Raw genomic sequence first — 144,179 nt, 5'->3', positions numbered from 1 at the left:
AGGAAAAGAAAGTAGTGAGGAGTAGGTGAGCGACAAACAAATTGGTGTTCAAGGGTTACAAAGTTCAGAGGTGAATTACTTAAAATACCAGCAGTCATCAGAAGCAAAACACAAGCCGTGCACAGATCTACATATTGCTCACATTATTTAAGGCAGTCTGGAGCTCAAATAATCAGCTAAATGCAGTCAAATGTTTCTCGGCTCTTCAGCCTTTCTTGTTTTTACTTCCAACACATGGAAAAGTTACTCAGCTTTTAAACTACGTGACTGACTCGATAATGTTGTTATGGCAAACGGCAAGACGTATTTTGGAAAAAAATATATTCAAATGTCTCCATAATAATTGCGAGTGATCATCGAGGTAAAAGGGAGACAAATGTGGGAGATGGAGGAAAGAAATCTGCATTCAAAATGGAAAGAAAAAAGCCAGAGGAGAGGAAAAAGAAATAACAACTCAGGGGGCAAAGAAAGCATAAACACAGGAAATTATTCATAGTCTGAAAGTTGTGTTATTCGCAGGCTTGGCAAAAACACTGAACGAACACGACTGAGCACACACACACACACACACACACACACAGTACGCACTTGCTGGCTTTGTGCGCCGTGTTTGGGAGACACATCTCTAGAGTGCGGTGCAGCCTTCCACTCTGCTCAATATTGCATGAGCCTCCACTAAAGTTGAACCCTGCCTTTTGTTTTAGTTAAGCAGCAGAATAAATAGAGCATAGCCGCAGCATCATAGGGACAATTAAATAAACAGCAGCACAGGGTTTTAGGAGACAGTGTCGTGCTAATCACTCGCTGCACTGAGAGCACTGCGCTGTGATACAATTAAATCACAGCCATTTATTACACTGTAAACTAAAGCCTGGGAAGAAAAAGAGATAGGGATTAGGGATATATTTTCCTTCTAAATGTGTAACATGGGCACCGAGATTGTGTAGGTGTGTATATGTGCAATGGGGTTGCTTCTCAAGCTCAAGACTTTAAAACAGCACAGGGGATATTTGAAATAATAACTGATGCAAAACAGCGGATTTGAAAAGAGATTTATTCGGTTCTGCATCACAACCGGTGAGTCAGCCTTTATTCCATAAACCAAAGCTTATCTGTCTCTTAGGATGGGTATGATAATATTGTACCAGACAATGGGATTGAAAAGAGGCTGAATTCAAGCGCAAACATTTATGTGGGCATGTCATGTTTGCGCGCTTCTCTGCAGCCATACCGCTGCATTGACAGTGGGAGCCTTTCACCGGCATTTGTGACTGAAAATAGAACAGATGTGAGCAAACTGTAAAATGGACTTAAGAGGTTGTGTGCCAATAAAAAAATATTAGAAAAAATCTTTACTTCCAAACACGAAAAATTACTGTTTTAAACTCACAAAATGAGAAAAAGCAGCAAAAACCGATCAGGCAAACTGAGAACATTCAGTCTGTAGCTGACATTTAGCAAACTTCATCAATGATTAACGTTACTTTCATTTGGATACCCTTTGTGTTCGGATTAATGACAGCATTTCTTTTAAAGCCTCATCTACATCAGACCTGGATGGCCGCTAACTTCCTGCTTCTTAATTCAGATAAAACTGAGGTTATTGTACTCGGCCCTGAAAAGCTTAGAAATATGGTATCTAACCAGATTCTTTCTCTGGATGGCATTACCTTGGCCTCCAGTAACGCTGTGAGGAACCTTGGAGTCATTTTTGACCAGGACATGTCCTTCAACGCACATATTAAACAAATATGTAAGACTGCATTCTTCCATTTGCGCAACATCTCTAAAATTAGAAATATCCTGTCTCAGAGTGACGCTGAAAAACTAGTTCATGCATTTATTACTTCCAGGCTGGACTACTGTAATTCATTATTATCAGGATGTCCAAAAAACTCGCTGAAAAGCCTTCAACTAATCCAAAATGCTGCAGCAAGAGTACTGACAGGGACTAGAAAGAGAGAGCAGATTTCTCCTCTTTTCGCTCCCCTTCATTGGCTTCCTGTTAAATCCAGAATTGAATTCAAAATCCTGCTCCTCACATACAAGGTCTTAAATAATCAGGCCCCATCTTATCTTAATGACCTTGTAGTACCATATCACCCTATTAGAGCACTTCGCTCTCGCTCTGCAGGCCTACTTGTTGTTCCTAGAGTATTTAAAAGTAGAATGGGAGGGAGAGCCTTCAGTTTTCAGGCCCCTCTTCTGTGGAACCAGCTTCCAGTTTGGATTCGGGAGACAGACACTATCTCTACTTTTAAGATTAGGCTTAAAACTTTCCTTTTTTCTAAAGCATATAGTTAGGGCTGGACCAGGTGACCCTGAATCCTCCCTTAGTTATGCTGCAATAGACGTAGGCTGCCGGGGGATTCCCATGATGCATTGAGTTTTTCCTTTCCAGTCACCTTTCTCACTCACTATGTGTTAATAGACCTCTCTGCATTGAATCATATCTGTTATTAACCTCTGTCTCTCTTCCACAGCATGTCTTTTATCCTGTCTTCCTTCTCTCACCCCAATCGGTCGCAGCAGATGGCCGTCCCTCCCTGAGCCTGGTTTTGCCGGAGGTTTCTTCCTATTAAAAGGGAGTTTTTCCTTCCCACTGTCGCCAAAGTGCTTGCTCATAGGGGGTCATATGATTGTTGGGTTTTTCTCTGTATCTATGAAGCGCCTTGAGGCGACTTTTGTTGTGATTTGGCGCCATATAAATAAAATTGAATTGAATTGAATCATTGTTGTACAGTTAGATAAAGTGTCAACAAACCAAACTAATCAAGATGAGCCAGGAAAGGAAATAAGCTGATGCTGGTCTATGGTAATGCTAAAGCTAATGCTATGTGAGCCGACTGAGCAGAGAGATTGTGTTCAGAAATGACAACATTAACTGGGTTTACTGAGTAGAGTTCATCACTGAATCACTGCAAAGCAGCTCAACATGGACAGTGAGCCTTTTACATTGACCTCGGCAGACTAGAGTAATCGCTCTCTGCTTTAGCAACAGCATTTATGTTCGCTACTGCGCACAACACTAAGACCAGCCATTCTCAAGAGCTGTGCGAGCTGCACGTCATATGTAAGGAAAAGCAAACAATGGATGGAAATTACCGATGCGGTTACATGATGGAAAAGCAGGACTTTCAGCAGCTAGCTAAACCTTGACCAGAGTCACAACATTCAAGGTAGAAAATATTTTTTTGCTATCATGTGATAATACTGTGCAGCTCCTGATGTGTTATTTATTAATAAAATGTTACAAAGATTTTCATTTTGTGAGAAATGTTATTGAAGTATTACCTTGGAATATTATGATATAATTTTGAGTTTATATCACCCACCCACCCTACTCCTGAAACCACGCTAAGTGTATGTAAAGAAGATGTCAGCTGTATCCTTAAAACACTAAGATGTGTTAAACGTTAGCTTAAAAGTGACACGTTAAAAGTGACAAGTGACGTTAGGTTAAAAGTAACAAAAAATAGAATAATTTCCCTTTTTTTGTTTATTTGATTCAAAGTAGATTAATGCTAATAAAAAGGTAATCTACTAAAAATAATTGAGTTCAATACATACTACAGAGGAGATAAAGAGGTTAATATTTAATTTGCAGGTAATAAGCATTTTTAAATATACCAAAACGTCATAATGGTGTAAATGACGATTGCACAATGTGCAATGTGCTTTGTGGCTACAGAACACTGGCACCATCTGTGGTTAGACTGGTTCACAATGCAGTTCAAAATGCTACTGGAAACAATATCTTCTGGGAAAGTTGAGACAATTACGCATGAAAAACTGGAAGGTGATATCACTTTTGTTTTTCCAGCTAATTGAAATGGCGAAAACTGACAAAAGAAAAGAGTCCCTTGTTTAAAGAGGAAACAAAGGCGAAGAGTAAACTTTGGATGGATAGTCACTTGGTGAAGACAGGTCTAGGAACCAGGAAGGTTTCAGTGCAAGGGTGGGAACATGCATGCGTACAGTGGAGGACTCCATGGGCAAACAGTTGTTCCTATTTCCTAGTTCAACTGGAGGATGCATGCACTGTTAGAGCACATTTTGTGCAACAAGTTGGAGCGAATGTGGACACTGGCACGTAGGCTGGCGTTAAACCGGTGCTGATAGCTTGCGTCATTTGCACCAAAGCAGAAAGTACAGTTTAATAGCTGCTTCGTACTTTGTGCAAAAAACAAGCTAATATTTTTGTCTGTGTCAGTGGTCACAGATCAGGCAATTATTGTCATAAAAGCTCGTCTATAAAAAATATTCCGCTCTAATCAAACTTGATTGCCATTTTTTATGACAAGCAAAGTCAGGCGTGAAGGAGGTGCTAGCAAGTGAAAACACTGCAAACACAAAATGTTAAGTGAAGTTCGCTGTCTGTTGTTACTCGATTTCAAAGTTAACAGCTCAGTCATAGAACAGCAACCTCCTCACAACTAGGAGAAAAATCAGCCGTTCCCCAGTCACTGCACTGAACTGTTTTTTTGCTGTCAAAGACTGACTGCAAGTCACGACAATTTGCAATTATTTCCAACTAGTCACCCAGAAGTCACTTTTCGATTCCAAGGTGACTACACGGGTCATCAGTTGGGAGGTAACCAGCTTTCAAACAATCATGTTGCAACTCACACTGACTGCAATCACTCTTTATCACAGCCTGGTTTATAAATGCAGACACTGCCAACAAACTGCAACCAATCTGAAACAGCAATAAGTGTAACTCATGCGTGATGCATCTTTGTACAATAGGAGACTCGATGCAACTAGTTGTGTCTGCAAGGTTGCAGAGCTGGTATGTCATTTGCAGTAAAATCGCCATCCTGCAGAAACCATGTCGCTATTTGTGGTGGAATTTCTTAAATTCTAAATTTCAAATCCATGATGTTCTCACTGAAGTAGTTAATCTGTATTTCTGTATACGCAAAAAAAAATTTGTATCCAGACAGCAACAGATTTGCAACAAACGACAAGAGATTTGTGATTTTTGCCAGATCTATAACGGTTAATTGCCACATTAGCTCAGACTGTGTGTCATTTCCAACTTTACTCCATTCACTTTATGTCAGGTTTCAGTTAACGGACTCAGGCGCAGACCGGGACTCCTTACAGGATTTACAGATTTTATTTACACAACGACACCAGGTGATGCTATTTACAAAGTGCTGGAGGGAGGGGAGGGGGGTCCAGGGTTCCGGGGTATGTGAGGGAAAAGACGGGAATCTGACGTCCTCCAAAGGCTCTCTCTCTTCACTCCCCACACTGGGGAAACACCATCCACTCACTCGTCCACAGGATGACAGGCAGGCAGGGAAAGGTCTGGGATAGATCTGTACACAGAGATTATAGTTAGAGGCGAACAGACGGAACGAACTCACAGATCCTTATTTACAATCTACTGAGCGACTGACGCTGATAACTCAACGATCCAGCGACGAGTGACACAGTGCTGCTGTCTTAAATCGGCCTTGTGATTATCCCGATCGGCAGCAGGTGCGTGGGCCAGGGGCGGGAGCCCATAATGAGCATCGCCCCGGCAGGAGAGAGAGAGAGAGAGAAAACATGTTTCCTAATACAGAATCAGCTGGTGAGGCACAGGGACCATGACAGTACCCCCCCCTCAACGGGAGCCCCCCAGCGACCCACCAGGCTTATCCGGATGCAGACGATGGAACGCCCGCAGCATGCGCCGGTCCAGGATGGCCGCCCGAGGGACCCAGGACCGCTCCTCCAAGCCATAGCCCTCCCAATCCACCAGGTACTGGAAGCCACGCCCCCGCCACCGAGAAACCATGATACGGGTGATCGAGTAAGCCGGCAGACCGTCCACGAGCCGGGGGGGAGGAGGGGGCCTGGAAGGCGGGCACAGAGGACTGGACCGGAGAGGTTTAACCTGAGACACATGGAAAACATCGTGTATCTTCATGTTGCGAGGCAGCTTGAGCTTAACAGACACAGGGTTAACCAAAGCCGAGATCTCGAACGGGCCGATATAGGCAAGAGAGAGCTTCCTGGATTCCGCCCGGATGGGAACGAAGCGTGTGGAAAGCCATACCTTCTGCCCAACAGTATAGGCGGGAGCGGAGGACCGGCGGCGGTCAGCGAAGCGTTTGTTGCGGTCCATGGTGCGTAACAACGCAGCCCGGGTGGCCTTCCACACCCGACGACACCTACGCAGATGCGCCCGGACGGATGGCACAGAGTGTTCGCCTTCGATGGAGGGAAAAAGAGGTGGCTGGAACCCCAGAGAAGCTTCGAAAGGGGACCGGCCCGTGGCGGAGGAGGTCATGCTGTTGTGGGCGTACTCGATCCAGGGCAGTTCCTCGCTCCAGACGGCCTGGTTGGAAGAGACGACGCAGCGCAGGGCCGCCTCCAACTCCTGGTTCGCCCGTTCGGACTGGCCATTGCTCTGCGGATGATAACCAGAGGAGAGACTGACCTTAGATCCCAATGAGGTGCAGAACTCCCTCCACACACAGGACGTGAATTGAGGACCCCGGTCAGACACGATGTCATCTGGAATGCCGTGCAGGCGAAAGACATGGGTGGTGAGCAGGCGAGCAGTCTCCAATGCTGTAGGCAGCTTGGGCAGAGCAACAAAGTGAGCCGCCTTAGAAAAGCGGTCAATGATCGTGAGTATGACCGTATTACCTGCAGATGGCGGGAGGCCGGTCACAAAATCCAGAGAAACATGGGACCATGGTCTGGTAGGCGTGGGTAAGGGATGAAGCGGACCCGAGGGTGGCTGGTTTGGGGTCTTGTTTCGAACGCAGGTTGTACACGCGGAGACGTATTCTTTGGCGTCCCGGCTCAGGGTGGGCCACCAAAAGTAGCGCTGCAGGAAAGTAATTGTGCGGTGTATTCCTGGGTGACAGGAGAAACGGGCTGTGTGTGCCCACTGTAATACCTGAGACCTGACAGGTTGGGGAACGAACAGGCGCCCCGCAGGGCCGCCTCCTGGATCCGGTTCGGCTCTCTGAGCCTCGCGAATGGCCGACTCGATTTCCCAGGAGACAGCCCCCACCACACAGGTGGCCGGGAGGATGGGAGCAGGGTCCGCCGGGTCTTCGGAGGTGGAGAACTGTCGAGACAGGGCGTCCGGCTTGACGTTGCGGGATCCTGGCCTGTAAGTGATTGAAAAGTGGAACCGCGTAAAAAACAGAGCCCACCTTGCTTGTCTGGCGTTAAGCCTCTTTGCGGTTTGCAGATATGCCAGATTCCTATGGTCTGTCCAAACGATGAACGGTTGGGCAGTGCCCTCCAGCCAGTGCCTCCACTCCTCCAAGGCGAGCTTGATGGCAAGAAGTTCCCGATCGCCAATGTCGTAGTTGCGTTCTGCGGGGGTGAGACGACGGGAGAAAAAGGCACACGGGTGGAGCTTACCATCCCTCTGTTGCGAGAGGACCGCTCCTACTCCCGTGTCGGATGCGTCCACCTCCACCACAAACTGCAGGGTTAGGTCGGGCTGGACCAGAATGGGTGCTGAGGCGAATCGCTCTTTCAGCTCCAGGAAGGCTGATTGGGCAGCATCGTTCCACTGAAAAGGAACCCTGGGAGAGGTCAATTGTGTTAAAGGCAGAGCTACCTTGCTATAGTCCCGGATGAACCTCCTATAGAAGTTAGAGAAGCCGAGGAACCGCTGCAGCTGCCGTCGGTTGGGGGGTTCAGGCCACTCCACCACGGCTTTCACCTTAGCTGGGTCAGGACGTAGGTCTCCCTGCTCGATGACGTAGCCTAAGAAGGCAACTGTGGACACGTGGAAGACACATTTCTCACCTTTTACGAACAACCGATTTTCCAGCAGGCGTTGCAGGACCTGTCTGACGTGGGTCTCATGCTCTGACAGTGATTTGGAGAAGATCAGGATGTCGTCGAGGTAGACGAAGACGAACCTGTTGATGAAATCCCTCAAAACATCATTAACGAGTGCTTGAAAAACTGCAGGAGCATTAGAGAGGCCGAACGGCATAACCAAGTATTCAAAGTGTCCAAGGTGAGTATTGAAGGCGGTCTTCCACTCGTCGCCCTCTCGGATCCGAACTAAGTGATATGCGCTCCTCAAGTCCAATTTGCTGAAAACTGTCGCCCCCTGGAGCAGCTCAAAAGCAGAGGTCAGAAGTGGGAGTGGATATTTGTTTTTGATGGTTATGTTATTTAATCCACGGTAGTCGATGCACGGGCGGAGAGACTTGTCTTTTTTCTCGACGAAGAAAAACCCTGCTGCTACGGGCGATGAGGATGCGCGGATCAAGCCGGCGGCGAGGGACTCTGAGATGTATGACTCCATAGCCTCTCGCTCCGGTAGAGAGATGCTGTAGAGACGGCTAGTAGGCAATGGCGCGCCAGGGAGTAAGTCGATAGCGCAATCGTACGGTCGGTGAGGAGGCAACGACTGGGCCCGGTCCTTGCGAAACACTTCGGCGAGATCATGATAAACAGGGGGCACTCCGGACAAATCGGAGGGCGCGGTCGACTTGGCGAGGGAGGCTGGTGTGTGAGGCGGTGAGGCGGATTTAAGGCAGGTCATATGGCATTCCTCTCCCCACCCCGTAATGCGTCCCGTAAGCCAATTAATGCACGGGTTGTGTTGACGAAGCCAGGGGTGCCCGAGAACGAGCGGCGTCCGAGTGGCCTTAAACACAAAAAAACATATTTCCTCAGTATGGTTGCCAGACAGAGTAAGAATAACGGGCTCAGTGACGTGAGTAATGTCAGGTAGGCGCTGGCCGGACAAAGCAGTGACATGCAAAGTGTGGGGAAGAGGTTCCTGCCCTAGCTGAAGGCGGTCTGCTAACTCAGAGTCAATAAAATTCTGTTCCGCCCCTGAATCTATCAAAACGGAGAGAACATGACCTTTGGTGTTGACCGTGAGCTGGGCAGACAGCATTAACCGTGGAGGAGATTTGTCTTGGCTGAGACCGCCCACCAGCACTCCTACCGTCACTGGTGGGCGCGACCTTTTGCTCGAGATGGGCAAGAGGCGACCACATGTCCCTTGTGGCCGCAATAGAGGCACTCACCGGCAGAGATACGGCGCTGGCGTTCCGCGGCAGAGAGATGCGAGCCTCCAATCTGCATGGGTTGCTCTCCTCCGTCTGCGCTCTCTGCCTGCCGGGAAGAGCTGGGCTCCGAGGTGGAGCCAGCCCTCCACTGCCCCGTGGCCTCCTGGGAATTGTAGTGCCGCGGCAGACGACGAGCTCGCAGCCGGTCATCCACCTTGATACATAAAGCCATTAACTCGGTAAGAGAGTCGGGGAGATCTCGCATAATGAGTTCATCTTTCACCTCTTCACGAACATTATTGAGCAGTGCACTCCGTAAGGCCTCCGGGCCCCAGCCTGTCTCTTCAGCCAAAATCCAAAAATCAATAGAATAGTCAGACATGCTCCGCTTCCCTTGTTTGTAGTTCAGCAGACGAAGCGCGGCGACTTCAGCGCCTGAGCCTTTATTGAACACAGTCTGGAATTTAGACAGGAAATCAGCATAGGCAATCCCGGGATCCGAGCTAAGCACGACCTGAGCCCACTTTAAAGCACGGTCCCGCAGCAACTGGACAAAAAAGGTTATTTTGGCACCGTCGTTGTTATGGAAGCACCGCTGCTCACGGAACACAAGAGTACATTGAGCCAGAAAACCAGCACACTTGTCCGACTCACCCGTAAAAGGTTCCGGCGTGGGCAGGGGTCCGTCCGAGGGTGGCAGAGGTGCCGGAGGTGTGCTCGCAGCGGCAGGCACAGGCTCCTGGGGGGCGGGAGCCGCCGGCCGGGGATCACTCTCCAGAGGTGTTAAGCGAGCGACCGCCTGCGTAAGCGCCGCCATTTCGTGGTGGAGCCGCTCGAGCATTTGCTCATGTCGAGCCAGAGCAGCTCCCTGAGCGATGAGTGCCTGAGCGACAGGGTCCTGAGCGGCTGGGTCCCGACCTGCTGAGTCCATGATGGCTGGATCGTTCTGTCAGGTTTCAGTTAACGGACTCAGGCGCAGACCGGGACTCCTTACAGGATTTACAGATTTTATTTACACAACGACACCAGGTGATGCTATTTACAAAGTGCTGGAGGGAGGGGAGGGGGGTCCAGGGTTCCGGGGTATGTGAGGGAAAAGACGGGAATCTGACGTCCTCCAAAGGCTCTCTCTCTTCACTCCCCACACTGGGGAAACACCATCCACTCACTCGTCCACGGGATGACAGGCAGGCAGGGAAAGGTCCGGGATAGATCTGTACACAGAGATTATAGTTAGAGGCGAACAGACGGAACGAACTCACAGATCCTTATTTACAATCTACTGAGCGACTGACGCTGATAACTCAACGATCCAGCGACGAGTGACACAGTGCTGCTGTCTTAAATCGGCCTTGTGATTATCCCGATCGGCAGCAGGTGCGTGGGCCAGGGGCGGGAGCCCATAATGAGCATCGCCCCGGCAGGAGAGAGAGAGAGAGAGAAAACATGTTGCCTAATACAGAATCAGCTGGTGAGGCACAGGGACCATGACACTTTAAAGATGGCAGCTGACTGTGAGTAGTTGCAGATCTGGTCTCAAAAGATCCATTTCAAAGGCAACAAGATCAGAAAGTCGTTTGGACACGGCTGGTTGTGCCACAGTCTCTGCCCGCTGTCTTCTTTCACATAATCTTAGAACGGAACACAGCTGAGCGACTTAACCAAACTCAGTGTCTGCTGGAGTGAGTGAATGCTCTGCGCTCTTATTGGTCAACCTCGCAGAGATGACAGAACCATCATGCTACATGTGAAAATTAAAACTGAACATGCTAGCCTCTCAGTTGGCATCTTAAAAAGCATCCCAGAAGGAGAATCATTTTTTTGTCCCTAATGGCACACACTACGTGACATAAAACAGTTGTCATGGAAATGCGCATGTTATTTCCTCCTAACCCACTTCCTGTACAGTCTTTTTTAGTTGTGTGATGAAATACCAGGTGTGTAATACTTATGATAAAGGTAAAAGTCAAGGGAAGACAAAGGTGTGCTGCTAGTGTGGCACAAAGCAATTGAATGACCCATTGATACACAAGCACTAATACAATTAGCGGTGACACCGGCCTATTAAGAAATTGTCGAGCTCTTGCCGCATCGTGTATAAAAACAATATTGCGTCAATCTGAGTTAATATCCCAGGTCTCCAGAAAGTGTCATCAATTAAAGCAATGTCAGGGAATGTAACTCTGGTTTACTGCTCTGCTAAATGACAGCTCTCCAGCACAATTAACCATCCATTCACTCAGATATATATCATTTTCATTATTTGATTGTATTTACTTCCACACAGATGCAACAAGTGCATAATTATGGCTGTAATTAAGCTGCAAAAAAAACCCCCAACAACACAAGCACTGCCACATGAGCACCTTTGAAACAATGAGTGCTCGATTCATTAGCATCTGCTGTAAGCTTATTAATCATCTAACAGGCAATTAGCAAGCTGTTACCATTGGCGGCTGGTATGTAAATATATTCCTGGGTTAATTTCTTCCTCAGATAATAAAGGAAACATTATGAAAATGAGCTCTGCCACTATGTAAATGATCTATGCTGTTAATTGCACTGCAGTGTTTCAACTTGGATCTGCAAATGGCAGCGTGATGGGCTGGCACGGAGGTTATATGCCAGGTTGCTGAGGGAATGAAAGTGGTAGGCATCACACTGCAGCCTGCATGACAATTTATGGGGTGTTCAAATGCCTTCCGCCAGCCCTTCTGTCAAATAGATAATAAACCTTGGCTAGCAGAGGTGGGCCCAGAGGGACTGGCCATGTGTGAAAGAGTGGGGGAGTAAAAGCAATATATGGTAAAAAAATAAATAAAAAAAATAGTGACTGTGTATGTGTGTCCAGTCCTCTCCACACTGAATAAGCCTACTGCTTAATACAACACCAGCATATATTATATCCAAAGTAGTTATTGGGGGGGAAAAAAGACAAAAACAGCAACAAAAAACCCCCAAAAACACACACACACACAAAAACACTAAACGGCTTCTCACACAAATACACTGCATTTTCCATTAGCTAATTAGTCTTCACTGCACATGTGCACGTGTCCCATGCCATGGCCACACTAACAGGATATCAAGCCATGCTGAGAGGATTTTCTGGCAATCTACTGCTGAATTCACAGCACAACAGCACTAATGACACTCGGGCCCGACATCCATCATGGCAATGTTCATAAAGCCTGTGCCAACATGTAGCTTCCCTTCGGCCCTTGGTGCTAATCTATGCAGTGCAGGCACAGAGAAGCCATTACAGCTCTGAATACATGATGAGGCTCACAACTAATACTTCTCTCCACACCAGGGGGAGGTTGGAGGACGAGAGGCAATATAATTGAGGCCAGGAGGCAGATTGTGATCTATTGACAGGGCTCTTAATCTGACAGTTGTCCCCTCAGAGATGTTGACAGACAGCTGGGTGGGCAACCATAGCCTTTTACGTGGATGCACGCCACATAGTCCTAACTGTTACATTCACACCACCCACCGCAAACCTGATGTCAGTTTTCTTTCTGTGCAACACAAAATCATCAGGAGACTGTTAACTCGGCACCTTAAAAACAAAAGGAACGTGGATGAATGCCACGCTGAAATCTGCAGTTAGTACTGTGTGAAGCCCAAAATATTCCCTGTATTGAAGTGCTACATATGCAATATAAGAAACCCGGCTGTTCACCACATATCTGTTTTTTGGCTCACTAACAATGCGAAATACATATACGTTGGTATTTTTTTATACAGCAACCTAAGGCCACATTTGAGACGACACAATCACTTCGACAAAAGCCGACTGTGATTTCAACAAAATGCACAGATTAGATCTCCTTCCATGTTTGGAAATGTGCCGCCTCCCTCCGTGCTGCAGAAGTGCTGCCAACTTTCAATGAAAAAAAAGCTTGAATGACACGATGCACTAATTAACATATCTATGACGTGGTTGCATCATATGTGCAGCCTGCCTAACGCCAGTAAGTGTCAACCATTTAGATCCACTAGCTTCGTTCCTTCCTAAGCCGATATTTTAACAAGGCAAAAATTCCAGTAAAGCTGTTCTCATTTACATATTTTTCCTCGTTCTTGTTGTCAGACAATGGGGCTAGTATGAAATACTGACTCTGCCAGAGCCCATTTAGACTATATTGTTCACCAGCAGTCACTTAGAAGCTATTTGCAAAGCTGCTGCTTTGCCCTGCTAAAATCCTTGTAACTCATGACAACGTCTGACAAAATCCTCACATAGTGATGCCAGTTGTGCTATATTTACGTGTAAAATGACCACTCGGAGAGAAAGGTGGTAAACACGAGCAGCTCATTCACATTTCCAACGCAGTCCTAAAAACTTTGCTGCTCCTGCTGGTTGAACAGGACAGATGCAAAGACAGATGTGCCTGCAGTCTAAAGGCATTTTTTGTGCGTATTTAAGTAATTTGACGAAAATAATAGTAGCAGTATTCTTTAAACATTCTCTTATATTGTGCAATAATGCTATCAGAGGTTGCTTAGGTCACTTCCAAGCATTACACAGCCTGAACTTTTCAACTTTTAATATTTATAGCTTTTGCTTGTCTTAAATATAATAGCGAGCAGAATGCGGCTTTTCAACACTTGGATGAGCAAACAAGGCATTTAAACATATCATCTGCAGCTTGCAATCAGTAAATTAAATCCATCAATAACTTTGATGGATGAAGTTATTTTTAGTTGTTATATGTGAATAAAATAGGCCACACTGGTGGTATTATATTCAAAATCGCTCCACAAAAATGCTGAAAACACACAGTGTGAAATTCTTTCATCCCTAAAATTTGACACACACTGCTCTGTGAAAGAAAAGGACGCAGAGGCACACACATACTATCACACAAACTGCTCTCCAAAGCCAATTAGATTACATCAGTGAGTCACATGCTAGATGGCTTCACCACTTAAGTGTTCCCAAACGACCATTTTTTCCACTGTCTCGGGTGCGTCAGGCTGTGATGTGTGGCCCAATCATCAGCAACACGGAGCCCTCGTATATTTAAATATGCGTGACTACAGGGCATGTTATTCTCCCCACATGTTCCCTGGTCTGCCTGTAGACTCGACTGATTTATTGACGCTCAGTGACATGGGGAGGAGATAGCAGATAGCGTAGCGGGACTCCAATGCACCACAACTGATGTGAAAAGCAGCCTAGCGTCTGAAATCATTTGCAGTTGCACTCCCAAGGCCCCAGTGATTTAAAGAGACATACTTCAGAGGGCTTCGGTGCCTGCCAGGGAAATGTAGTCACATCACATTAGACCCAAAGACATGCAAATAAATGCTGGGCCAGTGGAATCATCCCAGGCACATCACTGTTTCAAGGTTTCATTTTGAATCCAAGAGCCTTCATAGTAGCCTATTGAGTTTCATTTTGCACAGCTCTCAAACTTACATCACAGCATGTTTGAATATCATTTGATGGCACGAGTACCTTGAACTGTCAGGCTGAACCAGTCCACAGGAAAAAAAATCCCCAGAAATCTAAAAACAGGCTCATTTGCGAGAGCCACATTGACGAAAACTTCGACCACTCCTTTTAAAATCCTCTACCATGCAATCAATGCAGAGTTTGAGTAATGCTAGGCCCATTAGAGCTGACCAAATTGCTGCAGGAGGCAGAGAAAGAGTGTCATCTATTGTGGGAAACGATTGCTTAATATAGCAGCCGGGGCTTGAAGGAGTGCTTACCAGAGCACAATCCACTAAAATCAATAGCAACAGTCAGGCTATATTGTTTCAAATGAGGAAAAAGTGCAGCTACGATAAAAAGCACTCAATATTGGTGTCTGAGCTGGTGAGACGCTGAGTCAGGAGTCAGGAGTAAGTAATGCAGCGCTGTAGGCAGAGATGGAGGGAAGGAGGAGACAAGGGGTGAAGGTGTAAGCAAACAGTGTAAGCAAGCGCCATCCATCCTGAAGGTCAGGAAACTTTTCAGGTTACGGCACTCCAGATTTCAGTGCTTTTTAATTTACCCACACTCACATCAGTTTCCTGCATGGGAATGATGACTAATGTTTTCAGCTATTTTCTAGTTAGATATGTTCAGGCCAACTGGTGCTGCAGTAACATGGCAGCAGGAAGCTGTACAGGAAGACTCTCTCTCCGTGCTAAGTGCAGAGGATTACATGTATTTGTCATTAAATGAGGCACTTGCTCACTTATAGCAATGCAGTTGTTGTTGTTGTGTCAGCAACTATTCACCTGGGACTGCTTTGAATTAAAGTGTTTCAAAATAATTAAAATATTACAATATATTAAAGAGGTGTTCATCCCGTGCCAGTTAACCTCTAATCATCTCAACGTAGGGCTGTGCGATATGACAAAAATCTCATATCCCGATGTAAGACATTTATCGTCCTGACAACAATATAAATCACAAAAATGCAACATTTTCTGTAAATTCTGTGAATCTCGGGCAGCTCGACTTGCATGAAGTTTTTCCAGCTGGGCGTCCTGTACCTGGATTCGAGTGTATGAAATTATACATTTTTAGACATAAGTTGTAACGGCCGCCATTTTCTTTCACAGTTTGAGTCTAAGATTTATTTTTTTAGCACCTGGTGGCTCTTTTTTTAAACTCGCTGCATACTCTTTCACGTGATTCAGTTTATTTTGAAAAGTCTCAACAGGATCCTGAGCTTTATTGGAAAAGTTTTACGTGGAAAACAAACAAGCGGACAGTGGAGCCACGCGATGGTTTTACCGTCATTGTTGCTAACGACAACACATAAAAACAGGCGCTTGTCTGTCAGTAGTGTGGTTATATTAAATATAAGAGAAAGAGAGAACTTTAAGAAATTAATATAGCCACTACAGTGACCATCAAAACAATGAAAAAATATTGCTGTAAACAGTTTATTTTGCAACAGCACGAAACAAACGATAGCATAAAATGAAACGATAGATGTTTTTATATTGTCATCCGATATATATCGTTATATCGAACAGCCCTATCTTAACGGCAATCTCTTCTCTTCACAAAGACAAAAAAAACTTCTGAAATTCACCTAGAATTAATTCCACTCATCTCTAGCTAGGGTGTAATCCCCTAAAATGTCTAAGTTTAGTTTGGAAGTGAAAAAAGATCTGATTAGTTCTGATGTAGTCTGCATTCTTAAGTCTACATACATATATGTTTTAATTTTATATGAATATATATATTCTCAGCAACATCAGTGGAGTTTGAGCAAGTTTTAGATGTGTGTAGTATGTGCATGCCATCCTTAAAAGAGTGAATAAATATTGTAAGTAGGCCCATGTTGTGACAGACACAAAAAAGCAATAATGACTCTCCAGCGAGTCGACTCCTCTGACTTGGAAAGCAGTAAGTGATGGTAGTCCCTGTTCTGCTCTGCAGCCTCGGTGAGGTTGGCACATCTGCACAAGAACCAGCTCTCCACCTGCTGCAGGTTCTAGTTAGACAGGCCCTCCGGTCAACAGTGGCTCTCCAGAGCAGAACAGCAACTCCTGCAGTCCAAGGAGGCGGAGCTGGAGTTGGTCCAACCGCAGGAGAGTATCCACCCTGCAGAGATAAGACAGCCGCTGGCGAGCACGCTGTAGGGAAAGTGAGTTGCGTTAATGTACGTGGGCAGCCCACCCAAGAAAACACTGTACGCTAGTTCATTTTCTGTGAGCAGCAGCTTGGCGCTCCTTTGAGCCTAGCCCCAAGGAGTTACTCACACATTAAACCATTTTCCATCAGCTTCGAAGAAAGCATGTGTGACATTTATTTAAAGTTATAATAATGTAACTACAGCCACTGCTGTGGCTGCGACTGTTAAAAAGGCGACCACAGGAGCTCACAAGTTCATCAGAGCTCTCAGTGCAAATCAGTTTAGGTTACTGTGTTGAGTCACTCCTCTTTTATTACTGCATATAAACTTCTTCCTCATTTGCTACTGAGAAAAGACTTGTTAAAAAGTGATTGCTTGTCAGATTACACAAATATATGTTGTTTAAAACCTGTAAATGAATAACTAATGCTGTTTTTCTGGCTTCATCTAAATCCTAACCTGGACTTTCACTACAAGGTATTGAACTTATATCAGCATTCCTCAGGGCTGTTTATATCTTACTCTCTGACATATTTCTTTTAGATATGTAGACCTGCTGCTTAAGAAAACCTTCCCTTAAAAAAAACTAGCATTACACCCACAGACCTCAGTTTCACTGTGATCCACTCATCCTGGACTCGGTCGGCCCGAATGTCTCTTTGAGCTGCAGCCTGGAGTCCAGCTCACTCATCAGTATGTATGTGCCCTCTTCATCCCCAACAACAACAGAGGCAGGAGGATGAAAAAAACGAGCGGGATCCCTTAATAAAACAGGGCTGGATGGAGCCTTGTGAAGCCACATTCCCTTCATTCTGGGCCTGATATTTGTTGAGCACAGACAGCAGACTCTTCAAAGGCAGGGAACATTCCTGCAGGCCTCCTCAGATCTGAGACTCGGCTGCCCTCACTGCACCCCGCATACTCATTCATACACACACACACACACATAGAGCAGTGCAAACACACTTTTATCCTTTACTTCCACTGCTGACCTATCAGTGCAGATCAGAGGAGCGCTCATTAGTGTGCATCTTGTGTGTGTTGTTGTTTACCAATAACTTCATCTCTGGATGTTTCAGTATCAGCACATATTCTGTGGTTACCGACTCATTTGCTACCAGAGAGCAACAAACGTTAATATTTTATTGGCTGCAGTGGTGCACCTGCAGTTTTCTTTGAGTTTTTCTCAGTTTCAGTGTTACTTTTAGTTTTCTTAATGATCCTTATGCGCAGGGTGTTCGTAGGGGGCAAGATTTCAGCATCGGTACTGAAGGTGTCTGACTAATAATCATATCTAAACGAGCATTTGCACTTAACAGGCAGTTCGTTATCATGTTTTTATTTTTCATTTCAATCACGTAAAATGTAAATGCTATACCTAGTTCTGGTTTCTTTAAGTTTTGTTAATAAATAACATTAGATGCATTTTTTTTTGTTAAATATTTTATGTATGCATCGTAGCATGCAAAAGTCTTGCACCACCCCTCATTTCTTCATATTTCGCTTCACAGGAGACAAGCTTTCTTGTCATTTTTAAAGCAGTTTTGAGCAATAATTCTCCAATATTTCTGTGAATGTTGGTCATTTTTCTCACATTTTTGTTTGTTAGACCACTTAACGCCAACCCATGAAGGAGTCAAGGATACGGTTGTGTCTACACATAACAGAGATCTTGTCAAAATTAATGGAATTGAATTTACTTTTCCCAAAACACACACAGTGGAGCACTATCAGTCATGGATTGATCATTAGATTGTTAGAACAGTGTGTTTGCCTTATATACTGCATTCCATGTATTTCATATATTTCCATCTTTAGACATATTTCAATAAATCACTGCACCAATTTCTCATTTTCCTGGCAAAGTATAAATACGTGGGGGAGTCTCAGTCTTCACGGTGAAGACTTTTTGAAAACATAAACTATAACATAAGGTAAATTAAGTGCTGCTTTCTACTGAGTTTGAGCACTCATAGCACTTCCCAGTACAAGTCTAATTCTCCCAGTCACACACACTGGGGTAACTCAGGGCTCAGTATCTCGTCTTGGGACACTTTGACATTGTGGCGGGTGTGGCTTGGGCACGGCTTCATGGGAGGCTGAGACACACCGGAGTGGCTGTAGCTGGAAAGCTGCAGCCGAGGTTTGGAGGAAACATCAACCGGATTAAAAAGTGTAAAAGTGCGAACTACGTGGTTGGGTTCATTGTTCCTGTTACAGACACAAAGACAGAAGAATCAATGCTCCGACATTAAGACTTGTAGACAACCCACTCTGCCATGTAAGCCACCACCACCCACACTGAAAACTCTGGCAGATATAGGAGTGGTATGGGATAAAGCTATTGACTGAATATGTCCACTGATATGGCTCCTACCAGCACAACACTGCTGTACAAAGTTATATGAAAGACGATACGGTTTCCTTACAGCAGGTGACGACAGCCTTCCTCTACCAGAGGTGTTAAATGGTAACGGCTTCACAACGACTGAAGCCGACCCTGCTGAGCGAGATGACATTCTTGAACGTCATGTGAGTAATTTTCCAGTTGCCATCACTGGATCCACGTGAGAGATTAATCGCAAGGCGGTAATAAATATTAAACAAGCTACTGTAGCCGTACAGTAACGGTGACAGATGTACATTTATTTTGGGCACAGAAAAACCAGAGCATAGCTTGAAGCCGTGTCGCTCGGCGCTGCTCGGTATAAGCAGATAAGCAGCATTTCAGCCGGTGCAGAGACGGCACTAACAACATATTAGCCCTGTTGCTTTGTTTACCTCAGGGCTCAGCTTTCCTAGAGGCTATTATAAATTAGCATTAGTGGCAAAACGCAATTAAGCCCAGCCTGCTCCATGTCACAGGCAGATCAACACCATGGAAAGTCATGCTAATTGGCTTAGCACTAAGCCTGTTTGAAGTGTGCTAGGTAGTGGCACTGGCTTATGACTGATACACAAATCTGGCCTCATCAAAGGGATGCCCAGGCAGTCTTACCTTCGCTTTAGTCATACATCACTGATTGATTTATTCAGGAGCTTCACTCTACAGCTGATTACTGAGAGTTCCCGAATGAAGCTGCAAGGCAGTGGCAGGGGACAGAGTGAGAAACACCCATCCATCAGCGAGCTGCCAAAATGTTTTAAGCAAGGTAAAAATCCATCCACAGTGAGCTTGTCTCTAATTTTTTTTTTTATTTAACTGGCAAACATTCCAGGAAATACCAGCACATAATGCAGCATGAAAAAAACATGCAGCCCTATATCCAAGTTCATGCAGACTGATGGTTATGCCTCACTTTTTCTCCCCCTCATCCTGTTAAGATAGTGCAGGATGACTTTCCAGGACCCTCTTCAGATCTGCTTCTGTATTACTGCCTCTTTCCATACTCTTCACCTGCCAACATTTGGGTATTAAACCAAGCTTTTTTCCAGCATTGGCAATAAATTGGAATTTATTTGAAAGGGATGATGTGTACAGGTGTGAATATGGAGAGAAGAAAGTCTTGCTTGATCTTTTCTTGTCTGCCAACAGGCTGACAGCATCTCCCTTTCCAAGAACATATTAGCATTCCTGCAGCGCACTCCAATCTCAATGCTCCTTGTTGGGTCAGAGAAATCAAAGCGGTGCACATCTGAGAAATATCAGAGAGGGGGGACGCATAGATTAGCGCTCACGGGTTGTATCGCTAATTAAAGTATAAGAGGGGAAATGGTGCTGGGCTGCTCTCTGGGGACAGGCTGCTATCAAGTGATTGGCTTCAGGTAATCAATAGGCTCCCTGGGCTGTGGGAGTCACAAGGAGGGATTTTCACTTTTTGAATTTTGACTTAAAATAAATTTGGCTTGCAGAGGAGAGTGAAACATATATATATATTAGAGATGGCACGATACCACTTTTTTATGTCCGATACCGATACCGATATCATAAATTTGGATATCTGCCGATACCGATATGAATCCGATATAATGTTTTTTAATCAACAAAACTGTTTTTTTTAAATATCTTGCTGCATTTTGTACAAGTTCATACTCAAGTTTAAAACAACAACTACACTAAAGCTATTCTGTTATACCTATATGCAAAAAAAAAAAAATTCATAGTTCAGCAATACTGATCAATCTAATAAACTTAAACCTACACCATCCTCCCTATTCTGGTATTTTAAAGGGTACCTAGCGTAAATATTAAGCAACCTAACTAATAGGGTTCCAACTCCCAGCAACAACAAAAATAAATAAATAAAAAATAGGGAACCACCCCTCACGCTCCACCTCATGATGCTTAATCAACGTAATCAACCTTAATTTGATGCAGTGTGAAAAAAAAATGCACAGAAATCAATTATTTTTCAAGAAATATTAAATAGATTCAACATCTTTCTTCAACAAAATTGCAGACTGCACAGATGGTACCTTCCCAAAGGAAAAAGTACTATAGCTTACTAGGGTATATTAGACTTAATAGTCACTATATACAGTAATTGACTTCTATTCATTTTACATCAAATTAAAACTTTGGGTGTAAGATTCGGATAATTATTTATTAAAAGCTAGACATTTTAAATGAGAATAAGAAAGAAAAGTATGTCTTTGTGCCCCCTTTTCCCTGTTAATGCCCTATCGGCCCCCCTGGCTAAACTTTGCTAGATCCGCCCCTGCACAGTTACCAGCCGTCAGCTACGTAGAAAAAGATCCTCGAGTAGAAAGTAATAATAAATAAATTCTAACAACAGCTGATCAAGCTTGAACGTGCTGCTGTTGTTCAGCCGATGGTTTCCTCTTTCTGGTGCAAAGTGAGCCAAAAACAAACCAGAGAGACAGACTCGCGACAGAAAAGCCGATCAGCTGATCATTAAGCAGTTTCATGATTGAAGTAGCAGCCAGAAGAGGCAGTCGCTCCATATATCGTTTGGTAAGCTTAACGCAGGAATGCTTTACAAACATTCAGAGATGGACTTACACACTTGCTTTACTTCTCTCGGGGATAACTTTGTCGGAGATGAAATGCCAGGTTGCTAGCGAAGCTCCACATGCTATCCAGACCACCGACAGGTCCCGCATGCCACAGCCGCTCTATCACGTGATGCATACTGCTCCGACGTGCTAACGTTCTGAGGTGAGTTACAGCATGTTGCAAGTTTTGTGAGGTGCTTTCGTGATATTTAATGGATCGGATTACATTTTTATTTTTCTCCGATATCTCCGATATCCGATCCAGTAATTTAGGTCAGTATCGGACCGATACCGATACGTAATATCGGATCGGTCCATCTCTAATATATATATATATATATATACATATATATATATACATATATATACATATATATATATACATATATACATATATATGTATATACATATATATATATACATATATGTATATATATATATATACATATATATATGTATATATATATACATATATATATACATATATATATATATATATATATATATATATATATATATATATATATATATATATATATATATATATATATATATACATATATATGAATATAAAAAAAACACCCAGCACGCCCCTGCGGGCGGTTTATCCTTCAAGCTCGGGTCCTCTACCAGAGGCCTGGGAGCTTGAGGGTCCTGCGCAGTATCTTAGCTGTTCCCAGGACTGCGCTCTTCTGGACAGAGATCTCCGATGTTGTTCCCGGGATCTGCTGGAGCCACTCGCCTAGCTTGGGAGTCACCGCACCTAGTGCTCCGATTACCACGGGGACCACCGTTACCTTCACCCTCCACATCCTCTCGAGCTCTTCTCTGAGCCCTTGGTATTTCTCCAGCTTCTCGTGTTCCTTCTTCCTAATATTGCTGTCATTCGGAACCGCTACATCGATCACTACGGCCGTCTTCTTCTGTTTGTCTACCACCACTATGTCCGGTTGGTTAGCCACCACCATTTTGTCCGTCTGTATCTGGAAGTCCCACAGGATCTTAGCTCGGTCATTCTCCACCACCCTTGGGGGCATCTCCCATTTTGACCTCGGGACTTCCAGGTTATACTCGGCACAGATGTTCCTGTACACTATGCCGGCCACTTGGTTATGGCGTTCCATGTATGCCTTGCCTGCTAGCATCTTGCACCCTGCTGTTATGTGCTGGATTGTCTCTGGGGCATCTTTACACAGCCTGCACCTGGGGTCTTGCCTGGTGTGATAGACCCCAGCCTCTATGGATCTTGTGCTCAGAGCTTGTTCTTGTGCTGCCATGATTAGTGCCTCTGTGCTGTCTTTCAGTCCAGCTTTGTCCAGCCACTGGTAGGATTTCTGGATATCAGCCACCTCCCCTATCTGCCGGTGGTACATACCGTGCAGGGGCCTGTCCTTCCATGATGGTTCCTCGTCTCCCTCCTCTTTCTTGGGTTTCTGCTGCCTGAGGTATTCACTGAGCACTCGGTCAGTTGGGGCCATCTTCCCAATGTATTCTTGGATGTTCGTTGTCTCATCCTGGACTGTGGTGCTGACACTCACCAGTCCCCGGCCCCCTTCCTTCCGCTTAGCGTACAGCCTCAGGGTGCTGGATTTGGGGTGAAACCCTCCATGCATGGTAAGGAGCTTTCTTGTCTTTATGTCAGTGGCTTCTATCTCCTCCTTTGGCCAGCCTATTACCCCAGCAGGGTACCTGATCACGGGCAGGGCGTACGTGTTGATGGCCCGGATCTCACCGACTGAGATAAAGAGATGTTGAATATCTCAGTGAACACAGGAGCTAGCTGGTATGCGCAGTCTCTTAGGATACGACCTGGTCCTGCTGCTTTCCTGGTGTTCACTCTCTTGAAGGCTCTCCTTACTTCATGCTCGGAGATGACGAGCACGTTTCCGGTGCTGGCAGTATCTTCCTGTCTGCAGCCGTTAGCGCCGCTAACACTAGCATTGTTGGAGTCCTTAGCTGCAGCCTCGAAGCGAGCATAGAAAGTGTTCAGCTCGTCTGCCAGAGTCACGGCCGCGTTCGTCATACCGGTTGTTGGTGCTTTATAGTCCGTTATTGTCCTTAGTCCCCGCCACAGGCTCCTAGAGTCACTCTGTTGGAGTTGTGACTCTAGTTTCCTCCCGTAGCGCTGCTTCGCCTCTTTCACCGCCCTCCGCACGTTATATGACGCGGCTTTGTACGGGTCCATGTCCCCCGTCATGAGTCCCGTGTTGTAGGCAGCGGTGCGGGATCTCAGAGCGTCGCGGATGGTTTTATCCACCCACGGCTTCTGGTTGGGAAACGTTGTCTCCACGGTATCATCCGCTAGTTTCCCGATGAATCCCACAACCGCTTCCGTAAACACGTTGACGTCATCGTCGGAGCTGTTTCTGAACATGCCCCAGTCTGCGTCATCGAGTGCGTCCTGTAACGCGGCCACCGATTGATCCGTCCAGCGCGCGACCTTCCTCTGAACCGGACCTTCCTGTTTCAGCCTCTGTTTGTATTTTGGCATGAGGAAGATGGCGGCGTGATCAGATTTGCCAAACGGGGGGCGGGATTGTGCCTTGTAGCCGTCCTTGACCGTAGTGTAGCAGTGGTCCAGTGTCCTTTCACCCCTGGTGGGGCAGGTGATGTGTTGATAAAAGTTCGGCGCTGCGCGTTTGAGGTTGGCGCTATTAAAGTCCCCCGTCATTGTAATAAGTCACAATAAGCGCAGCGTCCCGGTGTTGTGTCTGGTGCTGTGTGAGTGCCTCATGCAGCTCGCATAAGGCGGTGACCGTGTCCGCTTGTGGTGGAATATAAACGGCACTTACAATGACCGATGTAAATTCCCGAGGTAGATAAAAAGGACGACACATGATGGACAGAAGTTCCAGATTTGGTGTGCAGGAGCGTGTGAGAGGAACAACGTTCGCACTGTTGCACCAGTTGTTGTTCACCATTAAACACACGCCGCCTCCCCTTGACTTCCCCGAGTCCCGTGTCCTGTCCATGCGGTGAACCGAGAAGAACTCGGCCGGCTGGATGGCGTGGTCCGGCACCGCTGGGTTCAGCCATGTCTCGGTGAAGCAGAGGAGATTGCAGTCCCGAATGTCTCTCTGGAACTTTATCCTGGCCCTGAGGTCGTCAAGCTTGTTCTCCAGTGACTGGACGTTGGCGAGCAGGATGCTAGGCAGAGGTGTGCGGTGTGCACGAGCTCTCAGCCTGTTCCTGACGCCGGCTCGCTTCCCTCTAGGCCGCCGCCGCTTCCCTTTGTTCTCCCTCGAGATCTCACTCGGCCAGCTCGGATCCGGAGTTAAAAACTTCGAATTGTGAGTACATTGTATACCAATAGAAACAAGAGTGTCACTGTCATACCTAATGTACCCAATGGTGATGATTTTGCCGATTTAGAAACGCTGAAAACTAACTTAAAAAACAAAGACAAAGAAAAAGTGGTCGGAGCAGTCGTGACGGCAGCCGACCTCACCGGCGCCATCTTATGTTTAGGTCTTGCCTGGGTCTTGCCTGGTGTGATAGACCCCAGCCTCTATGGATCTTGTGCTCAGAGCTTGTTCTTGTGCTGCCATGATTAGTGCCTCTGTGCTGTCTTTCAGTCCAGCTTTGTCCAGCCACTGGTAGGATTTCTGGATATCAGCCACCTCCTCTATCTGCCGGTGGTACATACCGTGCAGGGGCCTGTCCTTCCATGATGGTTCCTCGTCTCCCTCCTCTTTCTTGGGTTTCTGCTGCCTGAGGTATTCACTGAGCACTCGGTCAGTTAGGGCCATCTTCCCAATGTATTCTTGGATGTTCATTGTCTCATCCTGGACTGTGGTGCTGACACTCACCAGTCCCCGGCCCCCTTCCTTCCGCTTAGCGTACAGCCTCAGGGTGCTGGACTTGGGGTGAAACCCTCCATGCATGGTAAGGAGCTTTCTTGTCTTTATGTCAGTGGCTTCTATCTCCTCCTTTGGCCAGCCTATTACCCCAGCAGGGTACCTGATCACGGGCAGGGCGTACGTGTTGATGGCCCGGATCTTGTTCTTACCATTCAGCTGACTCCTCAGGACTTGCCTGACCCTCTGCAGGTACTTGGTGGTTGCAGCCTTTCTAGCGGCCTCCTCATGGTTCCCATTCGCCTGCGGGATCCCCAAGTACTTGTAACTGTCCTCTATGTCTGCAATGTTGCCTTCTGGTAGTTCAATCCCCTCAGTTCTGACTACCTTCCCTCTCTTTGTTACCATTCGACTACAGATATATGAAATCTAAAATGACCAGAGGGATGTTGCCATGTGTTGGTCAGCTCTTCTTTATAATAACTGCCATGTAAAATGCTCTTCCTGGGATATCTTGATTATAAATGAAGCTACAGCTAACCAACAACACAAAGATCACCAGAAAAACAAAGACACATTTCACTCTCAAGTCTTAATGGACAAATATACACTCTATACTCTATTTCTATTTTTTAGCAATTGGACAAGAATTCTGGAGATCAGGCACAATAGGTTCAAGTATTCACCAACCTCATGAGCAGTTCAGGTAATTGTCACATGGTTCCATGCACAGCTGAGCACGTTATCTGTTTTTGTCTTATCTGTTTTGTTATTCTTTGTCATATCTTCCTGAAGACACTTCCAGCTGTCTTTTTTAACTTAAGAGTTACATTTTAGTTTTACAATAATTACAAAGAAACATATCAGTTTGTTCTCACAGCAACTGTTTTTTTCAGCAGAACTCCTTCAGTATAGAAAACAGGCAAGCACGACCTTGCTTGCAATGGATGACATGATGGCTCATAAATAAAATTACCATCGTTTTAATGATATTTCAGTACAGGAGCTCGGTGATGCACAGATTATGCAGAGGGAGATGTTGCAAAAAATGAGACTTTGTGGATAAACCACAGATTTCTTTGCTTTCAGCCTTGACTTCATCTCCTCCTATGCCAGCATATTAATGCATATTCGTCTTAGTAACAATTTATAACATTAACTAACATTTGTCATGTAGGACATTTACTGTAACAAGATTAGAAGATTAAAATAAGCTAACTGCCTATCTTTGATACCAACAGCTGATATGTAAAAAAAAAAAAAAACTTAAAGCTTTGCTGATGGATCACATGGCTGAGTCTATTGTAGAAGTTGTAAGTCAAGGCAGCAAACCACCAGTTAACATTTACCCAATGGTTCTCTTTAGCTCAGTTTAGACAGTTTTGTTCTTTGTTTTGTTTGTTTCCCAGTCTGCAGCTGTTATCTGCGAGCTCACCCTGTTCTGATCAGCCACAGAGACAAATAAGTTCCTCAGATAAACTCTGTGAACATTACTTTTCCATCACAAGATGACAAAGTTAGTGAGTACTCTAATGAACACAGTGGAACATTTAGCAGCTTTGGAGCTGGTGGCGAACGAAAGCGAAGCTAAAAGATAACAAATGCTGCACTCATATACATTTAGTGTGAGTCATTCTTGTTTTTAAGAAATCTGTGTATAATACAAACAATGTAATTGTAGTGGTTACACTGAAAAAACCATCTTCAACCATCAAATCCAATATGGAGTCTAATAGCTGGAAGATGGAAGCAGACAGGTACTGGCAGCCAAATCTGTGGATGATAGCAGCGTTGTTTTGTTTACAGACCACCTACCGCAGCCTTCCCGTGTAAGAAATGTCTGAATCCTGTCTACAGGCATCACAAAGCCCTTCAGACACACAAGCCACTGAAGAGGTAATACAATGGGCGCGGAAAAAGGACTCCTCATAACCTCTCCCCTCTTCTATTTATCCCACAAACCCCTGCTTTGATCGGCGAACGTGTCCTCGGGGAGGCTGGCAACAACAACAGAGCAGGTAATTCTGCCTCACCCCCTCCTGAGTCTATCATGTCCAGTGCAAAACAAGCCAGTCTCCCAACAGAACTGGCCCCGATTTAAACCCAACACTTCAACCTTTTCTGTCTTCACAAGAAAGGAGCGGTGTATTACCTAACGTGCACCGATGGCTTTGCATGAAAAATGAAACGCTATGCAAGGCTAGACAGGAGACGAATGAAAAGGATTAGAGCGTGGGCAAGGATCGGATACAGCCTTATTTACAACTGACAATGTTTTGCTGTGGAGAAGCCACCCTTAATTTGCTGCTTAATAGCTGACTTCCACCACCATGTTCAAATCCCCCTGAGAGGCTTTTGTGGTTTGTTCGCAAGATGTCTCCACTGCATGCATTGCAAATGAGTCTTTCAGAAAAGCACCTCACCTTCCGGCCACAGCTTGCAACGCACAAGATTTTTTTTCCCCCTCTTTTATTTATTTATTTATTTTATTCTTACCTTGTTCTTTTCCACTTCTATCTCCCAGTAATAACCTTCAACTAACCTTCAAACCACTGTGAATAATTTAAATCCTATTTTCATATCAATGGAGGAGTCAAGCCAGGCAATTATCTTTTATCTGTGTACTTTGCTGTCAGAGCAAATCATAATAAAGTCTTCCCAGGAGAGAGTGAGAGAGCAGAGACGGAGAAAGAGACAAGGCATAGATAGTGCAGAGGAGCCATAGGCCACGAGGACATAGTGGTGGAAGAAGGGAAAAAAATTGGGGGCAAAAAAAACACCCCCAAAAAATTCAGCAAGACAACGGCACAAAGAATAGAAATACAAAGTCTGGACGCTTGTGATGCTATCTGTTAGACTCTAATGAAGAGAATGCATAATTCACTAATGAGCAGCAGATCTGTCATGGAAAGAAACACTGCTTACATCTGCGCCGGTTTCCAGGAAGGGGATGTGGCGGCTGCCGCATGTGCGGTTTGGTGTCTGGTGGAAGACAGCAAAGATAAACATGACAAATTGGCAGTTCAATTAGAACTTTTGGTTCGCTGTTTTCTCGGTGCGTAGCCGACAGCCTCACTCAGTGACACGCTCTTTCCAGGCCAACGTGAAGCCGTGTTAAAGCTCATTTGTGAGACAGTGATATAGAGCTGTGTTGTAGATGGGTGCATCCTAGGGAAAAAAAATGGAAAGGGAGAAAAGGGAAAAAAAATGTGAAGAAGAAATTCCCCCTGGTACTCATTAAAATTCAGCAGTACAGCAACACCTACCCCCACCACCACCCCCCTCACTTTGCTCCTCTTTCCCCTCCCTCTGTCTTTTTCTCTTTCCTCCGTCTGTTCAGACTGCCATCGTCTCGCCTTGTTGCCTCCCTGCATGCCTCCCTGGATTGTCCATGATCATTTTTGATGAATTCATAAAACTTGCTGCATTCTTGATTGAGATGGAGCGGTGGAGAAAACAAGAGTGATGGAGAAAAGAAAAGCAATATCCACAAGCGCAGAGGAGGGGATAGAGAAGGTGGGGGGGGTGAAGCAGTGAATGTGTTTTGGGGTGATGGGATGCACAGATAACAAGAGAAAGAGGGGAGAGGATGAAGGTAGCAGCTATAGGCTTTGCAATATTGATCTGTGGTGCACAGATGAAAAGAGCAGGTGAGCACTGCAAGTGAAGGCAGGATTTCCTTTGGTCGAGAGTGAATGCAGGGCACGTTATTGAAAGAGCTGCCATCTTTGAACCGAGACCAAACTTTCCCTGACTTGCATATGCCTGCTCCTGCAAATCCCCCATGCAGGCCGGCGGTACAGCACGTAACACCCAGGATCAGAACAAACAGGGGTCTTCAACTGCTCACCAAAGCCACAAAGAAAAACAAGAAGAGATGCAAACTAATCCCTAAATGTAATTTCCCAGACACTACTACATACCTGATGTCCCCAGCTACTTGACACTTCGAAAGCAACAGGTGACCAACAGTAGTGTGATTGGATCAGCCCGCAACTTGTCAGTGAGAGAGATCCCTAATCCAACTACAAAAATGTTCATTAGCCTTTCTCTCAGACTTGAAGTTTGATGAAACATTTTTATAATCCAGACTTTACAGTACATAGGCCAAGCACTTGTGCTAAACCATCCACAAATCTCTAAAAAGTAGGAAGTTTAACCAAACACCAGAGAGCTGAGTGCTTAAATGAATGCAGAGAATTCATTTAAAAAGAAGAAAGGTAATAAGTGAGAAAACGGGCAAACACCCGAGTAGCAAAAAGATTGCAGTTCAATCAATGGCCACTTGAGGCTGGCTGTTTGTGGGATGAATCTTTATTGAACTGGCCTGTTTGTATTAATGTTACCAGCAGTGCTGGTAAACAGTTGTATTTCTTTCCATATTTGGTGTTCATGTCAAATTTTAGGGACATACAATTTACCTGACACATGAAATAAACACAAATGTAGAATATCACATCGGATCTATTCGGTGATAATGAATACAAAATTAAAAAGAATTTGCACTTATAATAAATATTCTTGAAAAACATACAGATGTTGATAATCACTGTATGCATGACAAAGTTCATGCAAAGTTTCACCGAGATTGACTCACCCATTCAGGAGGAGGTAGGGTGTTGATATGTATATATGATGTGATCATTATAGTAAGATGTTCATGTTTTTGTGGTTCACTACAGACTGTCCAATGACAGTGAGTCATACAGCCACGTCACTGTGAACTGCTTCCTGTCTGGACACACATACACATTGATGAAGAAGAACCACATGGCTGTAAATTCATGTACACAGTGGTTAAATACACTATATTAAACAAATCCAACTTAAACAAAAGCACAAACAGTAATTTTAAAAAATGATTTTTTAATTTCATTCTGTTTAATTAATGTGTTTACTTCATGTTCATACATTTCATTATGTGGAAATCAGGTCTTTGTATTAGTTTTCTATGTTTAAAAGTCAATATAATAAGAATAAATACAAATACAAATTGGAAGACACTGATTATGTAGTTACATTGTGGATTCATGTATATTTGTTCTGTACAAACATGTTACTATATGACAGCCAGAGATTACCCATACTTGAAGAGGCCAGATATTTTACCTCGAGGGCCTAACACCTATTAAGTCCTAATCTTTTTTCTTCCTGCCCTTTATGACCAACGCTACCAGCCTCACTGAAACAAACACATACACGGAGCAGAAAACACATAATCTCCCAGCCTTTGAATTACACACACTGACTAATTGACCAACAGCCTGGTGCAGAATCTATCCCCAGAGAAACAGCAGCGTGGAGGAGAGAGGAGGCTGGTTAGGCACAATCACAATGGGAGCGGACTTAATGATGTGCTGAACATCAAAAAAAAAAAAAAAATCCTTAATAAGCTGGGAAATTCTCTCCCTATTTTCAGCTGCAAAGAGCTTGTCTTCTAAAACATACTGTATATGTTTCTTTAGAAAAGCACAATTAGACAATTACACTAAAATGTATAAATATCATTAAGACATATTCAGAGCTAATTAATTTAGAGGCTGCTGCATTCTCATGTGGGGAAGGAGATGGAAAATACAGAAATAACAGAGGCAGCAAATGTTGCTTTCAATTTTCTTTTTGTTAATTTGCAGGCTCCCCGCTGGGAGAGGTAAAATAACCCCCAGTCAGACTTTTTTCTTTTGCTGTTAATAATAATAGCGCTGCTTTTTCAAGCTAGGCAAATAGTGAGGCTCATTTGCATTGCTTAGGATATGCATCACTGCAGAAAAAGGTCCAAAATGTAAGTTTTTGTTTTAGTTTTGTCCCCCCTCTTTTTTTCTTTTTTCTTTTTTTACTTTAATGTGCTAATAAGTTGTCGGAGGCAGTTCTGGATTTTGGCACAAGCACATGCACACAATTTCTCATTATTCCTCTAGCCTAAACCCTCTCTCTCACAGTCTCATGTTGTCTCTCATCCACAGCCCCTCTTGTCTCCCTCCTCTGTCACCCAGGGGAAAAATGCCCAGGCTTTTCTCGTGACAGATCTGCTCCCTGCAGATTTGAACTGCACATCCTGCCTCTCTTCAAGGTGACAGATGGTATGCCGCGCTTTAACCCAATTCGCCCCTAAAGCGCGCCCCAGTGTCTTATTAACACTTTCCTCAGTACAAAGCACACGCAGATCAAACACCATCCTATCCCTATAAACTTTATCAAAGAATAGCTAGGAATGATTACAAGAGAAAGATCTGGATGACCTGCCAGAGGGGATTGTATAAATCGCTTGTAGATGCAAATGCAACTGTGTACTATTAGTGGATTTGCCAGAGAACACTTTTTTTTCTTAGGTGAATGTTTACTTGAGCTAAAACCTTTTGTTGGATTAACTAAATGTGCTGAGTTTATGCATATGTATGATATCGGCAGCATCCTAGATTGAAAATGATCACCACAGGCAAAGTACTGGGCTGAGCCTCAGTTATTTCAGTTCTATTATTTCTATTTTTTCATTAATATTGTTAGGATTTCTTGTACTTTAAAAACAAAGAATGCTGACAAGCATGAATGCATGTGAGGAAATGAACTCTTCATAAAGAGTTGCCACAATAAATATCGAAAATAACTCATCCAATGCTTGTTGAGACCTCTGGATCAAATTAATGAGGCGACCAACCCACCAAAAGAGTGAAGGGGACACCGCTATCACGCTTGCACAGAGCTTGCCATTTTCCATTCTGAAATGTAGTTGTTTTTTAAATATTCAATTCAGTTCCATTTTATTTTGTATAGCACCAAATCCCAACAAGGAGCTTTACACTAAAGACTAAAGACCCTTTAATGAATAACTCACAACTTATCTATAAGACATTTTTGCTGGTCAGGTGTCAATCCACAGTAGGTTTATAAAAAAATGACAATAAGATACTAATAAAGGCTAAAAATTACTATCAGATACTCATTCACAACAGTGGTGTTTTCGCCTCCTCCAGCTGGTACACAATTTCACACAGCCCCTCCCTTCACTAGCAGCTGAACACATGAACTGTATTCGTTGTTTGCAACACTCAACAACACTTTGTGAGGAATTTCAGAGGTCAGTAATTCCAGTTTCAGCAACAGTTACGTATTAAACAATTATAAGAAATGTTAGCATGGCTGGAGCAGATGTTACCATTAGCCGTTTAATTATTAGCAATTACCCAATAGTAGGGGTGCAACGATATTCGTATCGATATTGAACCGTTCGATACAGTGCTTTCGGTTCGGTACGCATATGTATCGAACAATACAACATTTGTAATTTATTTTATCAATTTTCCTTCTGACGATGCTGTCTGTGTGGAGCGCTCAGTGAATCTGCGTTCGACTACTCCGCCTAGGCTGCACTGTCGAGCGCAGATCCACTGAGCGCTCCACACAGACAGCATAGTCAGAAGGAAGAGCGCAGGGCAAGCTAGCGAGACAGAAGTTAAGCTCTCCTTTTAACATGGCAAATTGAACCTCCCCCACCCTCATTCAGATCTGGCGTTTGGAATTATTTTGGTTTTCATGTGACGTATGACCCTGAAGGTAAGCGCGTCATGGACTAAAGTAAAACAGTATGTTGGATGTGCCACGCAATGCTCAATTACATGGGTGGGAGCTAGTGTGTTAGCGCAGTTAGCTCGTTAACGTGTTGGCCGTCTAGCCCCATGCACGGGGCTATCAGGGGTAGCTCGTTAACGGAGATTTGCCGTGTTGTGGCGTTAAGGTCATTTTAACGAGGTTAACCTGAAAGCACTAGTGGGAACACAACGAATATGACTGCACATTTACGCCGACATCATCCTAGTGCAAAGACAAAAACAACAAGCATGCATGCTACAAACTTTACCCGAGTCATTTAGACAGCCGTTAGCACATGATTCTCCTTATGGGGACCTGATATGTTTAATATGCTGCTGAGAATATAGCCCAGAAGAAGCGGATAGTATAGCTTTTATTTTGGAAAGAGCCATTTCTCTGTAATAAATTCTCTTTTCCAAAGATGAGTGATTCCTCAATCAGATACAGGGCTCGCAAAATCGCTAGCCCGACGTCCTGGGGCTAGCGATTTTTCCAGTCGGGCTACCAAAATCTATCTCTGCCCTGCCCGTCGGGCTATTGTAGGAAGGAAAAATATATGTCAATGCTTTTGCATTCTTTCAGAAATGTAGCTGGGTAATTATGTCATTGGCATCGGTGAGCCACTGTCAATATGTGACATATTGAAGTCGCGTTTGAATTTGCGCTTGTTTTTTTGCTTTCACTTTGCAATCGCACGAACTGTGTATAGAGAGCGACAGCACTGATCTGTGAGTGATGATAATTTGTGCACCAATTCCTCTGACATCGTCTTATTAATCGTTAGCTTACTATGCAAACATGACAAGTGAAATCTCCCGCAGCAAGCTTAAACATGTGAGAGGTTGATCGCGCAGAGAATCGCTGAGCTTATGTGAGTGTGTGTGTAAAAGCAGCAGGATACATATTTTAGTTCTGCTGAGCCAAATAAGACAGGTCAGGGTGAAGAAGTGACAGCCAAAGAAAAGCTTACCGCAAAACGGAAAAGTTATGACAAATCAGACTATAAGGCAAAAAGAAAGTGCAGCTTTATGGTTTCATGGACAAAATAATTTCTGTGGCTGCAATATGATGAGCTAAATAACCAGGGCTGCACATAAGTGGTCCGCAGGTGCGCATTCGCTGTCAAAATAAAAAACACGCACAAGGGTTAGGGTTAAATTTAAAAACTGTACTTTTGAGTTAAAATATATATTTATAATTTTAATAAATGACAAATTCAAAAGGCATGAACATTTTTTTTGTATCGAAAAAATATCGAACCGTGACACCAAAGTATCGAACCGAACCGTGAATTTTGTGTATCGTTGCACCCCTACCCAATAGCCATACTAGCCATCTATTATCATTAAGGTAGCACTTTAGATTTTAGAGCATTTTAGAAAGTTCCCTGTGATGTTCCATTTGTGGTTGGTTTGTGAATCTCTCTCTGCTATATCGTGGAGTAAATTTAGAAAGTGACTTTTTCCAGAGTCAGCAGCAAACCATATGAACTATGGCAGGGTGGCATTCGGCTCAAGTCACTTTACTATTCCAAAAGAAAAAAAAAGCCTGCACTCACAGACGCTATGAATAATTACAACCATACATGCATAGTACACTCTCAGAGAAATGTAGTTACAGTTATAAAAGTGCAAAAATATCTGTGTTAGATTGCAGGAGACTAACAGGAGAGACCTTTTTCCAGGTAAAGAAGTGGATCAGTGAACTCACCACACACTGAGACATGAGGGGTACTTTCCAAAGTCTGACCTGCATAGACCCATCCTCTCAGTGCCCTCCTCATTCATGCTGCTTACCATGATTGCTGCAGAAGCACTAAACTACTCGTAACTGAATAATTAAACTGAGCTCACACTGCAATAACTTATCATGATATGGGCGTTTCAGGTTTTCATTATCGAATTGTATGATACACTGTAACTTATAGTCTTAGTGTATAAGTAGAACTGAGCTGAGGGACTGTTCTTTCATTTTTATATTAATACATTTCCAGGCAGCTAATGCTGGGTTTTTGATGGAGCCTAACTCTATATAAGAAAAAAAAAGAAAAAGGAAGTGCCAAAAAGAGGCAGGCACACTGGAAGCCTTATACCCATCATTTCCACTTTCACGCATGTACAAACACACACACACTTCCACGAACTATCAAAAGAGAAAAAGTCCAATTCAACTGCAAATCAGAAACATTTACGTGCTTTATGAGGCGAGGTGACAGCAGCACGTTCCTCAGGCAGCGCTGGCAGCCTTCAGGTTTCACAGTGTTTTAACAAGGCTCATGAAAGTATCCAAGATGTCCACTGTTCCTCTCATCCATCACATCCAATAAAGGTGAAGCAGCAAAAGCTAAGGATGAGACTCATGTTTTTTTTTTCCGCCTTTCTTCTCTCTTTTCACCTCAGGCTAGTCAGAGCGAGTTAGTGTCTCAGCCCAATGTGTTCATAATTCAAATGGCAACACTGTCTGTCGTGGTGATGTGCCATGCATTATTCAGCACAATCCTTTCTGCCTGCAAACAGACAAATGCGATGCTATTATGGCAGCACTAAGGCAAACAGCAAACAATCAAAATGGCAGACATTAATTGCTTAATTAGGTGACAAAACAAATGGGGAAGTTGACAACAAGATAGCTGCCACTACATTTTGGCTGGTTTATACATTTTAAAGAGGTCCGGCCATCACACAGGCACAACAGGTGCATTTGAAAATTCAGATTATAGCTTCACGGATCTTAATATATTTATCGAATTATATTCTGCTTTAAAACAGCAAAGAAGTGCACATTATCTATTGTAATAACCATGGATCATTATCAGTTTGTCTGATAAATGACTACTAAAACTAAGAAAATCCTTGTTTTCTTCTATGGAAAACACATCAAAAGGTGAAAATAAGTGAAATCACACATTTCTTTAACTCGAAGGTCCCAAAGGTTCAGATTATAAATAAGAATAAAAAAACAATTTTGCATTTGTTGACCACTGTGCCCAAATTAAAGGGAAAAAATCCAAAGCAGGGTGGCTTCTTTGGCTTAAAGTCAATTCATTGATTAAATCTGACTTCGTGCTTGGAAGTCTAGCTGAAATCAAATAATGTAATGGCCCAGGTGTACGCAGAGAACCTCTGTTTGATAATCTGAGTCAATACTGCTTATACAATCAGGGGCAGAGAGTTTGAGGTGAGCTAGCAGGACGTGGCCTCTGCTCCAAGTTGATTAAAGGTTGACTATAATCCCGGTCAGACTCAGAGTCTCCGCGGACAAACACAAGTGAATCATTACTATTTTTATCATGTGCCCACTCCACTCCACAGCCATCAGTAGACTCATGATCAAAGCCAGCGGTAGCAGATGCTATTCTGCCGAAAGTCCAGTGGGTTTTCTTTTGTGTTTTTTCTGCAGAAAAACAATTTCCATTATTGCTATGAAGCCATATAACCTTAAATCTCACACACCACAAAACAAAGCAGATGGTAGTGTTCCAGTTTATACCCAGCGGTGTGTGTGAAAGTCAGTCAAACAGAGTGGTGGAGGTGTGTTTCCGCACCTGACACAGCTTCTCCACCCACCTAACAAAGCGCTAATACAGGGAGCAGTTGTTCCTTTATCTCTCAGAGGAGCAGAGCCACCGGGCGGCTGCTGGACCTGCCCGCTGATGTCTCGTCACACAAAACGCAACACAGCGTGGACGCATTAGAGCATCTGCACGCACATACCCCAATGATGCTTTTGCCATAGCAGAAAAAGAACTAGTGCATATGCATGCACAGACAAAAACATACACATGTATTTTGTCACATGGAGAGACAAAAAAAAGAAAAAAGTAGGAGACACTTGTTCTAAAAAGACACTGATTTATATTCCAAAGTGCTCGTGTCAGATCCCGCCATGTAAAAAGGGTCCTATTACTAATAAATGAACACACAATAAAAAAGAAAAGAGTCCCTCCAAATCTGCCTGTGTTACGTGAATCTTTTATGCAAATGGAATTTCAAATGAGGTGGAGCTATCTTCAGAGACCTTGACTGTTTTTCCACAGCCCTCTATTAAAATTTATGCCACCGCAGATTTATAAATTTTATTAATAGCGTGCTGCTGAGGAAAGGGAAGCAAAAGTGATGAAACAGCTTCACTTCTGTCTTTCTTCTCTCTAGTCCCTCTCTCCCATCGCTGGTCCAGCGGGTCCCTCGTCACTCCTTTTCACTCTTTCATGCTCCCTCCCTCTGTTTCTCGCACATTCTCTCTTACTCCTCTGTGGTGTCTCATAGTGATTTTATAATTGGGCTCTTCTCATTGTTATTCAAAACCCTGTAGAACCAATTAGTGGCAGACCTCCCGACCTTCAGTTGCTATGTAATGGTGGTAACTAAAGACTCTAAGTGAGGCAGCTGAGAGCAAAGGTCTGAATTTTCTTTAGTTCCTGATTAATAATTCTGTCAACCCTATCACATGCAGACATTAAACAGAATTGCTAGTTTGAAGCGCCCTTCTTTCTCTTTTTTTTTTGGAGCTATACTCTGTCTTTTCACTGCCTTTTATTAATCTTTAAAGATGGCCTGGATCCTCCCTCCCCGGTCTCTTGTCAGATAAATGTTGAGATAAAAGGATAATGAGACTTCGCAGGGAACCTGGTGCGGTCGGGGAGGGGGTGAAAGTGACCTCTGCCTACAAGTGGATAGTCAGAAACGGAGCTGATGTGCAGCAAGAAAGCCAAAGAGATTTTCTTATTGCTGGTACTGTTAAAAGGTCCTCGCTTGTCTTTCATCACTGATGTAGGGCCTTTTTTGAAACCACGAACATCATACGGTGGATCTTTTATTTTTGCGTTACTGCCAGACAGCAGTGTTTCCGAGAGAGAACGACTAACGACTAAGTATAATAATGGACACCCAAGTATATTTTGCGATTTTATTTTATCACTGCTAAACAGCAAGCTTCCGGACTCCTGTTTCTCTACCAGCAGGTTGACCAAATCGCTGATGATGTGATCCACAGTGTCATCAGCTGCCTCTCAAGACAGTGTTTCATCTCACGGTCCGACAAACTCCCACTCCACCGGCCGGCTGCAGTCCTTCTGCTGTAGAGATCTGCTGCAAGCTGAGGGGACTCAAAATCTGCAGCAGGTGGAAAACTGCTCCACGCGCTGCCACACTGAGCTCACCGAGGCTGCCGAGCAGAACGAGGACCCCTGTCGCCACGCTGCGGTTTAAGAAACGCCAAACTCTTGACTATTTTGTTAACCTGACCTGTCACCAGAAAATGACATTTTAGAAACATTTCAGCTTGGAGTGAAACTGCTGATCGCACTGAAAAAGAGAAAACGAAACATACGTTAAAGCTTTTTGGTCTTTTTAGCGAGCTAATCAGATCAAGATGCAGGACAGACGTCTGCAAGTAATCTTATCTGGTAATGTGACTGAATGCTTCATGCTGCGTTCACACTGCTGCTGTGCTGAAACTGATGAATAATTGTTACTGGGTCAGATCTAGTTAAAGTCACCTGGGTGTCTGAAATGGGCTTAATTTGCTCAAGAGTCCTGTAAGTTTTATTGAATGAGTACTACTATCACTACTATGTGATACTAAGCTTAATCTCAGCTAAAGCATTTTAACATCGTTTCCACTTCCTCTCTGTTTTTTGCCATTTTACAGTTGAGCAAGTTGAGCTGCGGTACATCCGAGTCAAATTACAGGAACTGCAGAAGCTTAGGGTCCTCTGAGCGAAGTCTTAGTGTTCAGGTTTTGCTCCCTGATTGTCATCTAGAGAAGCGTCATTACGTCTCTAAGCTGTCATTAAATGTAACATAGAGTACAGAAGCAGTAAAAAGAAGCAGAAGAGGAGAAAATAAGACAAAGTGGGGCTACAAAACAGAATTGCACTTCACCTGAAGTTGCCCTTTGACATGCACAGGGAAATGTCTGTATCAGTCCAGCCTAAACAAAGACAACTTGTCACAGCCTATACATGTCTGTCTGGGCCCTGGTCATGCTCCCAACAAACAGAAGATGAACTTTCTGCAACCTTGTCAATCCTGAGTCACAGGCAGGAAGAGAAAAGAAGCCTTTGTTCACCTAGAAGAGTAAATACTGACAAATGTCATCAGACAGTGCACAGTCACAACAGATAACTCAGATATAACGTTCAGCTCAGCCAGATGCCACCCAGTAACACTTAGGCAGGGCCTGACAGCCCAGCACCAGAAAGAAGCGTCCAACATGCAGAAAGAAAGCCTCAGGAAATCCCTATAAATATATCAGCAGAGACCGACTAACACGGAGATGTAATGTTGACTTATTGATGGATGTGCAGACAGAGTCTGACAGACTGAGAGCTATTACACAGAAAGAAGGTATACACAGGCTGGTTCTTTTTCTCTATTTTCAAACTTGAAAGACTCTTCATGAGATCAACCTACAGTCTTAAATGTCAGTTTGGAGTTGAGCTTGTCAGGAGTAATAAAATTTAATGTAACACACTCACAATCAGAGGTTCAAGTGGCCACAAAACTACGCCGAGCAATGACTCATCCTATCGGCGCTGAAAAAAAAAAGGAAGATGTATAATTGAAAGTCTTTTTTTTTCTACGGTTTTTCCCCTGCACAACTGACCTACAAAACAAAAGTAAAAATAATGAATCCACACAAAATCAAAAAGAGATTCTTCACCCTCAAATAACATGAAGCAATAATTTAGAGTAATGAGACTGAAATATATAAAAATGACAGATTAAATTTTTCAGAAACTGTATTTATTCAAAGGAACATGTACTTAGTATAAACTGAGTGTATACCCATCAAATACATTAAAATGTCCTTTTACATTGTACTTATAAGAACAAATTATATGGACAATTTACATGTAAAACTTTCTAAATCTTTCAAATTTAATAGTAAGTGATGACTAGCTCCACAACGATCAGTTATCTTGTGAGATTTTACATTTATATAACAGCAGGAACTAACAAACCTCTCTCTTTTTAAAGCTTTGAGAACTTCTTCCTCTATGTTAGGACTACACAACCACAAATTATTGGACTGTGTCTGGACTGTGGGTCCCGCAGCCCCACCCAGCCAACACTGTTTGAACTCAGGGCCATCTTGCTGTGAGGTGGATTAACCACTTCACCTAAAAGTTCGGTTAACTGCTGATTCTAATTTGGCTGTAGGTGTGAGTGAGAATTGTCTGGCTCTCTTTGTGTTGGCCTTGTGATGGACTGGTGACCTGTTCTGGATAAACCCCTCTTTGTCAGCTCACAATAGGCTCAAGTGGTTAAGAAAACAGTTGGCTGGATAGAGGGTTTGTGTTACAGCCTGTCAGCCACATCTTCAGGCTAGCTGATCACCTGACATTCACATTTCAACATGCAAATAAACTTTAATAAATGCCCCCTTTTTTTGCTTTTAATCAAGTCCTCTAAATACTTTGGGGTCAGCGAAGTTTTCTTTTTGGTTTTGTTGTTTTTCCTGGCCAAACAAACAAATGTAAGCATGAATAAGTAGGGGTATCTCTGGAGAAATGCACAGGGTATCCAGAAAGTAGCGGCGTTGTCAGTCTGAGATATCCCGTCAAACTCCTGCAAGTCCTAATTGACATCTCATATTAAATCCTGACAGACAGTGCGACATGCTGTTGACCAGATTGCTCCAAGAACCTGAATTTTACCGCTGTGTGCGCAGTAAACTGCAGGAGTAATTGGACCTCGAGCCAGATGGAAAATAAATGCTTTTATCGCCGTCAGCATAATGTGCAGTGATTGACATCGAAAAGCAAGGACTGCCATTTCAATAATCTCACTTTAATAAGAATTCATGAGGGCGGTTTGCCTGATTTTCCCCTCTATGATCATGTATATGTGTGTGTGTGTCTTTCAGATAGGAGGCGTGTGTGGGTGCACATTTGTAGATGTGCGTGAATGAGATATGGCAGAGTGGGTGAAGGAAAGACAGACGCGCAGACGGCAAAACAACATTAAATATCTTATTTTCACTTGTGGGCTGCCAGACAAAAATAAATAATGAAAAGCTGAAAAGGCTTATTTTCAGTACTCCTGTGTAAGAGGAACTAATGACACACATGAGAAAGCAGCCCTCTAGTTAGTCCCATTAGCTTTATTAATAATAAACTCTGAGACCTTTCACACAGCAGCCTGAGATCCCTTTAGCTCAGGTTGCTAAGGGCCATTTTGCTGTGCATAAAGCTAACCCATTAAGGGGCTACTGCTGCCCTTAATCAGCAGTGCTTCGCTCTCTCGTGTAATAAACACTAGATTATTTAAGACCGATGCTCCCTCTTACCAAATTGGCAGTTAGCAAACCCATTTGACCACAAACTCAAGTGGATTACTCGATTCAACGCATGAACGCTCGCAAGCACGAGCACAAACACAAACAAACTGGCGCCCACACATGTGCACGCTTGCTTTGCACAAGCATCAAGACAAGAACTAATGAGCGCCAGATCAACGCTACACACACATTTCCTCTTAACATGGCAGCTCCAAGAAGAAAACACACGCTGATACCATGTGCATGTTTTTTGTGGGTTTTTTGGTCTAATAACAATTGAGGCATCATCTTGTTATATACCACAGCATCCACATTTAAATGCATAAGTTCACCTTTGCTTATATCAAACGAGCCCTTCACCTTTGGCCCTGCTTTTACTGGAACCCTATCAGTCACAGGAGTAGACTTCAACAATTCCCCTTTCATAAGTTGCCAAAATGCTGGTGTATTCCTCACATGACACCCTTGTTTACTCTCGTGTAACATCAGCCTTGTTCGGTGTCTTCTTTCATTTAGGTCTGAGTGTTTGTGAAGATATGGGAGGATGGATGAGGAATTTGTTGGCAGGATAGGAAATGAAACTTCCTGCTTTTTATTGGTGGGATCACATGACACTGCAGGGGATGTGTGGCTTGCAGAAGGGCAAAGCGAACCCTCACGATTTCATCAGCTGCCTCAGACATACCGAATGTGAACATGAGGGCCGCCTGTTTTTGAATAATGTTGGTCGGTAATGTTTTGTTTACCTAATGCGTAACACATTCGTATTACCTTTAAATGACACTACATCGCCTGTCAGAAAATACAAAATTAAATAGTTTTGATGTGAATTTCAAATCTGTAGATTTGCTTCTTTTTTCTCTTGTTTTGTAAACAGAGGATCTCTGTGATTTGCGATGACACGCTCTCAGCACCGTTCTGGAGGAACCTCTCGGTGCATGTTTATTGGTCTGAGGAATCCACTCTATGTTTAATGCCTGAAGCCTTGATTATATCTTGTGCGTCTGCTCGGGACTGAGTGATGTAAATTTCGTCATCAGACGGTGAAAGCGAGGGTCTGAGTGGATGTCAGCGTGCCTGCCAATTTTTGTGCCTGCATGAACTTGTCTGCTGAGAATTTACATTACAATGTACAACATACACATGCACCTCAGGCGGCGGACTTCAAAGAAGTATGACAGGAATAACTACTCATGTCTCCAGCTGTCCATATCCACAGCAGAGTATACTCAAAGCGTGATGTCTCTCTTTTTTCTCTATTTGCTTTGTGCTTGCCCCAACTGACCTGGTTCTGGGCCAATTGTTGAGTTATTTTTAGTTTATTATAAGGTTATTATTCAACTTATTTATACTAATGATCATGATTTTCATATGAGACAAATTATTAAACACTTATATATATTCTCCCCTGTTTTTATACTAGTGCCGCTAGCTTGGTAAACCACATATAAGTTGTGTGCCAACCAACATTAAGCAACAGACATAAGCAACAAAAATACGACTGAGTCAGCAGACTGATGATGTGTGTGGCACAATGCAATGCTTCTCCACAATAGGAGAAAGATTTAATGTCAAAGATGAAGGTTGTCAACAATGCTGGCAGCTAATGCTAGCTAATCACAGGTATATCACAACTATGACCAAGAAAACATCGGCTAAACTTAACACAAAAAGTAAGGCAACCCATCACTGCTGGTCAACAATATGCTCACCCCTATGTGTCCTGAGGTGACTCATAATATGATTTGAAGCTGCATAAACAAAATTCAGTTGATATATATGATGAAGCCATACAACAACTGAACAATAGCACACTCCCAAACGGTCACTATCACCTTAGACTGGTCTTTTCACTATCAGTGATAAGACCAGTCCACTCATTGTGACACTGATGCTGTGATTCTATCTTTGGTGCAGCACTGCCATGTAGTTACACTCCCTAGTGAGACAGGACCTGACAGCAAGAGCGCCGTGTCCACCTGACTATTTAGTAAAAAGAGAGCTACTTTGAAAACCCCCAACAAAGCAAAGTATTTTCCATAATACACAAGAAAAAAACTGTTTCCTGTGGAAACAAGAAACGTGTTTCACCACTTGAGGCTAAAAACTCACGCTGTTAAGGGCATGCAAGGAGGAGATACGAGCAGCTGGTGATGTGCGACCAAACGTAAACAAATGATTCCACTGAGTGCTGGTGCTCGCTAGTTGGACTCCATATGACAGGAAGAGCAAACGGTGGATGGAAATTACTGATGCGGTTACATGGTGGCAAAGCAGGGCTTTGAGCAGCTGGTTCAAAAGGTCAACGCAAGATGCAACGCACCAGGTAGAACATATTTGTCAGTTTTATTATTTAAAAATATTATGCAGCTTATTACAAGTCAGTCAGTTAAGGTACTTTAGTTCTTGTTAAGTTAAATCATTTAGTTAAGCTGGTCTTTGATACTTTTACCTTCATGGAAAACACCTTGTCTGTGTTTCCATTTGATTTTTGTCATATCACTGGATATGATGGTGCTCCTGCCCGCAACTCATTTCAATAGATTCATACTTTGAGCGGTGTAGTCTCTCACCAGTGTGAGTAGCTCATGGGAAAAGGATAGAAAATGCCTTTCTTTTTGTTTGTTTTGTTAATAAATGCCAGATTAAACCTTCTTCTGTGGGGTTTTTTTTTTTTTATATTTCAACAGAAATATAATTACATGTCTAATTTCCTTGGAATCTAATTTTGAGGTTGTATCGCGCACTCCTAGCATTGCTTCTCTGGGACCTTTACTTTGAAATTCTTCTTATCTTGGTGTTGTGCGGAGACACAGATGACTCACAGATTTTAAAGGGAAATGGTGTAACAATGCGGCCTAGAGACGCACTAACTGACAGGAGCGGGCTTGTGGGAATAAAGGAGGAGAAGAAAAAAAAGAGAAGCTGAGGCTGCGAAGAGACCTCTGAAAATAGCCGAAAGTTCGCCATGAAATTATGGAGTGAGAAAAGAGAGAGACAGTGGCTCATAGCTGGGCCGATGTGAGGAAAAAGTTGAAGGCGTCAAAAAGAGAAATGAAAAAGGGGAAGTAGGAAGATGAGAAAAAAATTAGGTGTGAAATGTAAGATGAAGTAGTCATTATGCTGGGTATTAATTGAAGCATCATGTGGTTGTGGTGAGCACACAAGGGCATGCATTCAGCCGAGTGGAAAGCAGGTTGTGAAACACAAATGTGCTGACCCGAAGCCACGATGTTCTGCAAAAGTCAAGAGCGGTTTCGTGTTCTTACAAGAAAAACATACAGAAGCAAGAGGCGAAAACTCAAGTTTGACTGATTCGTGCGTGTAATGTTCCTCTTTTTTTTGTTTTTTTTAATGTCACGAAAATGTGAACGTGCTGCCGCCGGTGCTTCTGTTTATTATCTCACATCTTTGGAGAGGCATATGCACTCCTGAAGCTAGCCGATATTAGCCCTTAAATCGTCCAAAGTGAGAACATGTCAAATTATGCCGCAAATGCATCAATAAAATGTTGTTTATGTTGTGGATACACGCGGCAACCCGTTGTCCTGGGGTTTTCCTCCAAACCCTTTAAAACGCTAAACAGATGGTGGATCCGCAGCACCGTTTTCCTCACAACAGGGAGAGGAATGCAGGACAGGGAAATCGGCCAACACGCTTGACAAGAATATTAAACCCTTCAAATGACACCGGGCTAAATCGCTTTCACACTCTCAAAGTTTGAATCTTCGCACTTATTTCCGTTTCTCAACCATAGCACCTGCCCTCCGAGGAGTCTGGCGTGCAAGTTTGTCTACAACAAGGTTCATACACCACTTCACGCAACCCCTCCCTGTACCATGACCACTTCTGCAGCCTGCCATAAATCCTTAACGACATACTCTACAAACTTCTCTGGGCTTGAATATTTATGGATGCCTGTGGTTCCCCAGAGTGCCGTTTCCTGTCTGGGGCTCAACACAAAACAGAAACTTCTCTGGAGCAGCTCTGGGCTATTACAACTCTCCTGGTGAAAGGAGCTTGCGAACACAGGCGCGGTGGTCTGCTCAGCTTGGCCCATAAACAAAATGGCCCCCTGCGGTAATAGCCGAGTAGCATATAAGAGTTTATACAAATCCAGAGCACAAACATGAAGCGCAGTCTCCAGATGCCTGCAGCTCAGACACCAACAGCTCAGCCGGCTCGGGTTTTTTCCCCGAGTTTAATCAAACTTCAGTCTTTTAATCAAACAAAGAGTTGACAGGTAGTAAAAATCACTTAAGGCTGTATTTTTTCATTATCAGATCGTACTCAGGAGGCCGACTTCCAGTATAGCTGAATGCCAAATCGGCCATTTGCACTGAATTTAAACAGCAGTTCAAACAGCACATTAACCAAAACACGCTCAAATCTTCTCTTTCTTGAGCCTCTCTGCACCTTTAACTTTAAAAGGTTTCCAGGTTTCCTCCTCCTCTACCTCTAACAGTTTAATGGTGAAATCACAGGTTGCACACACTAATACCCGTAGACTTTGTTGCTGTAACATCTGACCTGATGAAAGGTGATGCAATAATCACCCTGCTGCGATCTGTTTATTGGTTACAAACAGTAAAATGCAACAAGCCACAGTTAGATATTAATAAATATCATAAATAGATGGTGTAGAAGGTAAATGCAATGTTTATAATCCATGAAGGCAATATACACTCATATCCCCAAGAGACCAAAGTCTGCAATAAGCAAATTAGAAAATATCCAGATAGTATTTGAGCACTGTTCTAACCTCCACAATGTGTCAGTGGAATAAAACTTTAAAACGACCACATTACTTTCCCTTCGTCACTGAGGGTCTCATATTTTATCCAGTAGTTTTAGTTGTTTTCCAAAAAAGAAAGCTTTACTTAGCATGAAAATTCACAACAAATACAGACAGAGGGAGAGGCGTTCAATATTAAAGTGAATATGTGTCCAAAAAAAGCCACCTGGAGATGTTGTCTCACACATTGTTTTTTTAACTCATTTTTCCCTTTCTGCTAGAGTCCACACATGGGTGATGCTGTGTAACCACAGGAATGAAGACGTAAAGACAGTCAATCCAACTCGATACCGAGGCAGACTCAGTCAGCTCAGCGAGGACAAGAGGAGGCACCTTAGCATCCATCTTGGTCACACGGCTGCACTGCTACAAGATCTAGTGAAGACTTCAAGCTCTCTGCTTGAGAGCGACGTTTGACATGTATGACATGATGTAGTGATGTATGACATCCCACGTGGCAGCTGTAGGGAATGCTACACTGGTGAAACACAGAAAACCTTCTCACAGAGGAAGACACCAGCTTCCTCATCAGTACAGCAGCTGTTGTTCATTGAGGTTAGCCTTGACAGTCAGCCAGTGCTGCCCACAGACTGTATATAAAAGATGACCAGACTGCCATTAATGTGCATTCTTTCTAATGGGCAGGAAAACTTTGTATGAAGGACAATAGGAAACTGATTATTTGGCTGCCCTACTAGTCATCGTATACAGCAATGTTCATTTTGTAAATCCTCATCAGTGTCCACAGAGCATGCTGTATTGGTGGTGTGATTGAAAGGTCGCTACCATATAAATATTGAGCATGTCTTGGTCAAATCTACCCTCAATCACGATGTCTGATTTCAGGAATTCAATTCAATTTTATTTGTACAGAGACAATTTACAACAACAGTCGTCTCAAGGTGTTTTATATTGTAAAGACCCTACAACAAGAGAGAGAAACACAACAATGAAACGACCCACTACCAGCAAGCACTTGGTGACAGTGGGAAAGAAAAAACCCTTTTTAACCCTTTAAAACCGGTCGGAGCGGGCACGCTCCGTTTTGCATAACTATTTTTAAATCTCTGTAGAACTGGAACCACGTAAGGTAGCGCAATCACTTTTTTTGCATATGAAACCGGAGGAGTTGTACTTACATGTTATGCCATTAGCTTGTCCTAGGTTACGGTTTCCTTCCACATAAAGCTTTGCAAAAATTGCATAAAAAGTGCTTGCAACAACAAAAACATTATCCATCCATCCATTCGCTTCCGCTTATCCTTTTCAGGGTCGCGGGGGGCGCTGGAGCCTATCCCAGCTGTCATAGGGCGAGAGGCGGGGTACACCCTGGACAGGTCGCCAGTCTGTCGCAGGGCCAACACACAGGGACAGACAACCATTCACACTCACATTCACTCGCACATTCACACCTAGTGGCAGTTTGGATTATCCAATTAACCTATCCCCACGAGCTGCATGTCTTTGGACGGTGGGAGGAAGCCGGAGTACCCGGAGAGAACCCACACAAAACATTATATATTATATTATATTCCAGAAACACGCTTTGCCGATCCGATCAGCTGTTCACAACACTTCCTAGGTTGGAATAGATGTCAGCGCGAACTACCGTATGTCCGCCATTACCTGGCCAAAACCAGAAGTGACGTCATTTTCGCGGAAAATTTATAAATAGTTTTTTACCTTCAGGGCCTTATAAGCCTATACTGGTGTTTTTAAAAGTCATATTTGGCTTTATGTGTCATGATCCTGGGTCCTTTTGACCCAGCATTTTGTGTTTTCTCTTCGATTTTGGTTCTGTTCTTCCTTTGTTTAGTGTTTACTCTGTTCTGCCCGTGTGTTCCTGTTTTATTGTGAAGGTCTGCGTCTTATGTGAGTGTTTTCAGTTTGCCTCCCTAGTCTCGTTATGTTAATCACTCCCAGCTGTGTTTCCCACCTGTGTGTAATCTCCCTGTGTTCTCTGAGTGTATTTAAGTTGTATTTTCTGTCTTAGTAATTGCTGGTTCGTCTGTGTTGTTTCCCCTTGGTCTCCCTGCGTCTTCCCATATGTATTTCTCCGGACCTCCCTGCATCCTCGTTCTGGTTTGTCTTATTAGTTTACCCAGTTTAGGTTTCCAGTTTCATGTTTTGTCGCCACCGCTGTTTGTACTTACCCACCCCTGTTAATAAACACTCACCTGCACCAGAGCTGCTGCCTTTTGGGTCCTTCCTACATTCCACACGGCTTGCCCCGGCAATCCGTGACATTATGCTTTTCTGAATAGTTTCTGGGATACTTAGAACTTAAATTGCACTGCTGGAAATAGTTTATTTTGATGCACATGCTGGTTTTTTGGGTTTTTTTGCAAATGTGCATTATAATATTTATTTTCATTTTTCCTGCAGTATATAAAAATTGGTGTATGTCCAATAATAAAACTATGAAGAAACAACTTTTTTGTATTTACAGTTTTGAGCAATAAACCTCTTAAATTTCTCTAACTAGAAATATATGTAAAAAACAAAACAAAAGCGATTTTTCAAAAACGATTTTCAATTTTTTTTATAGTTTATTGCAATTTTTTTGTAGTTTATTGCACTTTTTTGTAGTTTATTCAGTTTCCATGGACTTAATGCATACATATTACAAAAATTTGGGCTATAACGGTTGTATTGATGTATAGCAACTTGAAATGTTCCCAAAAAATGGCACTACAGCATGTAAAAATATAAAGATAAGCTCTGGCGGACTTGGTTCTATGGTAGGTCTTAAAGGGTTAACAGGAAGAAACCTCTGGCAGAACCAGGCTTGGGGAGGGGCAGCCATCTGCCGTGACCAGTTGGGGGTGATGAGAATACAGTGAACACAGCCACAACACTAACATCATTTGAAATAAACTACAAAAATGGAGAGTTATTAATTTCTCCAGTTTTGTCTGCTGTAACAAAAACAAACCAAACTCCAAAACTTGGCATAGTTTAAATATGATTTTTGTATCCAAAGACACCCCAATTACAAATCAATGGCATTATCATAGATATAGGAAGATCTGACCAAAAATGTCACATCCAACTCACAGTCATCGCCTTCATAACTAAACCACCTTCATTTCAACTGTGCAAAGAAGCTTTAGAAAAAATATATTTGTGCCTCTTGTAATGAATTTTTTAGCAACTTAGCAATTCCATACATAAGTGAGATTTTTTTTTAATGTGGATTGTTTTATAGGTACTTGCTATGCTTTTACTATATATATATATACAGTGGGGCAAAAAAGTATTTAGTCAGCCACCGATTGTGCAAGTTCCTCCACTTAAAATGATGACAGAGGTCAGTAATTTGCACCAGAGGTACACTTCAACTGTGAGAGACAGAATGTGAAAAAAAAAATCCATGAATCCACATGGTAGGATTTGTAAAGAATTTATTCGTAAATCAGGGTGGAAAATAAGTATTTGGTCACCTCAAACAAGGAAAATCTCTGGCTCTCACAGACCTGTAACGTCTTCTGTAAGAAGCTTTTCTGTCCCCCACTCGTTACCTGTATGAATGGCACCTGTTTGAACTCATCATCTGTATAAAAGACACCTGTCCACAGCCTCAAACAGTCAGACTCCAAACTCCGCCATGGCCAAGACCAAAGAGCTTTCGAAGGACACCAGGAAAAGTATTGTAGACCTGCACCAGACTGGGAAGAGTGAATCTACAATAGGCAAGCAGCTTGGTGTGAAAAAATCAACTGTGGGAGCAATCATCAGAAAATGGAAGACATACAAGACCACTGATAATCTCCCTCGATCTGGGGCTCCACGCAAGATCTCATCCCGTGGGGTCAAAATGATCATGAGAACGGTGAGCAAAGATCCCAGAACCACACGGGGGGACCTGGTGAATGACCTGCAGAGAGCTGGGACCAAAGTAACAAAGGTCACCATCAGTAACACACTACAACGGCAGGGAATCAAATCCCGCAGTGCCAGACGTGTTCCGCTGCTGAAGCCAGTGCATGTCCAGGCCCGTCTGAAGTTTGCCAGAGAGCACATGGATGATACAGCAGAGGATTGGGAGAATGTCATGTGGTCAGATGAAACCAAAGTAGAACTTTTTGGTATAAACTCAACTCGTCGTGTTTGGAGGAAGAAGAATACTGAGTTGCATCCCAAGAACACCATACCTACTGTGAAGCATGGGGGTGGAAACATCATGCTATGGGGCTGTTTTTCTGCCAAGGGGACAGGACGACTGATCCGTGTTAAGGACAGAATGAATGGGGCCATGTATCGTGAGATTGTGAGCCAAAACCTCCTTCCATCAGTGAGAACTTTGAAGATGAAACGAGGCTGGGTCTTCCAACATGACAGTGATCCAAAACACACCGCCCGGGCAACAAAGGAGTGGCTCCGTAAGAAGCATTTGAAAGTCCTGGAGTGGCCTAGCCAGTCTCCAGACCTCAACCCCATAGAAAATCTGTGGCGGGAGTTGAAAGTCCGTGTTGCTCGGCGACAGCCCCAAAACATCACTGCTCTCGAGAAGATCTGCATGGAGGAATGGGCCAAAATACCAGCTACTGTGTGTGCAAACCTGGTAAAGACCTATAGTAAACGTTTGACCTCTGTTATTGCCAACAAAGGTTATGTTACAAAGTATTGAGTTGTATTTTTGTTATTGACCAAATACTTATTTTCCACCCTGATTTACGAATAAATTCTTTACAAATCCTACCATGTGGATTCATGGATTTTTTTTTTCACATTCTGTCTCTCACAGTTGAAGTGTACCTCTGGTGCAAATTACTGACCTCTGTCATCATTTTAGGTGGGGGAACTTGCACAATCGGTGGCTGACTAAATACTTTTTTGCCCCACTGTATATATATATATATACACACAGGATTACAATGGTGTATGCTCATTACAGTTCCACATAATGAGATCAGTGTATGTACCAGCAATCCCTGTGAGACAGACGCTCAGACTTTAGACTGTTCTAAACACTTGGTTTCTAACAGTGTTTTCTCCTCTTGGATCTGTGTAGCATCAGGTATAAGTACAGGTATCTCTAATATGGTCATCTCAGGCACACAGCTCTGGATGTGAGTGCAGCAGCTCCAACTACATGCTGGGCAAACCTGCTCGTTGAGAGGGGCAGACACTCATAAGAAAGTTGGCCTGCTTCAAAGGCAAGGTGAGCTCATGGGCTGCTCCAATGAGTGTAAGACAAGAAGGGACTTTCTTAAACTGTGAATCATCCAGCGCTATTCTAGAGTCCAAGAATAACAACATGAAGTGGGAAATGAGCACAGTAGGTTCCCTTTGATAACTTTTCCAGTATGGTCATAGTGTTCCATAGTGCACCGGGCACAAGTAGAAACATAAAAGTCCCTAACACTGTCCCACTGCTCACTAAAACTCAGTCATGCTCAGTGAAGGTAAATTTTGCCACGTTGGAAGTTTCATATTAATTACTGCAGAATGTTTTTTAAGTGGAAAAATCTGGAGAATGGTTTCAATCACATAAAGTCAGAAATGTTTTTTTAGCAGCACTAGTTTTATACTTTTCAAAAAAATGACTGCTTCTTTACAGCAGTGTGGTACTCAGTGTTTGCAGTAACGTTCTTGGCGGCCTCAGAGGCCCTTCAGTGCCTCTGAGGCCCTTCAGTGCCTCTGGATAGTTATTACACCAGGAAGCAGAACCCTGCCACACCTCATGAAACTCTGACACATGACAGACCCCACAATGAGGTTTTTTTCTTTACTGTGCTCTGTCATGTGTTTACAGAGGTGTTAACGCATAGTAGCCAAGTGGAGGTGGCAGAGCCTGTGCTACTGTCCGACTTCTGCTGTGAAAAACCTCTGAACATGGTGGGAAAAAAAAGCTGAATGGTTTTATAAGTCTCCTAGCACCCGTTCACAGCAGAAATGTTTCACTTTTACTCCTTCTGACAACTTTCGCTCTTTCTAATGACAGTAATTCCCCCTTTTTTAACACGCTGATCATAAGTAATGCACCTTTATGGGAAAAACACTGCTCGTGGAGGCCTGCCAATACCCGGCTGAAGAGAAAAAGCTTGCAAGTAATTTCCCCCTGGAGATGGTAGAAGTATTAAGCCAGTGTGACTGGGCTGAAAATGAGTGTTAGTGAGACTTTGAGGGGACGGTGGAGGATGCAGCTGGTGGGAGCACATGTGTAGAAGGGTAGAGGGGGTGTTAATGTGTTGACATGATTACAATAACAATTGACCAGATGCTGACAATACCCCCCCCCCCCCCCCCCCCCCCTCAATTCTGATACTGCTTTTTTTCCCCCCAATAGGTGATCGAAGGCTGAGCGACTGAGCTAAACACATAATACACTTTTTGTGGGTGTTGTTGTTTTATTTTTATTTTTTTTCACTGTTCCCATTAAAATTCTTGCAGAAAGCAGCAGAGTTCACCAACAGGCTGTGTGTCAGCAGGCAATTATGCAGACCTGCTTCACTAAGCATGTGGTTTCTACTGACGAATCCATTCGCAGCCTGCAGCGAATTGCTATTTTTGAATTCTGGCCCTCTGTGACATTAACCTTGTAACACTAACATCAAAGTTCACACAGCGTGAAAGGTTTGATTGTCCATTACAAGGTCCTGCGGCAGTATTCCCTGGGTTTTGAGTGACGGGGCTCACAGGAGGAGGGTGTGCCATGATGTTATCGCAAACTTAGAAAAACACTTCTGAAGTATGGAAATATGATTTTCAGCCAGTTCACGTGGAAAACATTACTCCGTAAATGCAGAATACGTCTAAGTTAAGCCCTATTTTGGCTAAGTTAAGCCCTATTTCATCTCGCCCTGAACCGGAGATTGCTATACATGCATTTATTTCCTCACGCTTGGACTATTGTAACTCGTTGTTTATGTGTCTAAGCAAAGGTTCTCTGGATCGTCTGCAGGTTGTGCAAAATGCTGCATCTAGGCTGTTGACAAAATCCTCCAAGTAATCACATGTGACACCATTGCTATTTCCACTACACCAGCTTCCTGTTGAATTTAGAGTACATTTTAAGATCCTGGTCTTGACATTCAGAGCCTTGCATGGACTGGCACCAGCCTATATCTCCAATCTGCTACAGTCCTATGTCCGTAGCAGGTCCCTGAGGTCATCTGATCAGGGCTTACTTGCTATAAAACAGACTAAGATGAGAACTAAGGGTGACAGAGCTTTTGCCACTGTGGCCCCGAGACTGTGGAACTCTCTCCCTCATAAATTAAGAACCGTGGACTCGGTAGTTGTTTTTAAAAAACAACTCAAAACTCACCTTTTTAAAACAGTTTTTGGTTCATTTTTGCCTGTTTTATATTGTCTATTTTACCTTTTTATTATTTGTCATCTTATGTGCAGCACTTTGTGACTCTGTCTAGAAAGGTGCTATATAAATAAAATTGTATTTATTTTTATTTATTATTTAGACTGACCACAAACTAACACAACCCTCAGCACAACAGCAACTGAGAAATGATCATTATAAATTCTGACAACATTACGTGCAAGAGAAGTGGGCGGATTGATTCCAGTATCGATAGCATCGATACCAGTGCTGATACTGATACTTGGTTTCTATTCTCTATTTACTGTGTTTAGAGCACTTAACTCTGTATTAACTTGGTATTGAACTGACACCAAAATTGCTGAGCACTAATGTGCAATTTACACTAAAAAACGTGACAAAAACTGTCTCCCTACGCATTCATTTTAATGGAAGCTGCCAATATGAAGCAGCAAGCAGACGCTTGGTGGCACGTGTCCACGGAGGCATGGGATCGCCTCACTTCCCACCACTGGAGGCTTGATGGGCGAGCCACTAGACAGTGACGACAACTGACTGACAGGTGCTCTCCCTGCCCTTTTTAGCTGTTTTTGTTTGTCTTCTTTTCAGAGCTTTGTTTTTTGGTTTTCTTTTGCTTTTATGTCCGTTTAATTGGTTATTTTATGTTGTTTTAAATAGGTCCTTTGTCTGTTACGACCTTCGTAACATTGTTTTCAATAGTGCTAAGTAAAAAAAGGAATGATCATTTTGTAAAAAGAAACAAAGCACTTGCAACAAACACACTGACAGTAATTGGGACCACTGCGTATTTTGGTAACGTTCAGGTGTTCTCCAAAGTGGTTGAAAACATCCCTAATATAATACAGTCATATGAAAAAGAAAGTTTAAAGGACTCTATGCAGTCCTTTAAAAAACGAAGTATACCTCGTGACCTCATACCACTAGTTTGTAGAGCCACCTTTAACAGCAATAACCTGAGCTCCTCTTCTGTTTCACTTTATCGGTCTCACATCATTTTTGGCCCATTCTTCTTTCCAAACTTGCTTCAGTTCATTAAGGCGTGTGGACATTTGTTAATTCAATTCTCTCTGCAGCATTTCAATTAGGTTGAGATCTGTTATTAGTTATTATGTTGTAGATTTGCTCACATGCTCTTCCATGACCCAGCTTTCACCTAACTTTTGATGCCAGACATTTACTGTAGAATACTGTGATATACTTTATACTTTTCCAATGTGCCCAGGTCCTGAGGCTCCAAAAAAAGCCCAAATCATCACTCCTCCACCACCGTGCTTGGCAGTTGGTATGAGATGTTTGTGCAGATATGATGTTGTTGTTGATTTCGGCTCTTCATTATGGTCAAACATCTTCACCCTAGGTCCTGTCTGTCTAAAAAATATTGTTCTTTATGTCTTGTGGTTTGTTCAGACATGTCTTTCTCCTCGCAACTCTTCCAAATAACCCATTCTGAGACTGAGATGTACCTCTTTGCACGGTCCGACCTTTAGGGGAATTTGCTGGGGTGTCCACTCCTGGGAAGATTGTGGTGTTGTGTTAACATACACCTGAATGCTCCAAAACACTGCCAAAACCTCTGCTTTTATGGATTTTATAGAGGTGCTCACACAGGACCTGGGTTTTTACCTGCCATGTTCCTATGAAAGCACTAACAGTGTGTAGTTTTTCTACAGGAGTGCACAGAGTCCTGTGAAAACATTTTTAATGACTGTATATAACAGCTCCATTTTATATTTATCATATGCAACAATGGTTCTAGCCTACTGAGTCGAAGCACAACCTACCAAATCATGCACATTCTTTAAGTATCCCTGCATGTATGATAACACTCGTCTCTTCACACCACTTTGTAAATCTAATGAACCTCCTCATTATACAGCGCAGCATCAAAGCAAGCAAGGATGAAAAACAGCAACAAGCAGTGATTAAAGAAAATCAATCACAGATCTCATACAGGCCCACACTGTGATGATACAGCTTACTCTTATGTCTAATTAAATACATTTAAAATGCCTCAGGACATGCACAGGTAAAAAAACAAAAAACAAAACAGAAGTGTAATAATGTCCTTGTAAACACTTACCTGAGTATCTGAGAAGAATCAGAGGGAAATGATGGAACACGAATCATAACATGCTTTAGATGCCGACTTGACAAGTTACTTGTTTCTTGGACTACCGTGTTGCAAACAACACTGCAGGTTTCACAGCAGCCGGTTAGCTAACATTCCTAGTTCCTTTCTGTCCAGCTAAGGTGCTGCACGGTAGCTAGACAATAAAAATAAATAAATAAATAAAAAAATTTTAAAAATGTATTGCTGGCAATATTTGACGTTTATGATAAATATAATACAAGTTTTTACATATAAAGACTACCCGAACTTTTACGGAACGTCTTCTACCTTTAGGGCCAGTGTGATAGCGCAGTACCGCTTTTCACCACACAGAATGAAATGGAGCGACATTACATTTAAAGGAGGCGCTGTTTCCCCTGTTCACAATAGAAATGCCAAAAACGTTGCTATGCGACAAATTAATTAAACAAATGTTATTACTTATCCTTGGACAGCTCGCCTGATGCACGACTAACTCAGTTTTTTAAAATATGTTTTGTTTTGTTTTTTTTTACAATTAGTTATTTAATTTAAGAATAGGAACGCCAAACCCCGGTGTACCTCAGTCCTATGCCAAGTGTAAAAACTGCAGTGAAGTAAATTACTCAAACATTTCAACAAAAAGCATTTTTTTTAATGCGTTTGTTATACTATTTCATGGAAGCTCGTTTCCGCTACTGATAAGATAACAGGACAGTTATTTATTTATTCAATATTTTATTATATTTCATTTATTCATGTGTTTTTGTTTTTTGTGGCAAAACAGGCTCATATTTCTTTATTAAATTTTTTATTATATTATTATTTTTATTCTGGCCCCTCTGCTTTTTGTAAGAGCTAATGCACATCAGAACTGCAATTTATGTAATACATAGACAAATGAATACAGCATTAACGAAATGTTTACACCACACATATATAACACAAGAAATTTTGTAAAATCCGTCCCCTCCTGAAAACCATGCAGAAATAAACCCATATACTGTACAGCCAATATGATGTGAGTCATAAAGTCCAATAAGGAGTTGTCAGGTTTTCAGCAGATAAACATGCTCCTCTCTCTGTTTTGCATTACATAATTAGGTAATAATCACTGGTTAGGTACCATTTTACAAAACCTAACAGCTACTCAGCATCAACAGATGCACGCACGTTGTCAAAGCTTTTTACCTTCTGTATAACATCACAAAGCTTTACTCAATCATTGCTGTTGCTATCAGAAGGTTTGATTGACTGTAAAAAAAACAAAGCAAACACACACCACTTGCCTGTTACATCAATAAACAGACAGCAAATGAAGGAGCTCATTTGAAATACAGCTCAGTCACAATCAACTATTTTCAGAACAAAGTACGGAGGAGATCAAACATCGCAGGAGTTTATTAGCATCCAGAATATCTCTGCTAACAACCAGCGGATAAATAATTTATAGCTTTTACCCAACTGCTGCCTGGTTATGAACAAGAATGGAAAACAACTCGGCTGGATTCTGCAGGGCTCGGGAGCAGAGAGCTGTTTACAAACTTTGGGAGAAGGAAAACAAATTTGTAAGAGCACAGAGACAATTTTAAGCATCTAATAATGTGCCATGGTGAGCGAAACACAGCGAATCATTACAGCAATTTCTCAAATCCTGTGCTAAAAAGTCTTCCTCGCGGCTATCTCCAAGGGCAGCATCGTGTCACAGTGTTTACTTCCATCTCGGCCGACATATGGATGCTCCAATCCCCGTGGTGCTGTGCTGAGTATTTTTCACAACCATTTGAGCAGATGTTGTGGGACAGGAAACTGAGGCATTGAGGGATGATTTCAAGAACAAGTCTCCCTCCTTTGGCCAAGACTGATGCGGTGCTGTGTTGATGAATCATCAGTCAGCTAACACCCAACGCAGTGATTAGTATGAGACGCTCGGCTCTGCAAATATTTCATATTTTCTTAAATTATAAACAACGATGAGGAGTTAGGGTCATAAGGGTAGCATGACATATGTTTACTCTGGTGACATAAATATTATGTAGGAGTAGGTAATGAATGGCAGGTGTTGAATTGTAAATAAATGGACGTGAATAACTTAAACGTATTATATAATATCATACTACACCATATTTCTAACTAACGAGGCAGCACATTCTCTTCCTCTTGACAATACTTTCTTTATCACATTTTGGAGTCACTTTGAAAGACAGGCATAAAATGTAAAAGTGAGGTCAGAGGTCAAATGTGGCATGATATTTGGATGCAAACTGATATTTAGAACCCCCGTAGACCATGATCATGTTAGAAATATTCCCAATACAAGCAAAGGCAGTAAAGTTTAAAGTTTTCTGAATAAAAGAGATTTTATTAAAGTTTTATTAAAGACTTCTACTTGAAGGTCAAATAACAGGTCCAAAGTAACGTGCAGTGTTGGGGAGTAACAGAATACAGAATACATATATGTGTTACGTATTTAAAATACAAAACCCCAAACCCAAACAAAACATGTAATAAGAGGCTCTAATGCGTCTTGTTATTGTTGGTGGCGTCAGTTACACAAGGCACCCTGAGCCAGCACAACAGAACCAGTAGTACTCAGGCAGGAATTCATTTCTTACTTGGAAATTCTGACACCACTTCACATTTAAAAAAGAAAGGGATATGCGAAATCTTACGGTGCAATGCAAACTCTGACTACGTCCACACCAGCCCGGATAGATTTGAAAACGGTGTTTTCGTCTGAAAACGCTCCGCGTCCACACTAGCGTTTTCAGTCGTTTTCACAGAGTTGTGAGTCCACATTGAAATGGCTGAAAACGCTTACGTTCCAGTACTGCGCATGCGTGAAGCGCAAGAAGATTCGGCCTGCCTCATTTCTGTCAGCCATTTATTTACTTTCCGGCTCTGTGAAACATCACAGCAAAATATCGAGGAAAAGCACCGAGTTTTTTTTAAATGGACTAACAATGAGGTGGAGTTGTTGCTACAAGTAACACAAAAGTACAAAGTTGCAAAAGCGAGTGAGAATTAAAGAATTTGAAGAAAAGCTATCTGGAGCATGTACAGACTGATATTAATCTTTTTTAGGGCTGTCAAAATTGAGAGCAATCAAAACAACTGCTGTATAACGCACTCAGCTATCTTTGTTTAATTGGTCACATGACTGCATCACATGACTAAAATGCCGTCATCGTTTTAGAAAGTCTGCGTTTTCGAGTGTCCACACTGTGATGGGACAGCTCCATTTTTCAAAACACTGCATTTTTCCATGAGGAAAACGCCGTCTCAGTGTGGACAGGAGGCCAAAACGAAGAGAAAACGATGCGTTTTCAAACAAAAACGCATTAGTGTGGGCGTAGCCTAAGTTATTTTTTTAAAAAACTAACATTATCCTTATTTTAGTTGTGGTAGCTACCTGGGCTATGTGCCACTTCAATATCTTCGACGTACTATTGCTGTGTGATTTATTACTATTACTGAAGGCTACTCGCCACCAAGCTAACATTGTTAGCTGGCATTAGCTGAGGGCACTGTCACTACCCGATCCGTACCGGAAACCCGATCAGTACCCCGCATGCGCAAATCTTACGTCACTTCCTCTCTTTGCGACATTCAATATATTTGAATGATGCGGTTAGCGCCCAGTTAGCTCCTAGCATTTCTCAACAGCTATTTTATACAAACATAAATCTGTGTTTTTAAGTAATTGGTTTGATAATGGGATTCATCGTGTTGCACAACTTATAAATCCTGTTGGAGGTTTACTCTCTTACTCAGACTTTTTGAATACATATGGTCTTCCTGTTCCACCAAAGGAATATGCCATAGTGTTTGATGCTATCCCTGCTGGGGTCTTAATGTTGTTTAGAAATCTTGTTGTTAGTGATTTGACCCCTTTACCACTGGATCCTGCTGTTACTTATGTCGGTCAGGTGTGTTTCCCTTCTGTAAGGAGGAAAAACAACCGTGAAATACGAACTCTGTTTCAAAAAGACAGAACTTGTGTCCCAACGGCTGTCGCCTACTGGAATAACTTATACCAGGACCTGGAATGGGAGAAGATTTGGACCTTACCGTCGAAATTTCTATTAAATAACAAAGTAAAGGAAATATCTTTTAAAGTTATTCATCGTTTTTACCCAACTAGGTCTTTTCTTGTACGTTATAAAAAGGACATTAATGTTAACTGTACATTTTGTAGTTGTGTGAAGGAAGATATTTCTCATTTATTTTGGTCATGCTTATACACGAATCTTTTCTGGCAAGAATTTTGTGTTTTTGTTGTTTCCTTTATCCTTTCTGAGTTCTCTCTTTGTTACGAGAAAATATTGTTTGGTTTCTTTAAGTACCCCATGCACAGGGCAAACGAATTTTATTTGATTAACTTATTGATATTATTGGCCAAATTTCATATACATACAGTGGGGCAAAAAAGTATTTAGTCAGCCACCGATTGTGCAAGTTCCCCCACTTAAAATGATGACAGAGGTCAGTAATTTGCACCAGAGGTACACTTCAACTGTGAGAGACAGAATGTGAAAAAAAAATCCATGAATCCACATGGTAGGATTTGTAAAGAATTTATTCGTAAATTAGGGTGGAAAATAAGTATTTGGTCACCTCAAACATGGAAAATCTCTGGCTCTCACAGACCTGTAACGTCTTCTGTAAGAAGCTTTTCTGTCCCCCACTCGTTACCTATATGAATGGCACCTGTTTGAACTCATCATCTGTATAAAAGACACCTGTCCACAGCCTCAAACAGTCAGACTCCAAACTCCGCCATGGCCAAGACCAAAGAGCTTTGGAAGGACACCAGGAAAAGTATTGTAGACCTGCACCAGACTGGGAAGAGTGAATCTACAATAGGCAAGCAGCTTGGTGTGAAAAAATCAACTGTGGGAGCAATCATCAGAAAATGGAAGACATACAAGACCACTGATAATCTCCCTCGATCTGGGGCTCCACGCAAGATCTCATCCCGTGGGGTCAAAATGATCATGAGAACGGTGAGCAAAGATCCCAGAACCACACGGGGGGACCTGGTGAATGACCTGCAGAGAGCTGGGACCAAAGTAACAAAGGTCACCATCAGTAACACACTACAACGGCAGGGAATCAAATCCCGCAGTGCCAGACGTGTTCCGCTGCTGAAGCCAGTGCATGTCCAGGCCCGTCTGAAGTTTGCCAGAGAGCACATGGATGATACAGCAGAGGATTGGGAGAATGTCATGTGGTCAGATGAAACCAAAGTAGAACTTTTTGGTATAAACTCAACTCGTCGTGTTTGGAGGAAGAAGAATACTGAGTTGCATCCCAAGAACACCATACCTACTGTGAAGCATGGGGGTGGAAACATCATGCTATGGGGCTGTTTTTCTGCCAAGGGGACAGGACGACTGATCCGTGTTAAGGACAGAATGAATGGGGCCATGTATCGTGAGATTTTGAGCCAAAACCTCCTTCCATCAGTGAGAACTTTGAAGATGAAACGAGGCTGGGTCTTCCAACATGACAATGATCCAAAACACACCGCCCGGGCAACAAAGGAGTGGCTCCGTAAGAAGCATTTGAAAGTCCTGGAGTGGCCTAGCCAGTCTCCAGACCTCAACCCCATAGAAAATCTGTGGCGGAGTTGAAAGTCCGTGTTGCTCGGCGACAGCCCCAAAACATCACTGCTCTCGAGAAGATCTGCATGGAGGAATGGGCCAAAATACCAGCTACTGTGTGTGCAAACCTAGTAAAGACCTATAGTAAACCTTTGACCTCTGTTATTGCCAACAAAGGTTATGTTACAAAGTATTGAGTTGTATTTTTGTTATTGACCAAATACTTATTTTCCACCCTAATTTACGAATAAATTCTTTACAAATCCTACCATGTGGATTCATGGATTTTTTTTTCTCATTCTGTCTCTCACAGTTGAAGTGTACCTCTGGTGCAAATTACTGACCTCTGTCATCATTTTAAGTGGGGGAACTTGCACAATCGGTGGCTGACTAAATACTTTTTTGCCCCACTGTAAGTCGAAATTTTCTAACGCAAAACCATCCTTTCGGTGCTTTTTAAATGAAACCAAACAATATGTTAAAACCATACAACATTCTCAAAATCAAAAAGCTGTCAAAACCATAAACCTATGTTCCCTGTTCAATATCATGTGATTCTATAATAGACTGTGTCTATTTTGCTTTTTTATACGAACCCCCTGACATTGTGTTTGCTATTTTGTATTTGTATATTTGTATTTTGTGCTTTGTCAATAAAAAAATAAAAAATAAAAAATAAAAAATTTCTCAATTGCTCTGCCTTCTTTTCGACTGCCCGGGACATTTAAACAATGGATAATCCGTATACAAAGAAATTCATGCTTTTCTCCTCAACAGAGAGCGTCCCCCGATTGAGCAACAGCGCCGTAAAATAAGAAGAATGGCGCCTAATTACAGAGTTAATAATGCAGACTTTGTAATATCTCACGTGTAGATTCATCAGCCAGATGAAGTGTTTACTGACAATTGACAGTGATAGCGCACATCATCATCACTATTCCAACAATCCTCTCCTCACAGACAAGCATAAACACACTTGACTATCGCTAAATCAAATTTAACACACGTTTGTAATGACGCTAATTCAGTTTATAATAGGGTTTATTCGCTCGGTCAGCAGGTGGCGGTATCCTCGTACACTGGGGAGTACACTGCCATTAAACGAACAGAAGAAGAAGAAAACGTCTGCACATGCGCAGTACGGATCGGGTCGACCCGATTTGTACGGTCAGACTTTACACATGCGCAGTAAGGATCGGGGAGTCCTGATCCGTAACTATCTTTTTATTTTTCATTTTTGTCTACATTGTACTGAAATGCTTCATTATTGCAAACATTTTAAGATATACTTGTTATTCTTAACATCTTAACAGATACTCTGGGCTGTAACTATCGTAAAACACTACGACCGGAAGTAGAAACCTTTCGCGCATGCGGGGTACCGATCGGGTTTCCAGTACGGATCGGGTAGTGACAGGCACCACTGCTTTCAGAACTGCACATGGTTATTTGCAGCTAGCAGGTTGTTAATGCTATCCATCAAGTCTAAAACTCTGCAGCAATAGTACATTCATGTAGTTATAAAGAGCATGACAATATATTAAGTAATCCAAAGTATTCAGAATACGTTACTCACATTAAGTAACTTAACGGAATACGTCACAAACTACATTTTGGGGCGTGTATTGTAGTGGAATACATTTTAAAAGTAACTTTCCAACACTGGTAACGTGATATTTAGAATCATCATATATGATTCGCCACATGCCCGTATAGTATTAATCCAAACAATGGTACTAAGAAACATAGTCGTAAATAGGCCTATATAGCATTGTTTTCGCTTTGACCTTCAGATCATTCTAATGACCTTGAAGGAGAGGTCAGAAATGCGACAGTACATTCTGTATGTTGACAGCACACACCACACTTGAAAGTTATACGATTTTTTGTCCATTTTCGACCAATAAATCATGCAGTTGATCTCAAAGACTTTGCTGTATTTACGACAAATTTTATTGAAAGTGACCCCACTTTACAACCCGACAAACTTTTTAAAGACATAATGACACTCACACTTGCAAACACTACCAAAAGCACAACCTCATTGGCAGAGGTAATTGCAGGTGGTTCCTTAATATTATCTTTTGTATCTCTGATCACAATGACACCCCCCTTCCCAACCCCAACCCCGCTAACAACCTTTGAACCCCTTCCCTGTCCTGTGACCTGTTTTCGACAGATATTTAACAGACCGTTGCCTTTAATGTTTATAGTCCAGTGCCTTTTCACAGGTGGTGAAGAAAAATCATCTTTGGCATGGGTTACTGTTTCAAGATCATTAACTTCTTGAAATACAGCTGACATCAATAAGTGGAGAGCAGCTTTATCCGGATTTGTATGCACTGTTTCATTTTCGCCACAACAGTGATCACACATGTAGACTGGCACATTGATCATGCTCTGCTTAATTTAATATTTCACCAGTGCAAGTGTCTCACTCGCAATATGTGAAATAGATTATGTAAATACCTTACGTTCAATCACATTCTCTTTGTTTTTTCAGTTAGGATCAGCGTAAACAAGCTCCACCACTTCCTCCTTCAGCTGCTACAGTTCCTGTCACAGCAGATAGAAATCTTATTATTTTTGATTCCCCCCATTTTTCTGGGCTTGGGATCGGCACTGATACTACACCTGTGGTCAGGTTAGTGTAAGGAACCCGCACACCCAACGCCAGTCACTCCTTTGAGGCTGATATGGTGAAGCTGTTTGCTTACAGTTTCCTGTTCTTGATGAGATGTGGAGGATCACTAGCAATCATTTAAGGTGGTTTGATTGAAGCCATCAATCACTCTATTTTAAACTCTTTTTTGGTCTCCTAAAAAGTTGATTCTGTTTATCTGGACGTAGTTTTTTCAGTTGGAGAAACGTTTCGTGCTTTGACTTTTACATGATGTTGCCATTGCACTGCTAAGCAGTGGACTCCATACTTTACACCACATGAACTTGTGGACTTGTGGGTGGACTGAAAACTGTGTAAAGCGAGCAATAACTCGAGGTTATTTCAGCAGGGCATGTTATGGATCATACCAACTTTGCACTCAGATGTAAAGACTGCATGAAGCAGTTAATGTTGGGCTTAAAAGTGTGAGTTTCCTTCTTGCAGTTTTTAAACAAACTGATCCTGAAAGCGTTGGAGCCAGGCAGCTAATCTATTCTTTTTAACTTTCAGACAGTTTCCCTAAAGCTCTGCAACAAGAGGTGAAGAGTGCACAGTTAGCACGACTGCGAGAGCCGCAACAGCCACATTAATGGGAACTACGCCAGGCTGAAATAAAAGGGAATTCTGATGTAGGTTCAGGCCCGCCTGCAGTGGTTTTATCGTAGAACACGTTTAGAGCAGTGAAACTAAACCTAAAAAGTGAAGTTGCAACTCGCAAAACCAAAAAGCTGTGAGGCGAGAGATGCTGAGATGCTTCGCAGCGTCGAGAGGAAGTTTGGTTGTAATTCATTGTGGGTTTGTAACTGCAAGTGACTGCAATGTGTAATTTGTCATTTAAAAAAAAGGAAGAAAAAGAAAGAAAGAAAAAGGTAAAACTGCGGAGGAAGCTTAAATGATGGAAGCGTATTTAAGCATAAATAAAACACACACACAGTCCATGTTTACATGCAATTAGCTGCTTTCCAGCTCCTCACAGATCAGCCAGTTAGAACTTCAACGGTTAGAATTAAAGCACAAATGAAGGATTAAAGAGGCTGAGAAACAATGGAGGTGAAAAAAGGAGCTAATCTAATTAAGATCTCAATCACTCAATTAGATCTGAGCAGGAGAAACAAATGGCAAGTAAATTCTTTCATCATAACAACCGGTTTAATTGCTCCAAGACAGAGCACTGACATCTGGCATGTCCCCTCAAGACTGTTGAGGTTGTGCATATGTGTGTGTGTGAATGAACACACATACAGAGGAAGAGGGATTAGAAGGGCGGGAGTTCAACGATGAGTGTGCTTTCACTGAGCCCTGACTGTGTTTATGAGCATGAAGCTGCCCGAGTGCAGTGGAGCAGCAGCCTGGTTTATGCATCCGCACTTCAGCCACATGGTCAGTGGAGAGTGGCCAGATTAATGGGACTGGGGGCCATTCTCCTCATGAGAGAGCGGTGCTGGGACACACAACGAGGTCACTTGCTCTTTGAGGAAGAGGAGATGCGATTTTTTTTAGGGACAGAAACTCACACACGAGGCCCGATCGTCGGTAAGCAGCCTGAGAGAGAGTCTGCGAGGCACAGCACCGCGGTTTTGGTGTGAGGTGCTGTGCCAAAAAAACAAAAGAAAAACTCAGCTGCACCACGTCTTGTTGTGAGCCTGCCTAACCACTTCCTCATGCTGCAAGCAGAGAGGTCAGGGTTCAGTCTGGTCCTCCAACAGCCAGGCTGCAATAACAAGAGTGCTGAAAACAAGAAGTCTCTTCTCATTTTCGGTGTTCAGCTGTTTTTTCTTGTTTTGTTTTTTTAACTTCTACCCACAACCCCTGCATTGCTCTTCCTCTATCCTCTATCCAGAAATGATTAATATGCATTTTGTTTCTAAGAAGGCCTCATTACTTATGGCTTCCACAGATGTATCATTACGTGCGCAGAACAACCGGTCTTAAATGGATGAGCTCAAAAACAGACAGGCATAAGAAAGAATGCTGAAATGACCCAATCAGTCCCATATTTTGAAAAAGAATTCATGCAAGAAGTAGGTTACGCTGCACAGAAATGATGACGGCGGTGAAAAAAAGGAAAGAGATTAATAACAGGCTTTTATATCAATGGGCAGTAGTTTCCACATACATGAAAACACAACCTTCTGGGAGGGGAGTGGCTCTGATTGCAAAGTGCATTTGTTTTTGTTGCTTTTACAAAGAGATCTCAACCACTGAGACCAGCACTAGAGAGATGGTAATTTGCTGCCCCCTGCTGGTCAGAACTGATGTTGCAGTTGTGATAAACTGAAAAAGTTTGCAACCTTACAAGCACACAAATACACCAAGAAGGATTAAGAACAAACAACTCTTTGACTGTAACATTCATATCTGATTAAACTCAACTGCTATCCATATGTGTGGACAAATTTCTCCTTGTAAGGACGACAGAGATTAGCTCGAACTTCAACTGTTGGGACTTTTCTTTAAATCTGGGTTTGAACAGTTAGTTTAAATTAATTTTCTGTTTCCCACTTTTTTAAACGAGTCATATGAACAAACTGACATATTAGAATGTAATTTTTTGCTGGACAAGGATTAAAATATTCTGTTTAGCACCTTACAAGCTAGTTTATGTGTGACAAAAATATGGATCTTTGAATGGATGGACATAAATAACACAGTTTGTTATACCTCATGTAGTCTATTGGTCCTTTTAGTTGACCTTGTGTTGGTTAGAAGGTCTTAATTGTGCTCTCTTTGATGAACTAAGTAGTAAATGCACAAGTGTAGGAGAAAGGACTTACCACTGTTTAAATATTGTTGCACTGAATGCTTAAAAGTACCAATAAACAAGTTTAGAGCATCACATCCACAAGAACGTGCCTTGTTCTTCCCTAAAATGCCCAGCAGCTGCGCATAAACAAGGCACTGGTCCTATAAAACTACCAGCATAATGACTGTATGATTGCCTTGGCTTAAGATGAATAGCAGCTTGAAAATGCAGCAAAGTGTGGTAATTAATGCTGGTTATATATGATCGAAAATATCAGGAATACAATAATCATTATGATGTTTAATACTTGCAAAACTGGACTGGACATAAAAATGTAGTATTATAATCCTTTTTGAAGAACATTGTATCATTATTTATGTTTTATTTGCATATTTTGTATGTGAAAATTTCATGAGACAAGAAAATAAATTTTGTATTTAACTCAGTCATACTTTCCAAAACACAAAGATCTCGTCTCTTTAGTTCACACTCCAAAAATGGCTTCGTGTATAACAGACAAAATCACTCAAACTGTATTATTAAATCTGTTTGTGTCTGTCTCCTCTTCTCTATCTAATGTATATCAGTTGCGATCATAAAACTCCACAACTCCACGCGTGAAAAAAGACAAAGAGCAAAGATTATATTTGATTCCACTTTGTGCTTCAGTCCCCTTCAAAGTGTTCTATTTGGGCAACGCTGCAGACCTTTGAGGTGCTCCTGCTCTCCCTGATTTGTGCATATGCAGTCTGTGTAGGATCATCTTTAGTGCAAACGACGACCTTTAAACTTCACTTGTATTTGGGGAAGAGGACAAAGTTACAGGGAGAAAAAACCCCTCTCATCACCTCAGAAATACTTCTCATAAGTTTCTGAGCTTCACAGTGAAACTGCAAGCACACAAGTGCAAGCGGTATTTTTTCAGCTGTCATAAGGCAGTGGTTTCTAAGGGGGATGTAAAGCACAGGCATGCTTAAATCCATTTAATAGAAAGCAGAACTTACATTAAGCTGAAAGTAAAATGGGTTTAACAGCAACGAGAGAAACAACGGCGAGCAGACGCAGCGTGGTGGAGAAAGGCTGCTGGATGCTGGAAGTCACAGAAGTACCAGATGTTTACATTTGATCTTGAAGGAAGTGGCAGTTCACAATCCCAGAGGGAGTGTGCTGGTATTAATAGGTCAGAATGGTGTGTGTGTGTGTGTGTGTGTGTGTGTGTGTGTGTGTGTGTGTGTGTGTGTGTGTTGTGTGTGTGTGTGTGTGTGTGTGTGTGTGTGTGTGTGTGTGTGTGTGTGTGTGTGTGAGATATACAAGTGGGTCATAGATGTGGTTCCAGAAACACTCCGGTGGGTCAGGAGGCCGACTTGGAGGTGTATTTGCGCATTTCTGGCGAGGGTGTCTGTTGAATGGCTTTGCCCTCGCAGGTTGGCTTCAATATTTGTTGTGCGGATGATTTATAAATATTTCCCTTTGGTCTCACCAAGGGCGAGGTATCTTGCCAAGGGAAAGCTCTCTCTGAAGTGAGGCCATGAAAGTCAGGGCTGCGAGCTGCCTGCATGCTTAAACAAACATGCGCGCGCGCACACACACACACACACACACACACACACACGTCTGCAGTGAAATGCTCTCTTCTCTGTCACACATACCTCTCTCTGTAGATCGTCAAAACTAAATAACCCTGATCAGGCGAATGAGAGCTCTTCCCACTAGACATCGGATGTAATGCAAACACGTCAATGACAGAACGCTCTTAATACACATTTCAAGACACTGAACTCGTCTATGAGAAAAAAGGGGAGAAACTGAATAAGAACACCTCACAGTAATTAAAAAAAAACACCAAAAACCAACCTTGAGCTCTGAATTGTGCGATCAAAGCGCATGTCGAATGGGAAGAACAACAAAAATCTTTCTGTTTCAAGCTGTGTATGACTGAGAGCTGGAATCAGCAAAGTGCATTTAAAATGTCACAATTAATATATTCAAGATAAAGAAAGGCCCTTTAAAAATAATGTGCATATACGTGATGTGCTATCTATTATTATATATTAATAAAGCCATTTGTTGCAGTGAGAAAGCGATTTGGAGCTACTATATATATAACTGTCAGCTTACTGTATGACAGTGCAGCATAGTTTATGAGATTGTTATATGGTTGGTGTGAGATCACAGGTCTCTGCGGTTGGTTATGCACTTTCCAGCGCTGCACATTTGCATATTTGTCACAACCCCAATCAACACTGCTAAAGTTTAAAAACCCAAACATTTGCTTTTCAGAATTTGCCCTGAATAGTTCTTTTTTTTGTTTTATTCTGAGCTGCGTAGACTAAAGACTACCAAATGTGGAGGAAAAGGAAAAAACGAATGCAGATGTCTCTGTTTTACAGCCTGTTTACATCTTGTGAACTCCTGCCCCAGGAAAAGGGTTTCCTTTTAAGTGTCTTATTAGATGGTGTGACAATATAGCCTTGTATAAGTTGTTCAGCTCTTGACCGCCAGCTCCATCCTATAAAGCTGATTTGAAACCCGACTCGGTTAATATCTACGATCCAGCATGACAATAACTCAGCAACTGAAACCGCTGCTCAAGCAGGAAAGAGGTTTTGAGTGCTTGACCTTTTGATCTCCTGGCTACTGAATCCAAGCTCTGTTGAGGAAATGAACCCTCTGAGCCACTATATCATCATCAAGAGCTGGATGCTCTAAATTAGTCTCATTGTGGTCTTTAAAATGAAAACAGAGGCTGCTGGTCGGTCACTTTGAGAACAGGGGGATTTTTATGTGCTGTATATTTGTTCTCCAAGGACAGTTAATCTTGAAGTAATGCCACCTATAAGCGTCATGAAACTTTTAGTCAGTTTTCATCAAAGAAGCTAAAACGTGTTGTATTAGTTAACAGGTTTGTTTTGGGGAGAGCTGAGCTAGCTGCTTCTAGCCTGTATGCTACGGCGGCCTGACATGCTGCTGCTGTCATAGCTTCATATTTATCCTACATAAGCAGATGTGACATGATTATGTATTTTATCTGTTGCCCAGAGTTTGATTTGATCAGAAAATAAATACACCTTCATTTCTCTGTGTTTAGTGTCTGTTAAAACAGATGAAAAAGGTGATTAGCTTAGCTTAGCGTATGTAGAAGCAGAAACTAGTGCCTAGAAAGGTCCCTAATTAATATGTAACTCCTCATTAGTTTAATTTAATAAACAGAAATATGGTTTCACAGCAAATGACGCTTATTTTCATTCAGTTTTGTTGCAAGTGGTTGGTCTTTCATGTTTGTGGATTCTCTCAAGTTGAACGCTAGCCATCCTTTTTTAAGAGGAACAGAAAACACAGACATCATATGCCAGATAGATCTAATACTGTATGCAAAGGATGGACATGGCTTTCAGGTCCGAAACACTGTGTGGAAGTATCATAAGTCTGCTCATCTATGACCTCGGCAAACATCTCCCTGATTCATTTAGGAGCTCAGTGCAGTTTTAAGTTTTGAGTCCCCTGATGTGATCTACCTTATGAGTCCCTTGGTTTCACAGTCTGATCCACCTGTAGTTCCTGTTATTTGGTAACTAAACAATGAAATGGTGACAACCATAATGCTCAGCTTAAGGCTTCACTGACCACTGGACATGTCAGTGGTGTCAAACTTACAATGATGCCAACACACAGCCTACTTTGGTCTTTAGTGGGTCGAACTTGCAAAACTCCCTTTTCTGCCAGACTAAAGCCCTTTAACTACACATTAAATCCCAGTTAATGTAAGAAAAAGAAGTGCAATTTCTCAGTTTTTCTACATTACAACAAAATTTTGCTGTAGTAAATGAAATAAATCTATCGGCACAAGCAAATAACTGTTTTTTGTTAATTCACAGAAAATGTCTTTTTTATTTTATACCCACTGAAAAAACAATTTCTATATTTGATAGTGGAAAAACAGGAACTATTCTGTCATTTAATTGCTATCAGCTTTGGTGTCGTATGAATGGCAATGGAGATTTCTTAATCAATCAGCAAAGCTGTTAAATGTATGAAAATTAAATTAAAAGTCCAAAATCTATGCCACATATTCCAAAGCAGTCTAGTTGGCCGGATTTGAGTCTTTGCTGGGACCATTCTGGCCCCCAGGCTTTATGTTCGACGCTTCTGGGTTATGCCATCTCTGCTTCTGTAGAGTCTATGGGTGGATGTTACAGTGAAAATGAGAACGCTGTTTGCTCATAAATTAGTGGTTTGCCAGTCAAAAGCATCCCCTGTCTTACTGTCTATTTTTGTCTAAACGGTGCCCTAATGAACATCATGTTGTATTAAGTGTGACTTGAAACTAGCAACTGGAAAATGTTTTTTGAGGTAATCAATCAAGTGAGAAGAAGGTTCATTATCTCGTAAAATTATATACAATAAGAGCTGTTTTGCTAAGATTGCAGGGTCATGGCATTTTCGTGGCTTTTCAGAGCTTAAACCTACATCCATCGTCCAAAAACAGGCTCCTCCTGGTGCCAAAAGGCTGTTGATCATCGTCCAAAGAAGTCAAAAGCCTAGACTCAGTTTTCTATCGCTAACTCTTATACCTGAGAAATATATATAATACTTATGACACACAGTAAGCCTTGGTGTCAGTGGTCTGTTTCGGCTGAACTAGCTATCCAACCAGCGTGCCATCCCAAGATACCGCAAGTGAAAAATGGAGCAGCTCCCAAATGCCAACATCAAATCAGTGCCAGTCTTCCAGGCTCGCAGCTTTTCATCCAGTCCTCATCATCGAGTCAAACACGGCCACTCCTAACCACACTAACAAGCTCGCGCTAACACCCTCAGGCTTATAAGCTAATGTTTCTAAGATGACTGAAGCAGCCAGGTGTGGCCTCAGCTGTATTTCCAAGCACCAAGCAACCCGCATGCGTTGTCTCATGCGTTGCACCGCGAGCAGACATGCAAAACTGGGGCGATTTTCCGTTTGAGAGGGAGAGATTATTGTAAAAGAAGTGGTGGGAAGGATGACAGTCAGAAGGGGAGAGTGTTGGGGAGGGGGTTGTGGCGATTTGGGCCCCATCTGTTTCTTGCTAACTCAATGAAGGGAGGAAGAAAAGCTGAGCAGATACACCAAGCATTAGTGGTTAACCAACTACTAATGAGGGAAAAAGAAAAACACTGAACTCAGATGAAACCGTTTAGCAGGCAGGGGTGTACAGTGTCCTTACTGGGTTTCAGGGAAAGATGGCCAACACTCACGTAAGCCCTGTGTGTAATAACCAAAGGGATAAATAGAAGAGGAGGCTGGGGCCTGTTTCTAATATATCTGTGCACGATGTTTTTTAACCCATTCACCGAGTGCAGGATTCTGTTTTATCACATGCATCCCACACCTTTGATACAGCAGAGGTCCACGGTGGTTGGCTCTGGCGTAGCCTTGGCATGTAAGACCCGATCCATCTGCCAGGGTTTGGGGTTTGTGGCTTTTCATTCCACTGATCGCCTCTCTTTCCTCATCTACCCTCACAAGCTTCTTCCTCAAAGCTCTGGAATAAATCCTGGGAAATGAGAGGGCCTCCTGCCCTCTCGCTGCTACTCATTCCCAGGTGTGCAAGTCCCAGGTCATTTTAGGATCAGACCGATGTGCTGCCAAAGTGTTATAAAGAAGAATAACAAATGACTGCCGATAAAGCGCATGGACGGATGTGAGGTGAGGAGCGAGAGTAAGGTGAGAGGCAGGGAAAAGAAACAAGACGAAATCAAAGAACGAGATGGAGAGCAGGCAGAGAGACGGGAGAGCTGGTTTGGGGAATGTGAGCCATGCTGAAACCATTCGGCTCAAATCAGCACCATGTGTCCTCCAGAGCCTTATTATCCCATAAATGAACTTTATTGAGGCAACAAAGTGCTTTGGAGCTCTGCAAAAACATTAAAGGGGCCTCGCCTGTCTCAGCCTGGAGCCAAGAGGAGTCCGGCTCCTCGAGGGACTAATGAAAAAAAAAAAAAGCGGGGCCCCTGGCCTCGTGTTCGCTGCCCTCGGTGTAGCCTCGCAAGCTGCCTGAGTAATGGCCTATTAGTGACAGAGAAATAGTTAGCAATTACACCAGGAAGACAAATACGGCACAGACCTCTTGACTGACCTGACCCGTGGAATTAACCAGAAAGGAAGGATGGGAGACAAAAGGTAAAACAGCAGGAAGGAAGGGGGGAGAGGGAGGAAAAATGAGGAGTAAATAGGAAAGGAGAGCTGGATGACTGGGAAAGGGAGCAACTGCCCCGGGGAAACACCAGGAGCCCAACATGTTTTAACATAATTTCATTAGTTGCAAAGCGTGTAGGATGTTTGCAGCCCTGATATCGCAGCAAAATCTAAATATTGAAACCCTGATGGCAGTGTCCATCTATATATCCATTTTCTTAACCACCAACTGTGGTGGGCCTGTAGCCTGTCCCAGTAGTCACAGGATGAGAGGTGAAATGCGCTCCTTAGACAAGACAGCAGACATTACAACATACTGTGGTTAGGACAGTGCTGGTGGCATGACGTGGACTTTCGTGGACGGTAAAGTGTTTGCACCACGAATGATGAGTAATGGCAGCCCCTGTGGGTCCTCTTGTGGTTTCCTTTTTTATGCTCTCACGGTGCATTTTCACATATAAAGCACCAAAAAAAAAGAAAAATTCAATGAGAAACATCGTGGCTGGTAGTTTTCCAGTGAGAGATTACAAGTTGCCTTTTTTTTCCTCGCAAACTTGAAAAAAACAGCCAATAAAGTGTGCCATCTGTATTGTACTTCAAGGGGAACTCCACTGATTTTACGCCTCAAAGTCTTGGAAAGCACCACTGTATATGAAACTTTTTGTGGCTCCAGAGAGAGCTAAAGAAAATCTAGTGAGCAGCCAACAAGTAATGAAAACTACAAGTAAGAAAATGTAAGAAAAAACAAAGCAGGGATCTTTAGTCTTTAAGAAGTGATGTTATCAGGGATCTGAGGCCCGTTACTTGTCTTTCCTTGAGGGTAAATAGCATGCATTTATAAACTTGAGTCCATCCATCTTCTTTTGCTTATCACAGGGCAAAGGAAGTTGGCCCATTGTGTCACAGGGTGAAAGACACACCCTGGTAGAGGTGTGCAGATTGATTGATCGTGATACTGGCCCTGTGTTTACTTTTTATCAGATAGATACTAAAACTTGCCTGGACAGACAATCATTTTCATCTATTTGTCAGTTTAGAAGCACTAGTAAACCTTGCACATTTGCTTTTGGACAGCGGGATGAAGCGCCCACAGAAGCACAGAGGGAGCATGTAGCTTCCCGTAGAGAGAACATGGACACTCCACGCAGGGAGCTTGCATGTTCTCCCTGTGTTCCAAGCCCCCACCCAGTGGTGTTGAACTCAGGACCTTCTTGTTGTGAGGCAACACAGCACCACCAAATTGCCCTTACAGACCAAGTAAATAATTTAATCTGTGTGTAAGACAAGAAGCAATAACCACACGATCAAAGTGAGTGCATTTAGTAGGCACAACAAAAGTTATCACAATTCCACCAAGACGGGGAGGAGAGGCCTCTGAGGTGCTGCGTGGCTGACAGAGCGCAGCGGCTTCTCTGGGGAACAAGTGTCGGGAGGAGAAAGGAGCATCCGCTGAGGTGAAAGACTACTGCGTGCGATAACAAACGTTCACCACAACCCAGGGAGACTACAGGCAAAGATGTGGGCGTGTATTTGATGTGTATAAAACCACCCGCCTGGCTCCTCGGTCGGATCAGCACTCATGAGGCATGCAGTGGACGGCCGGGGCTCAGTCCAACATAAATAATGCCTCTGATCCTCCTGGGGATGACGAATTTTATAAAGATGGGATCCTTTTGCGGTGAGGAAAAGGGGGTTACAATGGTTAACCGAACGCCACAAGTGTATGTATGGGACTGATTAGGACTCTGGAAATGAGATTAAAGAGAGCTCTACCAACAGATTGAACTGTATTTGCCATAATTGCTGAGAACAGCTTATTCAGTGCAGACCGCAAAAAAGAGAGCCATAAAACCGAGGAAGGAGCAGGAGGAGGAGGAGGAGGGAGACTGCCACTTGAAACCAGCAAGCTTTGCTCAAAGAAATCAAACCCAGGACAAGTCTTGTGTCAATTAGACGGTGTGTGCGTGTTTGTGTTAAAAAACGGGTGGGTGGGGGTAGGATAGCATATGGATTAGCCCTCAGTCGTAAACTCAGAGCTCTGCTTTAAGGTAGTATTTTTTTCATTATTAGTAATCTTGATTATTTTTAAAGGCAGGCTCCTCTATTCCACCACATTAAATCCCCCCTGCGCATGAATATATCTAAAACGAGATAACTGATACGGCCCTGACCCTCGGTTCCCAGCATCCCGCTGAAAAGAGCTCTAATGAAAAATAAATCTTGTGAAGAGAAAAAGAGCAACAGACAAATCAATAGAGGCACAGGCTGAAAGATAAAAGCGAGCGCTGTGCGCCAAAGAGCTGTACTCGCTCTCTCATTCCTGGGTTGATTGTGCTTAAAGTGAAACCACATGAAGTGGGCTGCTCCCACAGAGGAAGTAAGAGTGTGTGGAGCTAAAAGTACACAGACTTCAGCACCTAAAAAAAAAAAGAGGGGGAGGGGGGGACGTGGTCCTTCTCTGTTACATTAACTGTTTGTGGCTAAATGAGCGGCATTAAAGTTGAGCCACAAAATGCTTCATCAGATTGAGTGGGTGTGGTTTGATTGGGTTGGATTGACACGCGCACACAGCTGTGATCTTGGCTGGCGCATTGTGAACATTTTGAGTCCAGCATAATAAAATAAACAAAAGCACAAATCGGACATGTAAAATAATCACAGCTCTTCCGACCCGTGAGTTTATGAGGATCTCCATATTAAAAATCAGACTTTAACAGGTTTAATGCTGGAAACATGATAGTGCAGTCTGTGGCAGTGAAGCTCACACAGCAGAAATCTAAAATCAGAAGCTGAAATAAATGGACAGTTCATTGCTTCACTATTATGCAGCATATATTACTCTCGTAGGCCATTTTCCCCTCTTCCTCTCCGGCGTTCATTAGATGTGGGGGAATAAATCCAGATATCGATACCAGTGCTGGTATTGGTATCAGATCGGATTGATACTAGCGCCACAGGAGCGCTCAGTAATAATAATGTTTGCTTTATGTGGGGAAATTCTTCCCTGCACTTAACCCATTCTCTCAGTGCAGCAGTGGCTACCAATCCGGTGTCCGGGGAGCAGTGTGTAGGGACGTTACCTTGCTCAGGGGTACTTTAGGGCAGCCGGTCAGTGGATTCGAACCCCTGACCTTCTACTCATAGGGTCACTCTGAGCTATCCCTGGGATTCGACGGGATCTGAGCATGACTGCTGAGCATGTAACCCAGTGAACTGTTTTAAGACAGACACATTTACATTCCAAGTTTTAAAAAGATTAAAAAATAAAAATATCGGTATCAGTATCAGTGCTGGCAGTACTGCCCCGTATTTACTTGGTATTGGATCGATACCATAATTTGCAGTAAAGTAAAACACTTCCATTCATACCTCATCAGCTCAATTGTGCACCGTTTCTGAAATAGTCCACTTTTTCTGCTGATAAAGCTCTAGTGACTCTGAGTGGAAATTCTGCCCCATCTCACATCTCCTTCAGTGGCTTGGTATAGTTACTGCTCGCTTACTTATGTTGAAGGTTAGGAGTTCAGTCACAGCACTGGACACTTTTCGTGATTTCATTATACTGTGTATTAAACATCCACACACTTTTCAGATATCTGTGTACAAAATGAGAGACAGCTTTATTACACTAACGTAAATGTCCCCCAACACTCTGATTGCAGAAACTCTAAGCAATTCCATAAGGTACAGAGCAGCTGTTGTACCTTATGGAACACCTGCGGCCTGTTGCCCATCTTTAGTGTAACACCGAGGGCTGAGGGAGCACTGCAATTTCAAGTTCCCGTGTATGATCTGTATATATGGTTTTTGACAATAAAGCTGACTTTGAAGCAGCCTCTATAAAACCTATACAGTAGCAACAATCCCACTGCAATTTCTCCAGAAACTGCAGAGTCAAGTTACTCCATACTACCTGATTCGGTCTGAAAGGCCCTCTGTAAAGTTCAGAGAGTGGAGGGTGGTTCCCTCTCACATGGCCAGAATCATAGTATCGTCCTTTCCAACAGAATGTACAGAAAAGATGACCGTCGTAGCGCCACCTATTGATTAGTACAAAATTTTCATCTCTGGTATTTTCATGTGATGAGTGTGGGATGGATGTGACTGAGAAACTCTGAACATGGCAAAGGTTGTTTTTGCCAGACTATACAACTGGAAATCTTTTTGTAACCACAGACGTCGCCCCCTGCTGGCCTTTCAAAAGAAAAGCGTTTAAAGACCATTCCTTTCCATACTAGAAATATCACCAGATTTTTCAGCTATCATGTTAGTGGAGTGTTTAATTTGTTCACCATTTAGCACTTTGTCACGCTAACGTGTTAATTACTACAAAAACAAGCACAGTTAAATGGGAGAAAGAGTCTGGGGCTTCGATTGCAAAGGACGACTGGCAGAATAAGTGTCTGATGCAGCACATTCACCAGCTCAGGTGCCAGGAGAGAAATTCTGCTGGAAAAACCTATTAAGATATTTTAGAACCCCTAAATTAAAATATGTGCAGACGGGTGAAACGACGAGTGGTTTGTGTTGGCAGAAGTGCAGCGAACAGCTGGCCTCGCTACCCCATACTGTGTATGTATATATGTATTTTGGAGTCGATCATTTCATCTCACTGGGAGGTAACAAGGGCAACACAGACTTGGAAATGACTTTTCTTTATGCATGACTCGTATGTGTAACATCCTGAGCAGTTTACTTGTCAAAGATAAACACTTATTAATCATTTCTTAAATAAATAAGATAAAGAAGTCTTTACTTATTGTGCGTACATTCAAAAACAGGCTCAAGAACTTTTGACTCACACAGTCCAACAATTAACAGGTGTTTTTGTTTTGCTGCTTTCACTTCCTTAAGGCAACCTACACAGTTTTTGTCTTCCGTCTTCAGCACATTGAGTAATATAGTGCTTTCCCTGTTTTGGACATACACCGATCCTCTTAAGCACATGTATGACCAACTCTTTCTTTTTTTAAAGTTCGTTCCATGTGAGAAAAACCCAGCTTTTCTTTCCAAAGTACAGCTGTTCATAAACCATACACACACAGGTGATGAGATTAACACGTGGCATGAGTTCAAAATCTGACTTGCTGATGGTGCCAGACAAAGTCAGGAAATCATCAAAAAGATCCGGTGAAGAACACAAATGTCTTCACCACATCCTCATCCTGTAGCCACTGAGGCATTTCAGCTGTGCTACAGTACCAGCAGTGCTAATGTTGTGATGACAAAAGACACACACACAACACAATATAGTTTTCTATGTTAGGCACTTTTATTGATTTTGTATGACTGATTCACAAATACAACTATTCTTGCCAAGAGCCTCCGCCAAGTTAAACAGACTGGTTAAACAGTAACATTTAAAGATTCAAACGGATTCATACTTTAGCCTTTAAACGGTAGAGGGAAAAGAAAAAGAAACATCCAAAAAGTTTGTGTTAACCATTAAAAATAAAAAATCTGCAGAACAAAACAGAGAAAAGGTTTGATGGGTGTAAACAGCTTTTTGTGTGTGTGTGCTAAATATAAAAACAAAGCGTATTAGCTGGAAGGGTAAAGAGGAGTGTTTCAGATGAGTAATCGTTCAGGGGTTGTTCTTATCAAATTAGTATCCTACAGTAAAACCTCAACGTGTTTTGTGCCGTTCTACTTCCAGACCTGCTGAATAATGTCACACTGTAGTAAAGTAATTAAAGTACAAAGCTATGAAAAATATATCAGTGTAAAGGCACAAGAGACTCGCTCAACAATCACAACACCACCACACTACACCATCAGGAGCCACAAAGAGCCGGCTCAGGGGTACGCGTCTGCTGCTCTGGGATAGCTGCATGAATCAGCTGCTCTATAAAGTTGAGTTTTAGCGGTTTTTAAAGAGGTTTGGTTTAAAAAGCAGTAACACACAGCAGCAGATATTAGCAGATGAAGCTTTATCACTTTAGTTTCTTATGCACATTTTTAGCGTTTCTCAGATTTCTAATAAATGCCACTAGTGTTCAGTAAACGCATGCAGCTGTAACAGCTTCCAAAAGCAGCAACTGCCTACCCCTGGTCTGCAGTGATTATTACATTTTCTACCAACTTGGCCTGCCAAGTTTCACCACTAGAGGACACTCTGGTTTAAAGAAAAAGACGACGTGCCACTGCAAACTGTAGGACACAGCAAGAAATCGCCTCTTCACACCCCTGTGATTCGAATCCTGCGTGACCAGTGCACAGATTCGTGTAACCGGACTGTGAGATAACTGAGCACTCACCCAAATATACCTCATACAACTGTCTACAAGCGCGGCAAGAAGGCTTTAGATTTGGATCCACTTCAGGTCTTTGGCATCCGATTAGTTTGGACCTCCAGAAGAGAAGAGAAGAAGAAGAAAGGTGTGCCACAAAATGAGTTTGACTTAAAAGAAAGCGAGTGAAAGTTAAAGGACAGGTTCACGTAGTTTCATCTGATTTTCAGCCCGTCTGTACACTGACTGATTTACTGGGAGCTGTAATCATTTTTTGAGTCAAAAACAAATGGAAATATTAAGGCTTCATTCCCCACAGTTAAATTTACTGTGATTTCACCATGTCACCGTGCACTCCCAGCAGCTCTGCAAGGAAACAGGCAGGCAAAAGGAGCCTTTGCCCCAAAGTAAATACTAATCATTCAGCTGGATCTCATATTGCATTTGTTCAACTTAACACCAAGTACTAAAAGTATTATCACTTCTTAAACTAGTTAGATCTTAGCAAGAACAAGAAAAAAAAACTGATGGCTCATCTCAACATCTGCGTTGTCGCCTGCAAGCTGAAGAAAATCATAAAAGAGTTTTCAGACTCCCTCTATGTAAAACAAAAAGGTTTACCTACAGGAGCTAGCACACTACAAGAAATAGTCATTTAGCTTTAGGCTGATAATACACATGCACGATTTGCCACTCTGTACACTGGCCAGGTACAGATAGGCGACATGAAAGTACACCTAAAGTACCTTTCTGATATTGCTACTGTTGCTATTCTGTTTTTGCTTCATTTGAGTGTGTGTGTGTGTGTGTGTGTGTGTGTGTGCGCGTATGTCTGTGTGTGTGTGTGTGTGTGTGTGTGTGTGTGTGTGTGTGTGTGTGTGTGTGTGTGTGTGTATAAATCAGCAGCTGAAAATGTATCAAAGAAAACAATGATTACAGCAGCCAGTAACTCTGAGCTTCTGAGCTGGAAACTGTGAACCCCTCCCATTAAAACTCCAGCAAACGTCGGTGTTAAACATGGAAGCATTCTGCACGAGCGCTGACAGTCAGGCGGGAATGTGAAAAGTGGTCTGCTTGTCCAGTTTACAGTTAGCTGAGTGTTTCAGGAGTAATCCAAGAAAGGGATGCACATTTTCAAATAACCTTCACATCACTGAATATAATGTGTAAAAGTTGCATAAAATCCACAGATCTTCACCATCATTAGAAAAGATGTGAAAAATAATGTATGAAACAGTTTGTTGTTTTTACATACTGTGTACCAGCAACTGCAAAGTGTTTCTGCATACAGGTAGTTGATTACATTTGGCTTTAACTGCTGAGTTTATGTTGTCTGTGTATCTAAAAGAAAACGCTGCTGGTGTTCGTCTGCATCTACAGTTTGGAGACTTCTTAGACTTTAAATGCAGCAAAATGTGTTTTCTAACAGCCTGTCAGCAGACACACACTGGGCGCCCACAGGGGCCACAGCAGGAACACTTTACAGCAGGGGATATGAAAACAGTGAATCTGAGTCAGCAGGTAGCAGCAGGGTTTTGAAGCTTTAACACACAAACTCCTGTCTCATGCGGATGATCTGCAGCAAGGCGGCCTGGACGTCCTCGTCCATGTGGCCCTGTGGGAGAAACAGAAGAAGGGCTTCGGTACATATATAACATCAGATATTAACATTAGACTATCATCATCTGATATTCTGTAGTAACCCTGCTGCAAACTTTCTTTCGTAGACAAACCAGACAAATCTCACTGTGCAGTAATCTCCACAGATTAATGAGTAAGACTTACCTGGGCTGCGCTGAGCAGATGTGTTCGATAAATTGAAACCACCTCTCTGTGTTGCCTCTCAGCATCCTTGTGAAGCAGAAAGGAGGAAGACGTGAGTGACACTGTGCTTTGTTTCACGTCTTTAACAGCTAGACAGTGTAATTAATATTGACTGTATTCCAGCTTCCAGCTGCTGTATGTTATGATGTTAGAAGAGCAGCATCCAACTTGCTCTAAAGTTGTTCACGTCTTCTTGTTTTCAGCTTTTCATTACGTTATCAATTCAGTTATCCAAAATAAATATGTAATAATAATAATAACTAAATACAGTATATTGCCAAAAGTATTCACTCATCTGCCCTCAAACATGTATGAACTAGAGTGATGCCCCATTCTTAGTCCATAGGGTTTAATATGATGTTGGCCCGCCCTTTGCTGCTATTACAGCTTCAACTCCTCTGGGGAAGGTTCAGGAGTGTTTATGGAAGCACATTTGTGAGGTCAGACACGGCTCACAGTCTGCGCTCCATTTCACCCCAAAGGTGTTCTGTCGGGTTGAAGTCAGCCAGTCAAGTTCTTTCACACCAAACCTATCCATGTCTTTATGGATGCTGCTTTGTGCACTGGTGTGCAATCATGTTGGAACAGGAAGGGACCATCCCAAACTGTTCCCACAAAGTTGGGAGCATGAAATTGTGCAAGATAGTGGTACTATAACAAAGCATACAAAGCTAACAGTGACTGTGGAATATTTAGTAGCAAGGAAATTTCATGAGTGGACTTATTGCACGGTGGTATCCTATCACGGTACCATGCTGGAACTCACTGAGCTCCTGAGAGCGACCCATTCTTTCACAAAGGTGTGTAGAAGCAGTCTGCATGCACGGGTGCTTGATTTTATACACATGTGACTGTGGAAGTGATTGAAACACCTGAATTCAATTATTTGAATGGGTGAGCGAATACTTTTGGCGGTCTATATTTATATAGTTTGTCTAGAACACGTTTTAGCATGTGATGTGTGTCCACTTACAGCCAGCTGCTGCTGTAGGCTCTTGATCTGAGCTTGGAGTGTGTCGATGGGCTGCGTCTGCCTCTTGGGTGTGTTGCTTGTGTATGTCAGCTGGGACAGACTATTCAGCGCCTGCTTTAATCGCTCAACGTCTGTAAGCAACTCTGTGATCTGTCACACAGACAAAGAGCAGGACAAATATCGACGTTAAAGATCATTTAACGTCGATCAAGGATTTCCACAGTAGAAATGGAAAAATGTCAGAAAAATCTTTTTCCTCTATTCATCAAAATAAATGACAAACGCGTCTCAGTGGTCATTATCATGCTTTTCATTGTTACAGTGGCATTCAGAGTTTATGTGAAACACGCGTAAAATTGATCAAAATCTCTCAAATGAAACTGGGAACAATTAAGACTATACTGTGAATTGTTTTGTACCTTCTTGTCTTTGGCTTCGGTCTGCTCAGCTGATGTTTGAATCCTCTTCTGCAGGTCACAGATGGTGGTGAGGGACTCATCGTATCTCTCTTTCAGCTCTCTGATCTCCCTTTCGATGGCGCGCCCCTTCTCCTGGACTGCCTCCATCTCCGTCCTCGCCCTGCTCTCGCCCTCTCTTGCTTTTGTTGCCTCCTGATGGACCTTTTCACGCTCTTCTACCAAGCTCAGCAGCTTGTTATTCAGGCTGGCGGCCTCCTCCTCCAGCTGCTGTTTCTCCTTCTTCAGCTCGTTCATTTGGTCTTCCTTACAGCGGATCTCTTCGAGAGCCTGAGTAGCCTGAAGGAGCTCTGACTGCAGAGCAGATACATCTTCCGCCCTCTGGGCGTTGTTTTCCTCCTCTTCGCGGAGAGCCAGGTGTAGCTTAGCCACTTCAGCCTCCAGGGCTTCCTTGGCCTCGGCATGCTGCAGCAGAGACTCCTGCTCCCGGTGGAGTTCCTGCACTTCTTTCTGAAAGGCGCACACCTTCTGGGCCTCCGCCTGCTGCGCCTCTCTTGCTTTCTTGCAATCAGCCTGCGCTTGCTGTAAGGCATCATTGAGGGCTTTGAGCTCGGTATCGTATGTCGATATGCGTGTCAGCTCTGACTTCAGACGCTCCTGTAGGTTTTGAATTTGAGCATTGCACAGGGCATTTTGCTCTTGAAGTTCAGCTTTCTGAAGTGTTACCTCGTCGAGCTGCTGCTCTAAGTTGACCAACTTCTGGGTCAGTTCTTCACATTTAGCCTTGAACTCCTCCTCATTTTCTTTGTGCTTTTCACTGGAAACCAGAGCGACGTCTAGTCTCCTCTGAACAGATTCCACCTCAACTTTCAGTTTCTTTTCCTCCTGTCTGTTGCCCTCTCTGGCAGTCTTTTCTTTGTCATACTTCTCTTCCATTTCCAACAGTTTTGCTGTCAACTCTTTAACCTGGGTGCTGTAAGAGGTTTCCTTCTCCTCAGCTGTTGTCAGAGGCACAAACTTAGACTGAATAGCCTCTTGTATGGTATCAAGCTCTTTCTTCTGAGCCTCCAGTTCGTGAGTAAGCTTAACAGTTTCATCCTGAGCCAACGCATGCATTGCAGACGCCTCATTTGCTCTATTCTCTGCCTCGACCACGGCAGCATTCAGCTTGTCTGTGATAGCTCTGTGGTCTTTTACACCGATGTAGTCATTTTTCATCTCCAGCAGAACTTTTTCTAACTTTTCTTTTAACTTTTCATTTCCTTCTTTCACATTCTTCAACTCTTCCCCACTTTCTTTTTGACTTGTGTCCAACTTTAACATCTCAGCTTTAACGCTCTCTAAGGTGGAACTTAACTCCATTTTCACTTGCTCGTGCTGCTGTCTGGGAACATACTGTCCCTCCAAGCTCTCTTTGAGAGTCTGACTCTGTGTGGTCAGCTGCACACACTCTTTATCTCTGTCTTCACATCTCTTCTGCAAAAGCTCAACTTTCTTTATCAGGTCGGCATTCTGACACCTCATAGTGTCCATCTCACTTTGTTGTTTCTCACTCGTGCTGCTGAGGCTGCTGATATTCTTCTGCAACGCGCCCCTCTCGGTCTGAAGCTGTTGGACTTGTGCCTCTGCTCTTCCGCAACGTTCGCCGGCTTCCACCAGTTTGTCCTCGAGATCCTCCAGAGCCGTTACCATGTTCCTCCGAACTTCCTCGTGGTTCTGTATCGGTATAAAGTCCACCTCAATCCTGCTGTTAAGCTCATCCAGCTGCTCTTGTAGCATGTCTTTTTCATCCTCACTCTTCTCAACCTCATGAATCAGAGCCTGGCTTTTTGCAGTCACCTCCACCAATGTCTTTTTCAGGGTAGCGTTCTCATCTTCCAGTGCTGCCCAGACCTGCTGCTCCTCAGCAGACAACGGCCTCGGGCCTCCCTGTGAGGAGGGGCTGTCTAGCTTTCGATGGAGCTCCGCCACCTCCTCCAGCACCCGATCGTAGTCTTCCCTCAGCTCGGCGAGCTGCCGTTCCTTCTCGTCAACTGCATTGGTGAGCAGGTTTTTCATGTTGTCGAACTTCTCGGCCGGTACGGTGTTGCCATGTTTAGTCTGGGCCTCTTTCAGCTGGGTTTCCATTTCTAAAAGTGTTTCTCTCAGTACGTCTCGCTCTGCAGTCAGATTTTGGACATCATGGTTCAGCCTCTCCGTCTCAGCTGCTAGTTGGCTCTCACTGCTCTTGTACTCCTCCAAGGCCTTCTCACTCTGTTTGAGGCGGTTGCGAACGCGGCCCACTTCGGCCGAAGCACCTTCATACTTGGCCTTGACGTCCTGGAGCTGAGTGCGCAGTTCTTCTGCCGCTTGGCCTCCTAAATGTTCTTTGACAGCGACTACGTGGGCTTGCAGCTGTTTGACCTTGCACTCAGAGTCCAGCATCCGTTTCTGGACGTCTCCCAAGGCGTCCTCGAGCTCTTGAACCTGCTGGTCAGCCTGTTTCTGGATGGTGTCTCGGCTCTGAAGTAGCTCCTGGCACTCTCTGGTTTTACGGCTCAGTGCAGACTGAAGCCGTGTCGTCTCCTCCTCAGCTGCCTGCTGTCTTTTCTTGACTGCCTCAAGTTCATTTCGGAGCGCATCCAGCTCACCAGCAAGACCCTTCTCCAGCGGTCGGGATAATGAACGTGAGAGGGGAGGATTTCTGAGCATCTTTAGAGAGAGATAGGAAAAAGATGCTGAATTAGTATAGTATATGTTTATATTGCACAATAAAGTCATTCACAGCTTTGCCCCACCCACCACTGTACATTCAAACCTTTTAGATGTAAACTATGAAAGAAAGACGTGCATAGACACCAGACACATGCAGCACATATAAAACTGTTCACAGGGGGGGAAATACCTGATCAGAATCCAGGCTGTGACCTTTGACAAAAACATTTTCTTTACCTGCAACACAACAGCACACAAACGTAAAACTAAAGCAAACACAAACTCTGCTGCTAAAGTTTGAAATTACAGTCTTTTCTTTATGGCCCAAAATAAGCAGGAAGCTGACCTTTGATAACCGACTGACCAGAGTATTCCCCCTGTGAAAACACAGATGGACAAATCGATTACAAACTGACCGATTAGACAGAATACATAAAAATACAAATAAAATAACACTGCTGTAATCAGAAGGCTGCACATGCCTGTTAAACTTGAATCCGAAAACATTTTACTTTCATAAGGATTACCTCGAAGCAGAGACCACACACATGCATAAATTCACTAACCAAAGTACTCCGGAGCTGGACCTTGACAGTCTCCTGCCCTCGAGCGCCTTCATCTTTTTCTTTGGTGCTGAGTAACATCTTCAACTGTTCCTTCTAATAGAAGAAGAAGAAGAAGAATGTTAAAAGCAGTGAGGGTAAGAACTCACACTTCAACACTTTAAATGAAATGCTCAGAAAAGGCCAAACCAATCAAACAATTTACTCTGAAACAGTTCGTAACATGAAAAACACAGATATCAGATAATGTACCTACTAACCATATGTCTAAATGCATCTACTCCCTATGTGTGCTACAGTTTGTGTTATCACCACTGATGTTTCTAATTCAAAAAGTTTTAACAGCATCAGATATTAAAGGGGCTTAGCGAAGACGTTTGGATGTGCTGCAGGCAGAGTGAAAAACGAATGCTTCTACAGGCAGCAGAAGTCAAAGGGAGGGAGGTGAGGCCTGAAGTCCCGAAGAGAAGAAATCTGGTCTGCAGGTTGGCACATCTTTACGAGACAAAACTGCTCCTGCGCCCAAGATACTAAGCTGCAGGCAAACACTGATCCGCGCACGGTAAAATAAATCCACAAAACACCTCGACATCCATGGCTTTAAAGGGTGAGCAGCTTCACGCTTATTTATAGACTAGTTTAACAATTTCCTTTTACTTTGAAGTGACTGTTATTTATTCCTTATTTATTAAATGCTGATAACCTAAAAAAAGGGAAGAGCTCTTGGAAGAAAAGAGTTCACTGTGCACAGGACACAATTTCACAAAGAGCAAGCTACAATCATTAACCAGCACTGTCATACAAAGTGTTTCCTTGTTGTTCAAGTTACGTATGCATGCAGTTTATAATGAAGGATAAAAGCGAACATTGTGAATGAACCACAGGCAGGAGTAAGTGGTTATTTTTCTATCATACCTCTTTTTGAGAGTCTTCTGCGGCCATTTTTTCCTGCAGATGAAAAAGGATCACAAGTCAACTCACATGAGAGATTAATAAATGACAGCTGATTTCATTTAATTGAATTTCCTTGCCCTTCTGCGTATTGGAAATTGTTCTGGCAGCTAATAGCAGGCAGCTATCATGCTCACTTAAGAAAGTCTCCCTTTTTTTAATATAATTATAAGCCAGCTCTTCCTCCTCAACACCTAGGGTTAGAAAATTATCACACATTTCCTAAATTACACTCCTTATGTTAGAGGAAAAGGAGACATTATGCCAAAGCAGCGTGACTCAGCTTAGCTGTTGTTATTACATTTTACTTTAATTCATCATTTCAGTCCTAAGAAGGACGTGCAAAACCATCCGGCAGGTGCAGTGAACAAAGTGAGCCAGACGCCTGGAAGGCTTTACTGTACCGTTGTGCACAGGGGCTCTGTCACTGTGGGAATACATTAGCCTGGATTTACCTGGGTGAGCTGTTGCTGGAGCATGTTGACTTTATCTAAGAGCGCTTTCTGCTCCTGGTAGTACTTCCTGAGGCCTTCCTGCAGAGTCTCATTCTGCCTTTCCAGATCCTGAATAACAAACAGCAAAAAAAGACAAAACTTTAAACAAATAATTAAAATGATGAATCAAAAATAGAAAAGACTGTTTGTGTGTAATGAGTATGGTGACGTTACACAGCACTTACATGTATGATCTGGTCCTTTCTGTTAATCTCAGCTGCCTCTGTTCTCTCCACTGAATGCTGAGGATAAGACAGGATCTTAATTTAACATTACCACAGTCATGAAATCACAGAACAATTCTCACTTATAGGCACTAGATGGTAGCGTTGCACAACTGAGCAGATCTATGTAGCCTGAAATGTATAAACGGTGTGCTGAACAACACCAAAAAAGATGTTGAGAGATGTGGAGGGAGCAGCAGGAGAGGGCGAGGTTACAGTGCTGGAAATATAAGCAACTCTGACCACCGTTATCTTTAACAAATATAGAGCTTCAGCACCATTTCCATTAGGCTACATGTCACCATGACATACTCCACAATGAGTGAAATGTGGAGAATAACAAATGCTCTTTATTATTATATTAAAGAGACTTAAAGATGATGTGATTTTTGCATGTTTCAGCGTTACCTGTCGCTTCCACTGTTCTATCTTTGCGGCTTCTTTATCTGCAACACAACCAGAAAAGCGAAAGGTGACATTTCATTCCTCCGCTGTTTGTTATCAGGATAAGACAAAAACACGTTCAGAGAGAACACAACCAAGGAAGGCAAAAGGAAGCAGCTGTGAAAGTGTTGTAAGACATGTAGAACAAAAAAACAAAACACAGGATTTGAAATGTATAACTTTGTATACTTATGATTCGAAGCCAGCAGATACTTAAAGTTAAATAGCATCTTGTCATTATTGATAGCATATGTAATAATAGTACTGTCATGTAGCCTAAAGGCTACACTTTTGTTAGTCTTTACAAAAATCACCTTTCACTTTGTACGTAAATAATCTGGTGAGCCGTCACGCTGATGTGTTTTATGCCACTAAGTATCCAAGTAACAAAAGAAATAAATAAATAGTGTGACACTAAGGTTTAGACCTTTCCTTTATCTTTAGGTTAGTCTGGAAAGTTTTATTTATTTATTTTCTTCCAAAAGCAAATTTAGAAATAGCTGTTTCTTGTCCTGCTCTCTGACCTCTGTTGGCTTTGTCGATGTAACTTTTGACCATCGTGATGAGCTCCTGGTCCTTGTTGAAGCGAGCGTAGTGATGTGCATCGTGACCCAAGCCGTCCACAGTCTTCACATCGGCGCCGCTCTTCAGCAGCACCTCCACTGCATCCTTACAGCCGAACTCACAGCCGAGGATCAGCGCGGTCCTGAAGGCGTCAGAGACGGTTTATAATGAAGGCAAAGCTGAATCATCAGAGTGCTTCAAACTGATGGGGATGTACCAGTAACCTGACTGCAGCCAAGGTGTGCAGAAGAGCATTTCTGAACACACAACAGCTCAAACCCTGATGCAGATGGGCTACAGCAGCAGAAGACCACATTGTGTGCGACTCCTGTCAAATCAAATTATCTTAAATTCTGTAACATTCAGAGGGCAGGTTCAGAATTTGGTGTAAACAACATGAACGCATGGATCCATCCTGCCTCATAACAGGGGTTCAGGCTGGTGGTGCCTTCATGAGCTCTTACTACTGCTGTATTTTTCAGTGTTGGATTCTGTTTGCTTCCCTTTTAAAAACAAAACTTTTATTGCCTGTTCAATCTAAACTGGTTTCATGTTAATGTCACAAAAACGCCAGAAGAAATGAGACTTGTTTTAACTTTTCAAACTATATAATCTGTCCAAATCTTGCTTTCCACTTCAATTAAAACTGCTCTAACAGGCCCGCTCGGCAAATTGGAGTGTATCTTACTTGTTTTGTTTGTCCCGGACAGTAATGTCAGCTCCTCGCTCCAGCAACAGCTGACAAATACGGGGATGACACATCTGGGTTGCCAGAATCAGAGGTGTCCTCCCATCCTGAAGAAAGAAAATAAAAAAAACATTCACATTCCTCTACAGATGTGAGTACACTCCTTCATGATCTGATCCACAAAGAGCATTTATGTAAACTAGGTTAACATGACTTTAAATGTAGTTTAAGACCTCCACACAAGGCAAACTCAAGGACTAAACACAAGCACAAAATGGCTTGGGCTTTTTCAGAAAAATACTGCAAAACAAAGAGCAAAAGCAATTCTCACAAAATCGGTGGCATTCACAGCCGCCCCGCTGTCACAGAGAAGTTTGACGCTGGAGGCACAGCCCGCCATGACTGTGGAGAAAAAGAACAGAGCGCTGCAATCATTTCATCTCATTTACCACGGAAAAACAAGCACAGACACTGTTGATGTTGAAAATAGTACCATCAAAGCTATACGCAAACCGCCTTTAAACAAACTGCTGAATTTTATTTTCTATAATGTCTCAAACATCAACATCCATATGCACGCATGCGTAGGCTTTGATTATGGAAAACAGTCAAAGAGAGAAAAGAGTAGAGTTTACTCCAGTACACACATACAGAGTAGAGTGAGTACTTGAATAGAACTCAATTGGGTTGATGCTACAGCAGTTACTATTGTGCTACTGCACAGGGTACCAGCTCTATTTTACCGTAGTACACCTATAATTTAGTAGCAGCAGGATAGTTGTTTACTATAATCTTCTACTGCTGCTGTCAGTACTAGTAGATTATAATAGAATCAGGACTACAGTGGACTAGAATAGAGTTTTAAAATACACTGAGCACTTTATTGCAGTGGAATCAGAGCTGGAACAGAGTGATGTCACCTCAACATTAGATGAGAGAGAGCATACTACTTAAAGCTTTGAACTGAGTCTTTTTTTTCTTAGACCAAAATGCAAAATACACTATATGGACAAAAGTACTGGGCCACCAACACAGGACACCTACAGGAGCTGTTCAGGTATGGGAGCCAATGCCAGAAACTCAGCAGAATGTCAGTGTGCATCAGCACTCAGTGGTCGGACACAGACATGGCTGAGATGCTGTGTTTCCCAAACACTTGCACTTTGCAATAATGCTACTGATTTATGATAGTGGTATATCTAGGAGGGAAGACATTTCATGAGATACAATAGTGGCATCCTATTACAGCACCAGGCTCGAATTCAGTGAGCTCTTTAGAATTACTCATACTATCACTAATGTATGCAAAGGCCAAATTTTACCTGAATTCAAACATTGAAAGGTGTGGGCCAATACATCTGTCCATATAGTGTACAGTGCTTAACCGCCCATGGATGGTTTATACCACAGCTGCCATAAATTAACAGTACTTGTAAATGCCAAAATAACTTTTTTAATGTTCCTAGAAGTGTTAATACATCACTATGTGCAAATTCTTACAATATAATCATCGTTGTTATATAACTTAAAAATTTGTGGTTTTAGAAAAAATAAGAAAAAAATAGTAAAGTGCATTATTTTTTTTAAATTAAGCAATCATTCCTGAACAGAAAACTTGGTTTTAGTGGTTGCTGGCTCAAATTTGGATATAAAAATTCAGTTAACTGAATTCTTTAATTTTTAGAGATTTCTAAATTATTTGTGCTTCCTTCTTTTCATGACAGGCGGTCAGCACTGTATGTTGCTCTACAAGTCTGCAGGGATTGGACAGCGGGTGGTGTCCAGAGTTCAAACTCAAAATGCCAAACTGGCTTTTAATGTTTGTAGTACCCCATGCTGAAATCGACTCCCCTTGGATCTCAGATATATCGGCTGTAACCTCTTTCACGCCACTTTTTATTATTCTTTGTATTCTTCTTTTGGTTTTATGGTGCATTACTTTTCAGTCTGTTATTTTATCATTTTCTTGAAATTTACAATATTTGTAAAGTCCTTGGAACTACAAATGTTAATGAATTGCTGTGTGAAATAACTTTTCCCTGCCTTGCCGTAGAATAGTCTTACCAGCATCATGTAGAGCCGTTCTTCCTTGCAGGTCCACATTTCCAACTGGAGAGTTGTGCTGTTAAAAACAAAGATAAACTCAGATAAAGAAAATGTAGAAACTGTTACACAGCGTGTATCAAAACAAATAAAGAATATGACTTATTGTCAATATAAAAAGGTAAACTCACACTTTACATTACAGGTTCGTTAGCACAGACCTGTTTCAGTGTATTATAGTATAATGACACAGAGCCAGGCAGAAGCTGTAATCTGATTCAAATAACAAAGAAATGACCCCTTAACAATTCTGTTTGGTCATTACTAACATGCACTGTAACTATGTAGGGACACAAAGTGTTTTCAGTGGAGTACAGACACTCAGGTTCTCTTATGCCAGTCTACTTGTCCAGCAGTGGTTTAATTAGGTTTCCTTGTTGCAGGTGTGTAAAACAGGAGCACCCTAAATATCATGTATTTCCAGCAGCTGGCAGTGAAAACTAAAAGGCAGAAGAAGGAAGGTCATATTAGGATAAGTGGTGCTGTGCTCAAATGCTTGTGAAATCTACACACAGCCCACTCCACTGACTGGGCTCCAGTGATTGTAGTGCTGTGGTGATGAGGGCTGCAGGACTCTATGCTAACAGGAGCCTGATGTTGCTGGGTAAGCTTGACAGTACGATCTGTCCCCCACTATAAAAACTCCACTCTCTCTAGCAACAAGGGCCAAAAATTAGCAGCATGCTCAAATGACATAGTGAAGAGGGGGCGTAGAACAGCAATGGGAGCTGAAGGTAGCGCATTGGAGGTGGGATATCCTATACCGTGATGGTTTGGGCTGACGGAGGGAGACAGTAGCTGTGGTGGGCATCCAGCTGCTATGTCTGGTGTGATGACGGCACTAAGAATGGATGGCAGGTTTGCAGGAGGGTAGGCTTGTCAACAGCTCTGACAACCCCCTGCCAACAGCCACAACCTCCATTAGATCATTGCCATGCCAGATATGAGGGGGGCATGAGGGGGAAGGGACGCAAGACAATGAGAGCACAATGTTGCAGAGAGACAGCCGCCTTATTGTAAACACATAAATCCTCCAGAGGGCCACGGTGACTCAACAAGCACTACTGTTGACCGATATGGAGTGGCCTCAGCAGCCACAGCTGTTTGGCAAAAAGAATTTAATGGGGCTGAGAGGGAATCTCCTCTGACTGACCAGTGACTGTGAAACTGTACCAAATAAAAAGGTAGTATGTCATTTCATTTTGGCATACGTTTTCTAACAATGACAGCTGCGCTTTACCTGCAGGAGTTTCTGCACACACAGAGAGTGTCCATTTCTCGAAGCTAGATGGAGAGCACTTTTACCTGAAAGAGACAAAAGCAATTTCAAAACAACAACAAAAAAAAGTTAATTTACAACCCACGATTTGCATGTATGCATATTTAGAGAAACACGCCACAACATGCAATTACCCCATCTGATGCACATACTACAAGTGTTTACAGTACATGTGTCGTTTAATCTGTTTAGAGGACTTCAAATGATGTTAGATTAATTCATTATATTAAATAGAAATGCAATATTTCTGTAAATACAGCATACAGATTTGTTTCAGTCAAACTAGATTATGAAGTAATTTCATTGTTGCTATAATAGCAGTTGTAATTTTAGTATTAAAACCTTTGTTACGCCCTTTATAGGGATGGGATTGCCGTTTTCTTCAGTCTGTGGAAAGTAACAGCATGATGTCATTTGTTCTTCAAAGTATTTAGCATTACCACTCTTTTGAAGGTTGCATACTCTTTGCCTTAGTCGCTCGGCAGTGAGAACTGCTGTCACCAGTGGATAAAATTTATGACGGTCTGCTCAGGTCCAAGCAACATATACTCACAGCTGCAGAAATATATTGCACCTTTAAGGGTCTGTGAGTGTGCATGCTAAATGGTTCTGAGCTATGAAGGTGATCATGCTCTTTTTCCAGTTTCCATAGCGCTTTTTACATTTCATAGAGCGTTTGCAGACAAGTCAGTGTCTTCTATCCAAACTCTGAGTGACTGCTACGATCTGCTAGCAATCAAAGCAATCACGCACAAGGCTTTTGGTGCAACAAACTTACCAGCGGCGTCACTCGCAGTCACATCAACATTGTGTCCCAGGATGAGATTGAGGACTTCTAAGTGTCCTCGTGTTGCAGCCAAATGAAACCTGGAAAACAAGAGAGAGATGGAGATTAATTAAAAATTAATAAATAAGAAATAAAAAAGCCAGAAAAGACTGACAGGGCATGGGTGAGAGGTATGTAGCAGAGAGCAGAGAGCACAGAGTTGAGAAGGGCAAGTGAAAACGTGATAGGGTGTAAGGAGACAGGGGAGAGGGTAAAACTGAGAGACAAGAGAGGGGCTGCAAACTGATGCCTGGCTCCAAGCTATCAGCAGGATCAGCATTCTCAAAACATAACGAGAGCCCTCAGGGTTTGTGAGGTCTAAGTGACAACTAGGAGCGACACAAACTTGCTTATTTTGCAGAAAAAAAAACGTGTCTACCGACAAAAAATGTTGAATGCATGGTAATAGCTAATAGTTAATAGACATGAATAGTAAGCTTATTGATATCTACAGCATCAATCAAGTGTTGTGACTGGGATACCCAAGCCAAATTATCAAATCTATCGACCAATGAGAACCATGTGACTCGACTGAACATACTCAGTGCAAGTTGGAGCGAAAGTGTTTAATGCACGATTGCTACACAGTGCACATATTCCCTCGTTAATTGCCTACTTAGTTAAGCCGTTTCCCACTGCACGTGTTTGCCAACATGTATTTAATCATCACCTTCAACTGGAAACGTTCCAGCTGCGCTTGTCCAATGTAACCCACAGCAGCACTGCTGCTAGTCTCCATGCAAGACTGCGGAGCACTTGTGTGTAAGCTAATCTCTGTCTGACACCCACCCGGACACATGAGCCCGTTCATACACTAACCCCAAGTTATCTGCCAAGGAGACAGCTCGGCTGTCACCTCAACGCTGGCGTGTGTATTAAAAGCAGTGTTGATGACCAGGAGATGCTGATCTTCTGTGGAGCAGTGGCGTCTTGGGCTCTCCAGGCCAAACAGCAGACGGGAAGCAGAGTAAAGCTATCCAAGTGGGGTGATACCCCTCACTAAGTTCATAACCTACATCACTTTCCATAAGGGAACTCAAAGAATGCTTTGAAATAAAGTTAAAGGTACATAAGTGCAATTAATTGAGTGCATTTCCCCATGACTTTGAAGAATAGAGAGCGATGACTGTCTTGACAGCAAATATAACTCAAAGCCAAAATGGCCAAGCCTGAAAATCTGGCATTTCCTGTCTCTACAATAATAAAATAAAGGCAAAAATGCCAAAAATCCATCTTAAATAAAGTATGATATTCAACAAATGCAAAGGACTGATGCTATAAATACATGGAGACCTCAGTGAAATGGTTAGACAAGATTTTTTTTTGGAGACTAATGGCTCTGGCTTTAACAGAGCACATTACATTTTCACATCTGCTCCTTGGGGAGCTTTCAGGTTGTCAGTCTACTGGATATGGCTGCTATTTTTAAAAGAGTCCACTTGTTTCTGTTTTCTATCAAACCCTAGTATGACGCTAGCTGAACCATGTGTGACAAAGTGCGTCTCTGAGGATACAACAGTCCATGTTCATATCTTACATTTAGCTCCCTCTTATCTGAAAGTGAATATTGGTATGTGTGCACAAAAACATGCTGCTCTACTCGTTTCTGTAAAGCTCTGTCAATCACTGCTGCGCTTAGTTTTAAGAAAGTCCACTAATGCCAGTGGTAAGTCACAAAATCCATCGTATCAAAATGAGAAGGTCAACGTCGTTGCCTGGTAGCCAGACAAGGAGAACATTGCAATACATTTGATATATAACAAAGAGAATGGCAGCGACTGCTTAGTGTTACTTCCTGTAAATCTATCATCAAGTTGGCCTCAAGATCACACACACACGAAATTCAGATCTTACAATAGTTAGATTAAAAAAACAAAAAAAGCACCCCCCAAAAGCACTTGAGCACAAAATTAGCTATTCACTCAGTGCCAGGATTGTGCTGGAGGTTTAGCTGACTGACTGTCTTTAGTGGTATGCTCATGCTGTCATGAGAACTACTTTTGCTACTAGGCCCTTGTCTGCACAGAATGAGCGTTAGTGATGGGTGGGCTTACCACGCTGAGATCCAGCTAAAGCCACAGCAGAGATGCAAACTGTTTACTCAGCTGGAAGGTGCGATAGAAACACTTAGGGCTGAATTCATTAGCTCTACACAACGAGGCTAATCCAGGGCACACCAAATGATATATTGGGGGTAACAGCTTGTAATTAGTTTCCCCTCAGAGGTCCATGATTATAAGGAATCACCATTCAACATTCCTTTGTGGGCTTTTGCAAAGGCCAGAATACCATATGCACATGTGTGCGTGTCTGTGTGTGTGTGGCCCAGTGAACTATAAGTGGCCTGGCTGAGTTGCGGTTCACTTTTGTTTTGGTTAGACGTGGCAAAATCGTGACCTCTTCCGGCCCCCCCTCGAATATTCATTCATTTTACAGTTAACTGGTTCTGATCCACAGGGGAACAGCGAATGATAAGCATGACTGTGTTTGGAAACAACAACCTCTGCAGGCTGTGGTTCTGGATTTAGTTCTGACAAATTCTAGCACCTTATTATGAGACCAGGCATTTATCAGGATGTGTGTATAATTGTGTTTATTCGCATGCATGTGCACATCGGTCTATGCGGTGGTGCCACAAGAGAATTTCACACACTGCTGAAAATACTCTGCACCTTTGCAGTCTGGGATCTGGAGCTCCAGAGTTTTATGGTTTAAAAAAGGCTTTGTCAAAATAAACGCGCAGCACGGGCCAGAGACGAGTGACTCATTCATATATCTAGGATTAAACCGAGGGCGCCTGTCCGCCCGAAAAACTGGTGTCAGAATCTGTTTAAATTTAGGAAGAAAACAGAGCACCTCATTTAAAAAAAAACAAAAAAAAAAAACAAAACAGGTCAATGTATTGTTTTTCAAGGCTGAACCATTTTTAATAATAGCACTACATTAAAGGTCTGTCTGGGAGATGTGTTCATATCTGTGGTTTTGGATGGCTGAGATGCAACATCAGAGAATTCCTCATACACATTTCAGACTGACCTATTTTCCTTCTATTTCTTACTGCCCTGTTAACACTGCAGGGTGCATATCGAGTTAGTAGGGAAAAAAAACAACAACCTCTGAATATATCAGGTTCTCACTTAAAACATGCTCCTCCTCCAAGATGTCAAGAAATCGTGGTAATGGCCTGCAGCAGGGCCTAAATGTATTACTTGGTGTTGCAAGCATCACAGTGGATCTAATCTTAATTTGCAGGGAGTCATTTCCTGTAGGGACTACATAAACCACCTCCGGACAATGTGGTCAAGCCTCGTGTCCACGGACATTCTTTACACCAGCTCCCACACTGACCTCCGGTCAAAGGGAAACTAAAAGGGAAATTTCTGGATATAAAAAAATGGAGACAGAATCATGTACTGCACTCGTTTCATTTTGTTGTGTTTATATTTGTGGAGGTTCATGCAGGGGTAACGTGGTGCTTATTTAAGACGTTCTGGAGCGAGAGTGACCTAATTGTGAAGGAATCTTAGAGAAGCTTTATCTGGAAAAAAAGGTCAGGAATGTCACGCGGTGGGGAGGTCACCACAATGTTTGGAATTGCTGTTGCTGGTTTTAGATTTACAAATCTTTGCCAATCCATGCTGGACTCAAACAAACACAAACGTTTCAGTGATTTCTGATCTGTACACTGTCATCTCACTGTACTACACTTCGTGTGGTACGCGTGTGTGCTGCTGAAGCTCAAAGCTCTGACTATACATGTCAACATACTGCACATGGATGCATGTGTGTCTGCATGCGCCTGTGTTTACTTACGCAGAGCGTCCTTCCACGTCAAGCTTAGTGGGGATGATGCCCTTCTTGTTGAGAACAGCAGACACCTTGTCCACCTCGCCACGCTCCACTGCCTTCATCAGCCGATCATCATACTTGTTCCAGTCTGTGTTCTGTCAATGATGATAGCAAACTATCAGACATTTCTAACCAAACAGTTATGTATTTCACCAAGGCTGTACTTAGTTTAACAGCTGAGAGTAATAGCTATAATTTGGTCCCCAGGAGTTTTAGCTGACTACCAAACGCAAGCCGGGCACGAACACACATAAAACAAAGTCCATTTCTGAGTCATTTTTCCTTTTCTGCTATAATAACAGACAAGAATAGACCTTAATGTGCCAGGAATTTAAAACGCTTCATGAGTTGTTGCTACAAAGCAAGGAAACAGTACTCTTAAACCTCCTGATAAGAATGTGGCTCTTTACACTGAAAGTCAAAATAAAGACAAAGCAAAAACAAGCAAGTGCAAATTTTAATCATAACCAAGATTCAAAACAGGCGATGTGTACACAGAGAGCTGATCTAAGAGTTCTGCCACTGCACTGCTGCTTCTGTAAAGCACAGCTTTCGGCTACATTCACACTGTTCATGAAATCAGAGCTCCAATAACGGTGGTGACAAGGTAAAATTATTGGCAATGAATACCTACAAAGTGCACGGAGGTGCATTTCAGCCAGCGGCTCATCTTGGGTGAGTGGAGCTGGTCCTTGCACCGTGCTACTGAAAAAGTTGCCACTTTTCTGGTTTACAAAAGCAAAACTAGAGAAAAACAGTACAAAAATCCCCCCAGTCTCTCAGTGCACTCAACCAGTGAGTGCAACAACAAAAAAGAAAGGATGAGAAGACAGAAGGGTGAGAGTCTGTAATGCAGAGGAGGTCCTCTTATGGGAGGTTTAACCTCAGGAATCTTTCTCACTTGCGGCAAAAAAGTTCATTTCGCAAGATTTTTCTAAGCATTCCTCTGTTGCTCATGAGCGCTTCCGGCAAGTTCATCACTGCACAGCAGTTTAGTTGATCGTTAAAGGGAGGAGAAGGAGGAGTGATTGAGGAGAAAAGAACAGAGGTGGAGAAGCAGTAGGGCCAGCCCTGCCAGCCCTGGGACCTGCCCTGGCCGGCAACTGCAACTCCTCCTCTGGTGGGGGAAGTCAGCTCAGCCTGGCTACCGTTCACCTCCCTCAAGTGCCGTCGCCTCCTTTCCTCAACTCAGTCTCCCTTTCTTCTGGTACTCTTCCTGCTGTTTTCTGTCTGAAAAAACAAACTCAACGCTCTTTCTTGTCGAGTAGTAATGAAGGGTTTCTCTCGCTGCCTCTTCTCTTCTCTATCAGTGGTCTCCAGCTTCTTCACCCCACCAAATGGCAAGGTCAGTCAGGCTCAGTGGGGTAAATATGTGAACTCTCACAGGTTTAAAATATCACCCCCTCCCTGGTAAACAGCAGCGGTGCAGACAGCCCTGCAGACTGGTTACCTCTTTATTTTTTGACCCTCCAACCTTTCTGTAGTGACTGATAGGAAGACAGTGGCTAAGAATACATTCTGGACATGCCTCCAGCATGAGTAATGGCTTTAATGTCCATCAGCACTGCCAGCATGCGACAAGGCCAGCCAAAAAGACCGTGCTTACATCGACACCCCCCCCACACACACACACACCATGCTCTCTGCTTGCCTCCCATCTGAAAATATTAATGTCAGAGGGGGATTATGGTTTGCACATTTTGAAGTGGTCTTGGCACGGACCCTCAAAGGATACTACGGGGTAAAAGCTGCTGTTAACCCATCCATCTAAACGGGGTGGTGTGGCTCCAAAGCCCCGTGATCCTTGCAGTGCGGCAGCAGGGTTAGACGACAGCCTTTTTACAACCGTCTGTGACTGCAACCCCTCCAAAACCTGCATCTATATTGCCTCCTCGCTTTCACTGATACACTTTAAAAGCACAACTTTAACTTACTGAGTAAAACATCACAGAAAAAAAGAAGTTTTTTTTAAAAAAAAGGGGGACACACAGACATCAATCTATGGTGAGGAAGACAGGATACAAGGAGACCCGTTTAATTTACACACTACATCAGCTCCTCATGTTACTGCCCGCTGCCAGACTGGCGTTAACAGAGCAACACTGATATCCACAAACATGCAGAAAGACCTCCTCCGCATGACATGTCGTATCATAAGGAGTAGGTGTCAACTTACGAAAGCTGCTCGCCCTCGCATGGAGACAAAGCCGCCAAAATGGCACCTAGCCATCACATACGTCGGTCACGTAAATATCTCACACTGCTTTGCTGCTGTGTGTATTTGTTTGGGAATCTGTTTATGTACTAGTTAATATTAGGGCTGTTAGCAAGCAAGAGGTGCCACCGCAGTAGTCCCTGTCTTTCAAGGGGAGCTGATCGACATATAATAACTTGATGTTGTGAGGAGAAATAGATCATCTGTGCTTGTTGTTGTAACGTATGTGACTTAAACTATCTGCAAACTGAACAGAACAGCAAACGGGAAACTAAGAAAAGTTTTCCAGATATGATTCCCACTTTCTTGAGCAGTCAAAGGTTTTAAACGTGAATGAGTTTCCTTTACGAGCTAAAGGATGATGATTGCAACAGATGACAATATCTAGTTACATTTAATGACGCCAACATGATATCAATGTATCTTCCTGTTTTACTTTCATATCTCAAATTGTACATTGCTGACACATATTTACCAGGATCAGGGGAAATACTCCCTATACTTTAACAGAACAAAAAAAGTAATGTTTTGGCTAATTTAGAGATATCGCACTTTTGTTTATAGCAGTCTGAGCACTGTTTGAAGTAAATGCAGCAGAGTCATCCAACTAAATTACCGATAGTCAGAAAATCACCAGTTATTTTCTTGAGGATAAAAGCTTCACGTGGGAGTTTCCCTCCAGGACTAATCCATTGCTTTTGCCAGTGAGATAAAACAATCTACCCACAAAGAACTGCGTGTTCTGGAAACACCTCTGCTTTTCCATGACACTGGACCTGCCCTGAATGCTAGGTCATCTTTGAAATGACCTGGCATTTACTTGACATTTATTGAAATTAACGGGTTGCAAACAAGCTGTTTGGATGACCGCATGACTAATCTGACATCCGAGGAGCAGCTTGAATGGCATCTGTGATTCATTTTAAATTGCTTAATCGCAGTTGTGTGGAAAAGAGTTAGGACCTTTTTCTTCAGTACTAAATAATAAACAGTTGTATCCTTTAAATACTCTCCTCCCTAAAGTTTGACGTTTTGAAGGGGAAACTCCTACAAATAAATATGCAGTAAGACCAGCTGCAGAAATAACTGAGTCCATGGCTTTACATCAGCGGTCCCCAACCTTTTTTGCGCCACGGACCGATTTATGTCCAACAATATTTAAGGTGTCGCGGATAAATACAACAAAATAAAACCAGTACCGATACCAAAAAAAAGAAGATTTATTAATAACACACTGGAAAAGACCCAGGGAAACAGAGTTAACGATAAAAAAAAAAAATAACATAAACCCTGAAAACCATAAATTTCACAGCCTCAACTCTCGCAGCCCAGGGGTATGGGACCGCTGCTTTACATGATTACATTTTCCCCGCACCTCTTTTGTAAATCCTGACAGTAGTGGTTCTTTGAATCTACTACATAAAGCAGCAGATTGAGGTTTATCTATAGATTCTTTGAGCTTGAGATCCCATCCCAGGGGCCTTAACACAGGGTGAGACCTTGTCTTATTGTTTCACCTGAAACCTCTGATAATGACCCACAACCTTTTTCACACCTTGGCTCATGCGAGGGGGGTACACGTTTGCAAACTACTGCTGTCGAATTTATACATGCAGACATGCCAACACATTGCCATCAGTCTATGTCAGTGAGCACAACTCGAAGAGACTCAACTGGCTGCCAGCTGGTTCTGTTAAATGTGAATTTCTGTGCAGACAGCAGCAGATATGCTCATTTATCACTCCTGTATTATAGGAAACAGACTGGATGCAACTGCCATAGGCTGACTGTAAAAAAAAAAAAAGTCCAGCTTTGGATCATTTTGGATCGGACCAACATCCCAACATCCCATTTATCCAAATATTGAATAAATGTATTCCTAATTGGTACCCAAAGCCATGTCATTTAGTAAAAAAAAGTGGTCATGTTTATCTGCTGGGCTGAATATCTACACCATTAAAAAGCCCATCCACACACATGACTTGAACACTTGTGATACTGTAATCTCCACAAAGGCAGGGCTCATTAGCATTGCTGTAACTGGAGCCACAGTGAGACTTCAAGAGATGTACACAGAAGTTAAAAAAATTATCTCTGTAATTTTTTAAATTAGTCCTGAACAGAAAACCTTAATAGGCATGGAGCAGCCAGCTTTACAGTGTCTGTATTAAACCTGCATACAAGACGTTACTGACTCAATATTCTGCTAAAGCTTCTATTTTAACACAGTGACCTCGAGGACAAGACGTCACCTGACATTGGATCAGACAGGTTAGACCGTTCTACCTGTCTGCACAAATTATTCTGGCTGCCTGGTAATATGCCACTTAGAGACTCTCGCCATCTTCAGCTCAGATGTTCAGTCACTTCTCCAACACCTCGGTTTCCTGCCTCTCTCAGCTGCTGGCGAGACTAATAGGTCTCCAATATCCTCACAGATGAAATCACCAGCAAGAAATATCTAAGCGGTCATCTGATAAGAGACTGAAGTCAGGATCACAACATAAAGCTTTACACCAATATGGTAAGTGATAGTTGTGTCCAACGTCAAACTGCAGTTACAGATCTAGTTTTATGATATCCACTACGGGGATCCTCTTGATTATAAAAGTCATCTGCGAAGACACAGACATTAAGCCATGAAATATAACCCTTTGACAATTTATAGGAAATGTGTCTCTGTAAATACAGGCAGAATCTTTTTCCCATTTAGAGCTTTATCTCAAGCTTCAGATTTTCAGAAGTCTTCAGAAGTCAGACGTGTAATGCAGCACATGGGTGAACTCAATGGATGCATTGATCTTCCTCACAGGGGTTCATGTGAGCTCAAATGGAGAAATGTTCCAAAATTCATCTGAAGCTAAACTGAGGCTTCAGAATAAGATATAATAATGCAGTCGAAATGTAGCTTAAAGAGGACATGAGTAAGAGTTTAGAGACATATACACTCACTGGCTGCTTTGTTACATAAACCTGTTCAACTCTGCATTAATGCAAATATCTAAATCAGCCAATCAAACTCGGTGCATTTAGGCATACAGAGATGGTCAAGATGACTAACTTAAGGTCATAAAGAGCATCAGAATAGAGCAGATGTTTGAAGTGACTCTGAAAATGGCATGGTTGTTTTTGCCAGAGGATTTTTCAGAAATTGCTGATCTACTGGGATTTTCCCACACAGCCATCTCTAGGGTTTACAGAGAATGGTCTGAAGAAGAGAAAATATTCAGCGAACCACAGTTTTCTGCAGGAAAATGCCTTGCTGATGCCAGAGGTCAGAGGAGAAAGGCCAGACTCCTTCAAGTTAATAGAAAGGCAACAGTAACTCAAATAACCACGGAGGCATGCAGAAGAGACTGTGCTGTATCATACCCTCTGTGACAATACTGTATGCATTTTTATGTGATATAAAAATGTCAAGTTGTGATATCATTCATTTACGTTCCCTGCTGTGTGTAACAGTGAGACTAGCCCAGGCATGTCAGAGCATAAGAGCTGCGTGTCAACCTCCAATGATGATCTAGTACCTATATATGAAGTTTCTTATAAAACCTCCAACAAAGTGCAACTTTTGCAAAATATACAAGAAAACAGCTCCAGCTGTTTGCTTGTATATTTTGTGGAAAAGACACACCGCTGAGTGCAAACAGTCTGTGAATTAAGAGGTGCTAGCAGCCGTAGATGTGCAGCCCAAATGACTCCACTGAGGAAGATACAACATCCCAGGTAGTTTTTTAGCTTTACTATATGACATTCTTGAGCATATCCTGATGAGGTACAAGGTTGTGATACTTTAGGTCTTGTTAAAGTGAAGTATTGGGAATTATTTTCACATACAATTTCCAAGGAAAACACTACATAGGCTACTTTTGTGCTTATATTTGACTTAATCTTGCTCTGCTGCTGTACTGCTGGAACCTTGTTTCAATAGAGTCACATTTCAATCTAGGAAGTATATCATCAGTGACAGTAGCTCAGTTGAAAAATCCTGTTCATTAACGTACACTTCCGAATGCTGCTGCCTGCAAACATCAACAAAATGTTCTGGGGGGGTTTTCCCTTTATCATCAGAAATATTGTGTTCACAAATATTCTTGATATATTGTGATATAATTATAAGATTATACTGCTCACCCCTAACACACACCAAACATTGAAGCAGGGAGTCTACAGCAGCAGAAGACCACACTGGGTTACTTGTCAGCTAAGAACAAGAACTGAGGCTACAATTTGCACAAACTCACTAATAATTGGGCAAAAGCAGACTGGAAAACTGTTGCATGGTCTGATGAGCCTCGAGGTCTGCCACAGCATTTGGATGGTACAGTCAGAATTTGGAGTAAACGACACAAAAGCACAAATCCATCCAGCTTTGTATAAACAGTTGGTGATGGTGGAGTGGGGAATATTTTCTTGACACACTTTAAGTTTTTAACCAGCCACCATCAGTTCAACAACATCCACCGGCAACTGGCAGCATATTTGCAGCTCTGTGTGTGAGCTGTGCATTTTTGTTTGAAACCTTAAGAGGACCTTACAAGCCCCTGCAACCTCATAGAGAATAAACAAGTAAGAATAACATAGGCTAAATGGTGCGTACTGGTCCAATCAATCGGACAACAACCACTAGAGCATGCTTTGAATTTTGCTTTACATAGCAAAACTGAGAAAATGATGCACTGCTGCATTTCTTTGATAATTAAGATAAACACACGTTACAGTAACTAAATGACATGTGTTCAAACAAAGTAGAGCTTCCTGAAGATGATGACCAATATATTGCATGACTAACATAAAATCTGTACTTTTGGTTTAGCAACATGTCCAAACAGGACACCAATCTTCTGCTACTATTTTTATCATTTATCCCTAGAGATACCTGTTTGTGGCATTAAAATAGCTGCATGCTTTGTGAATATCTCAATGACAATTTGATTTATTGGTGCGATATGCTGTGGCAGTTAAAAAGCCAAAACTCTAGCTGGGTCAGTGTAAACGAGACCCTCAAGAGCTTAAATATCAGAAACTGTGCCACAGAAATCTCTCGAAGTGGCACGTAAACAAACAATGCAGGAACACGGAGCAGTTTTCATGAACAGTCAGGTGAACATGAAGGAAAGATGGGAAATCCTGTTAGTAACTCAGTGGGACACTTTATAATAATCTTCTCTGTTACTGATGAATAGATGCAGCTCTCCGGCATACCTTTTCAGGCATTGCAGTTTGAGGCGGGAGTGTTTTTACACCAGCGCCCATACCATCGCACACATCCCTTTAATCTGTGACCACAGACCTGTGCGTAACGCGGTGAGCTGTGCAACTGTCTGAGCATGTAGGGTGTAACTGAAACCCCTGAGGGCCAGAAACAGAAAGGGTGCAGGAGAGAAAGATTGGGAGTGTGTGAGCCAAACACACAAGGACAGGAGAGGGGTGGAGGTGTGAAAGTGACAAGATGCAGCATGCTTGCAGTCAATCTGTCATTTTGGAACAGGTAAGCTGATGCTTCACAGTAAAAGCCCCTCGCGCATTTGGGCCGACACTGATGGTTCAAGCCAGGTGTCTGGAGAAAACGAGGCACTGGTTGTCGGAATGTATATGAAGCATGTCTGGATAGCTGCTAAGCACAGAGTCATTCGTCCAGGTCTGGATGCATAAGAACAGGCAGAAACGCCCTCTGGTGGTCAGCAGAAAAATAACAAGTCAATGTATATCTGCATGCTCTGACCAAGAGGATAGGTGATAAGCATCAAAAGCATTAATAACACAATGGTAACCTAAAGAGAATCCAAAGCAATTGTATCTTACAAGTAATTCTCCAAATAACAGAAAATGTATTACAGATACAAGTATGTATGAGAAAATTCTAGCAATCATTAGTACAAACTACCATTACGCAGCCAGTGCCAGGTGCTTATATAAGATCACTGTCATGGGTTATTGTTCTCAGCAGCTGTGAATCTATTGAGCATTCAGTGCTCAAGAAACAACAGAAAGTAAAAGGAAATACTGACTTAGATTAAGCACAAATTTACCAACTGCATGAGAATGCAGCCTTTGCACTATGACACACACAAAATGAAACATGATGCCAACTCTGCAGTGACTGTTGAAACAGATCAGGATACAAAAATGTGTGAAGCTCTGAATATCTGTTAGCGTGCAGTAAAGTGAGCTGTTAATCTGCATAAAGTGTGAAGGTTTAAGACACTTACGTAAAGTTAACCATGTGGGAACTAAAATAAAGCCCATACGGTAAAGTGGCTTTCTGGGAGTTTCCTGGTGATCCTCCAAAGATATTCTTACTTGTGCTGCCCAAAATGGAGACTAGTCAACCCAATTATTAGGTCAAACCATTTTAGATGACACTTGACCCAGAGGACAAAACGTTTCCCAGCTATTTTCCCTCAACTTCCGTGACCTGCTGCCAGGCCCGGGATCACCTTCCTCATTCCCTAAACCCAGTGGCCCTTGCCCCTGCCAACTCACCTGGAAAGGCAGTCTAATGACAAACCAGTAAGCCACGTTCTATAAGAAAGTCACTGCCACTTGCCACTGACAATATCCCACCACAACTCTGCAGCTCCAGCTCCATGCAAGAAAAAGAAAGGGTGCAGCCCACCTCACTGCAGTACCAGTGAGGTGGGCTGCTAGTGAGGGAATACTTGGGTCACTAATGCAGAAACACTACAGCAAATTAAAAAAAGTATTGACTTCCTTAAAGAGGTAGTATATTTTAAAAATGTTCCTAAAATTTACATTTTCAGCCCCTGAAGGAAAAACACACAGGAGGATCTGTGGGACAGCAGCAGGTTAGTGTTATTTTGCTGAAGGAAGCATTATGAACAAGCAGCACCCGAAGAGCACAAACCTCCACGAGGAAGCTCATTCTCTGGGTAGTATTTAATTTTAAGAGATTTTGTACATACTCATTTTTTTTTGTTATTTGGTATTTTTAAACGTACTTTAAAACATTTGCAGTTCAGTAAAAACAAGTACAAAGAGCAGGCTTTTGTTATTTGCCTTGTATAAACCCATTCTGATATACTTGAAATGATTTAAGTACAATTATTTTTTTATTCTTTTATATTTATATGACTTTAGTACATGGGTCAATAAAAGTGTTATGATATTCAAATTTTTATGTATTTAAATTGTAATAATTTGGTACTCTAATGTACATAACAAAGTCATAATAAAATAATATCTCAAATATCTGATATTTAAAATCCCCGTATACAATTCCCTGAATGGCAAAAGCGCAACAATGGCAGTAAGAAACATTGCTTTAAATCGCTCTATACATCATTATTAACACGTTATTATCACCTTCAGATCAATCAAATGACCTGAGAGGTCAGAGGTCAAATGTGTCATATTTGAAATCTTTACACTGTACTACCTTTATGCTAATAATATAAATCCCACTTAAACTCATTAAGTTGACTTTGGTGGATTTAATCCAAAATTTTAATGGACTGTTAACGCGATCCCACGCCACTCCATCCTTTGTGTAACTGTATGTGTAGAATAGCATAGTAAAAACCACAGGATTCTTTGGTCTCTAATGGCGGTATGTGGTTAAGCAAGAAACGCTTTGGGCATGCTGGTACTTGGGCAGAAATACTATGTTGACACTTGTTTGGTCGGTTCTCTCTCTCTGTCTCTCTCTCACTCCCTCAGTCACTCACTCTCACATGAACACACACACACAAACTTTGGTGTAAAACTTGAAATACTACAACTGAAATGCACTTACATGTGGTATATTTACTGTAAATACGAGCTCACTAATTTTCCATATATATTATCCGGTTGTTCAGTCTGACGTCACTAGCCGTGTCTGGGTCTAAACTCCGCTGCAGGTCCATATATCAAACGATCACTGTGGCATTACTGAGAGTTGAAAAACTGTCTAAAGTCTTTCATCTTTAATAAAATGATCTGTGTTCTGCTCTACCAGGTGTAACAATTGAGTTTAACATCCAGGCATCCATAAAAACGGAATTTATGACATTTAACGGAGTTAGAAGTTAGCAGGAAGTTAGCTCGCTAGCTTCTATCTAAATACAATATAGCATGTCCTGACTGCGGGGTTTTGGAAACAAATTAAAACGTACAGTTCATTTATGCTGGAAGTGATAACAGAAGACAGAAAACTAAACAGCAGTGACGTTTGTAGGGTTACTGAAGTTGGGCTAGCTGGTATATAATGATGTGCTACGTGACCGCCAGCGACACAGCTATGTTAGCATAATATAAACAAGCTAACTTTTTTCCCCACTCGATAAAAGTTAACGTGAGTGTTCACGGTGGTCAGGAACAAATGTAATCGCATGGCAGGATGCTGTAAAAGGACCAAACTTCAGCCAGGAGAACAACTGAGATAATCCATCCACAATACGAGGTTAGTCATTCATATACTGCTGCATGGGCTGGGCTGTAGTTACATCCTAAGGTTTTAAAAACTGATCTTAAATAAATGATTAGCGGTAATAAAAGCCGAGGGAGGTCAACAGGGATCACTGACTGTTTTAGGAGCTTTTTGAGATTAAATAGAAGAAAATACATAACATTAAACATGTTAACAACACAAAAGCCATATTAAACGCAGACTACTTTAGGCCCGGAAGTCGGATTCGTCATGTCATCACTTAACAATCGGATTATCATGCAACACACCAAAACATCAGTAAACATACTTCATAAAATCTCCCTAGTCTTGCACCTAAAGACCTCTGACAAACAAAAACAGTAACATAAATGTATGTAACAAAATAATATCCAATAAACAATAATTTAACAATTACTACAATGACTAAAACTATCAGAAAAAATTTAATTCTGGAGAACACCTGACTCATGCCTGTTACAAAGCAGGCACTGGCTTGCCCCTCTGACATTGTCCAATGCACACATATTCTTTCCTATGATCACCTTCTTCCAAAAAAAGTCTATTTCCACATCTCAAAACACAGCAGATGCACATTCACGCCACAAATAGAGCATCAGTTAACTCTGCTGCACCAGGTTTCCATCAACACGCACAAAAACACGCCACCATAAAGAGATATACAGCAAAAGACAGCATGCTCTGTGTGGCAGGTATTAGGACTGGGCGATATGACCCAAAATTCATATCTCGATATTTTTTAGCTGGATGGCGATATACGATATATATCTCGATATTTACCATAAGGTAAGAACAAAAAGAGAGTTCTTAGTCAAAGCTGTGTCCCAGATGTCACACAGGCACTTTTATTAACATACAGCGTAGATGTACATGAAGAAATTACTCAAAAATAAATTGAGTAAGCCCACCCAAAGTCACCCCCTGTGGGCTGCATGTCGTTAGCGCGGTTAGCTCGTTAACACGTTGACGCCGTCCAGCCCCACGCACGGGGCGATCCGCAGTAACTCGTTAGAGGAGATTTGCCGTGTCCATCTTGTCGTTGCCTGCAGGTGAAACTATGGGGGAGGGGGAATTGTGTTCAGTGAAGGAGAGGCGAGGCCCAGTAACGCTGCATAGAGACAAAAGTGGACAAACGAGAGGCAAACTTACAGCTCCACAAGTATAATTATAACGTAACATATACTATATCGATATAAACGATATTGTCACATCTTATATCTCGTATAAAAATATATTGATATTATTAAAAAACTCGATATATCGTCCAGTCCTAGCAGGTATTCCATCTAGTCTATAACCTTTTAGTGGCTGTTGCACAAATAATACATACTGCTTGGTGAATGAACTTCACACATCTTAACAAGGCATTTGTATAATTTTAAAAATAATAAAATGACTGTATAATGTCATAAAAAGCAGACTTGTCTAGATCTCCAGTGACCACCTGTAGCTGAACACAGCAGTGGTGTTGAAGCGAAAGGCACTAATTGGCTGCACCGCTTCGTTTCTCTCACTATCTTGTTTGTTCGTGACGACAAAGGGAACAGTGATTTTTTGAAAAAGTAACAAAACCGTCCAACTATGTTAGTGACTCCACATTTTTCATACGGCAGAGGCACGTATCTAATCTGCAGACAGACAGAAACATACAAACAGAGAGAGCACAGCTTGATAGGGCTTAGTCCGTGCTGCTGAACAGCAGTTTGTCCTTCATCAGCAGAATCTTTGTCCCTCTGTTGCTCAGCATGACTGATTGACTGACTGTGTGTGTGTGTGTGTGTGTGTGTGTGTGTGTGTGTGTGTGTGTGTGTGTGTGTGTACATTCTGACGTCAGCTGAAGCCCACCCAAAGTCAGTCAATAAACTAAGCCCCTTCTCACATGCCAACCTCCCCATCGCTGCCCTGACACACACTCACAGTTCATGTTACACATAAACAAACCGACTGAATGCAAAGCTCACACATGACAAACATTGTACAACAACAACAACAATAAAAAGACACATGCACTTAACCACCAGAAACAAATTTATGTTCCCTGGTTGATGCTATACAGGATGAGCTCTCTGCTCCATGTAAGCAGTGGGAGGGAGCACAGCATGGGAACGCCGATGGGTAACACTGCTGGGATGACCTCACAGCCGCTCTTATGGAGCCAGACGTTAATCCTGAAACAACAGATCACTGTGTTGCCACTGACTATACAGCCGATACAACATCCAGCCTAAAGCAAACATGCGATGAGTCTGTTTCACAGTTTGTCTCCTTTGGTCAACGCAGTCAATTACTATTACTGTTAATGGGGGAATAAGACGGGGCTTTGATGTCTTGTGCACTGGTACATAAATATTCCTCATAAAATAATACTAAGAGGCAGCAAGTCTGAATAAATTACCCAGCACAGCACTATTCCAACCGCGCACAGCTATAGCAAAATGGAAAATTAAAAACAACAAAACACTAGGTCCTGATTACTGGTATGAGAGCTTCATAATGAAGCAAAGCCTGCTATCTAACAGGCAAGCATACACAGCATTTAGTCAGACAGGCACTCCTCATGAGATTTAAACAGCCTTACAGTCTGACCAAGGATTAGCTCAAATGAAACACTCAGTCCATCCAAACTGAACCCCAAAAAGTAAACACCACACACACTGTGAAAATTAAGCAGGGTGGATAAGAGGATTTTAATCAAATCTCGCCCCCTCCAGCAGAGGTTAAGAACGCCTGCTGGGTGTCTCCAAGTTGCAGCCTAAACTTGATAAAGGAGCTTCATAAGTAGGTAGTTTAAGAACGCTCAGTGGGTAGAAAGAAATTCCTGGGGGGTTTAGGAGGCTGTAAAACATACAAGCTCCCCACAAAGGCAACAGTTTATCAGTACAAATAAACAGACATCTCATCTTCCTCTAACACAGCCGTTTAGAAAAGCAGGGTTCTGTTTCAGCAAGCATTTTGTCTCTACGTGAACAAAGTCTAATATGTACTAAAAAGCTGGACCTGGCTTAGTGACAGGCATGTTATAAATTCTCTGTTTATTTGTCCTGCCTTGCAGACCGAGGCACAGCCAGACAAAACACGCACTTGCAGACAGAATATACTTCACTTCCCTCAATGCCCCGCAATGCACTCTGCAGAGGGTAAAAACACAGCAGCAGATCTTTACAGAGATCGCCAAGGAGTGACAGTAACCGCAGGCTTGACAAACCTCAGCATGTGACACCAGGCAGGTGGGAAAAAAGAGCAAATTTGGTTTCACACAGGCTCAATTCTAATGAGTAATTAGCCAGTACCATTTCTGAAAAGGTCAGTACCAAGATACTAAGATAAGTGCCTAGACTTAAAAGCAGCTGCGGGTAACAAATAATCCTTCCACAGCATCTTTGAAACCACGAGGGTTTTATTAAGACAGCTCTTTGATAGATCATGTTGACTCAAGGCTTTCCTTTAGTCACCCTGGCTTGAGCTACACGAAAAGTGCGTGGCTGTTTAAAAAAAAAAAAAAAAAAGCATACTCTCAATTTATTTTAATGTTATTTTTATTTTTGTTAGCCAAATTTGTAGTTTTCTTAATGTATTTGAGGCCTTTGTCACTCAGTGAGATAGACAGTGTTGCAGTCCAGCAAAGCAAGCACGTAACACTGATTTCTTTAACTACACAATAAAATATACAAAACCTTTGTTATCACCTAACTGACCTTCCAAAAAAAGAAAAAGAAAAAAAGAAAGAAATTTCAAACAAAGCCTCGAAACAAAGAAGCAGGAAAGTCAAATCTGCACCGAGCTCATTGTGAGACTTTATCACAATCACCATTTTTATCCCTGAGCAGAGAAACATCTAAAGAAGCTGATAGCGATCACTGCCTAAAGGTTTGGAACCATCACGTTCCCTTCTCCCATCCACACCCTCCTTTTGTTAAAAACAACTTTGAAACCAGAGTCGTTTCAACTTCCCAACAAAACATTCCTGCTGCATGTGCCTCCACTGTCCCACAGTACTTTTGCCATCAACAACACCTCCCAATCCCGCTCTCTATTTTGTAAAATAACACTACTTAAAGGGTAAGGGAGGATCCTACATTTCACCATTATTGAACATGCAAGCCCTGGGAAGAGAGAAAAAAAAATCTGCGTGTGATCAGGACGCCAGGAAATATGGAGTACTATGTTACTACTAATTTCTCTTAACAATTAAATTCATTCCCAAGCTCAAAAACCTGAACTCTGAGAATATAAAAGTTGATAGGTTTTTTTTTTAAGGAGGGATTTATGAATATAACAATAAAAAGTTGGGACACAAATTCATATCATTGTGAATGAAAAAAAAACCTTTAAACATCAAGATTAATGTTAAAGTCAGATACAGATTTAATAAATAAGCTTTACGCGTTCAGTCACACTTGCTGCTGAAATCCTTAACATAATCAAAGCCCAAGAACAACGCTGGTTATACTAGAAAAGCAGCAAATACCCTTTCATTACAATGTGCTGCTACAAATTTGCCTAAAGGAAGCTTCGCATTAGTGTTCAACCTGTCAGGAGGCTAATGGGGTCTTCATGATCAGTCATTAAACTGACAGGTCTGAGCTTCCCTCTTCATGTTTTAAATATGGCTCGTACACAATGCAAAAACCATCCAAAAACAAAACTGCCAGAAAAAAATAGAAAAGAAAAAAAACTACAGTGACCATGAACACTGACCTACAGCGAGCTGCAGAGTGACTGCCATTCACCACCATAAAATTTATTGGTGATAAAAATACCTTTAGTGCTAACTAACCAGAGGCATTTTTACAGTTGCAGTCATGTCATAAGAATTCAACGCGAGTCCTGTAACTCACAAAACATACAGCCTCCAGCTACGTGCCGAAAACCACAAGTGAAGCAATGAGACAATAATCTAAACACATACTTATCGGGCCATCACCAGGTCATAAACTGGATCTATGTTTTTCATAGGGCTGGGCGATATGGCCTAAAATCCATATGGAGGTATAACTTGAAGCATGTGCGGTAACGATATATATCGCGATATATTCTATTCTTCTGTATAACATATTTTCCACACTACAAGGCGCAAAATCCTTTAATTTTCTCAAAAATCGACAGTGTGCCTTATGTATGAATTCTGGTTGTGTTTACTGACCTCGAACCGATTTTATGTGGTACATGGCGTGCAGAAATCTGTCAAAAATGTTTTAGTACAACTTTGGTAAGCTACAAAGCCGCACGGCTTGATGGATTGTTGGAGCATTACGGCTACCGTAGTCAGGAGCCTTGTGAAGTGATCTGGGTCCAAAACCCAAGTAATCACCCAGACCTATAGGTGATATTATAATGATGAAAAACAAGTGCAAAAGCAAAAACATAACCATATAATGTATTATATGCTAGAACTTAAAGTCTGCCTAGCTGAACTTTGTAACTTTTAGACAATAACTTGAGTTTTACTGTTCCTCTGATTTCACCGACAAATAAGTCACAATTCAAGCGAACGTCATGTAGAAAATACTAATCAGTCATAGAAGACAGATGGACGATAGAGCAGAACAAAACACAGATATAAAATTTCATGTGTTGAAAAATTGTACTGTCAGGGAACAGACTGAATTTGAACAACATACAGATACAGACATCCGAAACTTGTCTAAGTTTTCTTAACATCAAGCAAAATACTTTGCTTCCTACGAGTGAAATGAAAGCTAGAGAAAAAGACGCAGTCCTTCACCTGGACGTCAGCCCACTCACACTTCTTATAATCTATTACAACGTCTACATGTTGTGTTACTATGTTACATGTAGACCTTGGACTATTTCATTTCCTGACCTTTCCTTCTCCTATCCTTACACTAAACGTTACGATGGGCTCAGCAGACTTTTAATGATATTGGATCATGGACACATGATGTAGGTGCAGGTGTATAATGACGGCTTAGGACAACGTAGATGAGCATCTTTAAGCACTGATGTCATCGCTCAGTGGTAGCATAACCGACAATCATCCAACAGTAGCAGACATGTTTTATTTGATTTGATTTGTTTGACATTGCAAAACATTGCCATACCTACCCAATACAGTAGGGCAGCCACATTTCACCACATATCACAAGGAAAACTAAGTGAAGCTGCATTTTTTATTATTACACACTGCATTTTCTCCCGGAAACTCTATTTTGCAGTGATTTTTAGCCACTCATATACCACAGCCTTGTATCCTGTATATCTGCTGTTTACAGGTAGGTGCCCCAACATGCCACCATCCACAGGAGATCTGACAGAGGTACAGATCTGGCTTTAGGCCTCAGTAAAGCAGGAAGTGTGTAAGAGATTAACAATAACTAATGATTACATGCAGAGTAATGTATAAACAGAGAGAGTGGAAAAAGGTGAGTGAGGAATACTCAGTGTATCATTGCAGCGTAACTATGGGAGGATTCAGGGTCACCTGATCCAGCTGTAAATTTATGCTTTAAGAAAGAAAAGTTTTAAGCCTGATCTGAAAAGTAGAGGGGGTGTCTGTCTCCTTAATCCAAGCTGGGAGCTGGTTCCACAGAAGAGGGGCCTGAAAGCTGAAGGCTCTGCCTTCAATCCTACCTTTAAATACCCTAGGAGCTTCAAGTAAGCCTGCACTCTGAGAGCGACGTGCTCTATTCGGGTGATATGGTACTACGAAATCTTTTAGATAAGATGGGGCCTAATTATTCAAAACCTTGTGAGGAGAAGGTCCCTAAATTTGATTGTGGATTTAACAGAGGCCAATGAAAAGAAGCCTTTCTCAAGAACTGACCAGGAGGGGTGTCTGCCACAACAATACAATGAATTATAGGGCTGCACGATTAATCGTTAGAAAATCGCAATCTCAATTCATACTTATGTGCGATCTAATTTCCAAATGACAATGATTTAAAAAAAAAAGAAAAAAAAAGAAAAAAAGACGACGACGATTGTACCGCATTTTGATCCGGGACGTAATCTGCATGAAAACAAGCGCTCACTCTTCCTGCTCAACAAATAACAAGGGCGGAGCCTTATACCACGTGATACAGAAGCTGGCTGCTAAAAAAAACAACGGAGAGCACGTCAGGGATGACGAGAAAGTGACAGGAGAAAATCCGTCCCGGTCAACCACCCAAACATCAATAACGGGAACCTTATACAGCGCTTCCCTATACCCGTCGAACTCCCGCAGGCACAAAGAAATTACGGAGGCTATTACTTATCACCTGACCAAAGATATGGCTCCCATCAACACTGTGCAAAACGAGGGATTTAGGAAAATGATCAACACCCTAGACAAACGCTACACAGTGCCGTCCCGCAACTATTTTTCTATTGTTGCACTACCTGCTCTATACACGCAGCGTCGAGCAACGGTGGAGACGGAATTTCAAGCAGTACAACATTTTGCGGCAATGACCAAATGTGAGACATTTGTTATTTTTATGTTTATTTATTGTTTTTATGTTCAGTCTCAACTGTTACGAAGTTGATGTGCAGTTAATAAGTGCAATAAATATTTATACTGGAAAAGAAAATCGTGAGAGAATCGTGATCTCAATTCTAAGCAAAAAAATCGTGATTCTCATTTTATGCAAAATCGTGCAGCCCTAATGAATTAAACAACTATAGGCAAGTAACACAGAACATTTTAGCTGGTTCTAACAGCCATATCTCGAGAAAAAAAAACCCAAACCTCAGTTTTGCTTTGCTCATCCTGGTCTTACAAGGCTCTCATGGATGAATCTGCATTAGAAAGACTTTCTATCATCAAGGCACTCAAACTGATGTCTGACAGGTTTAGTGTCTCCTTCTCTGATAACCAAATCATTTGTGCATCTCAGTGATTTCAGTTTCACGGGCTGTACTGAACGCACAAAATCCAGCTGACACGATGGATGTTTACTGGGGCGACCGTGGCTCAGGGGGTTGGGAATCGCATCTGTAACCGGAAGGTCGCTGGTTCGATCCCTGGGCTCTCTGTCCTGGTCATTGTGTCCTTGGGCAAGACACTTTACCCTACTTGCCTACTGGTGTTGGCCAGAGGGGCCGATGGCGCGATATGGCAGCCTCGCTTCTGTCAGTCTGCCCCAGGGCAGCTGTGGCTACAACTGTAGCTGCCTCCACCAGTGTATGAATGTGAGAGTGAATGAATAGTGGTATTGTAAAGCGCTTTGGGTGCCTTGAAAAGCGCTATATAAATCCAATCCATTATTATTATTATTACTGTGACAACAAGCAGATACTGCGACAGTGCAGCCAAATCTCAAATCTAACCAGGAAATCATTTTTCTCTGGTTACCCTGCTGGAGTTATAACTTTCTGCTCGTACCTCTGTAGCCTCGGCTCTGAAAGCACACCGATATCTCCTGAAACAAACAGATATCACTTTTTTTTTTTTTGCAATCCGAGTATGTGGTTATCTAAAATGTTTGAGGAATGCTGATCGGAATCTTGCTGAGGACATTCCTAGGCACATTTTCTTTTTGCTTTATATTTATTTTTATTTTGATAGGGATCTGCTTTTCATAACCCAATATTATTTTCCACAAAGGAATGTCTTTTAGGAACAGACAATGATTACATGTGAACTTCAACATTCAGAAAATATCAGCAGCTAAACTGAGTGGAACAGGTACAGCCCCATACTGTCAGACAGAAAAAACAATCTTGTGTCGCTTCTTTCCATCACATGATCATGGCATTTAAACATGACAATGCTTGTCGTACGAAGCCTTGTAGTTAATCACGCTTCTCCACAGAAGAATAGGCCTCTACACAAAAGAATAACTGAAACTGGAGGCTTGCCTTTTGCAACCGTGAGCCAAACCAACAGACTTCATCCTGTCTTTAATCTACAGCTGGTATTAAGGGAATGCCATGGCATTTTGAAACCTGGATACTAAGTTTTCAGCTTTGTTTGGTAACATAGTCAGCATTCCTCAGCTGAAATAAGTTCTTGGTAATGCGTGACAGGAAAACCTGATTAGCCAATAAGCAGGCAACTGTGGAAGACAACGGTAATGACACTAAATATGATGCTTATGGCTTCTTTGTTAAAAAACAAAACCTTTTTTCTCTGAATTTCAACAACAGGGAGCACAACTGATACAGTTACAAAAGGAGTGGGGAAAGATGGAGTTTCCTCCATGGATTTGTTTTCTTTGGCCAGGATTGAGTTACAGTTTCAATACCCCCCACCCCCATGATTGCCTCTCCTACTTGAAAAATGTGCATGTATTTCTTAATGATTAGTCACGCTACCCAGAAAGAGCAAGCAAGTTCACCTCATTGTGAGCCAGTGAGCGAGGCACACATCTAAAACGTTTAGCACTTAATGCCGTTCACCTTAATGCCTCAGTGAGTGATTGACTGGTTGATTTGCGTTTCACAAATTTCAAAGTGCAACAGGTGGTGATGACATACTTCTTCTATGTGTTTGTTTACCAGTGCAAGCACAAAGATCTTACCTGAAGCAGAACAGGTTTGTTAAACATTTTAAATTATTACCCATGTTTTGTTTTGTTGAGTTTTTTTTAAACACACCTTTTATCTGTAGGTGTGCTAATATTTCCTCTTCTGCCTTCATAGAGGAATGCAACGGGAATTTTAGCCCAGTGTAAATGTCACATCTGTTTCCTCAACACAGCCCACATCGAGCTTTTCCTCAGGGTGCTTTGAAACAAGTGGAACATAAAGTCTGCAAGCTTTTTTGGTTTTCATGGTTCTTTTTTTCTTTTTCTTTTTTTTTTTAAAGGGTGTCTCTACTTCTGTCAGAGGGGGTGAGACAGCCGTCAATACACATACAATACCATTTCAATCTCGAAAGGCTTCTCTTCTCTTCGCTCCCTCTCTCCTTTTATTTCAATGGGGGCCGGATAGTTTACCACACACAGCTCCTCTGGCTTTGTGCCTTTCTCATGGTAATTGCTGGGAGCCGAAAACAGAGTGCAGTGCCAGACACCCACTGCATGCTGAACTGTGCAGAATTGTGATGGCTGTCTATTCAGCAAAGTTCATACGTCATCGCTGGATTGTGAAGAATCAATTCCACCCAATCAATTCCAACTTTGTCATGTATGTCATGCCGTACTTCACGGTAAACAACTCAGGCCCACCTGTCCTCAAGTTTGAAGGTCTGCTGCTCTGTAATAATTAATCGTGTATTAATAAAAATAATAATGCGCTGCTTTTGTTAAACAAAATAAACATAAAACAGGCACCATTGTTTTTCCTGCTTTTACATTATGTAAGCATTGAATGGGGAACACCAAGCTCCAGTCTCCAAATATGTCTACCATTCATGTTGATCCAAATACGATGGACAAAATATTAGAAACACAAGCAGTTCACCACCACACTAAATCCTTGTTCAAGCGGGATCCTGAAGACGATTACAGACTTTTTCTTAAACAGATCTACAGAAAAGTTTCACGGACATGGTTTCAGTAGCTGTAGGCTGGTAAAGAGAACACACTGGTGCATTTAAACAACCAAAAAACAAACATAATTTAAAAGCTCTCAGTGTGTTCACAAGACAGAAATGAAAGGTGGGTCAAAGTGCACGACAGCGGGGTTTTTTTTGTTTGTTTTTTTAATGACCACAAATGTCCCCTGTGATAAAACAAAAAAAACAGCAGAACAGGCACTTTGTGGTATTGAATTGTGGTGCTTTCTTCCAGAGCGCGCTTTGTCATCAACAACAACAACAACAACAACAGCACAGCTCCAGCAGATTTAGGCCAGGTTATAACAATCTGAACCTGGCCTAAATCTGCAGTATAATAATCTGTGTCGAGCAGGCCACGACCTCCGCTTGCGCGCGCGCGTGTGTGTGTGCAGGTGCTTGAACGTGCTGGCGGGGTGTCTATTTTCCAGGGGAGCGCGCGGGCAGCCACCGTGGGAACATGACCGCGGTTAGCGTGGTCGCTAAGACAGAGAGGCGAGGGTTACAGACAGCAACCCGCGGAGGTACAACACAGCGTCGGGTCCCAGCGCCGTCCATGAACTCACAGCTGACCGCTCCAGTGGTGGGAAACGGGGAAAATGAGCAAAACCGAGAAAACAAACGATCAACTTACTGTTATGGTAACTTCGTGCTTTTTCAATCGATACTTGAGGCTCTTCATCTTTTAAAGTTGTTGGTCTCCGGTGTTAAACTTTTCCCGCACTGGACAAGTTCATTAAAAAGTGCAAAAGCAATGCTGAAGGTAGTCGCAAAGTACGTTTAATCTGCGCCGTTTTCCTCACAGAGCAGGTTTCACCTGACGCCTAACCTCAAACTCCCGAAACTCCCGTCGCACTGCGACTGACAACCTGTGAGCCAATCAAACCAAACCAACCGCGTTCTGTTCACCTTTAATCCAATGGGCAGTTGCGGAGGGCGGGACTTCCTTGGAGAGTGGCCGCTGGGAATAGTTGGAGTCGTCCTGGGACAGAACCCGGCGTGACGTCAGGATTACCTGAAGAATGAAACACCTACAAACAGTTACCTGTAAACATCGATGTAAACTGAATTTAAAAAACAAAAACAACTATCTGCTGTTTAAACATCACAATATCCTCTAATCCCCCCTCCTCCCCAGAGTGCCCCGAAACATATTTTAATAATAACTGTGCGTTTACCTGTCATTGCCCTCATGTCAAAGTCCAACGTATTGTATCGAAATGTGCACTTAAACACCTCACAGATCTCACCAGTTTACCCGCGTATGAGCCTATTTGAAGGGTTGGTAACTTTATACCTTGCAAAGAAAAAAGGAAAACAGCAACAACAAAAGCATAAAGCATTTGTAAGAGTTTTGGTTTTTTTTGTTTGTTTTTTTTGCAAGTGCAACACCAGTGATGAAATCGATTTTCCTCTACAAGCTGTTATTTTGCCATTATTTGGAATAGGAATGTTTGGAATTGGAATGCTCTGAAGAGTCTTTAAACGACTCTTTTATGTTAAAGGTTTTTTTAGATACACGACTGAGTTAATATAATATCAAATGTGTGTCACAAGAAAATTACTTTCTTAGGCCAAAGTTTACAGTGGTTGACTGATTAAATATTAAATTATTAAACAGTGAGGGTATGTATCCAAATATAGTCAGTATAAGGTGTTCAATTAGCAGACTGCTCCCTGCTGTCTTCAGTTTACAGTCTGTTTTATGCTTCTTTTCTCTCTCCCTTTATTTCGCCTCATAAAAATATATCAAGTGCATTCAACTGTAAAATCTACAAAGAGGGAAAAACAATAGCAAATTGGGGGAAGGGAAAAGGCTGCCCTCTTGTGGTCACCCAGAGCAGGGTGATTAAGTGAATCAGCCAGTAAATAAACAGGCAAACTAACATAACAGCTGGTATATAGGCTTACTGTTACAATGCTACTCAATAACAGTTAACATCTATTAACAGGTCTCATGAATTATTCCCAAGAGGAGGATTTCCTGGTGTTCCTCTCATATTGTATTTTTCACTGTCCTTAAAGCTACCAAGACTTTATAAGACCGAGACTTTGATGCTGCGTGTCTCTTCCTTTGTCTACGTCCCCATGGCAACACCCTTACCACAGCCACGTTTCCTTGGAGAGCATTTCTCATCCACACATTTGGGTGTGTGCGCACCCGCGTGCAGTGACCTGGCATTAAACGTTTGACTGCAAATCACAGACTGAGGCAGGTGTCATTGTGTCAGCATTTGCTCGCTGTCAGGAATTTTTTACCTGCCACACCCACAGTGTGCCCGCATTCACAGCTCATGCGCAGATAAAAAATGGTAGTGTTTAATCCATATTTATATGCAGTATTTGTCATCAGTATCATAGGTGGATTAACCTGCAAGAGTCCTTGGAATGGAAGCAGTGTGTCCCTAACACGCTGCTCCTGTGGTTCCATCCTGACTCCAGATGTGCTGTGTACAACTATAATTAAACACAAAAATTTATACACATGCAACTTTTAAATGTAGTACAGACAAAAACGGTGCTTCAGGACCGAAGTGTACAATTCTGAGGATTTCTTACCCACTTTGACATACCTCAGCCTTTTCTCCCCGTTTCCCTTACTTAAGAATAACTTATTGACAGCCACCCTTCCACTGAGACCAGCAAATATTTTAAAGACACACTGCACAGCATGCACAGACTGCCAAGTGTTGGGCTGATAGCTCTTTGGGAATCACCTTGTTGGTGCAAAAATCCAATTTTGTGTCTGTCAAACTGTGAATTTTTTGGACTATTTCATAAAATCAACAAAATAAATGGGACAAAATGATGTGTTTTTAGGACAGACTGCTAGTAAATGTGGGACTCATTGAATGTTGGGACACAGAAGAATGTATTTTCATAGATACTGGGCATCATTTTATTTTATTGGGTTACTTATTGTTAACGTTTATTTACATCTTCATTATTCTGGACATATGTTTGAGTAGGTGAAGTATGATTCCCATGAGTGAAGCTCGCACAGGGAAGGGTTGGGGCAGCTTGGGCGTCCTTAGAGTTGGTCATAGAGGCCCTGATTCGTTTAGTGCACTGACAGCCTGCAGAGCGCAGCTCCGCTGACCTGAAGTGCCTGTGTTTCTGTGCAGACAAGTAAAAGCAACTTACAGACTCATATCTTGAAGTTTTTTTTGTCCACCCAAGTGTGCATCATAAAGTATCCAACAATACTTTAAAATAGGTTCTTTGTCTGTAGACAGCACTGGTTCACCCCTGACACTGAGTGACTCTATGCTTAAAGAAACAAACCTATCTCTTAGAATGGCCAGGTACAAGGACTGAACTGAAAATGAGTAAAAAAAAAGCAGCCACTGCATAAAAAAAGACCTCCAAGAACCCTGAAGAACTATTGTTCAAAGGCACTCCAAAAAATGTAAAAAAGCAAAATATAAAGAAATGAGGGGTGGCTCAAGACATCTGCACAGCACTGTTTATGATATGTATATTTCTCTAACTCTCATACAACATTTTTCAGGGCACATTTTTTAGTCCACAGAACTCCATTTACTGACCAGTAAAAGTCATTTCAAATTACAAACACACACCAACATATATAGGAATCAGACTCCATGACTGGATCATGTTTAATAATTCCTTGGTAATTTTCCCATGCTGATGTGGGGATATGTATGTTGTAGTCTGTCATGTGGTGTCAAAATCTGGTTGTAGGCATTTTGGATGTTTTACATTTGCAGGATTAACACTGAAAACTGATTTGCACTTTAACAGTCAACACATGTAATTGAAAGATACTTTGACCCTGTGTCTCGTCAGGTGAATACTAAACCAAAACTTAGCAGGAGGATGGCTCTCTGTTTTCAATTTTATTTCCTGCTGCTGCTTTTAATTATAAGCGACATTTACAGCAAGATATGTCTTGAAAGGAGAGAGATAAAACCAAATAATTTACTTGATGTGAAAAAGAACGCACAGTAAACGAGCTGGATACTGTGTATAAACATATATTTTTTTTTTCTTTTTACAAACTGATACAAATACACAAGATACAGATACAAAAACATTAACTGCTGAACACTGACTGAGGACCAGCATTAAACTGCACCTCATTTGGCCGAAGAAACACCAATAAATACCCACATGCAACAAATATCTATCAGCTGGAATGCAAAAACACAGAAGAGCTGCTCTGTGGTAACGGACGATGAAGAACTACACTTTTATATGAAAAAAAAAAAAAAGGTACATGAAAAGGAAAAGGGGAAAAAAGAAAAGTGACTCAGTTAAAAAGGTTTCACAAATTTTTTTTCTTCTTAACCGTGACGAGCTCCTGAGACCCTGGCGGGGGAAGCAAATCAGTTCAAGTGAAAAATATCGCCAAAGACTGCGATCCAAAGGGTAGTCACGGATATTTCAGTTGTGGTCTGGGAGAGTGGGATGAGGTGTCTCAATAGGAAAGAGGTTTGCTGAGAGCTCTCACACAGCTTTGCGGTGGTACTCTGGGGGTGCGACCTCATAGTCGCTGGCACTGAAAAGGGTCGATGAATTCTTTACCAGGTACCTGAAGGAAACAAACAACTGACTGTCAGTGAGGAGGGAAGCAGGAACGCCTGGTGCAGAGTGTGTTGTTCAGCAGTCGTCAGGCTCATGCATTTACAAAATGACTGTTACAGTAAGATTAGATTGTGGCAGATGCTTTGCTGCCAAATTACAACTCTGAATAAAAGTCGAGTTTAGTTTGATTCTATATGTATGTAAACAAACTGGCAGAAAAAAAAACTTTATGGGAAAGTCATATTGAGAACTCAATGAGAATGTTTATGTTTTCTTATTCTTATAAAGAAAAAAAAACCTTTCCAAGCATCAAGGAAATGACTACGCTTTGGATCGGTGATGAAGGCTCAAAGCTAAATCACCAGTGTTTTACTTCAATAAGTCTACAAGTTATATAGGAAATGACAGCAGTGTCTGCATTTTTGTCTACCCTTCGTCTTCTCTATGCAAAACAGTCAGGATAAGAAACTGCAGTAAGATGGTGCATTTAAGAAATTAAAACCTCCATATGTACTTGTGTAGGGGGGAGATTTGTGGCTCAGCAGCAGGGGAGGGGTGGAGCAGTGTGTGGTGTCAGGGTGGGGTTTCGGCTGGTTCACCACTGCTCCCACTGCCCCCTGTGGTTCCCTCCATTGCACTGGGCAAGGGAAATGACCCCTCAGTCACTTTAATTTTAAAACTGTGTAATTTTAAAATATACAGTATATTCTGTGTATTTACTATCTCACTCTTATTGCCTGTTTATGCCCTGTCCTTATCTTCAACGTCATGCTGCTCTGTTGTATCTTAATTGCTCCTTGGGGATAAATAAAGTCTTTCTGATTCTGATTAATGGAGATCTTTCAGGCCAAAACAAAGGCATTTCGCTGGCCCGAGGAAGAGTGGGCACTTGTAATAACCTGTTGAGGTAGTGTGTGGGGATGCATTCACGACCTGTAGGAGCATGTAGTATCTGTGGGTTGTCCGATGCTGCCGTCTGGCAGGGCCCTCACAAGAAGGCCTTGTAATTCACTCTATGAGAGATTTCCCATCAGAGCAGTGTATTGATGACACCCTAAGCTATCCATTGACCAAGTGATAAGAACTGATGGTCACATGGTGCGCCCTGACACAGTGCTGACCTACACACACTTTGTATTGACTAAGTATAAGCATTATCGAGTGAGTCGCACAGAGGAGGAACACAACCAGGTGCTGGTGCCAAAAAGCTGCCGAGAAACGATTTTCCAAGCGCCTCATTATAACCCCATGGCAGGGCATTTGGGATATGACAAAACTCTGGAGCGAATAATGGCCAGATTTTATTGGCTGGGTGGATTTGCACCCAATTTTCAGATAAGCTTTGGCTGGAGTTGCCAAATTTCATCATTCTTGCTTCCCTCCATTGTGATAACCATGACACACAGGCCCAGAGAGTGAATGTTGCTGCACTACAACAGCGGTTTGCAAATGTGTTCTTCCCCTGCCTGGCTGTACTTCACTCATAGAGCACCATTCTGAAACACGCCTTGGTATGAAGTCATGGCCCTACAGGTTAGGTGTGCATGGGTGCTTTATCCTGTCACACTCCTGTCCTTCAGCTGAAAAGACTTCTATATATAAAAAAGGAGTGTCTCCGCCCTGCAGGTCTTTTTTTGTTCAAGAGGGGAGAGGTCAGAATTACTTTCTCTCTCAATCATGTCTCTCACACAGCCCGAGGCCAACCATATAGACCGTACCATATCTGCAAGTCATGTTATGTCACCACTGTATCAGTTAGTGTAGATGTATCCGCAGTGCTGTTCACACATCAAAACAACTAAACATCACGCACAAGTGATCTAAGAGACCAATTTCAATTTGGATTCAGTCCCAAAGAACGGCACGGTACCTCAGTCTGTCATAACGCGCTGCAACGTGTACGGTTAGTCTCAAGAAAAATACTTTCCAGAGCAGAAAATCGATTTCATGGCTTATGTTTTGAGGAACTGCAACAAGCCTGGCTGCACTAATGTGAATGTGAATACAACATGACATTTGAGAATCGGCCAAACATGACATGGAGTGACTGGTGTTGTGCTGGGAGTTAAAAGCTTACTTGAGGAAATCTTGGAGGTAACTGAGCAACAGAGCCAGACTCTTCTCATCCAGGGGAGTGTAGGCCAGCATGGCTCCAATACGAACTGTTGGTGGAGGACAACATACAGCGTATGAGCAGCATTGCATACGGTAAATTTGGAGATTGAGGTAAGATTTCTATAACATCACCACAATCGAAAAATGTGACATAAAGAGGGGAGAAGCCTACTTTTCAAATAAACTGACTGGTGCTACAAACATCTAAATAAATAATACTTTAAATAAACTGCTTAAAAGAAAATCAGGGAATAAGGACCAAGTTGTAATGAGAGTATAGCATAAAGTCAGTTAAATGTGGGATTTTAATCTGGTTAGTTCAGTAGCAGAGGGGGTTGTCTGGTGCTTTGGTGTGAATGAAATTATCAACATGTGAGCTAGAGGGGCAACAATGAGACACCCCCCAAAACAGGAATGGTTTTACAGGTGGAGGCCTCTGACATTTTTCCAGACTGTTAGGAAAAAATAATAATAAAATGAAATTTCAGCTAATTTCAGTCACGTCTAACAATCCAGATGAGTCATCATAGTTGAAGTAGCCATAAAGCTATTTTGTGTACAATAACTAATACTTCAATCCTTTTACATTGGGACTTCTCTTCGAGCCTATTTAGCACTTTCATCCACGAATTTACAAAACTGCTTAAAAGGTGAACCAGAAATATTGAATTAACTGAACTGAAAGGAGCAGATATAAATTCTGCTGCGACATGTAAAAAGAAGCATGATGATTAGGAACACATACTTTTAATGGGCCTTGTGCCCGTGAAAAGCAAAAAAATGTTTCCAGCTTCAAATTTTGCCACTTTGTACTGCATTCCTACTATTTTTCTGTCTTTGGAAGTTCTGATCTGACTGGCAACTGCAATTTAAACTTGCACTGAGAGCAAAATCAACTTCTTTGAAGCAACGTTCATGCGGAGGAGCATCACTGCTAATGAGATCTGGGTCTTCAGGTAGGACACTGAGACCAAACAGAGGTCTTCAGTAGAGTGAGACCACTTTTTTCTCTCCCTTTAGCTCAGCATTTATGGAGTTGTGCACCGTGTCCCCAGGTTTTTGTCCTCCCAGGTTAAAAGCCAACGAGGAGTTTAACCGTATCATCCTGTGGTTTTCAGTGTAAATGAAATTAACAGTGGGACGTGCCTTGTTACAGCAACACAATCTTGCTCTCACTTACTCTACCTAGCACATTCATTAGGCTCTCTGTGACTTTGTCTCCTTTTTCTAAAATGAAAATGAAGAGTTGTAAGGAAGAGGACTCCCTTACTGCATTTATTTATATTATATTATATGTATAGCACTTTGGAGCACACCTTTCACTTTATTAAAAGCACCTTATCAAGCACTTTATGAGCATTGCACTTTAAGCATGGATTTGCACACAAGCAGTTTAAATATTTATTGACTATTTATTGGGAATTTTAAAATCAGTTGGTAGCCTTATTTCAGATCCTGCGCAGCTGCTCCTCGTCAAGGAATGTGGTGGTTGTCTGTCAGGAGAGAAGAATGGTGATTGAGATTGTGATTAAGGTTTACCAGTAAGGAAAACTAATGCAAATGTGTGTGTGAAATCTAGGGATAAAAGTGGTGCAAATAGGTGTTTGTAAGATAATGATTACTCACCTTTCTTGCCTGTGTCTTCTTCAAGGTGTTTGGGCAAATGTTTCCCCGGGGGTCCAGACACCATTTAAAGGTTCCAGGAGAGACCATGGGTAAAGAGTGTGGTGAATCTTTTTGTGCTTGGGTTTCTGGGTTTTTATAATATTGGGTTTGGTGTAACATTAAAGTGTGAAATATTTATTAATATGTAAATGTGAAAATGTATTTATGTATTTATTTATTCTTATTGATATATTGTATACTGTGGGGGAAGGTTGGGATTTAAGAATTTACCTGAGAGTGGAATAATGGTTAAGTCTGTGACAGCTGAACATATTTAAGGCTGCCAGTTGTCATTAGAGCGTGGATTTTTTTGTGCTGTGAAGAAGCTTGACAAGTTAATTGTTGTAAGGAGAGCTGTATAGGAAATAAATGCATTCTTGTTCCACTACTCTTGCCTTGGTCCATCTCACTGTGTTTCCAGCCGCTAAGGTCCGCCCTGTTACAAGAGTTATCATTTCATCATGGAGCAGGACTTTCGAACACAAACAGTCTGAGATGCCCAAACAAGCATCTGTGAAGCAAACAGCGATCAAATTTATTTAAGATTTTTTTCTGTTTTTTTCTTGTTACCAAGTGCGAACTTGATTACGCTTCATATAGTTTACAGTGCATCCAGAAAGTATTCACAGTCCTTCACTTGTTCCACACATTGTCATTTTACAACCTTGTTCCAAAATGGATTACATTTTTTTTTCAATACTGAATAATGACAAAGTTTAAAAAAAAAACAGTCTGCAAACTTGCATGACATTCAAAACTGAGCTCAGCCGCACCCTGTTTCCACTGATCATCTGTTCAAATGTTTCTACAGCTTGAATGTCCACCTGTGGTAAACTCAGTTCACTGGACATGATTTGGAAAGAAACATAGCTGTCGATATAAGGTCTCATAGTTGCAGGTCATGTCAGAGCACAAACTAAGCCATGAAGTCCAAGTAAGTGTCTGTAGACCTTGGAGACAGGATTGTACTGAGGCACAGGTCTGGGGAAGGGTACAGAAAAACTGAAGCAGCACTGAAGCTTCCACTGAGCACATTGGCCTTCCTCATCTCTAGAACTGGCCTCATGACGAACCTGAGCAATTGGGAAAGAAGAGCCTTAGTCATGGAGGTGACTGAGAACATTCATCTCCCAACAGGACAATGACTATAACCACACAGCCAAGATATCAAAAGAGTGGCTTTATTCTTGGATTTCCTTGAGTGGCCCAGCCAGAGCCCAGACTTTCACACCGCTGAACACCCCTAGAGATCTAAAAATGGCTGTGGAGTGATCCTCTCCATCCAACCAGATGGAGAGGTTCAGCAAAGAAAAGTGGGAGAAGCTCCTGCCAAAGGTGCTTCAAAAAAGTATTGAACAAATACGTAAAAACGTGTGCAAATGTTATATTTTCAATAAATTTGCAAGAATTTTAAAGCAAACTGTTTTCACTTTGTCAATATGGGATACTGTGTGTAGAATTGTGAGGTGAAAATGAATTTAATCCATTTAGGAAAAAGGCTGTAACATCACAAAATGTGGAACAATTGATGTGCTGTGAACACTTTCCGGATACACTGTCTATGTTTCACGTGTTCCTACCAAACAGACGCAGCAGGTGCGGTGCTCCATACACCTGAGACATTGGCACATCCGCGTGTTCGGCCAGGATCTCGGCGTACTGCGGCCTCTCAAACTTGTAAAGCAGCTGAGTGCCCAGCATGACGTTGAAGTACTCCCGGATCCCTGCCACCACTTCACTCACAGCATATTCCCTAAGCGAACGGAGAAGAGAAAAGTCACGTATTTGGAGAGATAACTGGAGAAAGCAGAGGTCAGCTCTCTATAGAACAGTCAATAGTACAGTTTTGAACAGTTGCATGAGAGAAATCACTGGGCTTACTTCTTCTCAAAGTTGTTTTTGTTGCGCTGTGATGCAGCAAATGTGAGAAAGCACACAAGTACTATTATAAGAAGACTGGTAACAGCAACTGCCACCCCAATAACTGGCTACAGACTATTAAAAAAAAGAAAAAAAGACTACAAAAACTTACTTATTCTGGTGTATTTTTATTTTGATGCAAAAAGGCAGCATGCTGTGATATTTAAAGAAGTACTCAGATAAAGGATGCCTAAAAAAAGCTTTAAAAAAGAGCCTAAAAAATAAGTTAGCGCCCAGTTTCCACAATTCTGAGAGAGGGAAAAAATTGAGTCGTGTATCCAAAATAATTAAAAGAATTCCTGTGGTTTAAAAGCACTGTTTGACTTACTGTGAAGGCTATAATGCACAAAATGCACAACTTACAGTTTTAGTGAGATCAGTGGTGTTGTGCCCTTAAAAATATAGTTCAGCTAATGGTATATGTGTTAGTAAGTGTTTACAAGTATCTCTATTAAAAGCAAATTTGTAAAGTGGAAGGAATTTAAGTCTTATGTGGTTGACAGATGCTGTGCCGCTGAACATTTTCATCACAGGATATCAGTGCTTCCTCACGCCTCCATTATTCTGAGAACGTCAGGATGTTTACTCTTACTTATTGTCCGAGTTTCCTTTTGATTTCTTGTAGTTTGCATAGTCCTCCAAGATGGTCTCTACATTCTTCTTAGCTGGCAGATGAAATAACTAAGCAACAGAAATGTTACACAAGCATTTCCATCAATAAAAACATCCAGACATCAACTCATTTCAAACTCAACTGTAACATTTACTCTCAGTCCTACATTGCAGAGCATCCTGTGCATGTTCTGACTTTGAAATGAGAAGAACAAATGAGCATGCTCCAGATAGTGATTCTGGCTGAAGCGCTCTCTTCAGACCTGTCCATTAGAAACTGCAGTTTAGGATGTGAGCGGTAGCCAGAGGTCCAGCTGTCATTAGCAGTGTTGCTTCACTATATCACGTATTGGGTGGGTCAGTTTGACCCAAGATTTTGGGATCCATTGTGCAATCAGAGACAAACGAGCACAAGTGGTCCAGAACCTGACATTTCTAGCCATCGCATTTCCATAAATATATGGATAAATATGAAGGAAACAAGTGAAACCTGCTGTGATTTTATTTTCACCTGTTTCTGTCGGGTAATGAGGTCCCAGTCATCCACCAGCCAGGGTTTCAACTCCTCTGGGATCTTCACCTTCACTTCCACACGGTTGGTGAACATCTCCTCCTGGATACACACACACACTATATGACCTTGCTGCTTTTAAAAGTTTTTGTGTATTTGTGATAGCAAGTGTGGGTTTTACACCCACGGGGTAGACTGGTTCACTCATGCAGGAATAACTGACTCTTTGAACAATTTCACAAGCTTATTGAAGAAATGATACAGGACCAGGATGTTTTGTACTGCCTTGAGTGTGGACCTTCCCCCCCCCCCAACATCTCAGTATTTTCCTCATTCTGCTCACACCTCAAGAAAGAAGCTCAGTTGTTATTCTTATAAAAAGTCCAGTTCCAATACATGATGATACATACACTCTCCACTGTGGGATCAACCCGAGCCCTCTTCTTTCGTGGCCCCTGGGGCATCTCGCCGCTGCTGGTACCTTCACCTGGCCCTGGGGCTAAAAGAAAAGGACAGCTTAAATAATACACAGAAATAAAAGGTGAATATGTTTATTAATAAGTCTCAGATCGCATCAGACTCCATAAATACAACAGTACTTGAACCTCATGAAGCCACAACACCAAAGATCTTTACTATAAGAACAAAAAATATTCTGGAAGAAAGCTACAAAATTCAATAAACATTTTGTACAAATATTTGACTTACTCTTCTGTTTTGCCTTTTTCACTTTCCTACAATGCAAAAAAAGACATCATGATTGTTCTTATGATTTGACACATATACCTCAAGTTGTCTTAATGTAATTCATTGCTTTGACTACATGCGAGCATATAGCACTCTAATAAATAATATCATCAAGGTTGCATCACAAGAACTGAGTTATTAAATGAATTATTACAGGAGGGAAAAGAAGCTGGACACTCACAGATCAACATTTTTCTGCTGCACAGCAGCAATCTTCTTGCTTGGTGCTAAGCCCCTCATCTTTCCCTCAACATAATGATCCCTGCAGAAAAAAATCAAGAGAGAGCACAATTATAGAAATGTATCTAAATTACTTTTACTGACCACCGTTGAGTTGTAGTGATGTATCACACCGTGGTGATGCAGACACGGCCTTGCTGTTTGATTGGGGGTGGGGGGGTATTTTAGAAATACACTGTCTGCAGCACTGACTTAACTGTTTCCAAAGTGGCCTCACAGTGTAGCGGTTTACAAATAAGTTAAAGATCCCTGGGTCGATTCTGGGAGGAGACACAAATCACCAAGGGCATCTGGCATTGAAAAAACTGCTAACATGCATAGCTACCTGCTGTGTAGCCTGTTTACAAAACACTCTGTTCCATTTGCAGACAGTGGTGTGTGATGTGGAGTCAGACAGTGTTCTCGTGGCACGTTGCTCAATAAGTTGTACAATCTCTTCTGGAAAAGTAAAAACCACCCCGCCGTTTTCCCCTATCAACATAACTTTATGTGTTAAATATGTCTAATATTACGTATCATGTATATCATATGGCAGAACTGACAGTAAAGTTCATGTTAATCACAAAAACACATATCTAATGATATCTGAGATTTCTGAAAATATCTGAAAAACAGAATAAAGAACGTTCAGCCTTTACTTAAAGGACTTTTCTGCTGCTCTTGTGTACAGAGAACAATACTGGTGCTACCTACACATTCAGTCTCACACTGAAGTTTCCTCATTTGCACCATAACATACACAGACTAGAATAATCCATATAAGCTTCATAAGAATCCATGTACACACTATATTTATATACACTGACAGTAACAACTATACAACTGTATGTAAGCTTTAATATAGCTTGTGTAATTCATATTTATACTTTGATATTTCATACTTATTTTAACATATGCATCTCATATTCTTATAGCTCTCCATTTTATCTTATTTTTGATTCATTCTTGTTCACGGGAAAACAAAAATGACCTGTAAATACTACGGAACTCGCAATAAAGCTGATTTTAACATTAAGATATCACAAAAACAGTATAGTGAAAATCTGATTATATACGTATGTATCCACACAAAAATACTGATCAATATATTGATATAGCATTTACTTATTTACTTTACCTCCCAAGAATCTGTAATTGGATGCGATTGGGCAGACCATATTGTGTAATGTCAACTCTAAAAGCTGCAAATTCTAAATTTATCCAGTCATGCCCAAAACAGAGCACAAACGGCCCCCTACTTTTCTTCTCGCTGCTTTTCTTTGACAGAAACTCTAAAAAGCTGACTGGACATTAGGAAGAACCGAAAACTCACAAAAACACTTCTTGGTCATGTCTGTGTGGGAAGAGGTTAACTCACTGATTGGCCTTTTGAAGCTCTTTTTGTTTGGCAAGGTTGCTGTCCACATATTTGAGAACTCTGCTTTCAGGAACCCATTCATCCCAGCTGCAAAGGAAGAAAAAACCCATCACAGATTCTCAAACGTCATCACAGTGTTATAATTCCTATCCAAATAGACGCACAGAGAGAAATGTCAGCCTATATTCAACTCAAGCTGCTCACTTTTTGTTCCATCCGCTGTAATGAATGAAGTATTTAATCTGCTTATCCTTTACGTTGATCTTGACACACTGTAAAAGCGAGAAAACACACAGGCCTTGGATCAGTTTATTTTTAACTGGGAATAAATGAGTAATAAGACCCTCATAAAGTATCGGGACAAACCTTTGCTTCATAGAGCAATGGCCCGTGAAAGCACAGGACTCTTTCACCTACGAGGAGGGGAAAACTAATGTCAAAAGCACGTTATGATGTTCATTACACCCACAACTAATGTAATCAAACGAGCCGCTAACGCAGAGCATGAACAGCAAAGCTAGCTAACAGTTAGCCTTCCGTTAGCGTCTGTAAAGCTTGAGCTAGCTTTATTGTATGCGCTTCATTGCGATGTTACGTCAACGTAAGCTATGTTTTCATTGATATCTGAGCTTTATAAAGCCTCTTTCGCCTTCCCTAGGGATCACTATCGTCGAGCTGCAGCTGCAAGAACAACAACAACAAACCCGCCCCCTTCCAGCCGCTAACTGGGCATCATCGGTGCTTTTTCCCCCCCTACCGACCTTCTTGAAATTTCGGTTTAGGGTCCTGTTTTGGCGCCATTCACGGAGTCAACTGTTCGGACCTCTGAATGATTAAATTCTTGCATTGCCAGAGTCCATTTCTTCCAGGCACAAACACCTCCGACATTGGAGCCAAAGCCAGGGGAAGCCGAGAATGGCCTGCCTGCTGCGGGTCACCTGACCACCGTCAAGCCCCTGGGGGCGTGCTGCGTTCAAATGCTCCTCGTCAAACTCGTACAGACAATGATTTTCTCTGACTTTCAGGCAGACTAAAGATTGTATATTCATAAATATGCAAATATCTACTACACGCGCGCGCGCGCGCGCACACACACACACACACACACACACACACACACACACACACACCACTAACATCCAAGAGGTGATTTGTCTGCAGGAAAAACCCAGCCCCTTCAGTATTAGTAGCGTTTAAATTTCTCAAGGTGTCATTAGGGGAGACTGCTCATTTCTTTCTATGGTGCTGCAGTTGAATAATTTCTAATGCTTACCAGTGTGGTATCCAGACTGTATGCCATGTAAGGAGTGGTAAAAACAGAGGGAAAGATTACTGGCTGCCAGTTGCTATCCCTGGAGGGCATTGCCACCTACCTCAAATGAGCACAAAACATCATCAGGGGCAGTGCTCACCCAGTCACATGCTGGCTTCAACCAGCTGTAGGTTTTCAAGTTTTAATTTTTTTGGTCTTATATAGCCACAAACCAACAGATTCTAAACATCGTAAATGTAGTTATATTTCTGTCAAGCAACAGACAGAAGAAGGATGAAATTTTTGTGCCCTCAGCGTGCCAGGAGTTTTTAGCCTTTTCTGGCTGGCAAACAATTTTTGGGCCACATATTTCTCATGAACTCTGAGTTGTCACACTGCAATCACAACATCATATGAGATATATGTATTTTTAATTGCAAGGATAAAATGTGCCAAATTCTAAGTGTTTTCATTTGAACGTCAGGGAAGTTCATGCAATACAATACTGCGCCAAAGTCCTGAGTCACTCTCATTTCAGTGTACTAGTAAATTATCAAATAGGTGCTATTATTTGTTGAAACATGGACAAAGATACATGTAAATATAGTAAAGTCAATATTTGATAAGACCACCTGTATTCTTTATCAAATCCTGAACTTTCTTAATCAAGCTACATTAAAGTTTCTTTAAATAGTTTCTTCTATCAATGCTGGCTGCCTTTTGTTCTGTTCTCTGATGATTTAAGATCAGCCCACACTGCTTCAATAATGTTGAGGTCCGAGCTCTGGGGAGGCCAATCCATGACTGAACTGGATTGGCATACCTATCCAGGTATGCTTTGACTGCACTGGCAGTGTTTTGGGGATCATTATAATGGTGAACAAGCTGTTGCCAATCACACCATCTCCAAGTAGTAGATGGAAATCTCATGGTACTTTTCTGTGTTCATTATTCCATCATTTTGGCAAGCTTCCTAAACACTGCTGGTTGAAATGCAGGCCTAAACCACTACACAGCCTCCGCCGTCCTTTGCAGATGGCTGTAGACACTCACTGTTGTACTTCTCTCCAGAACTCATCCGTACACATTGATGATGAGAAAAGTTTCAAATCTGGATTCATCACTCCATAATACCTGTTGCTACTGACTTTCCAGTTGCAAGTAGCTTAACAAACAAAACATTCCTCTGAAAATAGTCCAGATCAAGGACTGGACTGAAAATGAGTGAAAAACAGCCAATGTCCAAAGAAAAACTTTGAAAGACCTTCAGAAATCTTGGCAGACTGTTGCCCAAGAACACTTTAAAAATGACAAACCGTTCTGGCTCCTGGAAGCAAAATTACTTCCTGAGAACCAGCCTATCCTTTTTAATGGTCTATATATATTTTTGACTTATTTGAGCTACCCTAATAAGTCCTGTTGTGCTCAGTAGAGGACATTCTGGCCTTTCCAATGATATCTTGTGTGTTTGTGCTTGTGTGCTTCCTGAATACTATTGTTGTTTATATTTACTGCAGGAAGAAACAGTAAAAACGGTGTTTTGTAAGGAAAACCTAAAAAGCGCTCTCCACCTGTGAGCAAAAACAAAGCCAAAAAACCCCTCCCTTTCCTATTGGTCGAAAAATGTACCATGTCACCAATCCAAAAAAATGATATGGCAACAAGGCATTTAGTTGTTTAGGGAGGGGGGAAGTTTTAGGAGCAGTGTTGGTCAAGTTACTTGAAAAAAGTAATCAGTAACTAATTACCGATTACTCCCCCAAAAAAGTAATCCCGTTACTTTACTGATTACTTATTTTCAAAAGTAATTAATTACTTAGTTACTTAGTTACTTTTTTAAAACACGATTTACAACCTGAAGAGGTGATAAAGCGATAGATCTTTCAGCCCAATTCTACTTTTTCTACATAATCCATCATACAAAATGTAATCAAATGGAAACGTCTCTTTTTAAAACTTGTTTTATTAGTTTTAATCTTTTAACTTTATGCATCAAGCAAAAATTAAATTATATGCAACATTCTCTGACTGGAAGAAATTTGTTTAACATTTAAACTTATTTTCTGCACATTCCAGCACATAAAATATATTTTTTTTGTGTGTTTACACTCAGTCTTTCAAATAGATGCAAATAAAACACAGCAGAAAATAAATAACATCAAAGATTAGCGGTCCTGTTGCTCTATTTTCACCTGTAAAGCAGGAGTGGCATAGGCGGAGGTTTACCCTGGTGCAGGTGTGCCGCAGCGGTCAGTGGAAGAATCCGCGAGTTTCTCTGTGAGTTTCCCATTACATCTTAGCACACTTGGTGCTTGCTTGGAAGTTTAGGGGGTTTTTTTCGCTGTAAAAAGAAGTTTTCTTCCCACGCACAACGGACACTAATGTTTTTGTCACTTTTTATGGAATCAAACTCAAAATAAGGTCAGTACTTCCACGCTTTAAACGCTGCATGCAATGGCGTGTCCAGCGGGGTGGCCTGGGGGGGCACAGGCCACCCCCCAAACCAGACTGGCCACCCCAGGTGCCACCCCAAAGGCAAAACAATAAAATTCAATCAAATATCAAATGTCCGATTATGTTTTCACGGTGACGCTCAGATATCCGAGTGTAAGTGAATGCAGCATCGCTTCTGCGCTATGCGCATCACGTTAGCAAAGGTAGGAGAGCCAAGCGCGAAAGATGGCACTGCAGGAAACAATTTTTCGGTGAAAGAAAATGAGGACAGAATAAATGTCCCGGTAAGTAATATCAAGTTTGTTGAGTTTAGTAAACTTCGGTGAAATTAGAATACCAAGGAAAAAAATAACACTTAAAGAATTATTGCAGCTGTGGAATATTTCAGACAGTATGCTACTGAGGGCAGCTAACATAAGAGTTATGCGTTATAAGATATAATCTAAGTCGTAACATTGCTGTATGGAGCTGCAGATTTGGTTGCAGGTTAACATAGCTGGACTGGCCATCGGGCATACCGGGCATATCCCCAGTGACTTATTTTTTATTTTTTTTGTAATGGCATGAACAATGAGAGGTGGTGGATTGGCCAGATGCAGGTCGATGTGTAGAAATAACTCCGTTGTTTGGTGGTGGCTATGACGGGGCTTCCACAGAGGCAACAGGTGGATGAGGGAAGGGGAGGCAGGAGGAGAGCCCCGAAGCAGCCACCAGTCCGAGTGTCAGGTGAACTGAACTTCAGGTAAGAAGTTATGACCTGCAGTCTATCTGGGTCAGATATAAACCAAGTTTAGGTGGAGTTTATTTTCATGTTGCTGACTTTTTACTGTCAGTTGCAATAACTCATACTGCGTTCTAGCCAGTTTGACGGAGTTTTTATACAGCTGGGTGGGTGCTATGATGTTACTGATAGTGAACTTTATTTTATTCATAAGGTTAGTAGAGTTGCCAACGGCTCCTTAAAAAAATGGAATGGTCCCTCATTCAGAGAAAATATTACGCGTTTCGTATTGAGCTGAGAAGAGACGCAGTTTGTCCCGGACTTTAGCTAGAATGGAAAAAAGGCACAAAGCTGGATTTATTCTGTCTTTATGCTGCACAGCTGCCTCTTCTCTCATTCTCTCCCCCTCCCTCTCCTGTTGCTACTTCAATCATGAAACTGATCAATGATCAGCTGATCGGCTTTTCTCTCTTGTTTATCGCCCACTTTGCGCCAGAAAGAGGAAACCAGCAGATGTTGCACTAAACAACAGCAGCACGTTTAAGCTTGATCGGCTGTTGTTAGAATGTATTTAATATTAATTTCTAGTATCAGCTGATGTTTGCTGGAGCCACAGCTGTAAAGCTGCTGGTCATGATGTCTGTTTAGATATGTGGTGAGAGGGAAACATGAAGATGAAACCAGGAGATGTCCTTACTGAACCATCAGAGCTGAACAGGTGATGGAGAAACAGGTTTACCTTTTAGGTGACATGAATGAGTTGAAGGGAAGTTATGAACTGTTTCTGAGAGACAAATAACACCAGGATCCTTTTTTATGTAGCAGACAGCTGGTAACTGTGCAGGGGCGGGTCTAGCAAAGTTTTGCCAGGGGGCCAGGTAGGGCATTAACAGGGAAAGGTGGGCACAAAGAAATACTTTTCTTTCTTATTCTCATTTAAAATACCTAGTTTTTATTAAATAATTATCTAAATCTTACAACCAAAGTTTTTATCTGACGTAAAATGTATAGAAATCATACATATACCAACAAGACTGTACATCACTGTCACAACAGGGTTTGTTTTCAGTCAAAGTCTTTATGGCTTTACTACCTGGTGGGTCGGTCTGTAGTAAAAATGCCCAATTTTTTTGTCCCAGTCCAGCCCTGCAGGTTAATACTGGCAGTGTCACCATGCCAGCTGACTGTATTTTATCATCAGCCAGTGTTGTTCTTTATCAATATTACCAAAGTTTACGATAAGGCAGCATAGAAAGTATTTACTTGCTTTCAGGTTTCATTCAAATGTTAGTCTTTTCAGTTGTTTCCCCACTTTTTTCCTGTTTCAAAATCAAACACCAGTTTGTGAGAAGATTATCTTCTTTTTTTAACAGGCAGATAAAGTTTTGCATTGGCATTGGCTAATTTGTCAATTGTTTGTTACAAATGTTCGTATTTTAATTTTCAAAAATGTTTTTGCCCAAAACATATGTGCACTATATGTCAGTAAAAATACTATGCAAATATTGCTGTCCTTGACTGCTGAGTAAACACTGACAAAGCACTGATTGTATCTCTTGTACTTTATCAACGCAGTATCTAAAAACTTTGCACCGTAGTGGTTAAAATCTCATTCTAATAAGAGTTAAAAGTGCATTTGGTTATTAGGTTTATAGGATTATTGAATTATGGTTAAGGGTTGGTAGAATTTTTTTTTAAAACATTATCTGCCAATTAAATCTGCCACCCTTCTCCAAATCTGTGCCCCTACCTGGCCCCCCCAACAAAAATTTTCTAGACACGCCACTGGCTGCATGCTCATACTCTCTCTGCACTCAATATATGATGCACTGTTGATCTGCACACAGCTGTTGTCAGGAACGTTGCACTCGCTTACGTCACTGTCATGAGACATTCTTGCAAAAAAAATCATGGTTTTAGTAACGCAGTAACGCAGCGTTCCTACGGGAAAGTAACGGTAATCTAATTACCGTTTTTGCAATAGTAATCCCTTACTTTACTCGTTACCTGAAAAAAGTAATCAGATTACAGTAACGCGTTACAAGTAACGCGTTACAAGTAACGCGTTACTGCCCATCTCTGTTTAGGAGTGACGGCGGTGTTTTGAGATGTGAGAGATTTGCGACTGTGGCAGGATGAATGTTATCCCTCGGTCCAACCCACTTTCAGCCTGGCCCATTAGGGGGCGCTGGTATAAATAGTGGCCATTTGAGTGTCTCTGCATTGCTTGCCTGTGATCTCCTTTTTGGTCACCTGACTTCCTCGGTGTGGTAGAGATCGTTTGTGGGTTACTCTAAAGTCTCCATCGCAGCTGGTCGTAGCTATAGAAGCCTCCTCTGAGCTATTCTGCTTACATTCTATGACCCGGCTTACTTGGTACGTAATCAACTTTTGTTACGCTCTCTGCCTTCTATTGTTCTTTTATAGTAATTATTTATTATGTTTCGCAGGAAGTGTGGGCCTTAGTTTTGCGCCAAGCTACGTGAACTGAAGTGCTGCTGTTTTGCCTTGCTGTGCTTTTACCGTCTGTTCCCGTTGTGAGAATTCTTTCCCTGCTGCTGTCAGCTTTTACAGTGGACGTCGGCGAGGACAACGGCCATATGCATGCCGGTTATCGGAGTCAGCTGGCGTGCATATTAATTGACTGTTAACTTATCGTCGTGTGGACGGCAAGTTGGAGCAGTACGGTGATTCCGTTTGCTCCAGATTTTAGAGTTTTATCCAGATTGTATGTTGTTTTATTGCTTTTGATTTGTAGTTTGGAATTTTGTTACACCACTGGTGGGAGGCCCTTTTTCTAGCTGTAGATCACCAGTGTGGTCCTGCAGTTGGGTTATCCCCCGGTGCTACACATTAGTTTGTTGTAATATATTAAAATTTTCTTTGTTTCTTTTTATTCAGATGCGGAGTGCCGACGTGGAGGAGACTAGGGTGCCTTGGTGGTGGGATCCCTTGAGTGTACACACCTGCCTTGTTTAGTTTATTAGTGTGTGTGTGATAGTCTGTTGCACTTGTGTTTTGGGTGTGTTTTCTTTCTTTAGTTTGTGTGTGGCATCCCTGCCCCTCCACTGGTAAGCCTCAGCTCTGAATACCTTTTTAAGCATATTTGTACTTGAATATTTATGATTGTGCTTTTATATGGTGTTTTAAATAATTATTAATAAATTGTGAATTTGTTGATCATTGAACCTCGTCTCTGGACTGAGTATAGCGAACCTAAGTGCCTTTCTGGTGATTTAGTGTTACTTTCAGTATTCTCTGGGTGAAATTCCCAGGGTGGCGTTGTCTTTTTAAAACTGCAAAGAGTATTTACTTTATACCCCATCCTCGTCTCGCCACACGACGTTTAGCGCAAATCTTGTGTAGTTAGAGTGTAGTGTAGTCAATAGTTTTGTTGTGTGTGTCAGAACAATGAGGCGACTGCTGAATGTTACAGGTGTTACAGGAGTGATACATCTCCTGTTGTCAGGCCTGCAGGTATCAGGCTGTTGTTCTCCTTTATCTCGTAGTGGACAGAAAATTTTTTTTGGAGTGGCACAAATAATTTGTGTGGCATCAGATTTGACGCAGAACAGCTGATTGTTCTGTAAATAGTTTGAAATGTTTATTTAAAAAAACGCCTTGGCTGCATTTTTAGGTAAACAGCTGCAAAAAACTTTGTTGTTCCTGTATCTTTAACACTAATGCACAAGAATAATACTACGGCAAGTAAAAACTGGAGATTTAATATATCACTACTTAAAGATGAAGACTTTATTAAATATTTTAAAAAAGAGTGGACTTCATATTTAGACTATAATGACACTCCCGGAACATCAGCTTCTGTTCTATGGGAAGCAGGGAAAGCTGTGATGAGAGGTAAAATAATTTCTTTCTCATCACATAAAAAGAAAAAAGAAAACAAAAATATTCAGGAATTAGAAAAAAACATCAAATCACTAGAAGAAGCCTACGCGTCCCACCAAGATCAGGAAACATTGAACAAAATACGCAAAACAAAACTAGAATTAAATGAGATAATTGATAAAAAAACAAAATTCTTAGTACAAAGACTACGCCTACAAAATTATGAACATGGTAATAAATCCGGTCAATTTCTAGCAAACCAGCTAAAAATAAATAAGGAAAAAACAACTATATGTGCTGTTCAAGATTCATCTGGGAACACATTATATGAACCGATACAAATAAACAACATTTTCAGGGATTTCTATAAAACGTTGTATTCACCACAAATAAACCCATCTAAAAAGGAAATTAATCAGTTTTTGGACAACATAACTCTTCCAAAATTATTGGACACTCAAGCAATGGCACTGGATTCACCACTGACACCAGGTGAACTCCAGGAAGCCCTGATAAGTATGCCCAATAATAAGGCTCCAGGTCCAGATGGCTTTCCTGCAGAATTCTACAAAGAATTCTGGATGATTCTAGCACCAGTTTTCTACAGAACGTTGTTGGAAATTAAAGAAAAGGGCAGACTTCCATCAAATATGAATTCTGCAAACATTAATCTCCTGCTAAAACCAGGCAAAGACCCTGTATATCCCTCAAGCTATCGTCCAATATCCCTTATAAATGTAGACCTTAAAATAATCTGCAAAGCTCTCTCAAAGAGACTGGAGAAAATAACCCCCCTCTTAATTCATCCTGACCAAACTGGTTTCATAAAAGGTAGGCACTCATCAACAAATACAGTAGATTACTTAATTTGATAGACTACTCATACAGTAAAAACCTAGAAAATACAATATTCTCTTTAGACGCAGAAAAAGCATTTGACAGAGTTAACTGGAAATTTCTATTTGCAACTTTACACAAATTTGGTTTTGGATCCTCTTTCATAAACTGGTTAAAAATATTATATAATTCCCCAACAGCTTGTGTTAGAACAAATGACCAGACATCCTCCAGCTTCTGTCTCTTGAGGGGCACCAGGCAGGGATGCCCACGCTCCCCTTCACTATTTGCAATTTTTATTGAACCACTAGCAGCAGCAATTAGACAGAATTCAGTAATTAAGGGCATAAAATGCAAGAACGTGGAGCATAAAATCAGCCTTTATGCGGATGATGTGTTACTCTTTCTCCAAAATTCACAAACCAATATCTCTGGGGTGATTGAATTGATAAACTCTTTTGCAAGAATATCAGATTACTCAATTAACTGGTCAAAATCTACAGTCCTACCGATTAATTGCTCCTTCCATAATTCCTCTTCTACACCACTGCAATCGGGAAATATAAAATATTTAGGTATTAATGTTTCTCCCAAGCTTGCAGATCTAACTAAATTAAACCATATCCCACTTTTAAAGAAGGTAGAAGATGATCTGGCTAGATGGAAATGTCTACCCATATCACTCATGGGAAGGGTTGCCGCTATAAAAATGATGGTCTTACCAAAAACAAATTATTTATTCTCAATGATCCCAACTAAACCGCCACAAGATTGGTTCAGATCTCTAGATTCATGTATGTCCAAATTCCTTTGGAAAAATAAACCCCCACGTATAAGCTTAAAAACACTACAAAAGACCAAGGATAAAGGAGGACTAGAACTACCTAACTTTCAGCACTACTTCTTAGCCAACAGGCTTCAGTTTATCTCAGGATGGCTAAAACACACCCTCTTAGATGAACCTTGGCTAGATGTAGAACAAGCACTTTGCAATAATCTAGAGATCTCAGACCTACCATTTATCAGCTCAAACATCCAACAACATGAATGCTTTAAAAGCATCAACATCAGCTCTTCTCTGACAGCACGGTGGGAGTTTCTAAAATTGACGGCGTCTTCATTAATCCCATGCAAACGTACACCTATCTGGAACAACCCTGACATATTACAAAACAATAATATGATAAACTTTTCAGATTGGAGTGATAAAGGAATCAAATATTTAGAACATATACTAGAAGGAACAGAATTTATTTCATTTGACGGACTAGTTACACAATATGGGATCAACAAGAAAAGATTTTTAGAATATCAACAAATTAAATCCATAGTAAAAAATAAATTTAAACCGGGTCAAGTTGAACTACAAACACCACCAAGTGTGGTTCAATTTCTTACTCTTAAACCCCCCAAATTACTATCCAAAATATACAGAATGCTTTCTAAAACAGATGAATCAATATCACTTCCTATTGCAAAATAGGAAGCAGATTTATCAGTTAACTTAGACCTAAACTTCTGGTCTCAGATTTGCTTAAAAACCTTTCATCTAATCAGAAATCCCAGTCTTCAATTAATTCAATACAAAATATTACATAGAGTGCACTATACAGGTCATCGGATGTTCAAGATGGGCTTTACGTCTACCAACAACTGCTCACACTGTCAAACCAATAGACCGGACAATTATATCCACGCTCTTTGGTTCTGTCCACCAGTTCAGAAGTTTTGGCGCGAGATATGTGAAGACTTATCGAAGTGTCTGAAATGTAACATTCCAACTTCCCCCTTAGTGTGTTTGTTGGGCAGCTTAGATAATGTCACTTCAGAAAAGAATATCGCCCATATGGTTTTCACTGCCCTATGCATAGCCAAGAAAACAGTCCTCATGAACTGGAAAAATAAAAATAATCTTAATTCTAACCAATATAGAAATTATCTATTAGATTACATTAGTCTTGATACAGCCTCTGCCACCACATCAGATCAATTGCTCTGGGCTCCTTTGATTACCTCCATCACCTAGTGGGGGTGGGGGGTCATAGTTGGTCCCACCTTCGCTGTTGTGATTGGTGTGGGGGTAGGGACAGGCTTAGGGCGTCGGGGGGTTCCCCAGGAGCATCTTCCTTGGGGGGCTCAACCCAGGGTAGCAGTCATGGCCTATTAGGGGCTCTGTTGGCTCTTAGGTGACGGTTTCCTCGTGGCTGCGTGCAGCAGGGCTAGGGGAGGGTCTGTGCTGACGGATGTGGGTTACTGACCTGGTAGCCTGGCTGCCCCTGGGTGGGTCCGGGACAGGCGTGAGGTTCTGGGGGCGCTCCGTCTCTGGGCTGGGGCCTGGCTGGGCCTCGGGGACTGGGTCCTGGTTGGTATGTTGCTGGGGTTGTGGGCGGGTGGGTGTATGGGGGCCCGGCCCTGGCGCAGGGTGCCGCCAGTGCATCGAGACACCTGGGGGGCTCTTCAACTGGTGGGGGGGGGGTTGTTACATCTTGCAGGAGCTCTCCTCTCTTCAGGAACTCACTCTGCAGGAGGGGGAGATACAGGAGAGGTGGAGGAAGATCTCAGCCTGGGTGTTTATTGTCTCATGTAGTCTGGAAGATGAGTGGATGACGGGGTGGGTGCAGTTTTCTCTGTGGTGGGGTTGGGTGGGCTGTCCCGGGCTCTGTGGGGCCGGGCGGCGCTGCTGTTCTGGGCCCCGGTCCGGATGGGCCTGGGCCCCCTTTCCCTGGCGGGTTGTGGAGTATGGGGGTGCCTACTGGGGTCAGCGGGGGAGCTGGCCCCAGGGAGGGGTCACTTGCCCCTCCCTTCCTTCCCTCTCCAGCTGCCTCCCTCTTCCCGCTCCACCACAATCACCCACACATGCAGGGCCTTGGGGTAAAGGTGTGTCACCAGGGTGCAGGGGAGGCTACCCCCCTCTGTCCCCTTCTGGCTTCTTGTGCCCCAATTTTATCCCACAACTTAGACATTCACATTACTCACACTCTCATAACACATACATATAGGATCTAGGGGGTGGGCACGCTACACGGACTCCAAAAGACCATCAGGGTGTACACCTCACCTCTGGCGTCGTTGCCCACCTCTCAATTTTAAATACACGTAGACACTGAGGGCTATCAGGAGGGGCTGTGCGCTTACCTGCTGCTCTCTGGCAGGTAGCTCCAAGCCCTCCTGGGTTTTAAATGCACCTTAGAACACACATGCATCAACACTACATATGAGCAGGCGGAGGGAGGTTTTGGAGTCTTCTCTCACCCCCGTTCTCTGCGACCTGCTGGAGCGGGGGGGCCAGGAGGAGGAGTTGGCTGTCCGACTGGGGTCTGGAGTGTGGGGCCTCCCTGCTGCTGCGGAGTCGGGGCAGTCTGCTTCTCCCCACCGCAGGGAAAAGGGTAACACCACCTGGGTCTGGGTGCACTTTCCCCCTCCAGGGGCAAAGGTACCTAGACCCGGTTCGTAGAGTACGCTTGGGGAGTGTGATTGGGTGTACAGTGTTTCTCTATGTCTGTCTCCACGTTGGTTGAGTGTGGAGTAATTGCATATGAGAGCATGAGGGTGGGAATGGATGTTTGTATCTGTGTGTGCCTGTAT

General features: G+C 42.2%; 2 protein-coding genes and 1 long non-coding RNA gene across 7 annotated transcripts; all 3 read right to left on the bottom strand.

Moving 5' to 3' along the window:
* Positions 1–5,069: 5,069 nt before the first annotated feature.
* On the bottom strand, positions 5,070–6,113 carry LOC147339322 (uncharacterized). Its single transcript, XR_015129112.1, has 3 exons — positions 6,053–6,113; positions 5,644–5,890; positions 5,070–5,464 (listed from the first exon to the last, which is right to left on the bottom strand). It is a non-coding gene; the product is annotated as an uncharacterized LOC147339322 (long non-coding RNA).
* A 71,718-nt stretch (positions 6,114–77,831) lies between these two features.
* uacab (uveal autoantigen with coiled-coil domains and ankyrin repeats b) lies at positions 77,832–118,646 on the bottom strand. Of its 3 annotated transcripts, none has more exons than XM_086292475.1 (19): positions 118,404–118,646; positions 96,668–96,798; positions 92,807–92,895; positions 91,990–92,054; positions 90,711–90,768; positions 88,978–89,048; positions 88,647–88,753; positions 87,919–88,100; positions 87,359–87,396; positions 86,912–86,968; positions 86,688–86,795; positions 86,197–86,229; positions 85,285–85,377; positions 85,065–85,095; positions 84,909–84,955; positions 82,028–84,715; positions 81,609–81,758; positions 80,597–80,662; positions 77,832–80,426 (listed from the first exon to the last, which is right to left on the bottom strand). In XM_086292475.1, exons 1-19 carry the CDS (start codon positions 118,449–118,451, stop codon positions 80,355–80,357), a joined length of 4,134 nt encoding a protein of 1,377 aa, XP_086148601.1. In that variant the 5' UTR covers positions 118,452–118,646; the 3' UTR covers positions 77,832–80,354. The 3 variants fall into 3 exon arrangements, with proteins under 3 accessions (XP_086148601.1, XP_086148620.1, XP_086148610.1); XM_086292494.1 differs by lacking the exon at positions 118,404–118,646 and adding an exon at positions 97,334–98,067; XM_086292484.1 differs by lacking the exon at positions 118,404–118,646 and adding an exon at positions 97,338–98,067.
* A 3,105-nt stretch (positions 118,647–121,751) lies between these two features.
* LOC147339320 (mortality factor 4-like protein 1) lies at positions 121,752–132,472 on the bottom strand. 3 transcript variants are annotated; one of them, XM_086292451.1, is made up of 13 exons: positions 132,246–132,472; positions 131,851–131,897; positions 131,689–131,756; positions 131,485–131,571; positions 130,069–130,149; positions 129,849–129,874; positions 129,551–129,639; positions 129,141–129,242; positions 128,610–128,698; positions 127,678–127,850; positions 126,493–126,608; positions 124,395–124,479; positions 121,752–122,324 (listed from the first exon to the last, which is right to left on the bottom strand). In XM_086292451.1, the coding sequence occupies exons 1-13, from the start codon at positions 132,283–132,285 to the stop codon at positions 122,314–122,316; spliced, it is 1,014 nt and encodes a 337-aa protein (XP_086148577.1). In that variant the 5' UTR covers positions 132,286–132,472; the 3' UTR covers positions 121,752–122,313. The 3 variants fall into 3 exon arrangements, 2 of the variants coding, with proteins under 2 accessions (XP_086148577.1, XP_086148590.1); XR_015129103.1 differs by having other exon boundaries at positions 122,260–122,324; positions 124,395–125,925; positions 126,059–126,608; positions 132,246–132,471; XM_086292464.1 differs by lacking the exon at positions 126,493–126,608 and having other exon boundaries at positions 132,246–132,462.
* Between the last annotated feature and the right edge of the window lie 11,707 nt (positions 132,473–144,179).

Source organism: Aulonocara sp. 'chitande type north' Nkhata Bay, linkage group LG1, assembly GCF_057382095.1.
Source record: "Aulonocara sp. 'chitande type north' Nkhata Bay isolate Kocher_YH1m ecotype deep benthic linkage group LG1, A_spYH_male_GT1.1, whole genome shotgun sequence".
NCBI lineage: Eukaryota > Metazoa > Chordata > Actinopteri > Cichliformes > Cichlidae > Aulonocara > Aulonocara sp. 'chitande type north' Nkhata Bay.
Note: the sequence above shows the minus strand (reverse complement) of the source record. Positions and strands in the feature narration are given on the sequence as shown.

Bases quoted from the DNA above. Each gene is read 5' to 3' on its own strand.
- LOC147339320 (XM_086292451.1), bottom strand. From the start codon at position 132,285: ATGGCGCCAAAACAGGACCCTAAACCGAAATTTCAAGAAG. The intron at 131,757-131,850 runs GTTTGTCCCGAT...TCGCTTTTACAG, and splicing joins CATTGCTCTATGAAGCAAAG to TGTGTCAAGATCAACGTAAA. The intron at 128,699-129,140 runs GTGAAAATAAAA...TCTGTTGCTTAG, and splicing joins TCATTACCCGACAGAAACAG to TTATTTCATCTGCCAGCTAA.
- uacab (XM_086292475.1), bottom strand. From the start codon at position 118,451: ATGAAGAGCCTCAAGTATCGATTGAAAAAGCACGAAGTTACCATAACA. The intron at 89,049-90,710 runs GTAAGACTATTC...TTTTCTCCACAG, and splicing joins AACGGCTCTACATGATGCTG to TCATGGCGGGCTGTGCCTCC. The intron at 84,956-85,064 runs GTCAGCTTCCTG...GTTGTGTTGCAG, and splicing joins TGGTCAGTCGGTTATCAAAG to GTAAAGAAAATGTTTTTGTC.